Here is a 142,055-nt window from a genome sequence, read left to right on the forward strand (position 1 = left end):
TCAGTCCATCCTCGGGTCCCTTTTAGAGCTACCTGCCCCAGTGATACAGGGGAATGCTGAGGAGCACGGGAAGCAAAGCGGCAGCTGTTACCAAAATGCAACATATGGGCACCGTGCACACCTCCTGGCATCTCGACAGGGGCCGTACCCACCATCACTTCTCAGCACTCTATTCCCACCACTCCACTCTGTTCTGTAGAAGAACTAGAGCCTCATTCAGGAACTTTGTCCACTAACCACTTTTCAAACTGGTCTTACAGTGGTCACTCGGACCAAACACAGTTAACGAGCAAAACAAAAAATAAATGGGATAACAGTGGAGGAACGTGGATCTGGAGCAGGCGCTCTATTGCACGCTGGCAGAAAACAAAACGAAAACCCTTCCCATTGGGAGGTGTAGCCAGGCCCCCTTTCTCTGTATCTGGTCCCTTGCTCAGAGGTTCCTTTCCTCTTCCAACACAAGGTCTCCTGGGGACAGAGCTATATCAGTCTGGGGTCCATCCTGGCTGCTGACAGGGCTGAAACAGACCCTGGAAGATGGAAGCAGGGGTGGGGAGGTGTGTGAGTGAGATGGGGAGGGGGAGGCGGAGGGACCAGCTCCTCAAGTTTCAGTAGTGAGGAACTTCGAGTGTCTGGTGGGTTAAAAATACTGACGCCCCAACTCAGGGTCATTTGATACGGGTAGCTGAGGCATGTTAAATCCAAGGGCCTGCTCGCAGGGAGCCTTGAAGGAAGGGGGCTGAGTAGACAGCAGAGTGAAGCAAAGAGAGAGGAGCCTTAGAGAAGTGACATAGGAGCTGAGGAGGTGAAGGGTGGAAGTGGAGCCAGCAAGGGCCACCAGTGGCCAGTGGTGGCCGCATAGGAGGAGCTGAAGAGGCCATGGTCACCATGGAGTCCTGTCTCATTCCAAAATTCCAATTCATGATGGAAGAAATCTAGTTCTCCATTGTCTGTTCAGACATTTACCTCTCCCCAGAAGCCTGCAGAGACAAGACACCAAGGCTGCATCTCCCCATGAGCAGGCCTGCCCATCCCTCCTGGGTGGCCTTTGCAGCCAGGGTCCTAAGCTCTGCCTGGCACATCAGGCACTCTCCTGGGAGATCAAGAGACAGGATTCTGGGATCTCCCCAACTCTGGTGCTGTGCCACACTTGGGCTGTGTCTGGCCTCTTGGGCTGTGTCTGGCCTCTCCTGCTCGGGGAGAGCTGTCCCTCTGGTACTCACTCCTGCTGTGCTCTTAAGAATGTTAAGGTAGCTGCATAAGGTCTGCCCCATGGCAATGAAGGGAGTACTCTGCTAATGTAGCTTCGTGTTTCTACCTTAGATGCAAAATAAACACTGTCCTTCTAGAATGAGAAATATCATGCGCAGGGGACGAGAAAGGCTGACTTCAATGTGATCCATGATCCCCCTTGAGCCTCAGTTTACCTACATAGTATGAGCTCTAGAAGGCCATAAAAGGGGTCTTGCTAGACACTGAAGGCTAAATTTAACTCTTCACCTCCAAAGTAGGAGCCTGAAATTACAGCTTTCACACCTCCAGCTCTGCTTTGGGTCTCAGATTCACAGAATTAATCCACAGCCTTGGGTAAGGGCACACAGGGCCCATCTCTTCCTGTTTACCTCATATTAATTTTTCCCATGTTTGTACCAGATCATCTGTGCCTTATCAAAGACATAGGAATAAATAGTAGCTATTAGCTCTCTTTAGAATCATGCAACCTGGGGAATCCTTTCAGCCCACTATGTCCTAGAAATGGAGTCCCACAGGATCAGGGCAGGGAACATTCAGAGGAAGCAGCCAAGCAGCAGTCCCTTCCTCAAAGTGGTCCTCACATGCAGAGAAAGCCCAGGTCCACATCCCGACAGGATGGAGTATGGACCAGCCCTGTCCTTCCCCCTGCATTCCTGAGTTAGGGCTGTTGAGTGAGGCAAAGGAAACAGACTGGAGCTAAGCCAGGTCTCTGGTCTTGGACTCCACTCCATCTTTTATTCAGAGAATGATCTCATCCTTGGTCCACGTTCTTTAAAGGGAACTGCAGGGGGTTTCTTTCCTGGAGCCTGGAATGCACTTTTATGCCCCCCCCTCCTCCATGAGATCAAAGAAATAGACTTTACCTATAGATGATGGCCAGATTTTACGAGTCAGAAGAAATACCACATTCCCCCCAACCCCCCATTTCATCCTGTATTTTCAGTTTAGCCTCTGACCCAAACTACATCCTCCTCTTCACCTACATTTCCTTCTGATTAGCCTTGTCCTACCCTGGGATCCCCGGTTACCCCTACACCTCCCCTCCTCCAGCCCCGGCTTCACTTACCCCTAACTCATCTGATCTTATTTTTAGATCCGGCATCTCTCCCTTTCCCTTTCTTAATATGGCGATGAGCTCTTAGGCCCGCATGGGGCCAGGGGCTGAGGAGCCCTGGACACTGGGGGAGGGGGAGGAAGGAGCTGTTGGGAGCCTAGGGAAGAGGGGTAGGAGGCGGGAGGATTCAGGCTCTCCTGGAGCTGCCCTGGCCCCAGAAGGTTATCCATCTCTCCTGCCAACCGCAGAGACATATTTAGACAGGACCAGGTGGGGACGGAGGGGTGCCAGTTTCAAGGGGCAGCTCCGGTTCCCTGCCCGCCCCTGCCCCTGCCCCTGTCCCTCCTCCTGACCCTTCTTCACCTGGCTCTGTCGGCAGTCTATTCGGGACCCAGCAGTGTCCTCTGTCCACTGCTCTGGCCCACTCCCTACCCCACCCCCACCTGGAGCCCCTAACTCAGGATTCTGTATCCAGGGGTACCTCCCTATCTCAGCTAACCTCCTCTGAACCAGGAGAGCAGACCCAGATCCCACTACTTCCATGAGAGCTACCGTCAGGATGGGGGCCAGGGCAGTGGCCAAGCTGCGGCTAGCCCTGCTGTTTGTACTGGTGCTAGGGACCCCCAAGTCAGGGGTCCAGGGGGAGGAAGGGCTGGACTTCCCTGAATACGACGGTGTGGACCGTGTGATCAATGTGAATGCAAAGAACTACAAGAATGTGTTCAAGAAGTATGAGGTGCTGGCCCTCCTCTACCATGAGCCCCCTGAGGACGACAAGGCCTCCCAAAGACAATTTGAGATGGAGGAGCTAATCCTGGAGGTGAGTAGAGGAAAGCAGGCCTGAAGAGCATGCCCAGTCCCCTCTGTGAGCCCCACGTCTGAGGGTGGCGGCTGGGATAAGAGCATCATAGGGTCTTTGTCTTCACAGAGAGCATGACTGGAATGCGGCCTTAGCCAAAAGAAAGAGACTCAGGGACCAAGGTCCTACCCTTTTGGCACAGGAGCTGTAGGGGTCTGCCCGCTCTGTACTGTAGGAGGCAGGGGCACTAGGCTTGGCTGGGATGGGGCGGGGCAGGGGGGGGGCACTGTGTGCAGTACCATGCATTGTGTTCCATACCACCAATACATTCTCCTAGCCAAAATATGCTCCTCTCACACTCCTGGGGCTGTACCCCAACACCCAAACAGCAGGAATACAAACATGATTGATATTTTATTCACCTCTAACTGACTACACAGTTAAGTGACTATATAGTTAAATAGTTTGTAGAGGCCTCCCATGGGCCTCCCAGCCCAGTCCCTCTGCCTCCTCCAATTCCTCTTTTGTCCCTACTGGGTCAAACAAAAGTCCTCACTAGAAAATTCTTAGGTTGAAGAAGGCTTCAGCATGCTTTCCCCATCTTCTCTTTCAGAGAAGAGACTTCTTTTCCCCCCAGTCTGACTTTACCCACAGTAGAGACGATTAATACAAAAAAAAAAAGGAGGAAGGAAGCTTTATGATTGGGATGCATGGCCACACACATCCTTAAGGGAGCCGGGATATGTTTGTGTTTCCCTGTCTGAACTTCCCTGGGCCCTGCTCTGGCTTGGTGATACAGAGAGGCCCCACTTTGTATAGAGCTTGGAATATTTCAGGATAAGACACCAGGCCCCAGGCTTGCATTTCTGTGAGCCCTGTCGGGCTCTGGAAACCGCTGTCTGATTAATGAGCCAAGTATTTTTATCCTGAGTGCTCAGTAGCCTCTGCCATCCACCTGCCACCCGCCCTTCCGTTCCCCTAAGAATCAGTGTGCTGCAGTGCTGGGTGGGGCCCTGCTGCCCACGGCAGAAAGAATCGGGGTGCAGTGCTGGGTGGGGAGGCTTGTGGGACTGGCTAGATGCTACAGGGCTACAGGAAGGAGGAGATGGGCCCAGAAGATGAGGAGAGCTGCTTAGTTTCTGCCAATAGCTCTCTCCCCAGGGGTTATGAATGGTGACCTCTTGACTGTCCGGCCTTTCCCACCCCTCAACAGCATGGCCAGCTCCCCCTGCCCCCATCCTCCGCTGTTCTCACTCTGGGAGTTACTTGAGGATCCCGAATTCCCCTAGGCTGAGTTTGGCTTTCGATTAGGATGGAAGGCAGGATCTGCCCAGCCTTTCATGGAAGGTGAGACTCCTCAGCTTCCCTCAGGGACATTGCAATGAGCAGTGAACACGCATGATCTTTTAAAAGGCTGAATCAAAGGGCTGGAGAGGTGGCTCTGAGGTTAAGATCACTGACCACTCTTCCAAAGGCTCCGGGTTCAATTCCCAGCACCCACATGGCAGCTCATAACTGTAACTCCAGATCTAAGGGACCTGACACCCTCACACAGACATATGTGCAGGCAAAACACTAATGTTCATGTAAAAAAATGAATCACAGACAGGCTAGGATTATAGGGTGTCTGGGAATAGTCTGGATCTTAACAAATGGTCAAGGTCAATGTTTGAGCTTCTCGTCTCTCAGTTGCCCTGATGATGGGAAAGCGTTACATGGGGAAGGGGTTAATAAGAATTCTAGGGGCTAATTTTAATTCTGACTCCTTCTTCCAGTTAGCAGCCCAAGTCCTAGAAGACAAGGGTGTTGGCTTCGGCCTGGTGGACTCTGAGAAGGATGCAGCTGTGGCCAAGAAACTGGGTAAGGGGGTGTGGGGAAGAGGGGCAAGACCAGAGAGGCCTAGGTGGAGGGCATGGGGGACCTGAGGGGCTCAGCAGCTCTTCTAAGGTATCTATTCTGAAGCTGGAGGGCAGTCTGAGATCAGGGGCTATTCTGTATAGAGACCCACGCATGCTCCAATCCCAGAATGAGATGGAGCGGGGTGGGGTGGTGGCCTTCTTTCTGCTTATCTAGAAAATGGCTAAGGATGGGCACGGTGGCTCATTCTCGTCATACTTGGGAGGATGAGGCAGCAGTATTGTGGGCTCAAAGCCTTCTGGGTTACATAGTGAAAAAAAAAATGCGTGTAGATACTTTACTTTGTAAAGTAACCTAAATAATTTAGTTTTAAAACACACACACACACACACACACACACACACACACACACCCCAGAGGAAAGAAAAGGTATAACAGAGAGATAGTCTGCAAAGTCCTTTTTCAACTCCTCCCTCCCTTTCCTCCCCCTCCCCCCTCTTAGCAGAGCCCAGATGTCACATCACCCGCCACCAGGCGGCAGCACAGGCTGGACACCGGATGTGGATGGGGGAAGGGTAGCAGCAACAAGTCATCTGGACCGCAATAGTTAGAGACACTGCTGGCAGGAACATTCGTCCCCGGCTGTCTAGGCAGAGCAAGGGAGCCGTGTTGATACAATCTGCATCTTTCCGGTTTCCTCCCCTCAGACTCCACCTGCTCCCCCACCCCACTCCTTGCCCCAGCCTCTTAGCCTTCTCAGCTGTGAGGCTAGCTCCTGAAGGAGATTCAGAGACATGGACATGGGAATAATGCAGGGCTTAAAGGATTATTGAAGATGGGTCGGGGAGAGAAATGGAGAGGTGGAGGAGGATGAGTCTACTGGGTTAGCAAGTAGGTTGTAACCAGAAGTTAGACTCAGGGAAGCCTGGGGTCATAGCTCACCTCCCATGCGTTCCTTAGGACTAACTGAAGAGGACAGTGTGTACGTGTTTAAAGGAGATGAAGTCATCGAGTATGATGGCGAATTTTCTGCGGACACTCTGGTGGAATTTCTGCTTGATGTAAGGGTTCCCTCAGCCTGATAGCTTTTACATTTCCAATGCCCCTTAGTCTCTACTAATCTACCCTACATCCTACATACACACCATAGACACCACAAACCAGACACACATATACTACATACGTTGCGCACATACCACATGCAACATAAAGTAGATATCACATACATATCACATAGATCAGACACAATGCACACAAAAAAATACACATACCATGCATAAATGCTCAAGCACATGTAACACACATCATATATATGTACCACATATACCAAACAAACATACATACAATGCACACTCATATGCAGCACACATGACACACAAACATGCAACATATATAATTTATATCAGACATATACCATACACATCAGACCCATAAATAAACCACACATACACATACAACAACATATCACAAACATATATTCCATGCCAAATAGAAGATACAGAACATACACATCACACACATTTCACAACATCTAGACCATGCACATATACTGTTAGCAGTGTACAACCCACGGGCCACATGCCCACCCCTGCCGACATCTGACTCCTCTTCTAGTGCCCTGTCTTTCCCCTAGATGCCTCTCTGGATCCTATCAATGAGAACAGAAATGGTCTCCTCAATGGTCTTGTTCTTCCAGGTCCTGGAAGACCCTGTGGAATTGATTGAAGGTGAACGGGAGCTGCAGGCCTTTGAGAATATTGAGGATGAGATCAAACTCATTGGCTACTTCAAGAGCAAAGACTCAGAGCGTGGGTAACAGCTCCCCCGCTCCCCTCTCTGACTCTGCATTCCACATGCCCTCCTGCCTTCTTTGGCTCTGAACTTCCTGTCCCTCTCCTTCCTTCTGATGGTCAGTTCCTTCATCTGTCCTGTCTCCCTGTACTCCGAGGCATTCCCAAACACCCCCCACCCCACATTCCACCACTTCCTCTACAACTCTATTGTATTTTATTCTCAGAGAACTGGAGGTTAGAGGGGATGGGTCTCATTCTGTGACCCACATGTCAAGAAAGATCTGCAGAGAAGCTGAGGGGATGATTCTCTCTGGCAGACCCTGAGAATGACTATCCCTTCTTCCCCTTCAGATTACAAAGCCTATGAGGATGCAGCTGAAGAGTTTCATCCCTACATCCCTTTCTTCGCTACCTTCGACAGCAAGGTTCTCTTCCCTGTAGTCACACTGGGTCCCCCTACACTCTTAAGTTGCCTCCAGGCTACTCTCCCAAAATTGATGGGGTCTTGGTCCCATTCTACACGCTGGTGCTTCCCACCCCAAACTCATCCCTTCCTTCTCCTATAGACTTGAAGGGAAGAGGGACACTGGATTGTCTAGCCCACTTTTGCCATGGTAAATGAATCCAGAGAAGACACTCCCCCAGTGTCACTGTGGTGGTGACACAGACCCACATTTCCTGACTCTTTTCTGCAGCTTGTTTCCCCTTTATGCTGGTTCTCACTCTGACCCTGCATCTCCTACCCCACAACCCTTGTCTACTTCCTCAAAGGTGGCAAAGAAGCTGACCCTGAAGATGAATGAGATCGATTTCTATGAGGCTTTCATGGACGAGCCTGTGACCATCCCAGACAAACCCAACAGTGAAGAGGAGATTGTCAACTTCGTGGAGGAGCACAGGAGGTGAGCACTGAGCAACCCTCTTAGTCTGTGAGGTGGGCTGGGAAACTTAAGCCCACCTGGAAGACAGCCTCTGCTGGAGATGAATACACTTCCTGGCATTGGTGCTCACTGATCCACTAGTTCAGTGTTCTGCATTATATTTTGTACCCCAGAACTTAGCTCTGAGCCCTATACAGAGGAAGTCCTCTGTAAATGTGTATGGGACTGTGGGGCTGGTTATGACTGAAGTAATTTGTCAACAAAGGAGTAATGAGTGCCCGTGTTCTGACCAGGGACTTATACAGCACCTTCTCTCGATTGGTTGAATTTAATTCTCTTATCATCCTCAGTGAAAGGTGTCAAGGGGAAGAAGAGTCAGAACTGGGATTTAAGCTTTAACTCAGTCCCATACTTTTGCTTATTTGCGACATTAGCAGCTGTCAACAGAGGTAGAGGGGCAAGAATTTTGCCTTCCAGTGGCTGTTAGGCAACGTTTCCAGGACATTTTTGGCTGTGAGGAGTGTTGCTGGTATTCAGTAATTAGAAGTCAGAGATCCTATTAAGCATCCTCCAGTGCACAGGATACTCCCCCCACCCTGTGTCAGTGGTGCAGATGCTGGGAAACCCTGCCCTACGCTCACACATCACTCTCTCCCTTCATGTGACTCCACAGGTAGAAGCACCCACTCATCAGTCTAAATACCACTTGCTCTCTCCCATTAGATTCTGGCCTCTTTCATTGGGGCAAGATGTGTTTGCATAGTTTAACTCTAGCCAATACTTAACTCAGTACTTACAAAGTATCTCAGCCCCTCCCCCTTCCAGGTACCAGGAAGTGAACCCAGGGCCTGGCACACATTAGGCTTGTAATTCTATGTATTCAATTTTATTGAATGAGTGAATGAAAAAATAAATGACCACCCTAATAGCCAGTGCTTACCTTTCCCCCCCCGCAAAGTCTCTCTTCCAGCCATTCCCTTCCCACTAACCATTGTTTAGCAGCCATGCAATGGCCCAGGCCTGATGCCCAGAGCTTAGATTTGCTAGCTGGCTTTGTTCTGGGATACAAGCTGTCTATGCCCTAGGCCTGACCCAGAGATGGCTTCAGCTGTGGGGACCTTTGGGAGGGAGATGTTCTTCTCACCCACACTGAGTAGGGAACCCTCTGTCTCTCTTCTAGATCAACTCTGAGGAAACTGAAGCCTGAGAGTATGTATGAGACCTGGGTGAGTACCTCTCCAGGACCTGGTGCTTAGAAAGGTCCAGGACCTTAGATGTGGCTCCCTGCTCTTCCTTGTACCTTCTGCTAGGGGGAAAAAAGGCAGTATCTCAGTCAAGGTTTTTGTACTGAAGATCACATCTCATGACAAACATGACAAGGCAGTTTCAAACTCTGAGGGTAAAGGGATTCCCAGAGTTGAAAGGGTGTCCCTCAGAAAAGAGGCACAACCATGAAAATACAAGCTGGCATTCCATGACTCGGACTCAGGCAACATCAAGGGGCTGGCCAGGAGTAGAAGAAGGTCTCTCCCAGCTCTAACCCTGCTCCTCTCTTCACCCTCCAACAGGAGGATGATCTGGATGGAATCCACATTGTGGCCTTTGCAGAGGAAGCTGATCCTGGTGAGGAAGGAACACTGAGGTGGCCTGGGGGAAGCCGGGGGTGGGTGGTGTATTTGTTACATCACGAGCCCACGGGGAAGGCATTCCTGGGAGTTTGCAAGCAGCCTGGGGCTTGAAATGTGTTGGTGTAGGAAGCGAGGAAACAGGCCTGGATTCCTGTCTCCTTTTCCTTTCTGCTCCATCTCACTTTTCTTGCTTCTGCTCCTTCTAAGATGGTTACGAGTTCTTAGAGACTCTCAAGGCTGTGGCCCAAGACAACACCGAAAACCCTGACCTTAGTATCATCTGGATTGACCCTGATGACTTCCCGCTGGTAAGAGACCCTCCTCAAGCACTGGGATCCTAATGTGAGGACTTGGCCTGGGAAGACTTTTTTGTTTCAGAATTCCTATCCATACATCCTAGTTGGAGACCCAGAAAGTTAGGCCTGCTGCATGCTCATGAGCGATGTAGACACAGAGGGCATCCTGAGCAAGGGGAATGGGGATGAGAAGTGAATTGCATGGGATATAATATGTGATTCCCAGATCAGAGGGGGACAGGTAATTAGGTACCAGAGCTGAAAAGCAGTACTCTGGTGAGCAGCTGGATACAACACAACACATGGGTGAGAATCAGCAGAACCCCCCACCCCCAGCAACTAACATTTATTGTTAAACGAGCAAGCAGGAATGTGACAGAATACTGATGATTGCCAGGAAAAAAGTACTTATATTAAGACACGCAGGAACTGGGCAGGAGAGATGGCTCAGGGGTTAGAGCATGTGCTGCTCTTCCAGAGGACCTGAATTCAGTTCTCAGCACCCATGTATGGTGATTGTTCAGCTGCAGGGGATCCATACAAGGTAAACACTGATACAAACACATATAAGTAAAAGTAAGAAAAATAGGGGTTGGGGATTTAGCTCAGTGGTAGAGTGCTTGCCTAGCAAGCGCAAGGCCCTGGGTTCGATCCTCAGCTAAAAACTGAAAAGTAAGAAAAATAAATCTTAACAGAAGAGAGAGGTAGGAGCTGAGGGCTCTGCAGAGAGAAGTGAGTTGCCCAAAGGGACACAGCCAGTCATAAGCAGACCCAGGAACAAAGCAGAGTTTCTGTTCTACTTCTCTTCCCAAGGGAGAAACTGCCTTCCTCATCTTTCTGCTTCGAGGTTTTTACCCTTTCACTGATTAGCGTTACCTACAAGCTTGTGGTCCACGGCTACACTGCCCTCCATTCATTGCCAGTTCATCCTGCCTCCTTCTATCCCTGGTCCAACTCTCACCCTCTGTTAAGTGGATGCATTTGGTTCTCTCCACAGCTGGTTCCATACTGGGAGAAGACGTTTGACATCGACTTGTCTGCTCCACAGATAGGAGTTGTCAATGTTACAGATGTGAGTTTCCTTTCCTCATCCCTGGCTATGCGCCAGATCATCTTCCCACCCAACTACTAACCAGGCTCAACCTTGCTCCCGTGATCAGATGAGACGGGGGTAGGGGATGGGGGGTGGTGGTGGGGGTGGTGAGGGTGGTATAGCCTTAGACAGAACACCAGCACCTCAGGATAGCTAGTTCTCTTCCACACTGCTGCTAACTAGGAAGCAAACACTGCCCAGGAGCAGGAGACATTCTGCTCTAATGGCTGGACCTGCGGGGTGGGAATGCATGACCTGAGCATTTGAATCATCCACTGGAATCACGTGGTCATTCTTCAAAGTCCAGTTCAACTTCTTTGTCCTCTGTTAAGTTTCTCTTAGAAATTACTCCCTCTGTGGCTCCCTTGGAGCTCACTGGCTTTGGGAACCTGCCTTTTAGCAGCCTATCTTTTCTAGCAGATACGTATTTGCTGAGCTGAACTGAGTAGTGTGCACATTCTGCTTTCACGGTATTCTCAGTCTAATGGAATAGGCACATTGTCCCATCAATCGTAAGGCTGGCTCTGGAAGATTTTATAATATAAATAAAATGTTAGCAAGGCTGTGACTTCTGCTTGAGAGACCTGGAGTGGAGTTGAAGAGAAAGTAGTAACTCAATGGAGATCGTGTAGTATACAAGATTTCAATAGGGGCAACTGCAGGACTCCAAACTGAGGGGAAAAAGTGCCTCAAGGACAAAAGCCAAGGCAGGCATGGTGGTACATGCCTGTAATCTAAGCACTACAGAGGCCAAGGCTGGAGCATTTCAGTGAGTTCCAAGCCAGCCTGGGTTACACAGCAGACTATGGGGCCAGCCAGCCAAGGCTATAAAGCAAGTACACTTTTTTTTTGGGGGGGGGTGCATTTGAGACAGGGTTTTTTCATATAGTCCTGGCTGTCCTGACCAGGTTTGTCTCAAACTCAGAGATCGACCTGCCTCTGCCTCCTGAGTGCTGGGATTAAAGGTGTGCTCCATCAAGAGCATATCGTTATCGAAATAAATAAATAAACAAACAAACAAATAAATAAATAAAAATAACACTACTACCAACAAAAAGACAGCAAAAAAAAAAAAAGTGAATAGCAGGTTTGAGTTTAAGATCACTGAAGCTATTACTAGAAAAATCATTTTATGAAAACCATAGAGTGTTGGCATCTCTGACTTGACTCTGTTGGCCGTGAGTAGCCAACATGCTTTCAGATCACAGACATGCTAGAGATGCATGCTTGCAGCAGCTCAGTGTGCCAACCGTAAAGGAGACAGACTGAAGGAAGGCCTTTAGCCAGCTCACCTCTCCTTTCCACTGCTACCCATCACTATTCTAGCTCTGATCTTCACCAGGAGAGTGTCTATGGCCACTGAAAGAGGCAAGGAAGGGATGCACAGCGGATGCACAGTGAGTGGGAGGACAGGTCCAGAGCTGTATTAAACTGAGCCTCCATTCCATACCTGTGCCACCACCTAGGCGGACAGCATATGGATGGAGATGGACAATGAGGAGGACCTGCCTTCTGCTGAGGAGCTGGAGGACTGGCTGGAAGATGTGCTGGAGGGTGAGATCAACACAGAGGATGATGATGACGATGATGATGATGATGATGATGATGACGATGATGATGATGACGACGATTAGTTGCTGTGGCAACCACCTACCAGCCCCACTTGCTCTTTACCCATACCTTCCTACCGTCCATGCACTTCCCTGAGCTCCTCGGGACGCTGGGTCATTCTCTACTATAGGGCCAGCTGTGGTCTATATACGGGTGCTTGAGGTCCTGGTGTCCCTTGCTGACGAGAAAAGGAGCAGCTTTTCCTGAGAGACCAGCTTTCATCTCTCTCACTTCTCATCCTATACCCTCTGTATGTGTTTCTCTCCTGTCCCTCCCCATAAGTTCTGATTCTCTTGTCCTCTCTTCTCTTCCCTCCCACCAACAACACAGTTTTCCCAGTTTTCAAATCTTAAACCTTTCTGACTGTCCTGACCCTGGCCAGGAGGAAGGAGGTACTGTGTTCGGGGATGTATCTCACCTATCTTTTGTTAATGTATTTGGGTCAAACACAAGGCCTTAATAAAGAGATCTGGGGCAGAATGAGCAAGTGTCTGCTGCTGGAGTCTCACCCTCATGGCAGGAGGGAGGTGACCACTGGATGGGAGATTTAACTGTGAGTTCCTTGTTAGGAGTGAGCTAGGGGGCTGATCAGCAGGGGTGGGGGCTCTCTCTAGGCAGTTATTCCAGGGAAGGCTGGATATTTATCTGCCTCTAGTCAACGAGCCTTTTCTGAACACATGGTATTTGTCCAGTGCTGTTGTTGGGCTCTGGAGGAACAGACAGTGCCAGGCCTGTCCCTGCTCTTGTGCTGACTGGCCTTGCTGAAAAGTCAAGACAAGCACCCTAAACAACTAAAGAATAACATAGCAATATGCAATTCATTATGTTGCTGCTGGATAGTGCCCTCCCAGAAGCTCTGTATTTGAACATCAAGACTGAGTCCATTGTCTTCCTTAGTAAGGGTCTCTCCAGACCTTTGGTGGCCCAGCCATCTCCTTCCAGGGTCCCTGCTGCACTTTCTGTGTACAGCTCCATTCTTGTACCTAATACACTTGGTTACTGTTCTTTAGTTACACCGCCATTAAGTTGAGTCTTAAAGGCAGGGACCCAGACTTTCTCTCCATTTCTATTGTGCATAAAAGAATTGTCCCCATGTTTGTTTAGAGAAAGAATAAGAAAGCAAGGTAGGAGAGGGGGATAAGAATGGACTCGGCGACTTCCACAAGAGACGCAAACCTCCTCAAGACCTTCAGCTGAAGAGCGGGGTCTGACTGGAGGCATTAGCAGGGTGTGCTTGTCATTTTGGCGGCACCAGAAGTCAGAAAAGTGAAGAGAAATTCAAGTTGTGGCCATGGGGTCAGGTAAGCGTGCTGGGTTTGGTTTGTACAAGTGCTTGAACTAAATCCTATGAACTTGGGTAGAAGGGCAAAATTTCAACTAGTAGCAAGAACCAGGACAGACTTGGGGAGGGGAGATGATGCAAAGGCAGAGGCAAGGAGCCCCACCCCTAATCAGAAACTGTATAATCAGTGGGGTGGGGAGAATCTGGAGCCATGTGGCGGTCATGGTAATGAGGAGGCATTGACTTTTGAACAAAGAACATCCATCGGATTTAGACCTGTTGGAGGTTTGTGAATAAAGACCCATACCCCACCAGGATAGGTTCAGGTGGGAGTAAACACACACAGTCGGGAGCATGAAGAGCCAAACTGCTGAATAAGCCTCTAAATAAAGAGACATGGTTGTTGTCTTCAGAGAGGGTACCACTATGTAGCCCAAGACGGGAGCCCTCCCATCTTGCCATGACAGGTGTGTACCACCATATGATGCATCGCACTAGTTTTTGTGAAGCCAGTGGAATGTTAGTGGATGACTAAGGATGGAAAAATGAGCCCTGAAGTTAGGAAAGTTTTCACTCTCCACACTCTTAGAGAAAATGGCAGAAGTATACAGAACAGAAACCAAACATTCAATCAACCTGTTCACACAGAATGGATAACTACTAAGTAATTGGGTGTTAGGTCATATCATAAAAATGTTACGGGGTTTGTTTAGCATAGGTCAGTGACAGATACCAGACTAAACAACTTTTTAAGCACCTATCTGGTACCAGTCCCTAAAGACTTAGTATTTCTGATTCTCAGAAGAACCCGTTAGTGGCACTAACATCCTCGTCTGGCTGGTGAGGACACTGAACTTTATGGACTTAAGGAAACAGTAAGCATGACGTCCACATTCTCTGTGTCTCATTGCCTGCCTGATTCGTTTCATTTAAATATGACATGTTGTGCAGTTCCTCTGAGTCTCAAAGATGGTTCAACAAGATAGACTTTGGCCCTACAACACAGGGAGAATTAGAAACAAAGACAAATTCTGAGGGTATGCTATCTTCAGAGGGGCAACGGCCAGTCACACTGGGGGAGAAGGGCAAAGGGAAGCATTGTGGGGACTTAAGTGGGCAGGAACATGACCTGCTTCTCCCAGAAGCGTGGCCCCAAGACAGGAAGGACTCACTGAGGCTTCTGGAAGGGTCTCTGCCAAGCTGGAACGGAGGCAAGATGGGGTGTCCTAGTGGCTTGCAAACACTGGAAGATGGTCGTACTTTTCAAGGGCAGACACTTCCAGAGGTGAGCTGAGATCCCTCATGCTTCAGAGGGGGTGAAAATCGGATGCTTCCCTAATTCTCCTCTCTCAGTCTGGCTGAGACTGGGGGAGGAAAGTCCCCGATGTGGAGGGGAAGTGAGGATTATCACACTGGGCAGAGGGACAGAGCTAGGAGACAGCTAAGTGTGGCTTTGTTAGTTGTCTATATTTGCATGCTGAGCTCATGGCTTTTTTTCCCCAGAAAATAAAATTACATCATAGTGTGTGTGTGTGTGTGTGTGTGTGTGTGTGTGTGTGTGTGTGTGTAGGGAGTGAGTGTGTGGGGGTATATTTGGGAAAGGCAGCAGGAGCACAGAGGTCCAGCTGCTATTCTCCAGAAGAGATCATGGCTCCAGGCCAAGTGAAAGAGATTACCCTGTTGCTCCTTGCCCCCCATCCTCATTCTATTCCTAGCCTGGATAAATTTGATCATTTTCTACTGATCCTCTGACCTATAAGGCTAGGAGGGAGGTTTTCCCACACACCAAAGCAAAGTAGTCAGAGGCCACAGACTTTCCAAATCCCCCAATCCAAACTGCTTCCGCCTTCCAGGGGTCCTGGCCACCGTGATCATCCAAAGGCCAGGGGGCAGAAAAGCGACCCACTGGGAAAAAATAATCTGAGGATTGTTCCACAGTTTAAGTGAAAGAGGCAGAGTTCATACTCTAGCCCAGTACTGTCCGCATCCTAGGAGTCTTCCAGAACCCCGGTCCACAGTCCCTGTCCCCTCCTGCCTCCCCTCCCCCTCCTCTCGCCGCTCCCCGCCCCCCGCCCCTCCCCGGCTCTGACATCACCGGCCAGTCGGGTGGGGTGAGGCGGTGCTGGGCTCAGGCTCTGCTCCACGGGCGGAAGAGGCGGCGGCGGCGGCGGCAGGAGCGGAGGCAGCGGCGCAGGAGCCAAGGAGCAGGCTCCAGACGCTGCTTAGGAACCGGGGACCCACGAGTGCCCGCACCCTGAGCTCTCAGCCTCGGAGGCGGTGAGAGGGGGCACAGGGGAGATGTGTCGTGGGGAGGGGGTAGATTGGGGGTCTGGGTTTGGAGAGGTCACGATCCTGAACCCGGGGGACAAATAGAGGAGCTTGAGGATTCAGACAGGTCCACCGTGTCAGGCCCTGTGGGGTTTAAGTCATTGCATCCAGAGTCCGGATGGTGCTGCAGGCAGAGTGGCTTCGTCCGCCCATTCTGTGCTGAACAGCAGTTTGGGAGTCCGATGGGGCCTGGGGATTAGGATGTAGCTTGCTTCCCGCCCAGCCGGCCGGGCCAGGCCAGCTCCCGCCCCTCCCTCCTCGCTCTAGCTTCGGACTCGCCTCTGCAGGCGGTCTCCGGGCTCGGCTCAGCCCTGCCTCAGTTCCTCGGGCAGCTGGTACGTGTGCTCTCACACCCAGCCTACTGCGTCTGGGGAGAGTGGGATTGGTGGAAGCTTGCCCGGAGGAAAAGAGGAAGGAGCTGGGGGTGCAGAGGAATGATGTAGCCTACGTAAAGACCCTAATTAATTAAAAAAAAAAAAAATCCATGTCAAAACCGACAGGGACACAAACACACGTTTAAGAAAAAAGCCAACCACACAGTGACAGACATCCATGTGACTTACACACATCCTCGCATACAAACCAAATCACAACATCCCTGCACTACGCATCCACCCACCCACCCACCACAACCCACTGCCTTCCATGTGGAGTCTCCTTGACCGGCCGCTCTGAGACATCCTCTTAACAGAGACATCCTCTTAACAGGAATGTTGAGTAGTGGATGAGGGGCCACTGACCACAAACACACCCAGATTTTATGGACAGCTTTAGTAGACAATACCTCAAGGACTGGTGAGCCTGTGTTCTTACCTGGGTGAGGGGCTTCTTGTGACCTTTCTTGCTGACTGCACGTTTAGAGCATGGGGTACCTGGGAGTGGCTAGATTCTAGGCATCAATGTGGCCAAAGGATGGAGGAGGAAGTAGAAGCAAGAGAGGGTGAAAAAAATGAGTCAGCCAAGGATGGAACCCGTGTGTGTGTGTGTGTGTGTGTGTGTGTGTGTGTGTGTGTGTGTGTGTGTGTGTGTTGGGGGGTTGTGAGGAGACAGGCATGGAGAAAGGACAGAGATCCATAGAGGGAACCACGGAGAGAAAGGGGTGGCCAGAGGAACCAGAAGAATGCTGGGGTGTAGGTTCAAGAGGATCAGAACTTTGGGAGGGTGAAGAAGGCAAGGGTTTAGAAGGAACATGTGAACATGTGTGTCCTGTTTCTCTAGGTTATGTGTCTGGCCCCCAGGCTGTATGAGCGATTAGTGTTAATTGCTCTTCCCTTTGCGGTTAAATACTCCAGTGGGGAAACTGCCAGCATGCCTTAGGCTGCCAGCTTCTCTGGTTGCCTACTATACACCACACCTGTGCTCAGCAGGTGTCATATACTTCATACTTGAGGTCACAGACTCACACTATACCTCACACACAGATCTTCATGTACAATGTCAACATAGCTGTCTTCACCAGCTAGTCGTTAGCTAACCATTATCTATTCAGTAACCAACCATCTATTCCTTCCCGTCAAACTTTTTCTCATTCAGGAGGGAAGCTCATCCCTTCCTTAGGGTAGCTCTGGGTATTAAGGTGGGGACACCTGAGTCTCGTGATGAGTGACTAGGAAGAGACAGAAGGTATGAATGTCCACTGAAGACGTAAAAGGGGGTTGGGAATTTAGCCTAGCAAGCTCAAGGTGCCGTTAGAGAAGGGAGCTGAAAGAGGTAGAAAAGGAAACTAAAGATGACTAAGGAGGAAGGAACTGGATGAGGAAGGGAGACAGCTGGGAAGGACAGCTAGTCGAGGGAGAGGCCCAGGGCCCCTTCCCTGCTCACAGTCCTGCTCAATCCAGTGCCAGCTATCTGTGGCTCCCTCCACCTTGGGCATGGCCCTTTCCAGTCCCAGAGGCAACCTGTTTGTCTTCTTCGACGTACATTTTGGAGTCCTCCTCCCGAAGGCTGACCTTGGAACTGTAAAGCCCTCTTTGTTACAGGATGAAAGAAGAGTGTGTGGTGAGATCTCCAAAGCTGGACCAAAAGGTTAGGGAAGAAGTCGGTTAAGATACTGAAAGAAAGAAACTGCTGAGTTCTGCTTGGATGTGGGGCCCCGACGTCACTTAAATTACAGAGTTACACTCCTAGGCACCCCTTCCCACCTGTTTCCGCTGATTACTTCCTCCAGCTCCCAGCTCCAGACAGGACTGACTTGGGTGCCTCGGAATCCCCTCCTGCCCATTAGAGGGACCTTCAAGTCCTTGCATTTGTTTAGGATGGCCCCTTCCCTCGGCCTCCAACAGCTGTAACAGATGTGGAGGGAGGGGTAAAATCTAATCCTCAAGCTTCCTTTTTAGGTTTCCTATATGGAACCCAATGCTGGGGGCAGGAGATAATCTACCACAAAGACTCCAATTGTTTTGGTGTCTTTGGTGCGCCACCTCCACCACAGGTGCTTAACTATGCGCCGGGCTTCTCCAGGCAGTCTTGTGGCTTGCTTCTTGTCCAGTGCTATCTCCCCAGTCCTTCCTTCTAAAAGGCTCCTTCTTCCCCAGCATCCTCAGTGGTCAAGACTATGCCTAGAGCCAGCTGAGGAGAGGTAGGGAGGAAGGAAGGAAGGAAGGTGTGAGGAAGCAGTGAGCAGAATACAAAATGAGCTGTGAGGGAAGGGAACTGACTTCCTGGCAGCCTCAGCTCCAGTTCCTGCCCTGGTATCCTGCCCCGAGAATGGCCTCCACCCGGCGGTGTTCCTGAGCTCTCTGTGCTGCGGAGAGATGAGAACTTTTCAGAGCCAGGAAGGCAGACTTCTCGACAGGCCCTTAGAAATTCTAAATCTTTGGTGAAGATGAACGAGGCAAGCTCTGCCAAGCTCTGCCATAACCAGACCAACTAGCCAGGGATAATAGCTGATTAGTGAAACCTGAAAGTCATGTAGGGGAGTCCCGCCTAGCTCTGCCCTAAAAAAATGTCCCCTGACTACTCTGCCCTTGCTGCTGCCACACCTGGCAAATGGTAGCTTCAGATTCTCCTTCACGCTCCCTCACGAGCCCCCATTCCTATCTTTTCTGTCCCTCTCCATACGTTTCCCATCGGTGGTGTCATTGTCCTGATGACTGAGGGTGGTGGGGTGGCGGTTTTGCCCTGAATTGAGGTTGCTATGGTAACAGCTGAGTGGAGGCTTCAGCCTTGTGGACTCTGTGCTTTAACACCCCCCCCACCTCCGCCATACACACACTCCACCGTACACACTGCATTCCTCATGTGCAGCCTTTCCCAAGGCTAGCTCTCTTCGGTCATATCGTGGGTTCCCCTCACCCCTCTGGATGTGAGTCTGTACTTACATTTTTCTGCATATTCTCTCAACTGGTTCAAACACAAACATACATCCCACATAAGCTCACAGCTAGTGCTGAACATACCTCCATTACCAGAACATCCAAACGCACCTACTGTATCTTCCACATAACTGTTCTCACCCAGGAACTCAGTGTGCACATACACACATGTACATGCTCTCCCCCCTAGCCATTTTATATATTACCACCACATTCCTCTTAAGGGCCTCCTTGTGTGTTTTACTCTTGGAAAGCTCCTACCCACTGCCCCCAACCCTTGTGGGTGTGTGTGTTACACACATTAATCCCTTCCCGCCTACCTCCCCAGTAGATCTGTTTTAGATCCAGAGCCCTAAATCTTAACTCCTCCTGAGAGATTCACACACAGCGCTACACACTTTCCCCCACAACAGCTCTCATATTTACAAACTCTTCTTCCCTGTGAAATCAAGGCAATCTGACCCCTTTCCCAGTGAGGCTTTGGTCCTAGTGCCTCATTTGGGGCAGGGTCTGTCTCCATCCTATGCTACTCTTCTAGCCCCTCCCCCACATCCCCTTTTCTGCCCTAGGATTATCAGTGGAGGCGGGGCTGGGCTCGAGCTTGCTGCTGTGTGACCTAGATTTCAAGGCAGAGATGGTTCCTGGTGCTGACAGTCAGAGAGCATTGTCCCTGGCCCTGCCTGGTAGGACCACCGCTGGGCCCTTCTGTCTGGTGGCACCTGGGTGTGCAAGTAAAAATGTTTCTGACCAATTCTTCCAGGGGTCGTGCTGGCCCTGCTGTCTGGCTTATTGTTTGTGTCACAGTGCCTGCCACCGAGGGAGATTTGTTTCTTCTGGTCAAAGACGGGGGCTGGGAATAGGGACTTCTGGGTCCACACTTACACGCAATGCCCACAGCTCTGCCTCAGTTCCCCTACAGGAGAGATTAGAAACGAGGAAAACAGGTTTGTCAACCTGCCCCTTTGATCTGCCAGCTCCAGCTCAGTATTGGATGATGCATGGGCAGCTTTGGTCAGGTCCAAGGCCATTCAGTTTCTTGCCTACCTTTTGGTCTAACCACAGAATGTTTATGATGTAGTTCCTTTTTTAATGCTTGAATTTTCCGAATATAAAAATATATACTCATTGCAGAAAACAGTTCCTTATTTGAAACAAGGTTTTACTATCTAGTCCAGGCTAACCTTAAACTTGGAATTCTGCCTTAGACTCTTGAATGTTGGAACTACAGACATAGGTCACTATGCTCAGTTAGGTCACTGATTTTAGCTTACCACTGGAGTTTTACATTTATCAGATCCACAAAGTTCATTCTAAGGTCTGCTTTACTTTAAAAAAATAATTTTTTTTTTAATGTGCATTGGCGTTTTGCTTGCATCTATATCCATGTGAGGGTGTTGGATCCCCTGGAACAGGAGTTACAGTTAAGAGTTGCCATGTGGGTGCTGGGAATTGAACCTAGGTCCTCTAGAAGAGCAGCCAGTGTCCTTAATCACTAAGCCATCTCCCCAGCCTCAGGTCTGACCTTTCTATTTTAGCTATAGTACCTATTTTAGTGAAGAGTGTCCTTGAATTTTCTTCCTGACCTAAGGATCATGAGAGGCATGGTATGAAGGCCTACGTAAAGTCTAACCTTGCCTGTGGGAAGCCAGGTTGCAAGTAATATCAGAGGATGTTGATAAAAGGTTAGCAGCCCCCTTCCTGCCAGATTTCTGAAAGCTACATCTAGACTCCCCTCCCCCTATCACCCAGCCTGCCTGGGAACTGGGCAGGGGGCCAGAGCCAGCCGCTTGGTATTCTTGGGCGCGGGGGCTGCAGGCACAGCACAAAGGCTAGGAGAGAGGGCTGAGTTGGGGCCTAGTAAACTATCAAGGGAAAAAATGGGCTCCACAAAGCAGGGGTGGCCCACTGCTCCTGCTACCCTAAGACTTAATACTGTAATGCAGGGGTAAGCATGGGGGGACAGGAATCCATCAGGCCAAGTAACTAGGCATCCATCCAAAATGAGTCATTAGTGGGGTGGTGGGAAGATGAAATGAGGGACCCCTTTACTTCTGGGGAAGAATGGAAGAGAATGCAAGGGCTTCCACCAAGCCTTTTTAGCCTCTCACTTCTAGGCAAGCCTGTGTGTGGCAGGGGGAGGAGTTGTAGGTAGGTGGGGCAATTGGGGAGGGGGGACCTGGAGACTGCAACAAAGTCTGGAGAATGTTGCCATGGTAACCGCCTCCTCAGTCAGGGGAGCCGTTGCCAGGGTTACTGTTAAGGGAGGGAAAAAGAAAAAGATTGTATGTGTATGGGGGGGGGGGGTTATGACTTGTCACTCTAGGCTCCTAGCTTTCCTAAGTTACTTCTTGTGTGTCAGAGGTTTTCCTTTTCTCTTTCCAGACTTGCTCTTTCTCCTAAACCTCCACATTTTTGGTACATACCACCCTGGCGGGACAAAGTGTGCACTCATGTGTACGTGTTGGGGGTGGGGGCAAGGCGCAGATAAGTACTGGCAGTAAGTGAACCAGATCCCATACACTAAGCTCAGCTTCCTCTCCCTTTATTGCCCTGACCTCCAGTCATGGCAGAGTACGGGACTCTCCTTCAGGACCTGACCAACAACATCACCCTCGAAGATCTGGAACAGCTCAAGTCAGCCTGCAAGGAGGACATCCCCAGTGAGAAGAGTGAGGAGATCACTACGGGCAGTGCCTGGTTTAGCTTCCTGGAGAGCCACAACAAGCTGGACAAAGGTTGTGGAGGGGGCTCTCTGTTCATTCAGCAAATAGAAACCAACACAAGCCTCTTATACAAAGTGAACCCCTACGATGGGACAGGGTAAAGGATATGCACTGAAGAGACTGCAGGGCTCTAGGGCAGGAATCCTTAGACATGCTTCATGTATGGCCCTTATTAGTACAAAATGATTTTCAATACTTCTGTGCTATCACTACATATATAACAGCACATGAAAACAATTTAAAGTGGTAAAACTTAAAACCAAGTTTTCTTACCTACTTTTAGGACTACTGCTTTTTAAAACTAGGAGGGAGACACTGGCTTAGCGCAGTCACACACAGCTGCGGCTTGCAGGGTGAAATGGTGTGTAGGACGGTCCCAGGGCAAAATAGCAGGCAAAAGTACTTGCTGTGCATGCCCACCAAGGGCCTAGGGCTCTCAGTGAAAGAGGGGAACCAACAGTTGCCCGCTGACCTCCACCCACATGCCCACACGATGATGATCATAGACTGCCCCCAAAGGAAAGTGGGATTCCTAAGGTAGAATCCAGAGAACCCGTTAAGGAAAGAAAAGCAGTGTAGCTTGGCTGGACTAAAGAGACTGGGTCTGATTAGAGGGAGCTGAGAACGTAAATCTTGAGTTACAGGCGTTTCAGAGGGAAGTGACCTCAGAGTCCTTTGTCTGGACTATTCTGGCTGTGGTACTTAGGTAACGGAGGGAAACTGATGAGGACCCGTCACGATGCAGACTATTGCCACAGTCGGGGCAGGAGGCTGATGAGCGGATGGTTACAGGGTCTTCTCAGACCACTGTCAGTCACTGCTTACCCTCTGAAGTCCCTTCTCTTACTGGGCTCAGAGCCTCTTTGCTTGGCTCTAAATCTCATCCTCCTGTTTCACACGTGGTGTCTGGGAATTCTCCCTGACACTCACTTGGAAGGAAAGTAGACAAAGGGCAGGCTAGGGGGAGGTCATTTTGAAAACAACTTTTCCACTGTCCCTTCCCTAAGGATAGACTTGATATCTATCTAGCCCAGTCTTTAAAATTTCACTGATACCTGTCCTCCCTAGGACCAGTCCTTGGAACTGTTTGGCTGCCTCAAACTTTCCTTTACTGGCTTGATAGCCCCCCTTTTTCACTGTAACCAACCAGTAACCAGCAGAAGCAACTCAAGGGTTGGTTCAAGAATACCAGTTTGACAGGGTAGAAGTTGACCTCTATAGCCTAGCTCTGACTCAAGCTGCTGCCTTCCTCCAGACAACCTATCCTACATTGAGCACATCTTTGAGATATCCCGCCGTCCTGATCTACTCACTATGGTGGTTGACTACAGAACCCGTGTGTTGAAGATCTCGGAGGAGGATGAGCTGGATACCAAGCTAACCCGTATCCCCAGTGCCAAGAAGTACAAAGGTAACAGACCATGCCTCTGGCATGGCTACTCTTCTGCTTCTCCCCTCTGACTATATTCCTAGAGTAGAGAATCATCCAGAATTTGGGGAGTGGAGATTGATGCTCAGTGGGCCTGCCTGGCAACTTCCATCCCTGGACACACCCCGTCTTTGCTTTTCCAGACATTATCCGGCAGCCCTCTGAGGAAGAAATCATCAAATTGGCTCCCCCACCAAAGAAGGCCTGAGCAAGGGGGAGGAAGAGGAGGAAGGTTGGATCTTCATCAGACCACTCCCTTCCCCATCCTCAATGGGAGGGGCTAGGGCAACCCCCCTGCCCCGTACCCACTTACTAACTTGGTCCTAACCCCCTTACTATGCGCGTGTGTGTGCGTGTTCACACGCTCTGGCTGTCTGTCTGTCTAGCTCATCTAGTTCCTCCTCCTCATGAGGGGACTGGAGTCAGGGGAGGGGAGCTTAATTTCCCCACGATAGGGGAGGTGGACGCTATTTCTATGTAAATAGAAGTTGGCACGTTCCTCCTCCTCCCCTTTTCTCCTCTCTTCCCCCACATCTTTCAAGTATGGAAGCAGAAGGACCTGCATTTTCCTACACTGAGGAACTAAGGTGAAGATGAGGTATGGAAGAGATGGTTAGAACTATAGAAAACCAATGGGGAAGAAGATAAGAGCTACTCAGCCTCTAGCTGGGAGGGGAAGAAGAGCCAGAATTCAGTGTTTGTAAACCTGTGCTGGACTGGCTAGAACCCAGTTTCCGGCTATTCCTTAGGCTGAGGTTCTGAGTGCCAGCAGGCCCTCTTTTAGGCCTTTGTCACAGGCCTGGGATAGATAGGAGCCAGAAATCTTAATGAGAAGACCACTAGATCCTTTCCTGCCCCCTCCCCCCCAAAATCAAACCCCACGGAGAAGCCAGCATTTGATGTCCCCAACTTCTGCTCTGGAGAGACTATGCTGGGACCCATGCACTACTGAGCCTGACTGAGACGGGGATGCAGACAGAGACAGGCCCACTTTGTATTCCATTCCTCAACACAGACTGTTGAATATACTGACCCTGAGCCGAGGGAGGTTGGGGAATGAGATCTGTAGGTCTTAACCTCAACCTGCCCAAACCTACAGGGTCCCAACAAGGCAACCTTCACACTCTCCAGTTTAGAATTCCCCAACCAAGAAAGAAGTTAGTTATAGTGGTTTCCTCTGCACTGACACTGATTACCACCCCAATTTAATCCAGGAAGGGACTTGGACCTTTCTCATTTGGGTTTGTGGATGCCTCCAAGCCAAGTCACTAGAGTACAGTGAGTGAACCCAGCCTCCTACCTGTCCCAAGATGCCCTTCCCCATCTTGACCGTGCTAACTGTGTGTACATATATATTCTACATATATGTATATTAAACCCGCACTGCCATGTCTGCCCTTTTTTGTGGTTTTGAGCATTAACTTATTGTCTAGGCCAGAGCAGGAGTGGGAGGGAATGCCACAGTGAAGGGAGTGGCAGTCACGTTGTTACATAGTCCAAACAGAACAGAAAGCATTTAAACCAACCACAGCAAACATTAAACTTACATGCACGCTCAGACACTATATAGAGGAAGTTGAAGGTAGGAGCTTCTAGGATATGGGAGCAAAGCTTCCCAGGGAGGGGAGGTCAGGCTGTCAGAAGAGGGAAGAAGCCAGACTGGCTAGAGCACCCTCGACTCCTAGCCCAGCCCAGTCTGCCCATCCCTCTGGCCACTGCTGCAGACACCTGCCTTAATACACACACCTCGAAGACTCCAGTTTTGCCTTAAAGGTCCTTCCTAAGTCTCCCTAGTCCTGACTGGCTTCTCCTTTAAGAAAAGAGATACTTGTACAACTGGGAGAAAGGAAAATAAGCATACACTGTCCTTCCATCTAGGATGATCTATGAGAGCAAAGGTGAGATGGAGCTTTCCTTATGGAAGAAACAGGAAAGAGAGGGTGCTTTTCAGCAGTTTCTCCATAGGGCAAACAAACAAACAAACAAACAAACAAAACTTTAAATAGACTAACCTGCCCTAATAGACTGATACCCTGCTACCCCCCCGCCCCCTGCTGCCGTGAGGTTGCCCCTAGCCTGTGCTCTGTCTGCAGCGTGCACGGCCTTGTTCTAACCCTGGAATAAAGGTGACTGACTGTACTGTACCTGACTGATTCTAGAATTTTTGTGGGTCATTTAAGAGTTGGGGAACCTGACTGGGAGGGGGTGCGTAACCATGTTTTCCCTATTATCATTCACTTTAGTATCAAACAAGGGCCTGGAAAACATCCCCAAATAGCACGCCCCCCACCCCACCTCATCTCTAAGTACCACTAACATAAACAGGCCTATCCCACTTACAGCATTCTGTAGCTCAAGCACTAGAAACAGGGATACCCCAGACTGAACTTTGGCAGAATCAAGCATTTATACTGGAAGGAACAAAAGTACACTGTAACAAATAAACAGACCACATACCACACAAAGCAACAGTCAGGGGGGAAAAGCTTTACTGAGAAAAAAATACAACAAATTCCAGAGTGCATGGTTTAAGCCCACCTCATAATCCTGCTAGCAGTGAGGACATAAAAGACTACTTGCTACTATACTCCCTGCCTCAGGAAGGAAGTATGGTAGGTGGCATCTGGTCTGAGCTGCTAGGAAGGGGTCAGGAGGAAGGAGTGTGTAGGAAGACCACCCTCTGCTCTTCCCCCCTTCTTCCTGGCCCAGTGTGGTCAAATCGAAATGACCCAGGATGTAGGTAGGATTCCTGATTGAGTCTTGTGAAAACTAGGGGCAAAGGAATAGCAGCAAAAGCATTTAGGGCAAGAATTCAACAGGGACTTTCGTATTCAGTGACCAATGTTTAAGACAGGTGTCTAAGCCGCAGTCACCAGAATAAATCTCCCAATTACTGGCTTGTCCCTCAATTCCCAGGAAGTTTTCCCTTCATCCTTCCATTAGGAAGGGAGCTGGTATGGGGTCGAATGGCTTAAAGAGTCAAGCAGCTAAGGACCGGGGTCAAGTGTGCTTTCTGTCTGCCATACACAGAACCGGGAGAAGGTCTGTAACAGTGGTGCCCTTCCTCAAGTCACACTTCAGTCATACTTTAAAGACAGGCCAGCCGCCAAGGAGAGGAGCGATCCTGGGATCCTCCATGAGACTTAAGGGAATTACGAGCCCTGAGGCAAAGTGGAGAGGAATTTCTTGTTTTTCCAAACCTTTGCACCAAGGCAGAGAAGGGCGCGGCTAAATACCCTTCCATTTGAGTCTTGTGAAGCCTAAAGGTAAGCCCCAGGCTCCGACAGTCCCATATAAACGGCGGCAAGCTGACCCCACGCGGCACCTCTGTATCATCACTCTCGCTCAGTCTTCCTTCAAGTCCCTTTATTGCATTGTATTCATAGAGAATATATAGGTATTTAAACTTCTGACAATAATTTTAACTTGATACACCCAAGTTTAACTTGCTTTTTAATATCTTTATAGATATAAAATTCGGCCTCTAACAGTGATAGGGACAGGGAAATTGCTGCCACCCAACAATTCAAAACAAAACAAAGAGGTAACTTCTTCCTGTTCTTCCACCTCTTGCCCCCCCACTTCTCCATCACCTCCATCCCAGACCCCCATTAGGGGGGGGATGGGATGGAGAGGAGAAAGTGGAGGACACATAATCAAGTGCAAAACCCTGGTAAGTACAGAGTAAGTGCAGTGGAAAGGGGAGAGAAAACTACTGGGACAGTGAGGGACTCCCAGACAAAAAAACGGGTCCTGGGATGTGGTTGCTCAGGGGCAAAAACAATGGAACTGTCAGACTTCTTAAAAAACAAAGGGAGGAAAGGGTGAAAAACCTAAAGCAAAGAGAGTGGCATTCCTACCCTCCTCTCTAGCCCCTCGGTACTGAACAGCCAGTCCTTTCCCACCCCCCACCAAAGAAACAAGGGGGGTTAAAGAAAAATAAGCCCCACTTCCTATCCAAGCCAGCTAACGAAAGGCTTTGTTCCTCTCCCCTAACAATGGGAGAGGCCCACTTCTGCTGAGTCCTTTGCACCTTTCCATGGAAGCTCATACTGGCTGTCTCTCACTCCTAGGGGCTCTCTGCTGGTTCAATCTCCTGTGGTCTGTCCTTCTCGGATATCTTTATTTAAACAAAAAGTCCAAAGTGCATTTCTGATGAATGTAAGGGCCTGGAACGGAAAGAGTTGCCCGGGCAGGATCGGGTTGGCAGCCCCAGCCCATCCCTCCTCAGTTTGGGGCCTCAGGATGGCATGCACTGCACCCGGTCAGGGCCCTCCTCCTCGTCGGATGTGTCTGAGGAGCTGGGGGACTCATCAGAGTCCGCATCTGTAGCCCCAACCCCAGGTTCTCGCCAGCGCTGTAGGATGGGAAATCCTTGTTAGTAATGTCCCTGGATCAAGGACAAGACATTAGATCTATATTTGGGTCAGGGATCAGCAGACCACCCCCCCTTTTTCTTTTAAATTAAATAACCTAGGGTGACCTGTTACTCCCAATCCTACCTCAGCCTCCCCAGTAGCTACAATTATAGGTGCTTACTACTGTGCCTGGCTTAGAACTTTTCTTAAAAGGCCAGACTGTAAATATTTGTGGGCATATGGTCTCTGTTAGAACTGTTTAACTCTGCCTCTGTACCATGAAAGCAGCTACAGATAATACAGGGAACCAGTGTGGCTACATTTTCAATAAAAATTTGTTTGCTGACCTTTGCTCTCAACCCCTTTTAAAAAGCATGACGGTTAACACAGGTCACCCAGAGCAACTATTATGTCTTCTCCACGCCTCTCCACCCCCTCCTGCCACTGAAACTGTAAAGATAACCTACTGTATATATAGTGACAGAGAACAAAACCACACAGGGCCTCCTTTACACTAGTTGCTCTAATAGGGATAAATAAAGGCCAGTGGATGAGACACCCAACCAAGACCACTCCATTCCTCTTTTAAAGTAGTAAGGAAGTATGCTGTGAAACTTTCTAGCCTTATTCAAAGGCACATAGTCCTTGGGAGCTCCCTGCCAACTGAGGCTTACCCGATGGTGGCGTCTCTGTCTCAGGTGATGCATAAGGAACCACAGCATGTGACTATCAAACAGGTCAGTGTGATGCAAGCTGTCTTCATCCCGTTCTCGCTTGTTCTTCTTAATCACCTGGAACCCAGAAGAGCCAGAAGTGACACTAACCAACAGAAACCCTGGGCTTCCTCAACAGGACTGCTGTTGCTGTCTGCAAAGGACTGTAACCCAGCACTGGGAGGCGGGGACAGGAGGATCACAAACTCAGGGCCAGCCTGAGCTACTTGTTCAAAGCTTGTCTCTGAAAACCAAGAGCTAGCTAGATTGTAGCTTGGTAGTAGGGCATGTGCAAGGTCCTGGGTACAGTCCCCAGCACTGTGTGTGTTTGGGGGGAGGAGAGGAGATAAGCAGACTGTCTTTCATCCCAATAAAACATTCCTTCAGAAACCATTAAGCTAATGCAGAGCTGGATTAGATTAGGAAAGTATGCTCAAGGTCAGTGAGAAGGTTGGACACTTTAACATAAAACAGCTTTTTCCTAAGGATGCTTTCTACCTACTAACTAGAAGCACTTCAGAGATGCTCTACGGCTACGGACTGTGCCCACAGAGGCAGTGAGGGAAAGCCAGGAGAGGAGATGTCAGAGCAATGCCTTTAAAGAACTGAGCAACGGGGCTGGGGATTTAGCTCAGTGGTAGAGCACTTGCCGAGCAAGCACAAGGCCCTGGGTTCAGTCCTCAGCTTGGGAGGGGGGAGGACATGACTAAACAACAAGTCATTCCTTCTCATGACATTAAAGAACGGTAACAGTTGCACACATTTGTTTCTACAAATGAAGGCCTTCAGCCAGTCACTTACATCCTTTAACCCTGTCAGCTCAGTGGAAGCTTCAGCTGTGGGTGCCCAGATCTTCACATCATGGTCCAGGCCACTGGTTGCCAAAACAGGTAGGTGAGGATGGGGCTCAAGACAGTTTACCTAGTTTGGGAGGAAAGAAAGCAGAGGCTCAGGAGCGTATGGGAGTAGAGTTTAGAAACTATGGCTGTCTTGAGCCAACAGCTGCTCTTGATCTGGGCTGAAGCAGGACCACCTATCCAAGCCTAGACCAAATAGCTCTGGCAGTAGAGGAGATACAAAGTGAATATAAAATCAGCCTACCTACCATGTCCAATACATAGATGAGGGGAGGCTGCATCCCTAGACATAGCCCCAGGAGCAGGTGAATGACAGACCATGCGTATTGCAGCTTCATAAGGTAATGGCCTCATTCACCCCAAAATCTAAAGCTCCAGTTTTTCTGAGGCTGGAGAAAAAGTATTTCAGTGGCTTTCACCAGTGACAATTAAAAATTAGGAAAGCAGCAGCTGCCCCTGTACTTCCAGAGAAAATGGACAATTATACCCACTTGGTGCTGCTTACTAACTGGAGGTTGGGGAGGCTGAGAAGAGGGTGAACTAAAGGGGTGGGGGAAGGGAGGTTTGTGTCTGTTTAGGAGCCCTTAGCACAGACAGCAGCATCCTGCTATGTGTGCTAAGGGCATAGTAAACTCGGCCCAGGGAAGCACTGTGTACTCCAGCAGTCTCTCCATGGAGTCGGCTTCAGTCACCCTCATTCACTCAGCAGGAGAAAACCAGTGGCTGGCAGACATTTGGTCTCAAGACAGTTTCCTTTTGTCTAAAAGCACCCATGCCCTCTACTGTCTAACTCAAAAACATGAGCTTCCTTAGCGGGGCAGGGCAAGGCAGGGCAGGGCAGTTCCCATCCCCACCGGAAGAGCCAGTCCCAGATCTAGCTGCTAAAGCATTTTTAGACTTTTAGTCAGATGAGGAACAGATAGGAAAAGCACCCCGCCCTGCTTCTGCTCTATAGTCCCAGAAAATAAATCCCTGGCAAAAAGCCTCTTTTAGTTCTCTCTGGACCAAGCTTGGCTGCTGGGCCTGCACACTCAGACCACAGCTAAGGAAAAGGAAAGAAAGGGAGGCACAGAGAATAGAGACTTCATTTGTAAACTTTGAGTTTACAAATAAGACAGGCTCAGAAGGCCAAATCCAAGTCTGAGCCTAAGAGTAAAAGAGATAGCCTGGTTCTCTTCTGCACTGATTTCACAAAGGAGCTCACTGCAGTTTTTTAGGCTGTGAACTTGGGAGCCTGAGGAAGCACTAGAGAACAAACTCTAGTATGAAAATGTTACCAACAGACACTTGACAATGCACATAGGCAAGCAAACCTGACCTCATTCATCCATTTCCTCATGAAATCTTGCCAAAGACCTGTAATCTTGAGCTTCCAACAAGAGAATAAAATAAAATTAAAAAGCATAAAGGAACAATTCCTCGGGACTTAAGCCTAAGGACAAAGCCAACAGCAAGAGAATAAGTGACATATAATACCTGAGTTGGAACCTGCAGGGGAAGCCGACAGAGCGCTTCTGGGCCAGGGGACCTGGTCACCTCACCAGACCTGTCAATAATGCTCGAGCACAGAAAAGAACTCAGGCCTTAGAAGACTGGGCTGGGGGATGCAGGGAATGGGATAAAGCATCAAGTGCTCTTTGGGAGAGTAAGGAATTGTTCCTTGACATCATCTCCCACTCTTGTCCCTGTGAAGCCGAATGGGTTAGGAGACCTAGGCAAGGTGGGCAATAAACTCTAAGATCCCTCTGATGCTAACATTCTACTTTATAATACAGAATGCTTTATCATCTATACCTAGGCTACATACAGCCTGGTGACCTCCACTGCTGAAAGGTTATAACAAAAAACAAAACTGTCTTAGAGGGAACCAGGTAAGAACCACATGGATAATATATTCGGCTGACATAAAGGCAAGAACAAATAAACTCTTCAGGATACAGCCACTACATCTCTCAGAATCAAGAAAACTCTGGCCTGGGAACCACCCATCCAAGAAGATACTCTTTCCCCCTGAGCACTGGATTAATCAACAAACCCTGGTACTGGCTGAGCTGAAAGCAAACTGGCCAGTAGAATGCTTTTGGAGAAGAGACAAGTGTTGGTGGGGAGAGGCATTTTATCCCTGCATCTTTCTAGAACAGAATGCAAGATAACAGTTTATGACCAAGAAAGGACTTATGTGCCTATTGCAGAATTTTCATGAAGATTCCAACATTTGAACCTGTTAACTACAGGTGACAGGAGGGACCTTTGAAGGAAAGGAAATACAAGCAGGGAAGAGGAAGACACATCTTGAACTTACAGATTCCTCTCCTCTTACATTCAGGCTACAGAAGCTTTATATGTATGTCCTAGGTTCAAAAGATTTAGAAGAAACCAGAATAAAATACGAAATATCCTCATAAGTAGACCAAGAAAACTGCAAGAAGGAATGGGATCCTGATGCCAAGGTTTTACACTCTAAAACTGCCTTATCAAGTCATAGTGGAGTTCCCCACAGCTTAGAAGAAGGAAAAGGATGAGAACTTGGGTAATTAGTAAAGTGTAATCTTTCAAAATGTCTCTCCTCTTCAGTGGCTCAAAAACCTTGTTATAGAAAGCTATTTAGAGCCAGGCGATGGTGGCGTACGCCTTTAATCCCAGCACTCGGGAGGCAGTGCCAGGCAGATCTCTGAGAGTTCAAGGCCAGCCTGGTCTAGGCACCAAAACTACAGAGAAACCCTGTCTTGAAACTCTTTCCTAATGCTGGATATCTTAAAAAAGGAAGGAAAAAAAAAAAAAAAAAAATATATATATATATATATATATATATGATAAGCTAGATACATCATAAGAGCTGACCATTCTTTACTCTTTAACTTGATTTTTATGACTCTTTCTTGAGCCATTAACACAGAGGATGCTTGCAAAACTAAAAAGGACAGGCAGACAATGATATGACCACATTATCTAGTAGGCTGTTCAGCTGTTCTTTTCAAGAAAATTATGTACTTTATTACGTTTGCTTTCCTTTCTACATATATGCAGGTACATTATGTGTATTTATATCCACTTGACAATAGGCATGGCACTATTCCCCTAAATACAGCAGGCATCTGTTAAGTACAAGGATATTCTCCTAAATAGTACATCAAATAAATTTAATATTGAATATCATGCCATAAATTACAAACCATACTTATTTCCCTGAATTTCAAAAAATGCTTCTTCTAAAAATAAATACAAGAAAAATAAATGTGCATCTCTAGCTTTTCTCTGCCGATCCAGGAGCCAGCCAGGGTCACTGCCTGGCTTACTTAGAGCCAAAACAGGAGATATCTTGTTTTGACATTGTATAGGAGGGTTTGTCCTGAACTAATGTCTTCTTTTTTGGAAAAAGCCCATGTGTTTGTTCAGGCTTCCTAAAACCCTCTCTTCTTCTCAATAAACTATGCCTTGTAAGGGCAGAAGGAAGAAATAGAAGAAAGTATTCCATCAAAAATCTCTGCACTCTCAAGGCATAATACCTTTAATTTAGCTGTATGGAACTCTAAAACATGGTACCATGTAGTGAAAATCCAGTGGCCCACATAAGACCTACCTTTTTGACCTAAGAAACTAGGGCCAGCCAGTCCAGCACACCATACTTACCACACCTCCCTTGTCTCCCTCCATGAACTGAATGATCTGGCAAGAGGACTTCTCCCAGAGGAAGATGTGCCCACAGTCACTACCGCTCACCACAAACTCACTCTTGGGGCCATAGAAATTGACGCCTTTTACTGAAAGGATAAATGGGGGAAGAAACCACATAAGGTTTGGCACCGGGCCTGTATTTATTTACCTCACTGAGAACTCAGTAATTCATAAACTGAGTCAGCTGAATGCCAAATAATTTTTTTTATTTCTACAAAATAAATCAAGAGAGTATGTGTGTGTAGATAATTAAGAATCACACTGTCCCAGAGACTATTTACATTCTTCCAAAGAGATCTATCAGGAGTCTTCTGTCCCTGGGCAACAGTCTGCTTCAGTGATACTTTATCAGGTATAGGCTTTAAACTAATGCCCTATCTATCTGTCCCAACCTGATTCATTTCAGCTCTTCCCACTCTTAGGCCCTAGGATTATTCTTGGCGTTCCCAGTCAGTGTTAATTAGGTCATCAGCTGACCTGTGATTAATGAAGGTACATGGCACAGTCACCTATAAGCAGCACCTGATTATGCTCACTATCAGACTTCAGGAAAAGGGCCCAAATCTTTAGAATTTGTAAAAGACAGGAGTCCAACTATTAGAACCAGCTCCATATACCACCACAAGACTGACACTTTTCCTTCTGCTTGCCCACATAATGGAATCTGCCCCTCTTTCCTTCTTACCAGTCCAGAGAAAAAGTCAGTTATGACCGTCTCCAAATCAAATGCTGACACACAGCTGGGAGGAGCGGTACCCACCAAGTGCAGTAACTGCCTGCCTTCTCTCCATTAGAACCAGTTAGGACACTCAAAATGACATGCTCCAGCTGCACCCAGCACCAATTAAATCAAATGTGGAGGGTGGGGGCGACAGGCATCAGTGCTCTCTTATAAAGAGACCGAGGTGAGTCCAGTGAGCCCCAGTTTTTGGGAAGCACAGACAGAGAACTTCACTGGAAACTTAGGCTAGATCCACCACTCTTCCTCCCTACTTTGCTTTATTCCAAAGAATCACCCCTCTCCCTCTAAAGATGCCATCTGACACACAGTCTATGTAATTCAGCACTACAGCTTTCTGACTTTGTAACAGGGCCTCTGTGCCTACTCTATAGTATGTGAAATCACAGAAAGTAAAGTCTAGCTTTATGCTCAACCAACTGGAGGCAACATCACTGCCCCGAATCACATTGGAAAAAAGAAGATTCCAGCCCAACTAGGCATAAGCTCACACTGGCCAAGTTGACTCAGGCAGCCTACTCCCTAGGTAGTCCCCACCTAGACAACGGGAATAAGATAATGCAGGTTTTCAGTGTGACTTGGGTCACAGAAACCGAGAAAGGCAGACTCACCTGTAGCGTTATTTCTATGACCTTTATATCTCTTAATATACTGGGCCCCATCACTGTGAGAAGAGTTGAAGAGGTAAATGTCTTCATCATTGTAACTGGCCAGGAGCTCTGCCAAGAACAAGAACACAGCAGTGAAGGCAAAGGCTGAAAAATGCAGAGACTAGGAGATTTGGCGGGGAAAGGAGGTTGTCTGAAATGGGGCTTCTTGCTGACAGTGGGTCCTCTTAGCACCCATCTTACTTAGTTTGGAACGGCAGGCAGGTAAGGTTACGTAGGGTCTACAATGAACGAACGCATTACCAGCCCAGGGTACCAGTAGGACACTCAGGAGATCACACCCTCTAACTTACTAGGGAATCAAAGGCATTAGAACTTGCTTAAGCTAGTAGCCTAGGCTTCAGGACAAGCCCGTGAAATGTCATCTGAAGCATTTCCAAAGGTCATCTGCTATACCCTCCCACTACATGCTCACCATCAGGAACTATTCTCAGCTGTTCCACTTGGAGCTACAGTACAGTGGTGAACACTGGAGAGCACCTGGGTCACTGACTCAGCAGCTCCCTGGACAGCCTAGGAGCTGGGTCCTGCTCACGTACCTGTGCCGTCGTGGCTGTACACAAGACAGGTGATGTTTGCTTTGGACTCACTGTTCACCTGCAATAAGGAGCAGATACTGACTGATGCCCTCACCCCCACCCCATTTGTTTCATCAACTTCAGGAACAGGTTTTTCTAGAAACTCCCCTGTATTTTTTCCCAGAGATAGACAAACAAGAGATAAATAGGAAGAGGGAGGGGAGGGGTAAGAGAGAGTGAGAGTGAGGTACGTAACTGAGGAAACATGTCCACCTCAAGTAGAGTCTTAGTGAGGCCCTGTCTTGGCTCTCTTCTGTGTGCTAGCCACTTCAGATCCATTATCTCATTAGGCCACCATGATGGTGCCAATCTCCATTTTGCTGTTGAGAACACTGAGGCTAAGATAGTCACCTGGCTGCCTAAGATCAGAAAACTTGTAAGAAAACCAGAATTAAAATCTGTCTGACTTCAAACTCCAAACTCTTCGCATTACGCCAGTAAGTATGTAGGCGGCTCAGGAAGAGGAAGTCTCGGAAGCCAGGAGCCGCTGGTCTCCATGGGTCTTACCAAGTGGTGAGGGCAGAATTTCTTGAGAACTCCGTTATTCTCATTCTCATCAATCTTCCTCTGGTCATAAATCCTTTAATTAAAGAAGCAATCAAAGGGTCAAAACTTACAGCCATCCCTGCAGAGCTGTAAGACAAAGGCTCTTTCCTAATCAAGCTTGCGCTTTCTTCTCTTTAGGCAAGGCGTTCCTCCCTCTCTAACCCATTTACAAACTTTGCCTTATCCAGGTATTTTTCAAAAAGCAGTAATCCTCAATTATATCCATTTGGAGTGACTTGTCAAGTTTTACGTCATTTTTTAATATTTATTTTAGTGGTAGTATGTTTCATGTATGTGAAAGCCAGAGGACAACCTTGGGTGTCATCCTTTGGAGCACCATCCACATCCTTTACAAAAGGGTTTCTCATTGTCCTGGAGCTCACCAATGATGCTAGACTGGCTGGTAAGCAAGCCACAAGGATCCTCCTGCCGCTGCCTCTCCAGCACTGACTGGGATTGCAAGTAAGCACCATCACATCCCACATTTTATAGACCAACTATCCATCACTTAAGCCCCATTTATGGTTTAATTTCACTGAAGCAATTAATAATCACACTTTTTATATGTATGTTACTTACCTCAAAGCATGTATTATTCATGAGCAAAGGCCATATTTTATGTAAGCAGGTCTTAAGGCCTTTGAAGTTTTTTCATTTAGGAGTGTTTTGCCTGCATGTATGTACATGCGTCACATGTACAGTGCTGCAGGCCAGAATCGAGTGCCAGACTACAGAGAACTGGAGTTACAGGTGGTTGTGAGCTGCCATGTAGGTGGGAGAAACTGAACCCAGATCCTCTGAAAGGAAGTGTTCATAACTGCTGAGCCATCTCTCCATCCCTCCTTCCTTGAACTTTTATTTGGCTAGTTCTCCCTCTCATAGGCCACAAAAACTACCCCCAAATCACCTGAAATGAATCTCCTGAAGTTACCTGTAGTCAACTAGTCAAAACGTTGAGTGAAAAAGTCCAGAAAAAAAACCAACTCATTAGTTTTAATAACTTTCCCTATAGTATTTCTATAACATTCTACTTTACTATTATTGCTGCTTATCAATCACTATGCCTAATTTATAACTTGTCATAGGTATAGATGAGAAACAAAGCAAAACAAAAACTAGTACTTTTAGGGTTTATTACTATCCAGGGGTTCAAAGCTAACACCACCAGGGAATACATCCTTTATAGATTAGGGGAGGTTACTTTTGATGAGGAAATTCTATTAACATGCTTTAACTACCATTAGCTCCTTACATCTGGAAACCTAAAGCCGTGCCTCTTACTCTGAGTTCCAGACTTAACATCTATAACATCTACTTAACAACCAGATATTATACTAGGTTGCCCAAAGCAAACTCATTTTCCTTCCAAAATTAAACTCTCTCCAAACCTATCCCTAGCCCCTCAATCTGTTAATGATACTATCCTTAACACAAATGACCACACCAGGTACCAGGTCTCTGTCTCGGTCTCATTTAAAACTTATTTTTATGTATTTGATGTGTTTCGTTTTTATCGTATTCATCTCCCACTCCTCCCCAGGTCTTTTCTCTCTTGTATAAATCGTTTTCTTGTCTACTGTTTGGGTTCGATCTGCTTTTCCCACTTACTTCCATCTTGTTTTGCTTACACTACTGTTGATAGTCCTTTTGATTTTCCTGCTCATGTTGCCATCATAATTTTAAACAAAATAAAAAACTTTATAAGTTCCCTATTTAAATCTCCTCAGTAATTTCTGAACACTTTACTGGAAACAAAAGCTCAAATTCTTAGAATGGTTACCTATAGCTTGCTCAAGACCCTACACATGACATCCAAACCTAACTATGACTTTCTCAAGCTCCTATACATTACTCCCAACCAAACCAAAGGCAACAACAAACCATGGTCAAGCTAGAGTGGTAGCCCACACTTGCTATCCTAGCATGTGGGAAACAAAGGCGGGAGTAAGAGTTTTAAGGCCAACCACAGCTACACAGAGCACAAGGCTAGCCTGAGCTATAGATATATGACAGTGTCTCACAGAAAGAAGGAAAGCCTTGCCCACCTTTCCTGCAATTACACCGCCACAACTTATTATTACTATAGCTCTACCTATATTGTTCTTTTTAACTAGAATACTAATTACCCAATTGTCTTTAATTCTTTCTGGATGCAAATAAAAACCACAACAAAGTGAATTAGTTTCCAGTATATTTTAGTTAGACTTTAGTTAAATATTACCTACTACTTACTCACTCAAATAATACCGGGTAAGTTACATGTACCTTACATATTTTCCTATACAATACATGCTAATAAATGAATCAATGTATCCTTGGCAATATCTAAACATTTGGCATAAAGAGAATACCCAAGAAATGTTTACTAAATGAAGCCACAAGCACCAACACAGAAAAATGATTATATCACTCCTAAATAAATTTATCAACTGTCAATTTTTTTCTTTCAACTAAGTTTAAATCAACAACTCTTTCTTAAAAAAAAAGTAAATTAACAGAGCTCAAATGTCACTAACCCATTAAAAATTTCAGTAAATAGCCCAGCATGATTGCACATACCTTTAATCATAGTACTCAGGAGGCAAAGGTAGGCAGATCACTCCAGCCAAGACTACAGTGGGATGCTGTTTGGTAAATGGAATACTTTGGGTTCCTCAGCACCCAATATTCTTTGTTCTTTGTCTTTTAAGAGATCCTGTATTTTTCTTTTTCCTCCAATCATAAATAGGATGCCAGACCAGGAATTGGCAAACTCTCTTTTTCTCCCCTGAGACAGGGTTTCTCTGTGTAGTTTTGGTGTCTGTCATGGAACTCTCTCTGTAGACCAGGCTGGCCTCAGACTCACAGAGATCTGCTTGCCTCTACCTCCCAAGTGCTAGGATTGATTAAAGGCGTGCGCCACCACTGACCCGTTTAGCAGGACAGAAAACCCTGGCAGGCTACCAAGTCTATCATGACTGAGCTCTGCTACCTGAGCACTACCATGCTGATGGGCAATGCGAAAATAAATATCAGGGCTGTGTTCCAGTAAAACTTTTCTTAAAGGTGAGTACAAAGTTGTCTACTATTTTCTGGACCTGGGCTTGCCAATTCAGTTGGAATGGACAGACAGCAAGCCCCAGGGATCTGTCTGTCTCTCCTCTCCAGTGCTGGGATTACAGGTGTGCGCCATAACATCCAGCTATTTTATGAATGCTAAGGATCTAAACTCAAGTCCTCATGCTTGTGTGGCCAGTACCTTAGCAACTGACTGTCCCCTAGCACCCTTCTCAAAGCCTGTACTGTACCCTCTGTAAGCTTTCAGGCAACCACTAACTTGCCACCCCAGACTTCTCCCCTATTTGACCTTAATCTGATGTTCTTCTGATGCATTATTCTCAACGTCAGGACAGGAGGACTATGTATTAATTGTGCCTTATAAACCAGAGCCTAGTCCCAAATCTTAGAACAGTAAGTTTACAAATCAACCAAGTAAACTATCAAATTTATCTCCAAACTCACATATACTTTTCTTTACTTGGTAAGTACATTCATTTTTTTCTCTCTTTCTCCTTTTTTTTTTTTGGTTTTTCGAGACCACTGCCTGGCCACATTTCTTCTAATGCTCTATCACTGCACTCCTCTAAACTCTTAAATCAATCTAAGTAGAGTTTAATAATAGTAGGGACTCACACTCAAATTGACTCCATCTGATAATTTCTTTTTTACATTTATTAATTTCTTTTCTTCTTTGTTTTTGTTTGCTTTGGCTTTAGGTCAAAAAGTATGTCTCCTTAAACCTTCCTTTAAATGTGTTTTCATAACCCTAAAATAAAATAATTATGTGAAGCCTTGAGGTTGAGTAGGCTATCTCTCTGTATTCCTTGCTTCTTTTTTGAAAGAAAATTGCAGTAGTAAAAGCAATGATGTCATTACATACAGTATTTGGTACAAATGTTTTCAAACTTGTACCAGAAAATAAGTGATCCCAACATTCAGCTAGCCAAACTGGAAAAGTACCAGAAAAGTTGAGCTGAGTATCTTATCAAAGAAGACCTAGGTGCTGACAGGACTCTGGACTCATGTAGAGTCAGTGTGGCTCAAAATCTCTAGGTACTCCTGACAAAGAAGTAGGCTACCATCTGCTAAGAAACTGGGGCACACAAAGAGACTGAAAACACAGAAGCTGATAAAAGAAAGGAAAGATCTAAGTATTTTATTCCTCTGCTGAATGAAATGCTGTAACAATTCTCAGCCTGGAGCTGGAGAGATGGCTCAGTGGTTAAGAGCGCTAACTGCTCTTTCAGAGGACCCAGGTTCAATTCCCAGCACCCACATGGTGGCTCAGAACTGTCACTTCAGTTCCAGGGCACCCGATAGCCCTCACACAGATGTGCATACATGCAGGCAAAACACCAGTCCACATAAAATAAAAACAATTCTCAGCCCAACTAGCCTTGGGAAATTATAAACTGTGGAACAGGGCACTGGAACTTTATTAAGATCTTTGGAACAGTCAATACATCCAACTCATCAATTTCTCTTTAAACCTCTTGGTCCTAGTGGTTAAATTCTCCATAAGAGACTTTTCAAGCAATCTATTTCTCCAAGAAAAAAAAAAAAAGGCCAACTAGAAGTTAAACTTGGAGTTTTAACTCAGAAAGCTCTGACAACAGCCTTTTTGATCAACAGCATCTTATATAAAAATAATAGGGGGCTGGAGAGATGGGCCAGCAGCTAAGAGCACTAGCTGCTCTTGCAGAGGACACAGGTTCGATTCCCAGAACCCACATGGTGGCTCACAACCACCTACAAGTCCACCTCTAGGAGATCCAAAGCCCTCTTCTATCCTCTCTGGGCACCAGTCACACCATGATGCACACACAAAATATTGCTATATATTTAAAGACTATTGACTGAAAGAAATAAATTTTGAAAGAGTAACAAATTATCCAGAACCCTTGAACAAAGGAGGTCATATATTCTGAAACCTTCTCTCACAATTCTAATACATACAAGTCATGTCAAGTTTTAAAAAGTGTGCTTTCATTCCAAAAGAAGATGTTACTTTTCAACTACCAGCAGAACAGAAAAACAAAACATGATTTTTCTAATTATGCCATCCCTCCTTTTTCAAACTGACAATCCCAAAGAAATGTAGTTAAAATACAGCAGCTGGCTAGCTAGGGAATAAGGTCAGAAGGAAAACAACTGGTACAATGGGGACTGAAAGAATGCTGTCTGTTTTCCCTCAGGATGTGTCTCAATAGCCAGTATGAAAACCAGATGTTCACAGTAACAAATACAGGACTACAGATAAAGAAAAGTGGTTCAGGACAACAGAGACAAAGCCCTCAGTTACAGAGTGCTCCCAAGCCAGTTTTCACTAAATCTAACCAGCGCTCCAAGTGCTAGGGCAGAGCCGTCAAGATGATTAACTGGGTAAACACATGCTGCTCAATGATGCCAGCCTCAGGACCTGAGTTTGATTCCCCAACAAATGGAACGCACAAAGTGACTCCACAAAGTTGTCCTCCGATTTCTACACGCATGCTGATGTGCACTATAGCACACACCTTTCATACATACATCATACTCACATAGATAATACTAAAATTAAATTTAAATTATTTGAAGACTGCTAGTACAACACTGATTTATGTAGGAAAATCATGGAAAACACATATGGGTTTATGTCTTAGCCACTATGTGGGACAAATTTATCAATCTTCTTTAAAATGTGATAATCCCAGGGCTGAAAAGATGCATAGCACTTAAGAGGACCAGGTTCAATTCTCAGCACCCATACAATGCCCAACAACCATCTCTAACTCCAGTCCCAGAAGATCTGACGCTTTCTTCTGGCTTCCTCGGGCACCATTCATGAACATGGTGCCCAGTTATATACAAACAGACAAAATACAAATAAAATATACTAATTTTAAAAACCAATAATCCCCATAATATAAAATTCCGCAGGCTGTTGTCATAGGGATCAAAATGTCTCAGAAGGTGCTTGAGCATTTCCAAAAAAAGGGTAAAAAGATCAATGTGGTAGTTAATGAATTCCTACAATTTGCTAACTTAGCATGGGGAGTATCTGCAATATACACCAGGCCTGAGTCTCCAACTCCCAAAGACACAAAGGACTGACACTCACCGTACAAACTGGTCTCGCCCGCCGACTGCGAACTGGTGGGTGTTGGCAGGGTTCACATAGATTGTATACAGCCCCACCTTCTTCTCCTTCTCCTTCGTCACCACCAGTTTCCTTCAGAGTAAAAAAGGCATACAGTCAGACTGTCCCGAAGACCCAGAGGGAGCTCTCAGCATGGTAGCTCAGATCTGTAACCCCAGCACTCAGGAGGCTGACAGCCTGAAGTCAGTCAGCATGGGCTACAGTGACCTCCAGGCCAATCAGGGTTAGTGAAAAATGCCCCTTGCCCCCAGCAATCCCCCCCAAACTAAAAGACCCAATATGGTCATAAAAAAATCAGCAGAGCAAATGCAGACATGACTAATAAGAAATCAAATTCTAATCTGCACCAAAAAAAAAAAAAATAGGTTTTATTTTGTTCTGAATAGCAACAAAATAAAATAAAATGCACTATGCTGTTTTGAAGACTAGAGGCAAACATGAAGTAACTTTCTAGTGTTGTCTGAGGAGAATAAGCTGGAAGTCATCATGGTAAGTAATTAAACCAGTCATAAAGACATACTGCATGCTTTTCTCCATGATGGAAGAGAAAGAGAAAAAGAAAATACAGCAAGAAAGAGAAAAGGCTCCCACCACAGCATGTCTGTAATCCCAGCACTTAGAAGGTAGAGGCAGAAAAATCTTGATTTCTCAGCCAATGCACAGCCATGACTTCAATCCTCAGCACCACATAATCTGGGTAGGTGGCACATGCCAGCACTCAGAAGATAGAGGCAAGAAGATCAGGAGCTGAAGTTATCCTTAGCCATCTAAAGAATGAATGGTCAGCCTGGGTCCCATAAGACCTTGTCTTTAAAAAAGGAAGAAATAGCCGGGCGGTGGTGGCGCATGCCTTTAATCCCTGTACTCGGGAGGCAGAGGCAGGCGGATCGCTGCAAGTTTGAGGCCAGCCTGAGCTACACAGTGTGTTCCAGGACAGGCTCCAAAGCTACACAGAGAAACCCTGTCTCGAACCCCACCCCCAAAATAAAGGGGAGATGCTTTAGGGAGTAAGAGAAGACTCTAGAGGTGCCGATGATTGAACCATATTATATGTACTTGATGTAATAATGAACCCATCATTTTGTATAATATATATGAAATAATAAAAAATGTAAGCTGGGGGTGAAGAGATGGCTCAGTGGGCAGAAGAGGACTGTCTGCCCTTCCAGAGGACTGAGTCTGACTATCAGCACCCACACAGCGGTCTACTACTGCCTGGAACTCCAGCTCTAGGGGATCCAATGTCCTTTCTGGCCTCCCCAGGCACTGCATATATGTAGTAAACAGACATAGATGTAGGAAAAATACCCAAACACACAAAATGCTAAATAAATGCATGTGAATGAGTGTGCTGTGCCTTAGATAACATGATACCAGTTACCTGGAGATACAAGGAGTGCTCAAAGATCCACAGCAACAGTGAGCTAAAAAGTCCTGGAGATCAAAGGCTAGCTCCCAATTTTTAGGGAAGAAAAAAAAAAAGTCACTGAAAGCCTGGCTTTTGGGTTTGGAGAGATGGATTCACTAGTGAAATGTCTGCCATACTGAGTTAGAGCCAGAGCTCCCACAAAGAAGGCTAGACGTGAAGATATGCACCTCTAATCCTAGTGCTGGGGAGGCAAAGGGTAATCACCCCCAAAGCTTGCTGGCCAGTTAGTCTTTCCAAATTCAGTGAGACCCTATCAGAAAGATAAGACGGAGAGTTGGCAAATGGCTCAGCGGGAGAAGTGGCCCACTGCCGTGCTTAACAAACTGAGTTTGAGCCTCAGGTTCCAAAACGGGGAAGGAGAAGAGACTCCCTCAAAATATCCTCTGACTTTCACATGCACACCTTGGCACAAACGTGTGCACACATAAAAAGTAAGCAAACAAAGAGAATTTAAAAAAAAAAAAATGGGTGCCAGCAAGATGGCTCAGTGGGTAACAGTATTTGCCATCAAGTCTGACAACCTGAGTCTGATCCTCAGGACCCACATGGTGGAAGAAAAGAATCAACTCCCTCAAACTGATGTCTGACCTGCACATGTGCATTACGCATGCATACACACAAATAAATGTAATTTTAAAAGTAAACCAACACATACACATTTAAAAACCGAGCTATCGATTTCTATAACATAAGTAATCCTAAAGAAAACAGTATCCTTTCCTCTTATCTGAAGCAAATTAGCAGAGAATGGATTTATGAAGATAAATATGTATCAACTAAAACAGCACTTCAAAATTCCTTCTGTTGCCACATAGAAGATCCTTCTGATGATCCTCATGTCACTGAGAACCCTTTGGTTACAAGAATTTAGCTAACCAGCCATAATTTATCTCACATTGAGAGTAGTTCTTACAAAACTTTTCTTAGATCTAATTGTCAATTTACCAGATAGGATATCACGCAGATTAATAAACTTACAGGAAAGACAACAAGAAACTATTAAAAGGAACCTGGGTTGGAGAGATGGCTCAGAGGTTAAGAGAACTGGCTGCTCTTTCAAGGAACCTGGGTTTAGTTCCCAGCACCCATATGGCATTTTAGCATTCTCTCTGCCTGGTCAGTCACTCCAACCTAGAACTGTTCTGGACAATGAAATTTTGATTTTAAAATTTATACAGCTTTCCATTAAAAGAATATAGATGCTAGGCATGGTGGTATGCATCAGGTAGGATCATCAGGAATTCAAAGCCATCCTTGAATAAACTGTGAGTTCTAGGCCAGCCTGGGCTACAGGAGACCTTATCTTTGCTCCCCTCCCCACAAAAAAAGTATAGAGATCATTGAAAAGCAGCGACTAGGAGGAAAAAGTCACACATAACCATATTCACGAGTGACTGAAAAGTATTCAAAATTACTAACAATGGTTATTAATAGCTAGAAAAAAATGGGAAAAGATACATAGGGAACATTTCTATTTTGTCTATGTATCTTTATTATGAGTTTAAGATTTAATTATTGTAAAATCAACAAAAATGAAAAGACAACATATGTATCTATGTATATATGGCAATATATGTATGTATTACAAGATTTCTAGAAAGGGAGAGAGATATAACCAAAGATACTGAAATGCAGACGATTATATAAAGCTATTTAACTAGTAATGACTGGATTGAGATTTGACTTGATCTGCCTTGATCCACACAGGATTTGTTTGTTTTTCAACCAGAGTGATGGCTCAGTGGGTAAAGGCACTTGATGTGTAAGCCTGGTGACCCGAGTTCAATTCCTGCAATCCACATAAAGGTAAAAAGAGAGAACCAACTCCACAAAGTTGTCCTCTGACCTTCATACACACACACACACACACACACACACACACACACACCCCCCACAGGACATGCACACATACACATACAGTAAAATAAAAATTACCAAAAAAAAGTTGCTTTGTTTTTCTATGGCATTACACAGTTAAAAGGGAAAAAAGATTTCCATGTACAAATTGTCTATAGTTTAACAAAACTCTACTACAGCATCAGATCTTATTTTCAAGATTTATCCTTTACTTTTCTGTATGTATGCTTTTTGTTTTGTTTTGTGTTCCGAGATAGGGTTTCTCTGTGTAGCTTTGGAGCCTGTCCAGGATCTCACTCTGTAGACTAGTCTGGCCTCGAACTCACAGAGATCCGCCTGCCTCTACCTCCCAAGTGCCAGGATTAAAGGCTTAAGCCACCACTGCCCAGCTTCTGTATGTAATTTAACTGAACATTTACAAGACTATACCTCTAACTAGACTGTGGAGTAATGTGCCTCTTCTGGTAAGCTAAACGGAGGTACTAAGTGAGTGGAAAACACAAAATTACCAAATTATTAAAATCTACCTAAAAATGGGAGCTTTCTCTGAAAATTAAGGTAGGGTAGGCATTTCATGCTAATGAACAGACACGGGGCTGGAGAGATGGCTCAGAGTACTGGCTGCTCTTACAGAGGTCCTGAGTTCAATTCCCAGCAAGCACATGGTGGCTCACAACCATCTATAATGAGATCTGGTGCCCTCTTCTGGCGTGCAGGCACACATGCAGGCAGAACACTGTATACAAACTAAATAAATAAATCTTTAAAAAAAGAGAAGAGAAGAGAAGAGAAGAGGAGAGGAGAGGAGAGGAGAGGAGAGGAGAGGAGAGGAGTGAAGGAAGGGAAGGGAAGGGAAGGGAAGGGAAGGGAAGGGAAGGGAAGGGAAGGGAAGGGAAGGGAAGGGAAGGAAGGAAGAAAGAAAGAAAGAGAGAAAGAAAGACACAGGAAGGAAGGACTTCTCCAAAACCTGAAGCTATCTCTTATCATACATAGGTTTAAAGGTACTATATTTTGGTGAACCTAAGAGTTCAACATTACTATTACATGTAGAACATTTTTAAGGCCAAGAAATAGAGTTCTGCAAAGAAAATGTGACTACCAGCTAGAAAGATGGCTCAGAGCTTAAGAGTACATACTGCTTTTGCAGAGGACCAGAGTTTGGCTCCCAGCATCCATGTTGGGTGGGTCATAACCACCTGCAACTCTATCTTCTAGGATATTGTCTAGAAGCCTCTGGCCTCTGTAAACATCTGTACTCGTGTGTATATACCCTCACAGATACACCCATATACAAAATTGAAAATAAAATAAGTCATCACTTCTAGGCCTTTTGGCTAAAATCAAGTATAAAAATAAAACAAATCTGTGTAGCCCTAGCTGTCCTGGAACTTGATCTGTAGACCAGGCTGGCCTCAAACTCAGAGATCCACCTGCCCCTGCCTCCTGAGTGCTGAGATTAAAGGTGTGCCCTACCATCACCTGGTTAAAACTAAAACAAATCTCCGAAAAAAAGGTATTTTGGCTAAACTTACGAAGCTGGCCGGTCTTGTCTCAGGTCAATGGTAAAGACAACAGCATCTTCACCAGCTGACAGGAACGTACAGGGAGAGTCTGGTTCTAGGGCCAACTGAAGGAGAGAAAGGGAAAGGGTGTGGTTTCTAAACATTAGAGGGAATCTAGTTCACTGACTTACCTTTCAGAAGGGAAGCAATTAAAATGCCTTAGCAGGCCAGGCATGGTAGGTCCACACCTTTAATCTCAATTTGGGAGGTTGAAGATCTTTGTGAGTTCAAGGGCAGCCTGGTCTATATAGTGAAACCATGTCTCAAAACAAATAAATCAATAAATAAATAAAAATAAAAGCAAGTCCTAGCCAGGCAGTGGCGGTGCAAGCCTTTAATCCCAGCACTCAAGGAGGCAGGGGCAGGCGGATCTCTCCAAGTTTGAGGCCAGACTGGTCTACAGAGAGAGTTCCAGGACAGGCACCAAAACTACACAGAGAAACCCTGTCTCAAAAAACCAAAAATAAAAAAAAACAAAAGTCTTAGCAAGTCAAATGTGTACTTATTTTGTTGTTGTTTGTTTGTTTTATAAAAATCCTAAGAAGGGAAGAAGGGGACTGGAGAGAAGACTCAGCAGTTAAGAGCACTGGCTGCTCTTCCAGAGGTCCTGAGTTCAATTCCCAGCAACCACATGGTAGCTCATAAACCATCTGTAACGAGATCTGGTGCCCTCTTCTGGTAAGCAGGCATACATTCAGGCAGAACACTGTATATATAATAAACCTTTAAAAAATCCCAAGAACGGAAATACTTTAGGCTTCACTCACCCTTACTGTGTGAATTAATAGTACATTTATGCTATACAGGACATAGGACAGGTAATTTGTTATTTTAACCAAATCCCAAAAGCAAAGGAAAACATCAACTATTAAGAGTTCATTCTCGGGCTGGAGAGATGCTCAGCTGTTAAGAACACTGGCTGCTCTTCCAGAGGACCTGGGTTTGATTCCCACTCATCTGGAATAAAGGTGTGCATGCAGACAGAGCACTGGTGGACATAAATAAATACAATCTTTAAAAAAAAAAGTTTAGTCTAAGCCAGGCGTGGTAGCACACACCTTTAATCCCAACACTCCCGACATAAGCAGGTGGATCTCTTTGAGTTCAAGGCCAGCCTGGTCAACACAGTAAACTCCAGGGCAGCCAGGGCTACACAGAGAACCCGTCTCAAAAAACCAAAAAGGACTTCATTCTAAAATAAAGTCCATTACATTCAGGCATGCGGACAAATATAGAAATGTCTTTCTTTCTCAGTCCCTATATCTTAACTCTAAAAATTAGTGACCTAGTGGGTGGGAACTAGACTTACAAATCAAAGTGGGTATTTTTCTTGAGCCTTCTGGTCTCCTCCAAATTTTCTTAGAGTTTTTTAAAGAGAGTATCATCCTTTGCAAGGAAGAACATAAATCTATCCTGGGGCTAGGAAGCTCTTAGCTTCCCTGGCTACCACCATGACAATCCATTCTGTACTCACAGCTCTACATAAAGCTTCCTATAACATGGCTATTCACAGGCTACTTACTGAGCAGAAAAATCAGGACTTTTCTTACCAGAGGAACCAACCACCAGCTCCTAGGAACCATTAAAATGATTTAAAAACAATCAGAGTGAACTCCAGAGGTTTAAGAAGACACATGAACTCCAGGATCTCTCAGCTTGGGGCTAGGTTTGTTTATTTTGGGGTTTTCAAGACAGTCTCACTCTGTAGCCTAGGCTAGCTCTGACTCACAGCAATGCTATCTCAGCTTTCCAAATACTAGGGTTACAGTTATAAGCCACCACACCCAGCCAGGGGCTAGGGATAATCAACCAAACTATGTAAGTATATGAGCTGAAGGTCTTTCAAATACTTGTTTTTCAGAAACTTTAGGACAGCTGTTTTTGCTCCCTTCTTAACAAACCTAGGGCTGAATGAAGTAAGGCAGGTGGAGAGAATAAAGGGAACACGAGAGAAACGCTGGCTGAGATCCAGAGGATCTGGACCCACATCCTGGGAACAAAGGCTTCCTTACCTTGTGGGATGCTCCCTTGTGCTGGGCCACACGCTTTGTGTTCTTGCAGCACTGTGTAGCAGATAGTTCCGCCACACGGACCTGGCCATCCCGGGCACACATAGCCAGGGTGGAATCACCACTGTTAGGAAGGAACTTGGCCTGGAGTATTAAGAATGAAAAGGGGCACAAAAGAAATTAAAGAGGTAAATTTCAGAGAAAAGCATGTGGATGACCCCTCGTCACCCTTTCCTCATACAGCTGGATGTACCTTTCCTACTCTCTGTATAGACAGCTAAGCCCAAATCCTCTCAGAAGTAAAAGGAAGGGAAAGGAAGGCACTTCTGACATCAGTGCATTCTGGATGGCTCTGGGAGGATGAACACTATGTGATTAAACACTGGTAAACTGCAATTATGCCTTACAGGCAGAAAAAGCAAGGAACAAGGACAAATCTTCATCTACCAAACAAACATAAATATGCCACAAAGGGAAAGGAACCTGGAAAGAAGAAAGAAAAAGGACATGCTTATAGATGAGTGGCTAGGACCAGTATGAACAATGGGACTAAGGTGTAGTATCTCCATAGAATAATCAATATTAGCCAAATTTTATCAAAAGCAACTAAATACCAGCCATGAATCCAAAGTGCTTAGCTCCCCTTGTTTTCTTTTTCCTGAGTACTGGAGAGTACTCAAGTACATGTGCTCTGTTATTTAGTGCTGATAAGATGTGTTACAAGCCCTATTTCATAGATACATAAACTCAAAGTACAAGGTAAATAACTGTCCAAACTTACATAGGGCTAGGATCTGAACACTAAGCAGTTTGGTTCAGAGCCTGTGCACTCTCCTACACTGCCTTGTACTGATGCACCTATATGAGTTTCAAGCATCCTACCCATACTGGGACTTAATAGTCCTTATGTGCAAGGAAATAAAAGGCTGCCATAGGGCCCTCAGTATATCATTATGGAGTCAAGGCTGCATCAAGTCCTTATATCTAATTCCAATCACAACTTGCTACTTACCAGCTTCTGCTCTAAGCAGTAACTCAACTTTGTCTACCCCCATGCTTGATTATCAAGTCGCTAGTACGTCTTTTTGTCTTACCTGGAAGACGTTACTTTTGTGGCCACTCTCAAAGTCCAGTACTGGCTGCCGCCGCACCCAATCCCACACCACCACCTTCAGGTCGTCACTGCCACTGGCCAGCCAGGTTCCACGCTGGTTAAAGTGCAAGGTATTGACACAACCGGTGTGGCCCTCAAGCCCATGCTGCAGGCGGAAACGCTGGACAAAGACTCTTGCCCCACAAGCCTCATACACAAAGCGGGCACTTGAACCCAGCTCCCGTTCCCGAAGAGCAGGAAGGGCTTGCCAGCGAGGTCGGGGCAAAGCTGTTGTCTCTGAGGATACCCAGTCCTCCAGGGCTCGCTCATCATCTGACGAGTCCTGATCACGGCTGGCCCGTTTGCGCTGTACACGATGCCGAGGCTGGTCCTCTTCCTCTTCCTCTGAGTGGTCATGAACTCGGTTTTCATCGTTGATGGAATAGTGGCCAGTGTCCTCCATGCTATCAGAGTCCTTTTCTTCACCTGAGCTCTCTGTGTCTGTGCCTCGACTTTCTGTGCTGGTACGGTTGGGGCCACCATCATCCCCAGTCAAACTCAAAGTCAAGTCTGAGGCCTCTACTTCAATACCTGAGGATGTCTCCCTTCCCTCTTCAGCTCCAGACATCTCTTCTGGACTGCTAGACAGGCTTCCTGGACATTAATGGATAGATGCAAAGAAAAGAAATGAGGAAAAATAATTAGGACGGCGATCAGAAAGACTTTCCACTGTGGCCTAAGAAATGATTACCCCGGGCCGGGTGGTGGTGGCACACGCCTTTAATCCCAGCACTCGGGAGGCAGAGGCAGGTGGATCGCTGTGAGTTTGAGGCCAGCCTGGTCTACAGAGTGAGTTCCAGGACAGGCACCAAAACTACACAGAGAAACCCTGTCTCGAAAAAACAAAACAAAACAAAACAAACAAACAAACAAAAAACAAAAAAAAGAAACTATTACCCCAAAGACCAAGAAACAAATTTCAGTAAATGTGTTTACTTTCCAAATGCTCATAAAGGATAATTGCATGCCTGTAATTCAAAGTCATCTTCAGCAAGTTTCTTTTCTTTTCTTTTCTTTTTTTTTTTAAAATAATTTATTTAAGATTATGTTCATTGGTGTGAGGGTGTCAGATCCCCTGGAACTGGAGTGAGCTGTGAGCTACCATGTGGCTGCTGGGAATTGAACTCAGGTCTTCTGAAAGAGCAGTCAGTGCTCTTGAACCACTGAGCCATCTCCAGCCCCTCTTCATCAAGTTTTAAAGGCACCCTGGGCTATATGTCTTCAAAAAGTGGAATGGCAGAACTTCTGAGAGGAAGTCTTGGTTTTATTTATTTATTTATTTATTCATTTATTTAGGTTTTTCAAGACAAAGTTTCTGTGTGTTGCCCTGGAACTCGATTTGTAGACCAGGCTGGCCTCGAACAACTGTTTATTTGGTTACAATAAAAGATTAAGATCAAAGCTGCACTGGCACTAGGCATGGAGGCACACACTGGGAATTCCCATACTCAGAAAACAGAGGCAGGAGGAGGATTACCCCAAATTCAAGGCCAGCCAGGGCTATACAAAAAGATACAGTCTAGCCGGGCGGTGGTGGCGCACGCCTGTAATCCCAGCACTTGGGAGGCAGAGCCAGGCGGATCTCTGTGAGTTCGAGGCCAACCTGGTCTACAGAGCGAGATCCAGGACAGGTGCAAAGCTACAGAGAAACCCTGGGGGGGGGGGGCGGACCCAGTCTCACAAAACTCAAAACCAAAAAAGATGTTAAGTGCTGGAATGTGTAGACAAATTTCTAAACAGTATTATTAAATATGAAACACAGAGCCAAATACAGGGATGAAAGCCCAAAGAAATCAGAGAAATAGTGAGAGCCACCAGCTGACCTTAGCTCACCATGCTGCTGTAGCTTCCCAAGAGAACCAGCATCTTCCTGCCTAATCTGAGCCTTTATTGCCTTGCTGTTCTGCCTTCTCATTGGCTCTTAGCCCAGCCACCTCACTTCCTCGTCACTGCCTGTCTATACAGACCTCCATGTCTCTATGGTTAGTACTGGGGTTAAAGGCATGTGTCACCATGCTTGGCTGTGTCCTTGAACACATACCCAGAGACCTGCTATGTGATAGGATTAAGGGTGTGTGCTACCACTGCCTGACTTTTGTTTATGGCTGGCTATCTATGTCATTTGATCTCCAGGCAAATTTTATTTATTAACATACAAATAAAATATCACCACAGGAATGCTATATGAAAGTGTGCCTAGAGGTAACTTAGGTCCATAAAGACAAACATCATATGTACTCTCTCTTATGTGGATCCTAGCTTCAAAATATTAGATCTAGATGTTTAGTTTGGAGTATAAAGAGTCAGAACTGGAGTAGCTATAGAAGTCAGAGGTAGGTGGATGTCTCTGAGTTCGAGGTCAGCCTGGTCTACAAAGTGAGTTCCAGAATAGCCAGGACTGTTACACAGAGAAACCTTGTCTTGAAAAACTAAGGGGAAAGGCGGGGGTGGTGTGGTGGGAGGGGTGGGGATGTTAGGAGCTAAAACACATGCTATACGAAAGTAGTGGGGGTGAAAATACTGAGGATTAGACGCCTGAGGAGGGATGGGGACAGAGAGGAGGATGAGGGATTAGAAGGTGTGTTAACTATCACTAAAAGCATATAAAGAGCCTTATAGAAACCCACTATTTTGTAAACTAATTAAATAAACACTTAAAAGAAAAAAATAAAATGTTTTGAATGAAGATGCCTTGCTTGGGTAAGGGTATAAAAAGCTTAAGACATAGATTATTAACACAAATCTCAATGCCAATTCTGGTGTTCCTCCCTGTAAGTTTAAAGCCCAGGGATGACCCCAAAACAACACAGGCTATTGCTGTTGGCTGTCTACTAAAACTAGACAGTAAAAGCCTATGGCTAAAGAAACCATAGTTTCTTTGTAGGACATAAAAATATCAAACTGGAACTGACCTGGCTAGTTTTCTTAGAACCAAAGAGAGAGTAAACGCTGGAGAGAAAATGTATCAATGGGCTGGAGAGATAGCTCATTGGTTAAGAGCACTGACTGCTCCTCCAGAGGACCTGGGTTTGGTTCCCAGCATCTAACAATCATTTGTAACTCCAGTCCCAGAAGATCCAATATCCTTCTTTCCACTCAGGCACTGCATGTACATAGGACACCGACATACATTCAGGCAAAACATCCATATACATAAAATACAGTAACTACCCTCCCTCATTTTTAAAAATATACCAACAGCAAAAAAAAAAAAAAAAAAAAGTGCGTGTCTGATGCAACTATCTTAGATTCTGCCCTCTATTTGAGACAGGATCTCCCAATACAACCCTGGCTAACCTAGAACTCATTAGATCAGGCTGACCTCCAATTGCAGCCACCTTTTTTTACTTCCTGAGTGCTGAGATCACAGGCATACACCACCACACCTGGCTTAAGGCTATGTTGTTTCACAGGCACCTACTGGTTACTGCAAATAACTAAACTATCTATTAAAAAATCTCCAGCATAACAAGGCACTATTTCAATCGAGGAAAAAAAAAAATCAAAAGAAAAAGTATCTCAGCAAGATCTGACACGGCTACCTTCTCACCGGATGCTGGTAGCTGACAAAAGCACCTGGCTATGTCATTTCCCAGGTCAGGGAGGCACCCGCCTCCTGCTGCTTAACTGCTAACTTTGTCTCATAAACTTTTTTATTACTCTGACAGTTACCACAGTGAAAAGGACACCTTGGACGAATGAGTTTCCCCCTTCCACCATGTGGGTTCCAGGATCAAATGCAGGTATCAACCAGGTGGCAAACAAGCTTATCCACCGAGCTCTAGTGCTAGCCAATCTGTAAGTTCTTAAAACCCAGGAATCATGGGGTTGAAGGAATTTAAGTTGGTCATTATGATCACTAACACAGGTTTTCACTTGCCCTTTTCTGGCAAATGTATTTTAATTTACTTAAACTAGTTAGCTTGTTTTTAGATATGGTGTCATTATGCAGCCCACACTGGCCTCAAACGCACAAAGATTCTGTCTCAGTTTCTCAAGTGTTAGAATTCCAGGCATGAATCACTAAACATAGTTTAGTAAATAGTAATAACAAATAATTCTTTTTTTCTTTTCTTCCATGTTGTCAGGGATTAAACGTAATGCCTTTCTTTTACTTGCTTGGTAAGAGGTCTACCCTTGAAACTATAAACCCAACTCTAGTTTACAATTTTCATACTAGGACACATATTTTCAGTCTCTTTATTGAGAGATGAAACAGTTTTATACAGAAGCATTCATGAAGCTGACAGAAGCCCTGCTACTTTAAGTGGATCTTGAGAGGCTCAGTATATTGTAGTCTGCTATCTTGGCAGTAACATAACTGGTGACTGTCAGGGGTACAATTTAAATGTTGCACTCTTGTCTAGTAAAGAAATCATTGCTTTTTTTTTTTTTTTTTTTTTTTTTTTTTTTTTTTTTTTTAGTTTTTTGAGACAGGGTTTCTCTGTAGCTTTGCGCCTTTCCTGGAACTCACTTGGTAGTCCAGGCTGGCCTTGAACTCACAGAGATCTGCCTGGCTCTGCCTCCCAAGTGCTGGGATTAAAGGCGTGTGCCACCGCACGGCAGAAATCACTGCAATGAGCCCTGGAGCAATGTTCACATTCAATACAACCACAATTTCCAACCTAAGGTCAAGGTACGGAAAAAAGAAGGGAAGAAAGGCTTTTAAAATACTGTAACACTGTTTACTTTGGTCTCTTCTCTGAAGATAGGTACAAATTTCATCCTGCTACAAGTAAAATCATCAGAGAAAGGTAAACCAGTGTGTGACTCCAATATAAGCTATTTGAGACCAATACTGTTTACTGATGTAAAGCTGGAGCACTTCATACTGCCCGCTTGTCTGGGTTGGAGCAGTGATCTGTAAGACTGAAGAAATAAGACCTCCTTCCAATGAATTCTCAGGCAAAGCCCAACACAGAAAACAGATACAAGTGTTTTGTTTGAAGTAACAAGAGAAGGTTAACAACACAAAGCACTCCACCAAACAGTAGGAAAACTGGGCTAGGAGTCAGAAGAAGAATGGGGGGACCCACTGAAATCTGAACTTAGGAAGCAGATTTGCTGAGAATTACATATGCTGAGAAAGGATACTACATGTGTTTAAGTGCAATTGGGCTCAAGCTTGGGGTTGGTAAGAAGGGATAAAAACACACCTAGGGCAGGGTATAGCTTAACAGTAAAAAGCACCTGTTTAGTGTGTACAAGATTATGGGTTAGACACCTGGTATACTATACCCCTGCACACAGCACCTGACAGAGCCCCAGATGCAAGGAAAAACAACCCAGACCCAAACTCTAGGAATTTACTGTTAAAATTATGATTAACAAGAACCAGCAAGATGGTCTAACAGGTAAAGGCACTTGCCACAAAGCCTGACAACACGAATTTTGATCTCCAGGACCCACAGGGTAGAAGGAAAACCTGAATCTACTAAAGTATCATGGCACCCATGAACACTAAATAAATAAATGTAATAGAAAATTTAAAAAGTTGTGATTAACAGACCATGATAAATGAAGACCACATGAGAACAGGAATAGGCAGAGTGCTCGAGAGGTCCCCAGAAATCCACAATGATATATCCTCTGTAGTCTGCTGGCAATGGTCGAGAGAAAGCCTGATCTGACAAGGTGATCAGATGACTATACACCCTAATAGTCGACTTGGAACTCTCATCCAATAACTGATGGAAGTGGATGCAGAGATCCTCAGCTAGGACCCAGGTGGAGCTCCAGGTGTCCAACTGTTGAGAAAGAGGAGGGTCTGCAAGAGCGTGAATTGTTGAATCCAAGATTGCAAAAAGCACAGGGATAAATAGCCAAACGAATGGAAGCACATGAATTATGAACCAAAGGCTGTGGAGCCCCCAGCTGGATCAGGCCCTCTGGATAAGTGAGACAATGGAATAGCTTGATCTATTTGGGAGGCACCCAGTCTGTGGGACCAGGATCTGTCCTTAGTGCATGAGCTGGCTGTTTGAAACCTTGGGCTTACACAGGGACACTTTGCTCAGTCTGGAAGGAGGGGACTGGACCTGCCTGTACTGAATCCACCAGGTTTAAATGAATCCCCAGGGGTGCCTTGATCCTGGAGGACATGGGAATGGAGGGGGAGGGGCTAGGGGGAAGGTGGGGGTGGGAGGGGGGAAGGACAGGGGAACCCATGGCTGATGTATAAAATTTAAAACACATAATAATAAAGAAAAAAAAAAGTTGTGATTAACAAATTCAGACTGTGAAGGTGGTAGCACATTGAAATAAAAGACAGAGTATACCACAAGCTGGAAGAAGAGGCTTAGTAATCTACCTTAGGCTCTGGCATTGTTTTTTCCTGTACAGGCCCAAATGGTCAAAATGTTAAGTTATATAACACTGACCCTCACTTGCACAAAAGCAACTCATAGATACTACATAAATAGGCATGACTGTGTTTTAGTGAACCCTTCTTTACGTGTGTGCGCGTGTGAGTATATGCTATGTTCCTGGGATGAGGGGCACATACATGTGTGCAGAGGCCGAAGGTTAACATCAGGAGTCTTGCTCAACCACTTTCCACCTTACTGAAATAGAATCTGTCAAGTGAACCTAGAGCTTGCTGACAGTTAATCTAGCTAGGTAGCTTGTTTCAGGACCTCTCCTGGCTCCACTTTCTGAGCACGGGAATTACATGTGGACCACTATGCCCACCTGGCATCTACACACACACACACACACACACACACACACACACACACACACACAGAGAGAGAGAGAGAGAGAGAGAGAGAGAAATTTCTCTAGAATCCCGTCCCTTTTAATTAAATGCTATGTAAAGGGAGGGAAGAAGACCTGATTCAGGATAGCTTTTGTTTGTTTTTCGGAGACAGGATTTCTCTGTGTAGCTTTGTGCCTTTCCTGGATCTCACTCTGTAGCCCAGGCTGGCCTCAAACTCACAGAGATCCGCCTGCTTCTGCCTCCCGAGTGCTGGGATTAAAGAAGTGTGCCACCACCGCCCCGCCTGGTTTCATCTTTTCTATCACTGAGGCACACTCCCAGATCAGTAACATCATTTCTTTTTTCTTTTTTCTTTTTTTTTTCCCCCCGACAGGGTTTCTCTGTAGCTTTGGAGGCTGTCCTGGAGCTTGCTTTGTAGACCAGGCTGGTCTTGAACTCACAGAGATCCACCTGTCTCTGTCTCCCAAGTGCTGGGATTACAGGCATGCATCACCACCGCCCGGCTAGTAACTTCATTTCTTATCATTCTCTGAAACTATTATCTACCACAGAAATAGACCTCTCAATTAAGTCATCCCCAAAACGCCCTCCACCTTAATTTTCTTCTTAGTATTTCATTAAGTATGCCCTCCCTTTTGTAAACAGGCTTCCAAAAGTCCAAACCACTTCACTAAAAGGTCAATATATCTTTGGGGCTTAGCAGTTAAGAGCATGAGCTGCTCTTTCAGAGGACCCAGGTTCAATTCCCAGCATCCACATGGTGACTCATAACTGTCTGTAACTCTTTATATTTTTGTTTGTTTTTTTTTTGTTGTTTTTTTTTGTTTTTTGAGAAAGAGTTTCTCTGTGTAACAGCCCTAGCTGTCCTGGAACTCATGCTGCAGACCAGGCTGGCCTCGAATTCAGAGATCTGCCTGCCTCTGCTTCTGAGGGCTAGGATTAAAAGTGTGCACCACCACCTGGCTTGTCTGTTGCTCTAGTTCCAAAAGATGTAATGCCCTCTTCTGGCCTCTGCAGGCACCAGGCACGAAAGTAGTACATAGACATACATGCAGGCAAAATAATCATACACATAAAACAAAAATTAAAGAGAAAGAAGTATCTCTGTGTTGATCTTCTGAAAAAAATCGGATAAAATTTGAAGGAGCAAAAGATTGAAGGCAATCCAAGATGATTCCTGAGTGCTTTCTGTACTCAAACAACAGACAAGAGCTCCTTTGTCCCACTAAAATTCAGGTCTCCATTCTCCCTTAGGGAAGCGGGGGGTGGGGGGGGGGGGGGGGGGGGGGGGGGAGGTGTGACCCTCAACTGATAGTAAAGAGAGTTTGACCTTTTTTTTCGGTCCCTTACCATTAGCTAAATCTGTTCTGCCATCTGTGCTGCTCCCTTTGCTGGACATCTTGAAAATGGTATTTGCTGTTTCCAGCCTAGATTTGGGAAGAAGGAAATAAAATAATTAGAAAAGCCGCTGGGAAAGACAATAAAATAGACAAGGACATTCAACAAGACATAGGTTTTACTATTTTCATAAGAATTAATCTTTTTTTGTTGTTTTTTTGTTTTTGTTTTTCGAGACAGGGTTTCTCTGTGTAGTTTTGGAGCCTGTCCTGGAGCTCACTCTGTAGCCCAGGCTGGTCTCAAACTCACAGAGATCCACCTGACTCTGCCTCTCAAGTGCTGGCATTAAAGGCGTGCGCAACCACCACCCGGCAAGAATTAATCTTTTGTGTGGGTACACTTAATATTAACTACTCAGTTGCTAACCCCCACCCCCAGCTTCCCTGAATGTAACACCATAAAGAGACACACTTGTGGGGGAGGTCAACCGCCAACTCTTTACCTTCTTTCTTAAGTAAGCTGATAGTGTGTTTTGGTTGGTTGGTTGGTTGGTTTGAAGGGAGGAACTGAGATAAAACTCAAAACAGGAGGCGCATACCTAGTAACAAGTTGCTAGCTAAGAACCTCAACTTAACACAAGAAGGCTACCTTCAGCACTGCCCTCTGAGCAAGATTCGCCCACTGTAAGTAACACATTTCCACCAAACTCTGTGAAGCATTTATTTTCACAAAATGAATAGACAGAAGAAATCAAGCTCTTGCAAAGCACCCTAGTCTTTGGTCACTCAGCTGCAGTGTCAAGCCTATTAAAAGTAAAGACATGTAAGATTATAAACAGAGCCAGGTGGTGGTGGTGCATGCCTTTAATCCCAGAACTGGGGAGGCAGAGCCAGGTGGATCTCTGTGAGTTGGAGGCCAGCCTGGACTACCAAGTGAGTTCCAGGAAAAGGTACAAAGCTACACAGAGAAACCCTGTCTCGGGGGGAAAAAAAAAAAGAAGTCTTGGTGATATCTGGGTTGGGGGATTTAGCTCAGTGGTAGAGTGCTTGCCTAGCAAGCACAAGGCCCTGGGTTCGATCCTCAGCTAAAAAAAAAAAAAAAAAGACAAAAGACAAAAGAGAATGCCCACTAAGCCATCTTAGCTCATTTTACATAGTGGCAAACATTACTTCAGCTAATTCTTCTAATTTTCACTAGACTTACCTCTGTAGCAAAACCCTAAGTAGAGCTAGGGAACGTATCTTATTTCTTTAATGCTGCTATAACACTCCCTTCCCTCTCCAGGGCCTTATCGCCACCTCCAGCAAATTCCAAAGAGCAAAGAATATTATTATTCAGACTCGAGTTTTGTTTAGCCCTTTCAGTGTCTTGAACAAAGGCAGTGGTAAAGACAAAGTATGATTATGACCTAAGACCGAGTACCCAGGCACTGTCCTCCAATCGTTCAACAGCCCTTTCATTCCCTAACAATTATCCTAGAAGCCATCCTGATCCTCATCCTCTACTTCTCTCCTTTACAGAAGCTTGTGCTGTTTCATAAAAACTGTCCTCTGCAGAGACAGTTGCCCAAAGATTGCTTGTAGCAGGCCACAGTGGAGTAGTTCTGACAAACAAAAACAAAACTGGACCAACTCTGAGAAAACACCTGAACAGCAGCGATGAAAGGAGGTGGCGTGCACACAAGCTATTTCCAGAGCAGGCTACTCTCTTCCTCTCACCTTCTGTTTATTTGGTTTTGAGATAGGGTCTCACTCTGTACCTCAGGCTGGTCTCAAAGTCATGGGGACCTTTCTGCCTCAGATTCCCCAGAGCTGGGATAACAGCTGTGAGCCACAACTGGCTTCTTTTCCCTCCTCTGATGTGTAATTTTAAACAAAGATTTATGTATGAGTTTTTTTGCCTGTATGTATGCATGTATGTATTTATGTGCAGCACATATGTGTCTGGTGCCTGAGAAGATCAGAAGATGGTGTTGGATCCCCTGAAACTGGAGTTACAGATAGTTTGTGAGCTACCATGTAAGTGCTGAAAATGAACCCGGGTCCTCTCCAAGTCGAGTAAGTGCTCTTAACCTCTGAGCCACCTCTCCCACCCCACTTGGATGTCATTTCGCTAAAACATTTTCCACACAGCACTTGGCTTTATCTCTCAAGTCACTATTTCTAGTCTTTAGCATCTCAGTAATCTGTCCAACCCTGGAACTACAGGTTTAAAACTAATTATTGTAAAAGTCCTATAAGGAAAGCTATTTCATTACTAGTCATAAAGAAGACCACTGTATCAGAGCAAACTAAGAGTAGCTGAGATAGTCTTCCATTTGTAGAATTAAACTTTCTACCATGTCACATGCCCACGCCACTATTATCCATTTCCAGAGGATAAAACAGCAGCTCTTGAAAACCTTTCTTGTAACTAAATAGCATCCTCTCCAGGAGGTTGGGAAGTGTGAACTTGTCATATTGCTCTAGAAAAGGCTTGCCCAGCCTCTATGACCTGCTCTGAGAAGTGGGGGGAAAGGGAGCCATGATGTTCATCTCATATCCAGAGTTCACAGGATAGTCTTTTAAAGGAGAAAATGGCTTAAAGATCTTTAAAAAATGGACCTTCTTTTTGAGATAAAATTCACAGACCTTATTACTAAATTCACAAACATAAAACCCTGTGAATGCTTATGAAAAGCATTCACGCCGGGCAGTGGTGGCGCATGCTTTTAATTCCAGCATTCAGGAGGCAGAGCCAGGTGGATCTTTGTGAGTTCAAGGCCAGCCTGGTCTACAAAGCCGGATCCAGGACAGGCACCAAAGCTACAGAGAGAAACCCTGTCCAAAAAAAAAAAAAAAAAAAAAAAAAAAAAAGAAAGAAAAGCATTCACATAGCAGATAGTTTCTAAAGATTATATTTTAGCAAAATCAGTCCCAGACTAGAAAGTAAAAGTTCAAGATCCCAGTGAATGTATGAAGCCATTCATACACTGTACCCTGATGAGCCCATGATTCTCAATAGACTTTGCTTTTTTCATCTATAAAGTAACAGACAAAAAGCTGGACATGGTAGCACATGCCTGTAATCCCAGTACTTAAGAGGTAAAGGCAGGGGTTGGGGATTTAGCTGAGTGGTAGAGTGCCTGCCTAGCAAGTGCAAGGCCCTGGGTTCGATCCTCAGCTCCACAAAAAAACAAAGAGGTGAAGGCAGGCCTATGAGTTCAAGGTTAACCTCAGACACACAGCAAGTTCAAAGTTGATGTGAGCTATATGAGACCCTAGCCCCCCAAAAAACATAAAAGACTGAGTGTCCCTAATTTAAGCATCCAAATGCCTCCAAATTGTGAAACTTTCTGAGAATGAACACGATCCTCAATTAGTTTCAAATTTTACAACATTTCAGATGTTCATATTATTTATATGCAAACATTCCCAAATCTGGGCCTAAAGTATAGTTTAATCATGATGCCCTGGGCTCAATGCCCAATACTGCAACAATAAACACTAATCTGAAAACCTGAAATGTAAAATAATTCCAGTCTTGATCATTTTAGCGAAGGGATATTCAACCTGTCGCTATTCCAGAGGTGTTATACATTAGTAGAATTTTATATTAAAACCTATGCAGGAAGGTTTTATTAGTGAACTTCAGTGGAAACTTTGGACATCTACCCCCAATATGCATGTATACACATACAATCAGATTGCATTAAACTTAAGGTTAGCCAAACACAGAGGCACACATTGGTAATTCCAGCACTTGAGAGGCTGAGGCAGGAGAACTGCCAAGAGTTAGAGGCCAACCTGGGTCACATGCGATTAACAGCCAGCCAAAGCTACTTAATATGACCCTATCTCAAAAATACAAAATAGGGGCCTAGAGAGATGGCTCAGAGCTTAAGAGCACTGGCTGCTCTTTCAGAGGACCCAGGTTCAATTGCCAAGCACCCACATGGCAGCTCACAACTGCCTCTAACTCAAGTTCTAAGGAACAAGATACCCCTCTTCTGGCTTCCCCAGGCACCAAGCACACAAGTGGTACACAGGCAGGAAAAACACCCACACACACAATAATAAAATAAAAAATAATTTTTAAAAATATAAAATAGGACTAGCAAATAGCTCAGTAACATACCTGACATGGCAGCCAACCTGCAAATCTGAGTTTGACCCCTGGGACTCACATAGTGGAAGGAAAAAACAGACTCCAACAAATTGTCCTCAGACTTCCACACATGCACCATGGTACACACACAAAATAAGAAAAATTATGGTGGTATTTTATTTGTACTGAAATGTGATTTTATTTGTATGTTAATAAATAAAGTTGCCTGGGGGTCAGAACTAATAGCAAGCCATAGCAGAAACCAGGCGGTGGTGGCACACACCTTTAATCCAGATCACATGACAGACAGATCACGTCACAGACAGACAGATACAGCCAGCATGGAGACACACGCCTTTAATCTCAATACCAACCACAGAAGACCTGGAGATCTGTATAGACCGGCAGTGACGAGTGGTTGGGTTTACAACCAATGAGAAGGCAGAATAGAAAGTCAATAAGAAGACAGAGACACAGGAAGTAGGCCTCTTGCTGAAGAGAAAGACAGCAGCGGCAGTGAAGGTTTTTAGCTCTGACTTCTTGGGCTTTTAACTCTGTATTTGGCTCTGTGTTTCTTTTTTTTGTTTTTGTTTTTCGAGACAGGGTTTCTCTGTGTAGCTTTGCACCTTTCCTGGAACTCACTCTGTAGCCCAGGCTGGCCTCGAACTCACGAAGATCCACCTGGCTCTGCCTCCTGAGTGCTGGGATTAAAGGCGTGCGCCACCAACAACCGCCGCCGCCGCCACCACCACCACCACCACCACCACCCAGCTTCTGTGTTTCCTACTTAACAAGACGGTTACAAAAAAATGTAATAATTTAAAAAAGATACATAATTTTTTTTTCTAGAATATAGGCCAAACAAATAATCAACATTCTTTTCTATACACCACTGGATCACCTTATATATCCTTTAATGAGATTATAAATTCTCATTTTGGGAATTATTTCTCTAGAAAACCAAGAAATGATGGGCTGAGGAGATGGTTTAGTGGATGAAGAAAGTGCTTGCCATGCTTGTGTTAAGGATGAGTTAAAATCCTCAGGTGCCATAGAGAAAGCAAGATACGGTAAGTGCACATCTGTCCGTCAGTGTCCCTAGGAAAGAAGGGAGCTAGAGACAAGAGAATCCCCAGAAACTTGCAGTCCAGCTAGCCTGGTATACACAGGTATAAACAACAAAGACCCCAACACAAACAAGGTGGAAAGTGAGCACAGCCACCTTAGTCATCTCTGCCCAACATGCACACTGTGGCATGCTTGTACATGCAAGTATGTGCACATGTACATACTTACTCACACTCACACATACACACAAATTATGGCAAACAATTACTCTTCAACTCTAGTACAGAAACTATAGTAACCACCTGCAGTGTATATATGGAAAGCACAACTTTCAATGTGACAGCATTTAGAGATAGTCTTTTGGATACAATCAGGTTAAGATGGGGTCATAAAAGTGGATAGCCTCATGATAGGATTGTTACCTTTGTGAGAGACAGAGTTCTTTATTTCTCCCCTTATCACCAGCATGTAAGGGCAAAGTGAGGAGGCAGATGTCTATAAGCTGAACGACATCCGTGACCAGACACCATCCCCACTGGTACGTTACTCTTAGATTGTACCCTCTAGAATGATAAGAAAATGAAGTTCTGTTTTTTAAGCCACCAGTCACTGGTATTTTGTTCTAGCAGCCTGAGCCATCTTAAGACACTTACTGTCCAGACTAAAGCGGCAGTACCAATACAATTGTGCCCACAACTTTAACACCACAGCACTGCAGAATCTCTTCCACTCATCAACAAATACACACATTTAATTCAAGCCCCAACCACCTTTTTTCAATGCATTACAAACCCTAAAACTCCATTGTTTCCACTCTGGTGAGTTAACATGTAAAATGTGGTCCAGAGCAAACCATGCTGAGCTGAAAGAGCTGATGGGCTCATTGTCTCGGGAAGCTGGAGGAGTTTAGATTAGCTCTACTGCCTACACCCTAAAATAACCACGACTCCTGCCAAACTGAAGGTTAAAGAGTGAACTATTTGAGGATGATGGGGTGATCCAGGTGTTATTTCAAGTTCAGGAGTGAATCCCAGTGATCCAGTCTGCTTTTTCTGTTTTAGTAATAACAGGCCTTAAGTTTTGAGCTAACTACATGACAGACTATTAACTAAAAGTCAAGCAGAAAAGTAACCAAGAATCGTATTTAAAAATTGCTGGTAGCCAGGTTTGGTGGCACATATGCCTTTAACCCCAGAACTTAGGAAGCAGAGGCACAAGATCTGAGGCTGAGGCCAGCCTGGTCTACGTGTCTTATTCTAGGGCAGTCAGGGCTACACAAGAAACCCTGTCCCTAAAAACAAACAAATACAAATAAAAACTAAATAAAAAGTCAGGGCTTCCCTACTGATGAGAGATCTGTGTAACAAACCACGTGCTAGAACAATTGGCTATCACAACATAAACAACCTTCACTCCTAAACTGCACAATATCCTAAACTAAAATGAGTTATAGCATGGAGATGATGGGAGAGCACATGCTTAGCACACAAAGTTCTAGGTTCAATCCTGACATACCTAAAAGCAAATAAATCCAAGGATTTATACAACATGGAGCTAATCTTCATAAACTTTGATTAGGTAACCATTTCTTAGGATAGGAAACAACCATAAAGTTTTAAAATTAATAAACTGAACTTATCAAAGTTAGAAGTCTCTCCAAGACACTAGACAATGAAAAGGTAAGTTATAGACTATTAAGTAAATATCTATAAAACAAATGGATGACAAACAGTAACCAAAATATATTATTTAAAAACTCTTGGGGTTGGGGATTTAGCTCAGTGGTAGAGCGCTTGCCTAGCAAGTGCAAGGCCCTGGGTTCAGTCCTCAGCTGGGGGTGAGGGGGGGGCACCTCTTACAAAAGAGCCAGAGGTGGTGGTACATGTCTTTAATCCCAGCACTTGGGAGGCAGAGGCAGGTGGATATCTGTGAGTTCGAGGCCAGCCCGGGCTACAGAATGAGTTCCAGAAAAGTCTCCAAAGCTATACAGAGAAACCCTATCTCAAAAGAAAAACAGAAACAAATAAAACAAAAACCCCACAAAACCTCTTACAAAAGCCTGGCATGATGGCACATACCCTTAGATCACTCGGAAGACAAACCTCTGGGAATTCAAGGCCAGCCTGATCTATATAGTAGGTTCCAGGCTAGCCAGGGCTACAGAGTAAGACCCTGCCTCAAAACCAAAAATAAAACAATCCACAACAACAAAAAACTTCTTACAACATATAATGAACACTTGAGGAAAGATTCTGAACATTATCAGTAATTAGAGAAACAAACTAAAACTACTATGAGGCTATATACTAACCATCTTCAGAATGGTTAAAAAAAACTTTAATAAGGAAATTTTACATCAAATACAGACAAGACAAAATTAACTAGAACTTTCATCTACTGTTAAAATATAAAATGGTGCAGTTCATTTGTAAAACATTTTGGCAATTTCTTAAATAAAACACAAATTTAGCATCTAATCCAAGAATCTCATTCTAGGCATTAGGTCCTACCTCCAAAAGTGAAAATATCTGTCCACAACATTAGCAAAACCTACAGCTTGGGCTGGAGAGATGGCTCAGAGATTAAGAGCACCGGCTACTCTTCCAGAGGTCCTGAGTTCAATTCCCAGCAACAACATGGTGGCTCACAACCATCTGTAATGAGATCTGGTGCCCTCTTCTGGCATGTGTAGATGCATTAAAAACACTGAAAATAATTTAATGTTCTTCACCTGGGTCAGAGTGAGCCCAATCTGGTCTACAGAATAAGCTCCAAGACAGCCGGGGATACAAAGAGAAACTCTGTCTTGAAAAACAAAACAAAACGAAACAAAAGACTACTAAGAAACAATAAGCAGAAACTACTAATGTTACAAACAGCAATATGGATAGATCTCAGATACATCATGCTACTAATGTGTAAGAAGCTGAACTCAAACTATCGTTTGATATTGGGTTATCACAGGATCCTATCTGTGGTGCTTTCTGTAAAAGATGAAAGTATAAGGACAGAAAACAGACAGTGTTGGACAAGGGCAGTGGAACGAGAGTGGAATGAGAATGGAATGCAACTGATCCCAAAGAGAGGAGGAAAGCTCTAGGTACATGATAATGTTCTGTTTTCAACTGCAGTGGTGTTACATGCCTGTGTTTGTCAAAACAGAAACCTAAAAATGTAAATAAATACATTTTACTACATGTAAATTATACTGCAATAAATATTGTACATAAAGAAAGCAGATAGAGTGAAGAAAAAAATCATGGAAATTGCTACATAATACTCAACTATTAAGCACATTAAATTTGAGGTAAGATATCTCAGTGGGGGGTTGGGAATTTAGCTCAGTGGTGTAGCAAGCCCAAAGCCCTGGGTTCGGTCCCCAGCTGGTGGGGGGAGGGTTTAAGTGGTTAAGGGAACACATTGCTCTTGCTGAAGATCAGAGTGTGGAACTCACACTGCGTGGCTCACAACCACTTATAGTTACTGTGGGAACCAATGTCTCTGGCCTCCGTGGACACCTGCATTCCCCACATAGACACATATACATAATTTTTAAAAATAATTTTTTTGCTTTGGTTTGTTTTTTGAGACAGGGTTTCTCTATGTATCCCTGGCTGTCCTGGAATCACTCTGTAGACCAGGCTGGCCTCGAACTCAAGAGATTCACCTGCTGGGATTAAAGGTATTGGCCATCATTTCCTGGCTATAAACTGTTTTTTGGTTTTAAGCCACTGTATTATCACTATTATTACTCTGGTGGTTTATTTGTTTGTTTGAGATAAGTTACCACATAGCCCAGGGAAGCCTAGAACTTACTATATAACCCAAGTTGTTTTCAGACTTGCTTCTGCTGACCAGTACTGGGGTTACATACACGAGCCACAATGGCTGGATAAAGCTATCATTATTAATATAAATTTATGAAAGTGGTCAATGTATCATAGCAAATGAGTAAAATGTCACATTTCCTAACCTAAAAGTGAAAAGTGCTAGAAGGATTTGTGCCTCAGTTAAAGCACTATTTATCAGCAACCAACATAAATGGCAAAATGAATCTAACAGAACATCAAGAGCCTCTAACTTTACTGTTTTGGCGAACACAAATATTCAGCTTAAAATAATTCAAAGTATTGCTAGTGAGCTATTAATTTGAATCTTTACTGATGCTAGAGATGGAGCTCAGGGGCTTACACGGGCATTACAAACACATACTACCACTAAGCTACAACTCGCCTTTATATTGACATTTCTTTAACTTTCTTTAGATTCAGATTAAATCCTTTGGTGTCTAGGGCCTATAAAAACTGGTCTGACGACCCTACTTGACCTTGGGCCTGACAGAAACATTTAAGTAACATTATGATGGGTGCTGTCCTTGATCCTTTTATTAAGAACTTGGTTTCGCCGGGTGGTGCTGGTGCACACCTTTAATCCCAGCACTCAGAGGCAGAGCCAGGTGGATCTCTGAGTTTGAGGCCAGCCTGGTCTACAGAGTGAGATACAGCACAGGCTCCAAAACTACACAGAAAAACCATGTCTCAAAAAACCAAAAAGAAAAAAAGGAAAAAAAAAAAAACAACAACAGAAAAAAGAACTTGGTTTCAGTCAATTCTTATGACATATTTTCCCAGCATTCTCTCAGGCCAATCCTTTTCTCATTCTGCTATGCAGTTAACAACTCTCCTACATAAATATCTATATATGAATGAGGTAAGGTTTTAGAATTTCTTTGAAACCGGAAGGTGATGCTCCAAAGTTCAATTATTAGTGAGACAGATATTTGCAAGCCGCGTGGTTCTCACTTCCCATTGAGAAGACAGATGTCCTATACAGCTTATAACTGAACAGCTGTTCAAGGTTAATCTCCACCCAAAGTATGATTTTGCTTTTCTAGATCCTATCATCATCTGGAATGAGTCCTCCTTTCCTTATTTTCAATTCTTGTTTTCAAACAAAAATGGCTCATTTAAAATTCATCTTCCTCCAGCTCTTACAGTCTGCCCCCACCCCAGATGACCCCTCAGCCTTAGATGCACTGATTGTGTTGCAGATGTACCAACTGGAACTGGGCAACACATGACCACCTGTTCTCTACTGTGAGATTACATCTAGAAGCTTCAGAAGCTACACTCATGAAGTATCATCAGTGTGGCTGCCTACATAAGACCTGAATAAGACGACACCAATAAACACGCTACCATGGAATGGGAAACCTCACCAGGCCCCAGCCCTAGACAAAGAATAGGAAACAAGGAACAGGGGAGAAAAGGGCAGTGGGAGAAATAGTCTTCCCCAGGGAAAAGCCCCCTAATTTATTACCCAATACCAAGTGATCAGACCTGAAATCATACACATACAAGTGATATTAAACAGACTCAACAGTTATTTATAGATTTAGAAGTGTGGTGTGTAAAACAATAATTAAAGAAAAAGAGGCCATGAATTTGAGGGGAGGAATACAGTGAGGGGTTGGAGAGAGAAAAGGAAAGGGAGAACATTATGTAGTTATATTAATTTTAAAAAATAAAGATACGCCGGGCGGTGGTGGAGCACACCTGTAATCCCAGCACTCGGGAGGCAGAGGCAGGTGGATCTCTGTGAGTTCGAGGCCAGCCTGGGCTACAGAGCTAGTCCAGGACAGGCTCCAAAGCTATAGAGAAACCCTGTCTCGAAAAACATAAGTAAATAAACAAACAAATAAATATACTAGCCAGGTGGTAATGGAACATGCTTTTAATTCCAGCACTCGGGAGGCAGAAACAGATGGAGCTCTGAGTTTGAGATGACCCTGGTCTACAGAGCAAGTTCCAGGACAGCCAGGGCTGACAGAGAAATCTTGTCTTGAAAAAATAAATAAAAAAAAAGTGAAGTGCTATTTTCACTTTTGGGAAGAAGGGAAAACAAGCTTTTAAGGCACTTGGAAGGATGGATAAAATTTCAAAGAAGAGAAAGAAAAAGTCAAAAAAGAGGAAGATGACAATGATATTCTGACTGCCCAGAAGGAAAAATAAAATGAAAGTTAAAAACCCGATAAATTCAAGAAAAACATGTAAGTTCAGCTCTAGCTAACTGTAAGAAGAGCTAGTCAAACAAGGAGGCTTAGTGGTATGGTACAGTGCTTGCTGAACATCTACAAGGTCCTGGCCTAAGACCTTCTCCCCATATTATGAACAAAACTCAAGAAGAGCACAGTGTGTGTGTGTTATCAGGGAGGTTATTTTGTCAAAGATGGTAAGACGGGCTGGAGAGATGGATCAGAGGTTAAAAGCACCGGCTGCTCTTCCAGAGGTCCTGAGTTCAATTCCCAGCACCACCTGGTGGCTCAGAACCATCTCTAGGGGGATTTGATGCCCTCTTCTGGTATGAAGTCAATGGAGCACTCATATATGTAAAGTAAATAAATAAACCTTTAAAAAGGTAAGATAATCTGAAATAGAAGAAGAAACAAGTTTAAAGCTGTTACAGTTGCTAAGAGCCTATCTTAAGATTGGTGACACATGGAAATAAAGGAGGGGACATGAGAAACACTGTAGGGTAGACAGGATTTGGCTTCATAAACAGTTCTAAAACTAAAAGTTAAAGACACACTTTGAGCACAGAAATCAAATGCCACAAATGGCAAGCTGGCACCTGGAAGACTAATTCTAGTATGTTTAAATCCAAGCTGATATGGCAAATGTCTACCCACACACATACATACACCCACTCAAAATAAATAAAAACAGAATTTAAATTTTTTGAAGAAAGAAAGAAATTAGGGCTAGATATAGAAACTTACAAATTATCTAAATAGAAATTTCAAAATCAGATACCTTGTAAACTAAACCTTACTAAAAACAAACCAAATCAGTAGTACCTAAGGGTATCTACATCTAGGTATCCAAGAGGGGAAGTGGCGCATGCATTTAATCCCAGCACTGGAAGGCAGACACAAGCAGATCTTTGTGAGTTTGAGGCCAGCCTGGTCTACAGAGTGAGAACTAGGATAGGCACCAAAACTACACAGAGAAACCGTCTTGAAAAAAAACAAATAAACAAACAAAACAACAACAACAACAAAAAGATTCTTAGTCTTTTCCTTTAGGAGCTTCTGGAGCACTCAGGGTGGCAACATTGGCCTTGAAGTCAAGATTCTCTTGCCTCAGCCTTCTGAATATCTGGTATTATAGGCATATACCTACCTTTACCTTATTGAGGATTTTCCTCTTTTCATTTAAAGGAAACATTTACAACTGCTCTTTGTAATTTGAGTTGTTGGCACAGATATTCTTATATTTAAGGGCCATTTACTTGAACACAGACACTAATACAGCAGGAGTGGTTTGATAACAGGTAATAAGTAACTAAGAGGTGAGTACAACTTAGATATAGTACCTGATCCATGTCCCAGGAAAGCTGGGATAGATTACATCTTGCTAAGCAGAAAAGCACACCATTTAAAACTCATGAACTGTTTAATTCTGTACTTTGCCAATGAATATTTTTATCCCATGGTTGATCCAACTACAAAAACAGGGCTTACTATACACACAGTTCTAAGACTTCCATGCTTGCTACTGATCTCATTCACTCAGGTACTTGAGTTCTAAATAGGGAAGGTGAATAACAGATTATCTCAGCTTACTGATAATCTATTTAAGAAAAGAAAAAGGCAAATTCAATCCCAAAGACTTTTTTTTTTTTTTTTTTTTTTAAAGACAGGGTATGGCCACATACCTCTGTCCTGGAATTCACTCACTGCCTTCCAAACTCAGAGATGGGCCTACCTCTGTCTCCTGAGTGCTAAGATTAAAAGTTTTCCCCACAACACCCAACACTTTGGATCCTTGCTAGACATGTTTAGAGTAACTTTTAAACAGCAAAAACAATACAGTAGTAAATCTACCGACAGCATAGTTTAACTAGTCATTTGATTTTAAAAGCCTCAAGTCTAGAGTCAGGTGTGGTCACGAATACCTATAATCTTAGCACTCAGAAAATTGAGACAACAGTAGTAGTAGGTAGTAGTAGTAGTAGTAGTGGTGGTGGTGGTGGTGGTGGTGGTGTAAGTTCAAGGCCAGTCTGAGGTACAAAGTGAGTTCAAGATGAGGCTCAGCTAGAGTGAGATCCTGTCTCAAACAAATAAAACCAGGATGGTGGTACATGCTTGTGATGACATGAAGACAGAGGCTACCTAAGACCGGAAGTTCAAGGTCATCCTCAGTTACATACTGAGTTTGAGGCCAGACTAGGCTACATGAGAGTCCATCTTTTAAAAATAGGAAGAAAGAAACAACAACAAAATCCTTGTTCTTTGGTAATACTTTAAATCCTGAAATATCCTTAGAAAGAGAAGAACTGTACAGCTGTGGTAGACTAAAAATATGATTCAATGCATACAAAGATGTTACCTAAAAATCTTTCCTGCAGGTTTGGGAAGTGGGTGGTGGAGGAGCATCCTTATCCAGTGAAAAGGGCAGTAAAGGATAGTCAAGTTATTATTCTTTCAATATATTTCCGTTTCTCCTCCACCCTCCTCAATCAACAAAAACCTCCAGATCTCATAAAATGCAAACGCCTAACTCTTGGCATTGACATTACATCTTGTATTGACATTACAATAGGAAATCTAGTCCCTGGGTGGTGGCACTAAAAGTTAACCCCCCCCAAAGCCAATCACTGGTCTGAAAGAAGTTGTCTTTATAACTGTGCTGTCATCAAAAGTTCTACTTCTATGAACCCTGGCTCCTCCAAAACAGATGTGGAAGAAAAACAAACCAAAAAGATTTAAAATTCTTCATTTGCACTGTCTTAAGATGGTATAGCTTCAAGATGAAAAGATCCCTGATTCACTTTAGAAAAAGAAAATACTTCCTTGTCATATTCTTTTTTTTTTTTTTGGAACCAAGGGTAGAACCCAGGACCTTGCGCTGGCTAGGCAAGCGCTCTACCACTGAGCTAAATCCCCAACCCTCCCTGTCATAGTCTTAATAATCTGCTGATGAGACTCAACACAGGGCTCATCATCTTAGAGAAAACGTTTCCCTTTTTATAGCAAAAGTGGGATAGTTACAGGCCAGTGAACATTACAGCAGAGAGGGAAGGAATTAGAATATACTGATAAGGTATGCTGACAGACCAAGAGGAAGAAATTGAGGAACAAAGAAATTAACGAAGGCTGGGTGGTGGTGACTCATGCCTTTAATCCCAGCACTCAGGAGGCAGAGGCAGGTGGATCTCTGTGAGTTCCACCAGGCCATCCTGGTATACAAAGAGAGTTCCAGGACTGTTACACAGAGAAACCCTATCTAGGGGGGGAAAAAAAGCAGAAAGAGAGAGAGAGAGGGAAGGAAGGAAGGAAGGAAGGAAAGAAGGAAAGAAGGAAGGAAGGAAGGAAGGAAGGAAGGAAGGAAGGAAGGAAAGAAAGAAAGAAAGAAAGAAAGAGAGAGAGAGAGAGAGAGAGAAAAAGAAAGAAAGAAAAAAATTGGGCAGCCTGGTCTACAGAACAAGTTCCAGGACAGCCAGGGCTACACAGAGTAACCTTGGGGAAGGGGGGGTAAGAGGTGGGGGAGCTTTCAGAAATACACATCTACAAACATTTCCTATCTCTATACTCAGAAATCAGGTTTAAAAAACACCCTACATGAGCATTTACAAAGCAAACATCTGATATCAACAATTAAGACTGAATGTGAAGGGAGTGGAGATGGCTCAGCAATTTATGCTTACTGCTCTTGCAGAGGACCCACATGACAGTTCACAACAGGCTGCAGCCCAGCTCCAAGGGATCTGGTGCCTTTTGTTGTAGCCTCCACAGGCACTACCCTCACATGCACAAATTCCCACACACAGATACATAAATCTTAAAAATGAATCTGAGGGACTGCGGCTGTGTCTCAGTAACAGAGAGCTTGCTTAGTATACTGGAGCCCTAGGCCCAGTTTTTGTTCTTTTCTTTTTCTTTTTTGAGACAGAGTCTCACTTTGTAGCTCTGGCTGTCCTAGAACTCACTTTGTAGACTAGGCTGGCTTCAAACTCATAGATCTGCCTATCTCTGCTTCCAAGTGCTGGCATTAAAGGTGTTCACTACCACCCCAATTCTTTAAAAATAGTGCCAAAAACTGCACTCATGACACTATTTATTAACCTGTGCACCGTGCCTCACATCTGTCCACCAGGCACTTGGGGAGCTAGAGCTGGCTTACCATTTGCAAGATGAGCCTGATCTACACAGGGAATTCTAGGCCAGCCCACAGGGAATTCTAGGCCAGTCCGCTGGGATAAAGTGAGTCTCTGTCACAAAAATCAAATAAATGGGCTGGAGAAATGGTTCAGTGGTTAAGAACACTGGCTGTTCTTGCAGAGGACCCAGATTTGATTCCCAGCACCCACATGGCAGCTCCCAACCACCTGTACCTCCAGTTCCGGGGTATCTGACATCTTCTTCCTCCTTTATCAGTCATGCAAGTGTTGAACAGATAGCCAGGCCAGTAAAACACCCATACACATCAAACTAAAAGCTGCATTTTTATTCTTAGGTCTTACATATACACATCAGCATTAAAATTTTTATTTTAGTTCATAATGAACATTTTCTAGTTTGGGCACTGTGTGTGGAATAAAACTTTAACACAGTCATGCTCCAATTTTTCCTACTACAAATCATAAAGATACTAAAAATTGGTCAGACCTACCTTACAGAGCCACTTAGCTTTTCTATTAAGTCTGAGTCTCAAACACAGTTCTACTCTCTGTTACCAGAAACCTAAAAGCCTTACAAAAACTACATTTACAATGGGGTTCTGACTCCTCCTTTGGCTTGGCCCATGTTGATGAAAGCACGTGATGCTGCTTCTACTAATCAAAAATTCTGCAAGCTAGCTATAAAAGGAGATACTTTTTTTAAACAAAAAACTTCCCACTGCACTTCGAAAAGTTGGACCTCTGAGACTAACTGGGCTTAGACACCTACTAAATGGAGAATCAATCACTAATCACTTCTAAGGCATGTAACTGTCTTTAATCACAGCACTCAGGAGAAAGAGGCAGGCAAATCTCTGGGAGTTGGAAGCCAGCCTGATCTACAAAGAGAGTTTGAAGACAGCCAGGACTGTTACACAGAGAAGCCCTGTCTTGAAAAATCAAAATTAAAAAAAAAAAAAAGAAAAGAAAGAAAGAAAAAATGGCTATAAATAATTCAGGCAAACCAATTCTCAATTTTTAACAGTACAACACATGATCCATACAAAGACAAAACACAATGTAAATGAATAAAGAAAACAAAAAACAACAGAGGCAGAGTGCTTAACTCAATCATTTGAAGACACACATTAATAGTTTAGGGCAGCGGGTCAAAACACAGCCAATTAAGTAATTTAACCAAAGCTGGAATAAAGTTACAAACAATATCCAACCTGTTGGAAATTGTAGTAAAATTGTGAAGAGTTTAGTGGTGTGCTCTTGAGCATCAGGAAAGAGACTGTCCTGAATTGAGGAATTAAAAGCCTTCCACTCCCACTCACCTTTCCTCCTTTTCTCAATGATGTAAGGCCAGGCTGGTTCCTGAGAAAACTGGTCTGGAGGTTCACTGAAGAACTGAGAAAAGTTAAAGTTTACATGGCAAAAGTGTCTCTTCTTCTGAACGTAGTCAAAAAACATTTAGGACCACACTTTACTATTTTTTTTTTTCAGTCCTCCTTAGAACTATTTAAAACCAAAATAACTTACTAATTCATTGCTGACTACTGAACAAGACCCATACACCGCAAGTAAATACAAAGAATTAACACAAGATTTAAACGCCAAGCAAGTTATCTCCCAGCTCCACCAACACGAAAAAGTCGTTTATGAGGAAAACCTGCATCTTTTCAACTCTTAAACCAAACCACCTCCCCTCCGAAGCTACAGAGCGCGGGGGAGGGGGGGAGTCCGGGGGAGAACGTGATAGCGCTAGTGCCGGTTTGTTTACAGACTCTACCAACAATCATGAGTCAGAAATTCAAGCCACCAGATGCTTTCCAACTAATAAGGACCAAGTGGGGCCGTTCTAAGGTTGTCCTAGAAGATTTCGGGAGGGCGGGGTGGGGGGGAGCACACTTGGAGAATTCTATCACAAAGCGTACAAGACCAGACCTCAAGTACGCACCGCAGGCCGGTTTCTGGGACCTGGGCCTTCCGTACAAGGTGCTGGGCCTGAGAACTTGGGGGGGGGGAGGGGGGCACACTGCGCGGTAGCCCTGAAGTGACAGGGAGACGCACACAGAACCGGGTCCCCAAATTACACAGAGAGAGATGAGAGCACACAAATGGGTCACCGGTCGAACCGAAAGTCCCTGTGAATTATGGGGGCAGCCCCGGGACTGACCTGGGCAAAGGACAAGCAGTCCTCCCAGCACTGACTCGGGCGAGGGGAAGAAGACCTAAAACCCTGGGAGCTTAGGAAAGGGATCGGGCCCATCCTGCGGGGAAGCGGTCAGGGAGAGGGGAAACAGGCCGAGCCGGAACGAGACACGGACCGGGTAGGTCAAGGGGAGGGCGTCCGGCTGGGACAGTTACAAGCACGGGAGCCGGCGAGGCTCGGCAGCCCGCTTCCCGTCTGGGGTCATCCTTCTGCCAGCGGATGCTCCGACTGTTCCAGGCCCAGCCGCCCCGTCCACTGCCGCCACCAACGCCGCCGCCATCTTACACTGGCCAGCGGCAGCCACCACCGCCGCCTCGGGTCTTTGCGCCTGCGCCTGCGCCGTCACGCTTTCCGGCCGGGTTTGCGACGCTGTGCTGGAGGAGACGGAGCGAGAACGGTCGCGCGAGCTCTCGGCTGCCAACCCTCCCGGGGGCCGCACGAGGGGCGGGGCTTGGGGCCAACCGAAGCGGAGAGGGGCGCGTGCGCGTTGCGGAGGAGTCAAGCTGTTTTCGTAGTTTCAGAGCAATGGCTTGTCTCCTGGTATTCAAAACACGTGTGATTTAGGGGCTCCTTAGCGTTGTGACGGAAAATGGACCTGACTTCCAAGGGACTGGCAGGCAAATCACTAGGCGTCCTCCGGTCCTGAGGTTCTAACTCTTGCCACATTTCTTTCTTTCTTTCTTTCTTTTAACTCGGAGACTGGGTTTCTCTGTGTAGCCCTGGCTGTACTGGAACTCGCTCTGTAGACCAGGCTGGTCTTGAACTCTGAGATCCGCCTGCCTCTGGCCCCCAAAGGCTAGGATTAAAGGCGTACGACACCGCGTCTGGCAGAATGTTTTAAGTTAGCATACAAACAGGTTTCAAGCTGGCCATAGTGGTGCAGGAGGTTGGGGCAGGGTAGTTGGAGGTCAACCTAAACTAATTCCCCCCGCAACAAACACACACACACACACACACCAGATACACAGAAACAAAATAATAGATTTCCTTGTGGTATTTTCAGACGTATGTGTCATACATGCTGGCCCCCTTCCCCAATAACCTTCTTGTTGGATACCTTCAATTACTCTTACCTATCATTCCTTTTGTTTGTTTTTCAGCACTGGCTGTCCTGGAAACTCGATTTGTAGACCAGGCTAGCCTTGAACTCATAGAGATCTGCCTGTCTCTAATTAAAGGTGTATGTCACCACCTTCAGGCTCCGTTTCCTTTTCTTTCTTTTTTTCCAGACAGGGTTTCTCTGTGTAGCTTTGCGCCTTTCCTGGATCTTGCTTATAGACCAGGCTGGCCTCAAACTTTTCTTATCTCCTATTCCATTCCCTCTCTATATCTCTTCCTTGCCTCTCAGGCTCCTTTCTACTTCCCTGTTAATAATAAATATGTGTAATGTACACACACACACTTAAATCCAGATTCTGCATATGAGAGAGAATATGTCATACCTGTCTTTCTGAGTTTGTTTTATGTTGCTTACTATAATCCATTCTGCAAATATCATTTCACTCTTCATAGCTGAAAGATTCCATTGTGTATATATTCCATACTTTTTTCTTTACTCATCCATTTGTGTATGGACATCTAGGTCTATTCCATAATTTAGCTGTTGTGAAACTGCAGCAAAAATATGGATATGCAAAGTAATTCGGCAGGTTGATGGCTTCGGGTGACTTTTGTACATTGTTTTGTGCTGACACCTAAAGAAAGCCTACACAGGATTCTAGATTAGTCCCAGCTTGGAGGCTGGACACCTTTATTTGTTGCTAAAGATGTTGTTTTAGACACAGTCTTTGCATCTCAGGCTACATTCCAACTCACTGCATAGCTGAGGATGACCTTATATTACAGATCCTCCTGCTTCTACTCTAGAGTCGGGATTACTGATGTACATCACCATTCCCAGTTTATGGAATGCAGGTTGAGCTGCAGGGCTCTGGACATGCTTTGACATGTTGAGAAAGTATCTACCAAGTAAACTACATCTTCGGCCTCTTTTTCTTTAAACCAGAAGGTCAAAGTGCTAGGTTCAGACTCCTCAACGCTGACCCTCACCATTCCCTCCCTCCCTTCCCCACTTCAGTTCTTTGTTTTTGAGACAGGTACTTAAGTAGCCTAGAATAGCTTTAAATTCACTTCTATAACTACTGTCTCCATCTCCTGAAGGCTGGGCATGCACCACCATGTCTGATTTTATTCGTCGTTGGGAATAAAACTGAGGGCTTCGTGCATACCAGGCAAGCACTCCACCAGCTGAGCTATGTTCCCAGCCACATTCTACCCCAAGCTGTCTCTTGCTTAACTGCCTGCTGCAGTAGATATGTGATTAATATGTTAACTTGACAAGATCCATAATTAGTTAGGAGACAAGCCTGTAGGCATACTGGTGAGGGATTACCTAGATTAGGTTAATTGAGGTGGGAAGACCCACCTTAACTGTGGGTGGCATCATTCCAGGGGCTGGAGGTTTGACTGAATAAAAAGGAGAAAGTGAACTGAGCACCAGTATTCATCACTCTGTTTCTTGACTGTGAACATAATGTGACCAGCAATCTCATACTCCAGCTGCCATGCCGTTCCCATCATGATGAACTTCCCCTCAAACTACAAGCTGAAATAAACCCTTGCTTAAGTTTCGTAGGTCACATAATTTGCCCAGTAATTAGGAAAGTAAATAATACAGCTAGTTTGTCTATTTCCAATAGTGCTTTGGTGCAATCAAACATAAGACAGCCAAAGTGTCTTTAAAATGTAAGTCAGGTCATAGTCCCCTACCCAAAACATCCAATACTTTACCATCCCATACTAAAAATCAAAATTATTAGAACTGGAGAGATGGCTCAGCAGTTAGGAGCACTAACTGCTGCTCTTCCAGAGGATTCAGGTTCGAGTCCCAATACTCAACATGGTGGCTAACAAAATCAATTTTCTCTTCTGTCTCTGTAGGCATTTACACAAAAGTGGTACATAGGGCTGGAGAGAAGGCTCAGAAATTAAGAGCACTGGATACTCTTCCAGAGGTCCTGAGTTCAATTCCCAGCAACCACATGGTGGCTCACAACCATCTATAATGAGATCTGTTGCCCTCTTCTGACCTGCAGGCAAACATGCAGGCAGAACACTGTATAATAATAAATAAATAAAAATCTTTTTTTTTTTTTTTCAGAGCTGAGGACTGAACCCAGGGCCTTGGCAAGCGCTCTGCCACTGAGTTAAATCCCCAACCCCAATAAAAATCTTTTTTTAGGGCTGGAGAGATGGCTCAGCGGTTAAGAGCACCGTCTGCTCTTCCAAACGTCCTGAGTTCAATTCCCAGCAACCACATGGCGGCCCACAACCACCTGAAATGAGATCTGGTGCCCTCTTCTGGTTGGCAGGGATACATGCAGACAGAATACTGTATATACATAATAAATAAATAAATCTTTAAAAAAATCTTTTTTTTAAAAAGTGGTGCATAGACTATGTAAGTGCGGGGGGGGGGGGGGCAACACGCCTTTAATCCCAGCACTGGGGAAGCATAGGCAGGTGGATCTCTGTGAGTTCGAGGCCAGCCTGGTCTACAAAGCAAGTTTCAGGACACTCAGGGCTACACAGAGAAACTCTCTTGAAAAACATTTTAAACGAAGCTATCACAGGTTCTGCATGATCTGGCACCTGTCTTATTTCTGACTTTACCTCTTCCCTGGCCCCCTGGATCTGCTCTAGCCTCACTACCCTTCTTGCCATCACAAAACTCACAGTATGTTCCAGTCTAGCTTGGTGTTTTACCTTGGAATATTCAGCTATAATATTAGGCCTCTATACAATAACATATCATTACCTATCTCTACCCCATTCTACTTTATTTATTTATTTATTCAGAGACAGGGTCTCTCTGTGTAGTTCTGGCTCGCCTTGAACCCGAGTGCCTCTGCCTGCCTCTGCCTCCTGAGTGCTGAGATTAAAGGCACTGCTACATCTGGCTCTGCTTTTATTTTGAAGAGAAGAGGTCTCACAGTTGAGTGCGGTGGCCATACATGTAATCCCAGGACTTGGAAGGTGGAGGCAGGAGGACCAGCGCTGTAAGGCCATCCTGGGTTATACAGGACCCGTCTGAAAAACAAACAAGGGGAAAGCAGGAGGGGGCAGGCCTCCAACTCTTGGGCTCATGTGATCTTCCAGCCTCAGCCTCCACAGCTGGAGTACAGATGTACACTACTGCACCCAGTCTGCGTTACTTTTTCATGTTTTACTTTTAATACTTAACCTATAAGTATATATTTAATTTAATGTGCATGGGTGTTTTGCCATATCTCTGCGCACAGCTTGGGTGAGTGCAGTGCCTGTGGAGGCCAGGAGAGGGCAGCAGATCCCCTGGAACTGGAGTCACAGCTGATGGTGAACTGCCATGTGAATGCTGGAAGTCTGACCTGGGTCTTCTGGAAGAGCAGCTAATGCTCTTAATCATTAGGCCATCTCTCTAGGCTCCAACTATATATTTTAAATCTAACTATGTTATTAGAATGTAAGTTTCTGAGGACAGGAACTATCTCTCTTTCATCTTTGTAACCTTAACATCTAGAAGGCTAGTGAACAAATAATGCCCTGTCATCCCACTTCATTCTTCCATCAGTCAGCAACTACTTACTGCATCCCTATGATATGGGAGGCCTTGATCTTGACACTACCGCAGTGAATACAACAAACCAAGATTCTTTTGTTTACAGAACTTTTTAGTGCAGGGGGAGGAGAGATACACAGAAAATAACAAAAAGTTACGAAGCTTGTTGTGAAGTTAAACAAGGTAGAGGCAGGTTACCAGCTCACCAGGTTACCAGGACGGGTGTGCTCTTTTATCCTGGGAGTTTGGAGAAGGCCCCTAGCTGAGGTGTGCTTTGAATACGGCTTTGAAGTGAGAAATTGAGCTATATACATCTGGGGGCAAGTGTTCCAGTCCAAAGGAACAGCAAAGCCCCTGATGGTCGAGTGTGTTTATGTAGGAAGCCAGGTGGTGCAAGAGAAGGATCTAAATAAACCAATGTGGCATGATTTGATTTATAACTGAAGAAGTTCACCCTAGCTGATTTCCTTAACTGCCTTCAGGGAGGCAGACAGAAGCTGACAGACTGGTTCGGAAGGTATTGCAAAAGGCCTGTAGGACTAGTATTACAGTACAGGTGGTGCGGAGCAGATGCATGGCGGAGGCATGGAGGATGTACCTCAAAGAAGCAGAGGTCAACTCGCTAACAGACTGAACTCTCGAATTCGAGAGAGGAGGAAAAGAGCATGGATGTGTTGGCTTATCTTAACTAAACAAACAGCAACGCCTTTCACTGAGGTACACTGGGAACCAGGGCAGGTTTTGTGAGGGGAAATGTTTAGCTCTATTTGTCAAATCCCAAAGCATGGAGTTTTATGCTATGGAATTAAACAATCTTACTTCTCATTGGCAAAGACTGTTGATTGTAATGGTTCCTAGTTTGGTTAATGTGTTTGAGCCTATTTATAATGATTTTAAAATTCATAATCCCAAACCACAATTCCTGTTGCATCTACCTAATAAGATGGACCACACTAGTACCTATCCAACCTTATGGCTGGGTTAGTGTGACAATAACCAGCTCTGAAATGGGGGAATCTGTTACAGTCAGCCACCTTTCTTTCTAAAGGGAGGAAAGGTTTATTTTGGTTTAGGATATCAGGATTCAGGCCATGGTTGCCTGGCCCCATGTGCTTGGGCAGAACATTACAGCAGGAGGTGGGGTGGAGGGTGTTCTTGGCTTCTTGGAAAACAAGAAGCAGAGAAATGGGATAATGTGGGAAAAGCCAAGCAGATCTACAGCCTCAAGGGCAGGTAGTGACCTACTTCCTCCAACTAGGAACCACCCCGTCCCACCTTTTACCACCTCTCAATAATGTCATCATATTATGAATACTGTAAGTGAAAACTCCGTTGATTACATTGGAATCCTCAGGATCTGTTTCTGGAAAGCCATGGTATTTCACTCACCCCTAAGATATTTTTATTAACATTTAAAAAATATATTTTGATTATGTTTTCCCTTCCCTTAATTACTCCCAGGTCCTCGCCACCTGCCTACCCACCCAACTTTATATCCCACTCCCCACTCAAAAAAAAACAAAAAAAACCCCCACAAAACACAAAAAAAAACACAAACCCCACAAAAATGAAAAATCAAAATAATCTAAGGACCACTAAGCCCCCACCCCTGGAAAAAAAAGCCAAAACAAAGTCTACAAAAGTACCACTGGAGTGTGGTTTACATACCCAGAATCACCTAATACTTTAGGCACTGAATTTCAACAGCATGTCAAGAGATGCTATTCAAATGATAGCTTTGTTTGCTAAAGACACAGCCTCACTCCAAAATCATGACTGTTTAGATTCCATACAGATAACCCTAGTACCGTATTTTTCAGGTCACATGCCCCACCCCATGACTGGGTACCTGCTACAAAACTTTGAATTCCTAAGTGCAGACTATGCTGTCTCCAAAACTGTGAAGGCTTACCATAACTGGCCTTTCACTTTAGAGGAAGGAGGCATGTTCCAGCATGCTTCAGATCACCATCTTCTAAAAGTTTCACCAATGTGGCAGGTCCTGAAACTTTTGCAGGATGTATCTCCCGTCCTGTCTCACCAAAGAATGGAAAAGTAGCTGCGCCACTGGGCCAGCATTTGGCTAACATATCCTTAAGACCTAATTAGCATAATCTTACTGAAACCAACAAATAGGACGTTCTGCAGAATGTCTAGGTCCCTTTGGGTAGCCTAGAGCGAGAATGTACATGTTCAAGGTTAAGACTGTGATAGACTGTCACCTATCCCTTATGAATACAAACTACTACTGAGACTTTCTGATGGGAACTGAGATCATATGTTCACTAAATTTGGTTTGTGAGCTTCAGTTACTAAATATTTTAGGCTTTTGCAAGCGTGCTGTCTGTCACTATTCTATGTGGCCAAGGTAGCACAAAAACATTCAAAGACAGTATATAAATGATCAAGAATGTCAATAAACTTTTACAAAACCCAGGCAATTGGGCCTGTGATAGCTCACTATCAGTGGGTAGACATTGGCTAATAAGGGTGGAAGGAGAAAACTGACTCCATATAGTTAGTTGTCTCCTGACTTCCACATGTTCATGGCCTCACCCCATCAACTACACACACACACACACACACACACACACACACACACACACACACATTTTTTTAATTGGGAAACCACATTTGACTTATAGGCTGTAATCTGCTGACTCCTATGTAGCTGTCACATAACCTATACCAGATGTTGTGCTCTTCTTTTCAATATAGAAAACATCTGGCATAGCAGTGCTTTGGGAACTATGACTTGCTTTAGCTTGCAAGCTGTCCACTGTAATCCAGCCAGTTTTTACAAAAGCCAGAAAGACCTAAACCAAATGAGGGTCTGAGGCAGCCTTTAAGTGTGATCTAATCCTTGCCATTGCCCTCACAATCTAGCATTATCTTTATCTTGACAGAGGTGGCGATGCAGTTCCAGGATTTTCTGCTTGGTCTTTCTGCTAAATGCTGGGCATCTTCATTGGCAGGTCATACGAAGAGACACACATTTGGATATTGCTGAAATGATCAGAAGATAGAATCTGTAGATCTCCATTCCACTTATTCTGTATCCCTATCTCCCTAAAGGGGGAAGTCTGAGGAGACACTGCTGTGGTGCTTTGAATCTATGGATATCAAAGTTAACACAGACCTGTCATCTGTATGTGATTTTTAAAAAAGATTTATTTGTTTATTATGTACACAGAACAGGGCACCAGATCTCATTACAGATGGTTGTGAGCCACCACGTGGGTGCTGGGAATTGAACTCAGGACCTCTAGAAGAGCAGTCGGTGTTCTTAACCTCTGAGCCATCTCTCCAGCCCTGTATGTGATTTTTAATTTGTGTGTGTTATGAGTGTTATGCCTGTGTGTAGGTGGATCACATACATATAATGCCCACAGAACCCAGAAGGGGGGCATCAGATGCCCTGGAATTGGAGTTACACACAGTTGTGAGCCACCGTGTGGGTGTTGTGCAAGAGCAGCAAGTACCATCAGGCTACCTCTTGATCACAGTGATGGTTTATCTTGATGTTAATTTATTGGATCAGGAATCTGCCAAGAAACACACTGTGGGAAGGGCTGTGAGGGCGTTTTCTGTGAAGGACTAATTGAGAGGGGAAGGCCCTCTGCCAACCGGGAAGCACCTTCTAGCTGAAAGCATTGCTCGACTGCATGCCATGTTTTTTCTTTTCGAAACAGGGTTTCTCTGTGTAAACTGCCCTAACTGTCCTAAAACTGTCTCTGTAGATCCGCCTGGCTCTGCCTGCCGAGTGCTGGGATTACAGGTGTGCACCACCGCCTGGCTCTGCCTGCCGAGTGCTGGGATTACAGGTGCGCGCCACCGCCTGCCTCTGCCTTGATTCTTGTCCATATGTCTATCCCATTACTGTTGTTGCCATCAGAACTCAGCTCCTTTAGTGTCTCAATGTTTCTGCTCTCCAGAAACTTTCTAAGCAGGCCTTCAGCACCAGACTGGGGACTATGGAGGCATCTAGACTCCTTAACTGAACAAGCTCCTAGTTCTTAACCTCTCCATCAGGTTAACAGCCACTGCCGGACTACTTCTTCCATGTCGTGTAAAGACACCTAATAAGTTCGCTTTCCAAGTTGTAATACATTCATCCCATAGGTTCTGTTCCTCTAGAAAACCCTGATTAACACTGTATTCCACCTTCTTTGGGTGTTCTTTCCCCAGTGTGTTGGTAACTAAATGATCTTTCAATTGACAGTTTGTAACTCTGATGCTGAGCAAAACGTAGAACTTTTCTTTGACCTTGATTTTGAAGGTCTTGTTTCTATTTCTTGGTTGCCTGTCTGTCCTGCTCCTAAGACCACCTGCGCTCTATTAGCAATCTCCACTCAACGTGTTTCCCTTGTAGAAAAGCTGCCACTTGGCTTTTAACAGTGAAGTGCTGCCTTGGCTTTCCAGAGGAACATGAGTTTTTCAGTTCTATAGCAAGCACTACATGTCCACTTCCTGAATCCTTTTTGTTCATTTTTGTATTATCTGCCATGTCTACTTACTGTGGGACAGGGATGGAAGGAGGCTCAGTGGTTAAGAGCTGTCTGCTCTTTCAGAGAACCAGACTTCAGTTCCTAGCATCCATATCTGGTGGCTCACAACCACTCATAATTCAGTCCACATGTTCATGGCCTCACCCCATCAACTACACACACACACACACACACACACACACACACACACGCACGCACGCACGCACGCACGCACGCACGCACGCACGCACGCACACACACATACAGATTAATAATAAACCTTAAAAAGTTGGGGTTTTTTTTGTCAGATAGTTAATTTCTTTTTTAATGTGGGCCATTTTCTCCAAGCACCCCGAGCTTCCAGACAGCCAAGTTTTAACCTTGTGGGACCTTGAGAGCATGTTCTAGGGGCATAGGAAAAGGACATTATCATACATCTTGTATGGATTTGATTCTTGTTTCACGAAGCCATCTATCCAGTCACAAATTTGTTACCCAAACACACAGAATTTTGGGAGGGGAGTTCTTGTAAACTTTGAGAACAGCTTAAATACTTCACTAAAGTTATGCAATGGTTATTTTTAGTTTATCAAGAGAAGCAAGCTAGAAAAAGTGCTAGATAGCCATATTGTGACACATTTTCTGCTTAAGACCAAGTCTCCACAGGTAACACATGGGAAAGGACTTCAAGTATGTAAGTACACATTTGCCTAGGACCTATAAAGAGACTAAGGAAAGTCCAGAACAGCATTATTACCCCGGAGCTGGTTTTTTGTTTGTTTGTTTTTCTGAGACAGAGTTTCTCTGTGTAGCCCAGGCTGACCTCGAACTCACTGAGATCCTCCTGCTTCAGCCTCCCAAGCACTGGGATTAGAGTGCTGTGGTGTTGGCCTCCACCACCTGGCTGAAGCGGTTTTGTTTTAATCACTGTATCAACTTGTGACATTAGGTACCAGAAATACAGCGTCTAAAAATGTTAGCGTTTGATATTGCTGTGAAATTCTATTATATGACCAGTGGGCTTAACCTGTTAATGGAGTCTAGATGACTTATGTGTTTTCAAATTTGCATGACAGGTTGTATAGTCTCAGCTGAGTACCTGTCATGGGCAACGGATCCAAATATTGATGCCTGAGGACTAGATGTTTAAAGCCAAAAATCTCTGGTCCTTTACCACACATAATTTGAGGACTGCCCTAGGGCACCAGGTTTTATTCAGCTATAAGTCTCAGAGTAATTCAAGTAGTATTTAGGAAAAAGAAAGAAATGTCTTGGAAATAGCCATGGTGAACCATGCCATCACCACAAGAAGTAAGAATAAAGGACAGATAGCATGGCATTGAGCATAATTCCAAGGGCAGGCCATCCTTGTCAAGCTTGTGCAGAAAGTGTCAACAAATTATTGGCAATTCAGGCCCCATTCGTCATCACAAGTCAGCTTGTACTTTTTTCTTTTCTTAGCGCATGGAGGAGTCTCAAATCAGACCCTGAGTCTTCTGTCTGATGAGCTGTGGAGGCTGAATAGTCCCCACAGCCTGAGTTCAAGCACATTTCCTTTCACAGAACGTGTGGGATCTTTTTTGGAGGGAGTTTTAAGACAGGGTTTCTCTGTGTGACAGTCCTGGCTGTCCTTGAACTCACTGAGATCCGCCTGCCTCTGCCTCCCAAACACTGGAATTAAAGGTGCGTGCCACCACTACCCAGCTGAATGTGGGATCTTTAAGAGTGATTTTAACCCAGGAGGGGGAAATGATGTGTCATAAGCTCAAAGTGACTCAAATGATAAATGTGAATTTGTTCTTGCAAAAGTTATTTTCCAGAGTAGTGGATATGATCAAAATACATTGTACACATGTATAAAATTCCCAAAGAATAAATTAAAAATATATATTTAAAAAGTTATTTTCAAAAAAAAAAAAAAAGTTATTTTCCAAGTGAACCAAGATATCTAGGTGAGCTAAAAAGACTATCCATAAAATATATGGCGACCATGGTCCTTAGACCTACTGAGGTCAGTTTAAAACTAGGTAATTTAGAAAACATGTTAACAATATATCATTAACATTAATTATAATGTAAGAAGTTAAGACTGAAATACCAAGGAGATGATGACAGTATCCTTTTACCAAAGGAAGGGCAGCCTGAGCTGGAGGGCGGGGCCATGGTAGAGCTTAGCATAACATTATACAGAACTATCTCCTAACACTTCCCACTCTGCAGCTTACAGAAGCTCAGCAAGATTAGGAACAGACCTGGATGAAAAATAACCCACACATACGCTCAGAATATTTATTAGATACTGTCCCCTGGGGCTTGCAGGAAAAAAGACTCAGGCCACATCCCTTTCCCAAGCACCTTCCTGAACTAAGGATTCTACGGAATCTGATGTCCCAAGTAAGCCAGAATGTATCTGGGTAGAATGGCCATTTATTTACCAGATCTGACACTACAGTTATGTGTTGGCCAGGGAAGGGAAGGGTCCAGGGAGAATGGTAGAGGTACTAGATGGAAGGAAACAAGATTGGCCTTCATCAATCACAACATTGGTTCAGAGGGGCTGGAATAAATAAGAGTCTAAAAAGAGAGGGAAGAAGACAGCCAGGGGGCAAAGGAAGGTCAAGAGCTGGGTTCACCTAAATCACAGAGTTGAAGAAAGAACCAGGGTAGCAACGTGAGTTGTCAGGAGGAAACAAGAATTAAGAATGCAGCACCTAGGGCCAGGAAAAGCCAGGGCTTCTCTTCCAACTTGACCACAGGTAAGTGCAAAGTTCCTTTCCCTTCAGAGTTCAAAATGAAGGGAAGGAGATGTGGTGACAAACGTCCAGCCCCAGGGCAGGCTCCATTTCTCCTCACTCCCAGAGGCCCTGCCTAATGGAAACACAAAGTCTAAGGACTCAGCTCCTGCTCCCCAGCTCCAAGGCAGGGAGCAGAAACAAGGCACGAAGTCCCTGGGAATCAAGGGGGCATGAGTACAGTCATATATAACATTACTTTTGGGAGCGGGAAGAAGTGAAATGCCCCAAAAGGGATGCCTTCCTCCACCTGGCAATGAATTGGCCTGTTTCTAACAGCAGAGCGCATGATGGAGTACGGCTCATAGAAATGGCCTACAGAACAGATCCTCAGCTGGTATGGCACAGTCTTGAATGGGATGTAGAGAGTGGGGGGCAGCTGGCTCCCAGAGACGATACTCCTGACTCAGTTCCCAGTGGTTCTGCTGACTCCAGATGCTCCCCATGGCTGGGACTCAGGGAGGAAAAACGTGTTGTGTTTCACATGATCAGACACTGTTCGCCATTGGCACCTGGTGGGCCCGACAGATTGAGGGTATCCAGGTCAAAGTTGAGGCCAGGAGGCTGAGAAGAGATGAAGGGGCTAAGAAAACCACTCATATTTCCGGTCAGAGCTTCTGAAGGTCCATCCCTAGCAGCCACAGTGATCACCTTATGTGGATTAACTAGGGATTACTGGAGTCTGCAGACTGGGAACTGGGTTAAAATGTAGAAGACATACTCACCATCTCCCCAGCCAGCTCTTTTGGAGGATGGCCCAAGTCCTGTAACTAGAAAATAAAAAGGATATGCGATCATAAAAATAAAAATCACAGAAAACATCACAAAAAGCAACCAAAGGAATGTGACTAGCGATGTGTTCCCTCCACCCAGGCTTGGTCGTGTGGCACACTGTCCACCCAGGCTTGGTCGTGCAGCACACTGTCCAGACACCTCCGTTCAGCCAGCGTGGACAGCTCCAGCAGGAAGACAGTGAAAGGAGGGCTTACCTGCTGCATGAGGTCTAGCACCGTCTCAAAACGAGCCCTGTGAGTAGCCTCACTGTCCGTGGGTGTCTCTGCCTCAAACTGCTCACATATTTTGCCCATAACAATGTGCTGCTCCTGATATTTTTCGAACTGCTCTGGAGGAATAGATTCCTGGTGACTCTGCAACCATTCTGGATACTAAGGAAAGAAGGAATGGGTGGGAAAGAATTAAGTGAACAAGGAGAGAAAGGGACTTAAAATGTGAAGAGCATGAAGAGGAAAAAAAGGCTACATAAGCAAGTTCATTGTGAAAAGGACAAAGTACTGTTGACTCCAACAGACCATCTGGATATACTGGTATTTATGGCACCTGCAGATCAGTAAACTATGTGAAAAGCAAGAAAGCCATCTTTTCAGGCTCTCAGGATTGTTCTAGTTTGATTTCTGTTGCTATGACAAAACATCAAAAAACAACTTGGGGAGGAAAGGGTTTATTTCATCTGATACTTCCAAGTAACAGTCCATCACTGAGGGTAGGAACTCAAGCAGAGACTATGGAGGAACACTGCCTACTGGCTTACTTTGTTGCGGTTTTTTTTTTTTTTTTTGGTTTCTTATATTGTCTAGGCCCATCTGCCTAGAGAGGGTGCTACCCACAATGGGCTATGCCCTTCCAACACCAACCATCAATCAAGACAGTTCCTCATACACATGGCCATAGTCCAATCTGATCTAGGCAATCCCCCAACTGAGACCCCCCCCTCAAATGACTCTGGGCTATGTAAACTTGACAGCTGCAGCTAACTAAGACATGGGTCACATACGATCTCTGTTGAACATTTTTGTTCTCTGTAATTTTTTTAGATTTATTTATTTTTATTTTGTGTGTATTAGTGTTTTGCCTGAATGTATGTATGTGCATACCTGGTGAACCTGAAGGTCCGAAAGAGGTGTCAGATCCCCTAGAAATGGGAGTTATGGATGGTTATGAGCTACCATGTTGATGCTGGGAACCAAACCTAGGTCCTCTGCAAGAGCAGCAAGTGCTCTTTAATAAGCCCCTCTGTTTTTTTTTTTTTAAAGATTTATTTATTTATTATGTACATAGAACAGCGCACCAGATCTCATTACAGATGGTTGTGAGCCACCATGTGGTTGTTTTTTTTCATAATTTTTAAAAATTCTATTAATTTTTTTATATGTATGTTTTGCCTGCATCTATGTCTTTGCACCATGTGTGTGTCTGGTGCTCTAGGAAGCTGGAAGAGGGCACTGAATCCCCTGGAACTGGAGCCACTGACCATTGTGAGCTGCCATGTGGGTGCTACGAATTGAACACAGGTCCTCCAGAAGAGAAGCCAGTGATCTTAACTGCTGAATCTCTCTCCATTCCTGTGGTTTTTTGTTTTGTTTTGTTCTGAGCTAAGGGCTGAACCCAAGTGCTCTACCACTGAGCTAAATCCCCAACCCCCATTCCTGTGTTTTTAAACTTAAAAATATAAAAACCAGGGCTAGGGAGATGGCTTGGTAGTGAAGGGTACACACTGCTCTTGCAGAGGACCCCAGTTCAAGTTCAACCGCCAGCACTCACGTTAGGTGGCTCACTGCTGGTTGTAACTCTAGTTTCAGGGTGGTCTGGTGCCTGTAGCCTCCATGGCACCTGAACACTACTCACTCACTCTCACTCTCTCTCTTACACACACACACACACACACACACACACACACACACACCCCTAATTAAAAAGTAGTAGTAAAAATAAAATTTTAAAACAATGTAAACAGCCGGGCGGTGGTGGCGCACGCCTTTAATCCCCGCACTCGGGAGGCAGAGGCAGGCGGATCTCTGTGCATTCGAGGCCAGCCTGGTCTACAGAGCGAGCTCCAGGAAACAGGAAAGGCGCAAAGCTACACAGGGATACACTGCCTCAAAGAAACAAAAAAGCAAAACAAAACAGCAAAACAACAAAACAGAAAACAAGGTAAACAATACTCTTAGCCTGAGAGTTGGACTTAGACTTTACAAACACTGGTCTGCAGACTCCTCTCTTCCCACTCAGGCATATGTTGCCCTGTGATGCTGAGGAGCTTCTCTTTCTTTACTTCATTTCTCTGGTGAAACAATAAGATTCTTAAAGCAAGAACTATCACTTAACCTACTCTCAAACTGTTTATAACACCACTGCAAAACCCTGTGAGTTCTTACTAGAAATACAAGAAGGAATGTATCAGTCAACTCAAGAGTCTTGCACTAAAGAGAAAACTAAAGCTGAAGAATTTCCCTTCTAGCTCAGACAGTCCTGGTGTGAACAAATGATCAGATCACCTATGTACCTTTATTCTCTCAATAACAACTTCTACCTTCAACAAAAAAATGTACTTGTACACTCAAATTACCTTTTTACTATGCATAGTCTGAGCAAAGTGCCCACAAGTTGATATAATGAAGCAAGGCAAAAGAACAGAGAGAAAATTCACAAACCTTTTCCGTGATCTCCTTCAGGGATGGGTAAAGTACATCCTTAGACAGTAGGTTCTGCATGATACTCTGCATGATGGGGAGAATGTTCCCTTCCGCATCCCCTTCATCCATGCCCAGCCCTTCCATGGCTTTGGTCAGCTCCTCTTCAGACATGCCTGAGTTCTAGACAAGATAAAAGAGAGGCGAACTGGTTACACTACCTTTCCTGGAATGCTTATCACACTTTCAGGTGGAAAGAACTAGCTAGATGTGCCTGTAACAAAAATCAAGGCGAGGTCAGATTTGGGGAGACCCCCTAGAGCATCTACTTTGTGAGACTGCTCAGGATGCATCTGGGAGTGGACCCCTACTCCTTTCCCTTTACCTGAAGGTCAGTGGCATTTTTGGCTAGCCCACTTAACGTCTCCTTTAGGCAAGAAGTAAATTCTTGTTGAGAGTTTGCATCACTCCCTAGGAGAGATGAAAAGAACCAAGATTACCTAGGATTTTAACTGTCAGCTTGTCTAGACTGACCTACTTACCAGCCTGGATAGAAAACATTTACTAGCAAACTACCTACCACTTCGAAATCTTAACCACTCTTTGGCCATCTTCATGGTCATGCCATAAATCTGTATAGGTAATGTGTTAAATGTTCTGCATGGTAACACTGTCCTATTTATTTATTTACTTTTGAGACAAGGTCTCACTATGTAGTTCTAGCTGTTCTAGAACTCACTCTGTAGACCAGGCTGGCCTCGAACTCACAGAGCTCCATCTGCCTCTGCCTCCCAAGGGTTAAAGGAATACACTATTATACCTGGCTGGAATAATCTTTTTTTTTTTATTGCTTTCCAAAATATCTTTACCTTTTCTTTCAGCAAGCAAGACTCCCAGACCTGTTTCTCTTGCCCTGTCCCAGTGACACTATAACTGTTATCAACTTTACAACCCCAGCACCGCCAAGCAATAGAGAGGTCTGTGCAGTAGTTCTGGGGGACCCCTCACCCACTCTCCCAGCCGCCTCTGAGAGCCTTTGGAACTGCTCCACCAGGTGGGGCTCTTCTTCAGCCAGCTCCTTCATTGCCTTCTCGAACTCCGCTGTGGCTTGGGAGGCCAGCTCACTGTCAAACAGTTCCTGGAAAAACTTCTCTTGGGAGGCGAAGAGGGCATCCTGCAGGGCAGAGGTGGACAAAATTCACCTCTTACAGAACCACCCCGAGTCTAGCCTCCTGAAGGAGCTCAGGGAGTCGTTTTGGGCCCCTCCATTTAACACTCTATCTGCCTCTTCTCAGGGGGTAGCAAGCAAAGGATCTGGCCACTGATGAATAACAGGAGGGAGCATACAAATCCAATCACTTAAAACTGCTCTTTTCTCAAGACTCTACCTTTTCAGCCCTCAGTACAACCCCAGGTCCTTGTTTCACAGGAACTGAGGCCTGAAAGAACACTCAGCAGTGTGAGGCAAAGGCATCCTCCCACCCACCCTTCTGGCCCACAGGGGCCTGCACCACCCCTGCTCTGAGCTGCATGTCCATCCCCCCCTCCCTTAAGGGGGTGGGATTTATACTTTGGCAGTGTCTCCTGGCGATCTCTTCTGGGGCCCTGAAGCATCTGGGGCCGAGGTGGTAGGAGGGGGTGCTGGGGCGGGTTTGGCTTTATCGAAATCATCAAGAGCACCTTTGGGAACAAGAGACATGGTGGGTATGTTGGGGATGAATGAGGCTAGAAAACTGTGATTCTGAGCAAACGATCAGGAGAATAATCATATAACATGCCAGATCTCCTGAACTCCTTTCTCTCTTCTTGGTGTCTCTCTTGCCTTGCCCACTGATCAACAGGCTTCCCACCTTCCTTGGGAATCACCTAATTTATTGTGACCAATTGGTAAGAAAACCCTTTACATAGAACCAGTGTTCATCCCAGAACTAGGAGGAAAGGATTAAATAAGCTGTGCAGAAAATTTCTTTCAACATTTTAGAAATATTTATTGAGTGCCTAATATGCCAGATACAGAATTGATTGCTTGTGAAGAATGACACATGAATAAACCTGTTAGGCAAGTAAAATTATTCAGAAACCCAAAAACTAGAGGAAATGCCTAATGGGTAGAATATCAGAGTGAACTGTGTGGTCAAGTCGCAGAGAAATCTTTATATGCATACTATAAGATTCCCTAAAAAATCCCACAGAGTTACCTAACATGAATAGAGGGGACAGACAGGACTTATTTCTTTGAACTCACTCTGAGGCCCTAAAGGCAATAACCTCTTGTAAGAAAGCACAGGATATTCCACCCAACTTTCCATGGGCCTTAATACAAACTCCACTCACTCATTCTACAGGAGGGTATTAAACGCTTGAATTATGTTCCAATTTAGTTGTCCCTCAGCAGGCACCTACAGCTCCCCTTGGCCTTACATGCAGTAACCCTGGGCCAATTGAGTCACTTGGCATGCCTCACTAAATCTGTTCATTTTCTGCCTGCCTACTTCACTATGACTGAGCAACAGATAAAAGGTTCACCTTTGCCCTGAAAAGCCTGTGTTGTCAGCATCTCTCTGCTTGCCAGATCTAGGGAAAGGGCACGGGCCTCACTCTGGGCAGGAAACCAGAGAGGAGGGCAAGAGCGAGAAAGACAGGAACATCACCATCATTTCAAGAAGATGAAATGTTTTCCCCTGGGACTGGCATCCAAAGGATGAAAAAGGTTGTCAGGCATGGTGGTGCCATGCTGCATGGGGAGGCAGGAGCAGGAAAATCACAAGCCCAAGGCCATCCTTGAGTATGAGGCTTAGCCTAGACTACACGAGACAGTCTTTCAAAACAATAATTTTAGAAGTCGTTTCCTTGAACTACTGACACGAAAGAATTAAGGGCCCGGTAAAGAATGAGGAAAGATTGCGAGGTAAAGGAGTTAAGAAAGATATGATCATGGACATAGGGGGCCCTGGAGTTAAAAAAGGTTATTTTGTTCTGTGGATGCTGCTGACGGGAGAGGAGATTTCAATAATTTACTAAAGCTGGTCCTGGAGGCTCCAGCCTGTAATCTCAGCACTCCCAGAGGCTAAGGCAGGAAGACTGTCGCGAGTTCAAGGCCAGCCTGTGCCACAGGCTGAGCTACTGCCTCAAAAACAACACGACAGTCTAAAGCAAGAGAAGTTTGGGGCGGGGAGGAGGGTTCATGAAACATCTCGTTAGTTAGTCTTCCCCTCCGCAGTAAGCCTGGCGGTCTGGACTGATCAGTGACCAAGGTGAACACCCAGCTCCCGGTCGAACTCAGACCACCTCCCCCGCCAACCATTAGAGAGTCTCCCGCTCCGCCCCCAAATCTCAAGTTCATTTAACCCCCAATGGATCCTCGCCCCCGACCCCTCCAGCCTTTCCCATCATGGGCTCTTACTTTCCAGAAGCTCCTCCAGTTCCCGGTCCGCTTCGACCCCAACATCGCAACCTTCCGCAGCGGCCGCCATCTTGCTGCCTCCGACTTGCCGTAGGAGGTGGAACCACTGGCGCCACCGCATGCCCCGCCCCAACCCCGCCCCCACGACTTGGGCAGCCAATGATATCGTTCTACTGTGCAGGACCGCCATTTTTAAAGGGACAGGAAACGTGGGTTTTGTTGTTTTTGTTTTTCTTCTGGGAATCAGCCTAGGTTCTTGCACGTACTAAGCAAGCACTGCACCCCTGGAGCTACACAGCCACAGCAGTTACTAGATAGGTTGCGCAGGCTGGTCTAGAAATCGGGCTCCTCCCTTCTCCATTTCCCAAATGCTTGACTCACCAGGCTCTGCTTGATGTGGGGGCCAGGGTTGAGGGCAGAAGAGGTGAGAGGATTTATTTGCTTTCGTTTTTTGTTTGTTTACTTTCCCTTTCATTTGAAACTTTTAGTCTGGAGAGGTTTCGTTTTCAGTCAAATTCTTCTAATCCTACTGCCTCCACCTTCCAAGGGCAGAGAGTACATCTCAAGGTTCAGCTAAATCCGGAGCTATAAAACTTCTCCTGGTGATGTGCTTTTTTTTTTTTTTTTTTTTTTTTTTTTTAAGGCTGAGACAATATTGCCAAATTGAGGCAATCTTGGTTTCATCCCCAGAACCTACATGGTAGGAGAGACTTCTACCATGTACTGAATGAACTCTGACTGCCACATGGACTCCTAGACACATACACAAAACAGATGAACAAAATAAAGATTACCAAGTCTATTTTCAAGCACGTAGCAAGTATCTACAGTTGTATACAATCTTACTCTGGGCACAACGAAATAAACAAATAAATCAGAGTTGGTCCTACCTGTAAGGGTTGACTGGAGGTGGAATTGGAAACACAGATGGTAATTAATAGGATTAAGACAGACTCAAAAACAAACATAATTCTTTCTCTGAATTCTGAAAGATTGTGTGTGCATTTGTTTTGTTTTCTCGAGACAATATTTCTCTGTGCAGCCCTGGCTGTCCTGGAACTCACTGTAGACTAGGCTGGCCTCAAACTCAGAAATCACCCTGCTTCTGCCTCCAGAGTGCTGGTACTAAGGGCATGTGCTACCACACCTGGCTCTGCTTTCTATTCTTACTATTGATATCCTTAACATCCAATCTTAATGCTAATTTACCCCGACCCACCACTCTTTCTAACTTCCTAATATATTGTGAATACTGACAAAATAGTATTTTATAGCCTTCCCCTCCCCTTTCTTGCTTGAAGTGAGGGTTCATTTAGCTCAGGCTGGCCTAGAACTCCTTATCCTTTTGCCTACACACCCCAAGTACTACGGTTACAGATACTCACCACCATGCTCTATTCTGCTCACAGCATTTTTTTTTTTTGTCTTGTTTAAGGACTTAATGGCTCTCCACTGCTTATTAACTTCAGATTCTTGACTGATATTCACAATTATTTCATAAATATACCCATTCTTCTTTCTCCACTTAGATAAGTGACAAGAAACAGAGATTGTCAACTTTGTTCACAAACTCACTTTAGATTGTGCACAATTTTGTAATTTAATTTGTAAACTTATAAAAAATACTTTTTTTTTTTTTTTTTTGTAGACAGGGTCTCACAATGTAGCACCGGCTGGCTTAGAACTCAGAGATCTGCCTGTCAAGATTGAAAAAATATTTTTAATTATTTAAAATTGTGTGTGCATGAACATACGCATTTAGGTATGTGTATGCACTTGTGTTCAGGAACAAGAGGTGGCAGATCCCTCTGGAGCTAGACCTACAGGTGGTTATGAGCCTCCAGATGTGGGTGCTGGGAACCAACCTTGAGTCCTCTGCAAGAGAAGTATTTGCTCTCAACTGATAAGCCATCTCTGTACGCCCCACGATGTCTATAGTTTTTGAGATACTCTTTAGCCAAGGCTAGCCTTGAACTTGAGGCACTTGTTGCGCCACAACCTTCCAAGGATTTGAATTATAGGTGTGAAGCCCCATGCCTGACTCATGCCTGTACTTGCAGGGTGTTTAAAACTTGAGAGAACATTTTCATAGCACACAGACTTTTGAGAAAGCAGTCTTAGTTTGAGGATTATCTTTAAGAAAGTAACTCTCAGATCTGAAAACATAAAAGTCCTGTACTCTTTGAAGCAGGTATTCATTCCTCTTGTAGTTCAGCCTCAGGCACACCTCCCCCACCCATACAATGTATGTTCAAGTTTATTTGTTGTAGCAATACTGATAATTGCAAAAGGTTACCCATAACCCAGATACTGTGAAATGCTTTCATAACTTACAATAAAATATGCACAGAGAAAAACTTAAAAAAAATGGGTATGTAGGAAAATACTTTAAAATGTGTATTGAATGAGCCAAGTGTGGTGATGAATGCCTTTAATCCCAGCACTTGGGAGGGAGGCGAGGCAGGTGGATCCCTGTGAGTTTGAGGCCAGCCTGGTCTACAAAGTGAGTTCCAGGACTGCCAGAGCTGTTACACAGAGACACCCTGTCTTGAGAAAACCCAAACCAACCAAAAGTTTAAGGTCCTTGGCTATACAGGTCACGACTTGTTTTAAGAAACAACACAAGGAAACTAATACATACATTGTACAACTTTTCCCCCTGTGGATATAGCTAGCTCAATAGTAGAATGCTTGCCTATCATGTGCAAAATCCTAGGTTCAAACTCCAGTGACTAACAAAATTCTTACATTTCTCTAGTTTTTGAGAAAGATGTGTGGTACCATATGTAGCGCTAGGAACTAAATCCAGGACCCTGTACATACTAAGCCAGCCAGCACTCTACAATGGAGTTACATCTCCAGCTGTGTATTTATATGCATCTACATGTGAGTTTATGCTTGTGAGTGCAGGTGTCCATGAAGGCCAAAAAAAACCACTGGCTCCCCTGAGGCTGGAGTTACTGGTGGTTGTACACCACCTTACCTGGAACTGAACCCAGGCCCTCTGGAGAACAATGTTTGCTCTTAACTGCTGAGACACCTCTCTCGCCTACTTTGTTGTTTTTGAGATAGGGTAATCCAGGCTGGCCCTGAAATAGCTGGGGTTATCCTGAACTTAAAAGAAAAAAAAGATTTTGTGGTTGAATGTTTTGATGGGCGTGTAGGTTTATGTACCATGTACATGCAGTACATGTGGGTACCAGAATGATGAGTTAGAGGCCCTGGAACTGAAGTTATGGATGGTTGTGAGCTGCCATATAGGTGCTGTAGAATTGAACCTGGGTACTAGAAAGAGAGATGGCTAACTGCTGAGCCATATCTCCTGTCTCTGGTCCTAAAACTTCTTTTTGTTGTTGTTGTTGTTGTGAGACAGGTAGCCCTGGCTGACCTGGAACTTACTATGTAGAATGAACCAGGTTGGCCTCTGCCTCCCAACTGCTAGGATTAAAGGCATGTGCCACCATGCCTGGCTGGTCTTAAACCTTTGATGCTGTTTCAACCTTGTAAGTGCTAGAACAGATGGAGCCACCAGGCTGAGCCTAAATGTATTTTAAATCAAAGGAGTAATACATCATTTAGCCAGTTATTCTTAGTATAGAAGCAAAATGCCCTACTGACAATTTGACAGCATGTAGATTCACCTGGTAGAAGGACCTCAGAGAGTGTCTGTGAAAACTTACTATAATTGATATAGGAACACCTGCCCACAGTGGGCAGCATCATTTGCTGGGCCTGAGGTCCTCAATTTAAAGGAGAAAGCTCCCTGCCTCTGCTCCCAGTGCTGATATTGAGAAGAGGTAGACTTTTCTTTTTTCTCCAGTCCCGTCAGTTCAGGGCCAGCCAGGGCTACCCAGCAAGTTCCAGACCAGCTAAGTGAGACGCCGTCTCAAAAAACAGAAAACTCTAGTTGAGTACTAGCCAGAGTACTTGGATTCATTGTTCTCCGCTCTTCACTGTGGATGTAGTGACTAGCTGCTTCAGATCCCTGCCCCTTCACTTCCTGCAGTGATGGACTGACTGGAAGCTGGAATGAGTCAGATAAACCCTTTCTCCCTTAAGCTACTTTTGTCAGGGTGTGTTATCACAGCAATGGGAAAAGAAGCTACGACAACTATGTATTGATTGTAAATACAGAATTTATTATATACTAATCATCTTCTACGTGAATATAATATGTCAAATACATAGAACAGTGATGGACACTGATAGGTGCTCAGCAAATATTGGCTGTAATTAGCAACAGACAGAAAACTGCAGTAAAAAATGGAACAGAGAACTTTTTAAAAATTTTTTTATTTTATTGGTGTTTTGTTTGCATGTATTTCTGTGTGAGAGCGTTGAATCCTCTAGAACTGGAGTCCTCTGGAAGAGCAGCCAGTGGGCTTTAACCACTGAGCCACTTCTCCAGCCCCAAGAGAACTCTTTTTACCATTTTCCAACAACACAGATCTATGCTTCACAAGTCTCTTAAGAAAACAATTTCTCCTTGCAGTGTATATTAATTTAAAAATGTATATGACGAATATAATAACTAAAAAATGACTCTGAAGCAAAGAATCTGCTCTGGTGAGACAGCTATGTGGATGTGGACAGGGGCATGAAAGTAAGTGTCCAGCCAGTAAATGGCAAGCTAGAGAACTCCATAGAAATTTACTTTATTTAGTGTGAGCACAAAACATAAGAACAATGGTTATTAAAGGACAGAAACAAATCAGTGAAAAATGACACATTTTGCAAAAAAAAAAAAAAAGACTTCTTCTCAACTTGCAAGTGACTGGGCCCACATAGGGAAGGAACCTATTGATGACATTAAACGCCCAAAGAAAAGATGGGATAGTTAGGAATCTCATGTGGCTGAGGAAAAACAGCACTTATCAGATCCCACTGTTCTCTAGCGGCATGGAAACAGAGGTGGTGGGAAGAGAGGAATAAATACGGAAAGAATTCGCTAAACAAACATCCAGCACAAAGTTTTCATTTGTTCCTCGGAAGACCCAAGTTCAAAGTCAAAGTCATCTATGGTCACAACCAGTCACCTTCAGGAGAGAGGTTGCAGGAGCAAGAAAGTCCAGTGTGAAAAGTCTGATTTGCCACAGAAGAGACAGCAGGACATGAAGTTTTAGGGAGAACCAGATGTCAACAAGCTGAAGAGTGAGTGTAAGGGGAGTGGCGGGCTGGGGGCTAGAGACTCCAGGGACAATAAGTGATTAACGCATGCACATGAAGGGCCTTTATCGGAACTGAAGAGGACTGATCCTCAGACCAATCACATCTTTGCCAATCTCTGTCACCTGCGGAAGTGGAAAACAGGATCAAGCTGGAGATCAATAAGGCTGAAAACCCCAGAAAGCTCATGCCCTACCCCCCCACAAGTGATACTGAGAAGTGGAACAGTGGGTAGATGCTCTAGCCTTCTCTAGTGACATTGCCTCAAGGAGCTGGGTGAGAAAACAACCACCCTGCTTCCTTCTCCTGCCCTCCCCTCAATATCCTAGACACATTCTTGAAGATAGTACTTACTGTGGTGACCCGGCAGATTTGCCCCTTGAACTCGGGGGAATAACAGGCCCCACTGAGTGGACACTTCTCCACCGGTTTTCCACGGTAGATGGGCCGGTAAGATGCAGCACAAATGTCAAAGGGGTTGTGCATGTCGTAATTGAGCTGGCAGGCATCTGTGGGATTTTTCTCACAGGCAGACAGGATTTTTCTGGTCTAGAAGAAGGAAGGAACATTTTATCTGAGAGGACAGAAAGCAGCACAAATAATCTCTGACCTAATCTCAAAAAACAGAACACAAGGATAAAAGTAATTACTCTACAGGAATATAGGTCCTATCCTATGTATGTATAGGATGTATGTGAAAAATTAACAACAGCCATTGCTGCTGAGTGTAGTGGTGCATCCCAGTACTCCAAAGGCAGAAACAGGAGATTCAGGAGTTTGAGGGCCAGTTTGGGATACACAGTGAAATCTTTCTCTTTCTCCAACATGGCTCCATTACTCTAAAGCCACAAGTTCAACAAAGTCTGGGGATTAGATTATCAGGGTTGGGCCCTGAAAGAGTTAAAACAGATTTCTATTGCCCAAGAAGAATGCTTTTGGATGGCATAGATAATGGAATACATATGAGACATACAAGAGGTCAAGACGTGTCACCTGGAGCTTAAGGACTGATGCATTATCTATCTGCATGTGTACTGGAGCTTAAGGGCTGATGCATTACCTGTAGGTGCACTAGAACTTAAGGACAGATGCATTATCTGAAGGTATACTGGAGCTATTCTAGATTGCAAAGCCATGGAGCAGTAAGATGCAGCAGAAATATCAAATTAAAAATTAAATCAAGCCAGGTGTGGTGGTGCATATTTTTTTTGTGGGGGGGGGGGGGGGGGAGGGCGAGGATCAAACCCAGGGCCTTGAACTTGCTAGGCAAGCACTCTACCACTGAGCTAAATCCCCAACTCCATGTGGTGTATATTTTTAATCTCAGCACTTGAGAGGCAGAGGCAAGCAGATCTCTTTGAGTTTGAGGCCAGCCTGGTCTACATAGTGAATTCCAGGACAGTCAAGTCTACATAGAAAAAACTGGAGCCAAACTTGGGCAAGGTATTTTACTTCCCTGCATTGCTTTCTCATTCCTAAACTATAGTTATAGGAGCTATTCCATTTAAACATCTATATAAAGTATTTTAGAATGTCACTACCCAATGCCATGTCTGAATAAATTACTGCTTTAGTTTCAAGGGGAAAAAAAGAAGCCCTAATGTCAGAAGGTAGCCAGAGGGTGGCATTCCATTGGCTTCTTTTGGGTTGAATGCTATTATATTGTTTTGTTTCAAAGACAAGGATCTTGGGCTTCTACTCTTTCCATTTGGTGCCCCTAAAGTCACTGATGGAATTCCCCTGTACCTGTTGGGCCACTTCAGGCTTGGGCCCAAGTTCCAGTAGGCGCCGAGCAAACGTGGCAGCTGTCTTGAAGTTCTTGAGCTTGAAGAAAAGGTTGAGGGCTGTCCGAAGCACCAGGATCATATGCACAGGCTGCAGGTTTGAGTGTGTGAAATAGGCTGCCATCTAGTGGACAGAAAGGAACACAAGACAGGCTGATACTCAGCTGTTGTTTATAAACAGGTACACAATCAAAAAACAAAACAACAATACAAAGCAAACATGATTGGCTATAAGACAGGGATTAGTTCTACCTATTCTCAGGAATAAGGGTGGAGAAATGGAGTACCTCTTCACAGAGATGAACTCCAATTTCTCTTCCTCCCTGATGCCAAGAAACATCCGAACCAAACAATTTAGATGGTGCCTTTCCAGTGCTGGCCCCACATATCTTACCTCGCAGATGCGCTTCTGCTGGTCTAGGCTTTCCTTAGGCAGCTTCTTCCTTTCTATCTCCATGCACAAACCCACAATGTATTCACGGCAGATGGTGATGAGCTGCTGGGCCTAAAGAGGTAGCAGAAGATAGTCATGACATACACAAGAATATGGAGGTGCCCAGGATCGGGCAAGTGGCTAGATTCTTCCTACCTCTGCAATCTCCTGTTTATTGTCCACAACAAGAAGAGGCACACTGAGCAGGATGGAACGGAATTTTTCCACAGCTTCTTCAAACTTGCCAACTGTGGTAAGCTGGTAGCACAGCTGCAATCGCTGGATCAGGTCATTAAGCTTTAGGCCTACAGCTGGTACACCATTCTTTAGCCCTGCATCCTTCCTGGAAAGGGAAAATTAGGAAGAAAATAGGATAGTCAAGAGTTAAGGACTCATGCCCTGTTTCTAGCAAACACAATCACCAACATCCTACTGTGAAAGTTGCTGGGAATAGGATGAAGCTGATATAGATCAAACTCCAAAGTACCAAGCCACAGATCTTTTCTTCTGGAAACCTTAACTCCGGGGCAATTCCATGTCACTGTGGCTAACATCTGAAGTGGCTACTCCAACTTGGAACAGCAAGGAGCAAGGGAACTTACCAATTACGATTGGGGTAACTATACATGGACGGCAAGCAGGGCAGTGCTTGGTAGGTGGTACGGCCTCGAGCATATGTCTGTAGGAACAGTTGCTTATAGGGGCCAAATTGGATTACTCCCACCTGGTCATGAAGAAGCTAGCAAACAAGAAAATAGAAACATAAGGATTTGTTTTCTTTCTGTTTTGGTTTTTTCAAGATAAGGTTTCTCTGTGTGGCCCTGGCTGTCCTGGAACTCTCACTGTAGACCAGGTTGTCCTGGAACTGAGAGATCCACCTGCCTCTGCCTCTAGAGTGCGGGAGGATTTGTTTTCTACCAATTAAAAATTAAGTCAAAGCCAGGCGGTGGTGGCACCTGCCTTTAATCTGGGAGGCAGAGCCAGGTGGATCTGTGTGAGTTCGAGGCCAGCCTGGTCTACAGAGTGAGATCCAGGACAGGCACCAAAACTACACAGAGAAACCCTGTCTTGAAACAAACAAACAAACAAACAACATTAAGTCAAACCTGGGCAAGGTATTTTACTTCCCTGTATTGCTTCCCATTGCTGAAATACAGGTAATAATAGGGTCTACTCCATTAAATATCTACATGGAGTATTTTAAAATAATCAACACACAAAAATAAACAGATGTTGATGGTTGTTGCAGTTGAAATTGTCATTATAACACTCAATAGATACAGTGTGCACAATACACCTGTGCAAGAAGTGGCACTGAGTTTACTAATGTAAGCCAGAAAGCAGTCTATAAAGCTGTGGAAATGGCTGAAGATCCATCTTAAATGCGCTTACTGACAAACACAGACCAAATGGAGAACTGGTAAGAGGCCTTTGTAAAGCAAGTTCCTTTAGCAAGGCCAATAACTCCCATGAAATATACAGCTTGGCCCTTGTGGGTCAGACCACTCCCACGTGGTTAAAAAGATCGAGTCAACCATTCTCCCTGGGATTCTGGAATAGACACTCAAGAGTAAGGGCCAAGGTTTTTAAAGACTTACCCGCATGGCTGTTTCAAAAGAACCTGCCAAGATGTGATCAACAGGAAGCTGAGAGTTATTACACCAGATCTAGGAAGAAACAGAAAACCTAAGCCAAATGAAAAATTCCCTTTCTCTTTCCAATTCTCCTCCTCCATATCTGTTAAAAGTAGCCAATATATATATATACATACATAAATACATATATACATAAATGTATATATATACTAAAGATTTATTTAGTTATTATGTATACAGTGTTCTGCTTGCATGTATGTCTGCAGGCCAGAAGAGGGCACCAGATCTTATTACAGATGCCTGTGAGCTACCATGTGGTTGCTGGGAATTGAACTCAGGACCTCTGGAAGAGCAGTCAGTGCTCTCAACCTCTGAGCCATCTCTCCAGCCCATATATATATATATATATTTAACACAGTAATCAAATATTAGCCAGCTCAGAAACACTCATCCCTGTATAATTTTGTTTTCCTGCTTACTTGAGTTGGGCTTGTTCCCTTGGTTGGGGGCACAAAGAACCCATCTTCAGCACCACTGGCAACCCCAGAGGGTACATCCTAGAAGAAAAAAAAAACAAAAACAAAAACTAAGGCTTTATTTATTTGTTTAAACAGTCTGACAAAGCCTCAGACTCTTCATGTAACAGGATTGAATGCTCCTGCCTCAACCTAAAGTGCTAGGATGATAGTCATATGCCATCATGCCTGTTATGTACTGTGGGGATCAAAACAAAGGCTTTGTGCATGCGAGGCAAGCACCCTACAACTGAACCATGTTTGCAGGCCCCAAACTACGACATTTAAAAAAGCTGTCCAGGTACTGTGTTCTGATGAATTCAAGACACAACCATTTAGATGCCTACCTTTGCTATGGGAGAGACAGAATGGGAGCCACCTCACCAAAGACAAACCTTTTAGATCCTACCACTATAGGAGAAAGGGTGATGGTTATAAGAGGGACAGAATAGGGAGCTACCTCACCAAAACAAAAATGACATACCAAAACCTCCAATCCAGATTCCAGATAGTTCCTCTTTCAGGTGGAAGATAAGCATCAGATTAGACAGGCTGTGCAACCCCTTCTCTGATGCTACATAAGCATGGAAACAAGGCCAGACTCTGGCTCTCCTTTCAAAATGTATCAGATTAGGAGGTTGCTCTGGATCCCTCCCCCGCTTTGTGGAGACTTCAGGATAGGCACAGTGTAAGAGGGTGTGTGTGTGTGTGTGTGTGTGTGTGTGTGTGTGTGTGTGTGTGAGAGAGAGAGAGAGAGAGACAGGGACACACAGAGAGAGTGCACCCCACCAGTTTGTTTTTAAATATTTATTCTTTTTTTTATTTATATGTATGTGTCTGTGCCTGTGTGGGCTTATGTGCATCATGTGCATACAGGTGTCTAGGGAGGTCAGAGAGGATCAGATCATTTGGAGCTGGTCTCATAGGCAGTTCTGAGTCACCAGATATGGGTGCCGGGAACTGAACCCTGAACCTCTGGAAGAGCAGCAGATGCTCTTATCTACTGAGCCGTGTCTCTAGACCTCCCACCAGTTTTTACAGGGTGAGAAGAAGTTCCAGAGCAGGAACTTCACATACCAGCTCTGGTGGGAGCTCCAGATCTTCTTCTACATCCCAGCCACCTCCTTCTTCTTGTCCCTTGCCGAGAGCATCTTCTCCCAAACCTTCTGAAGCCTCCACAAATCCATCTGTAAGGAAAATCCAGGATCAAAATAGATTTCGGTGGTAGCATACCCAGAAAAAAAGCAAAGTATTAAGAATCATATTGACTCCATGAGTTAGAGGCTTATAGACTGCTCCACAGATAAGTTCCTTCCATGGAGCCTATCATCTCAGAACAGTCCTAAACCAGAATTCTTACCTTCATCTAGCTGCAGTTCTGCATCCTCTCCCCAGCCTTCAGTACCAACAGTGTCAATGTCAATGTCAGCAGCCAATGCTCCTCCCTTCCCTACCAAAGGAAGGACAGAAGGGAGATGGTTAGAGATTAGCAAGTCTCAAGTCCCATCTCTACAGGCAAGGGGCATATGCTTTCCAAAGCAGATGCTCAGGGCTGTGTCCTCAGGAATATGTGCTGTTCACTTAGAAAGTGGTAACTCTGAATGTCAGTAAACATGTTTTATTCTATTAAGTCTCAAAATAAAAAAAATTCAAACAAAAAATCAACAATAATCGCCAAGGTTCTGTCCTGCTCTGTTCTGTCCATGTTTGTGTGTGTGTGCAATTCCAGTGCTGGGAATCCAAACTCAGGCCCTCATTCTTACATGGCAGTTATTGGTTTTGTTGTATATATGCTATGCTAACTTGCAACAGATTCTGCAAAGAGAGGAAATAGAAGAGATAACCAGACCCTGGGTTCAATACCTGTTCAGGTAGGAGAGAACTAACTCAAACCTGGCTATCTCTGACTGCCCACTCTTGGAACTTCTTCCTGAAATCTTTGCTAAGTCACCATTACTACAGTCTGTGCAGAGAATGAGGAGGCCGAGAAAAAAACAGCCAGACACAAAATGCCTGAAATCTGCTAAGGCCTTTTGTTGTTGTTGTTGTTGTTATTTATTTATTTATTTATTTATTTATTTATTGAGACAGGGTTTCTAGGTGTAGCCTTGACTGTCCTGGAACTTATTCTGTAGATCAGTCTGGCCTCAAACTCACAGAGATCCACCTGCCTCTGCCTCCGAGTGCTGGGATTAAAGATGTGGGCCACCACTGCCCGGCCAATGCCATATCTGGTTCAAATTCTCTTTAATGATCTCAAAAAGCCTTTCCTCAGTTTGTGAGACTACATCCTACCCCTGGCTAGCCTTTCAGTGGTCTGTGAAACTTCACACAGAAAAAAGAACAGATGAAACTGTTACTTACTGGTACTTTCTAAGATTGTTTTTTTGTTTGTTTTTAAGACATGTGTAGTCCAGGCAGTCCTAAAACAGACTATGTGGCCAAGGACGACCTTGAATTTTTGATCCTCTTATCTCCATATCCCTAGCTTATTACAGGTGTGTGTCAGTTATGTGCATAATGGTAGGGACTGAACCCAGAGTTTCATACACTCTGGGCAAGCAATCTTCTAACTGAGTACATACTCAGACCCATTTAGGATAGTTCTCTATAAAACAAATAATAAAGTGCTATAGGAGAATTGAGCACTTACCCTTGCTGGCAATGGAGCCTTCAAAGAACCCCTTGGACACAGTCAGTAAGGGCCAATTAGTATCCAATGGCATGATAGGTGCAGGCGGCTGGAGCAGCTTGGCATTAGGATCGATGTCTGGGATCTGAGGTGGAATAATAAAGATGCGAAACATCAACAGCTCTATCATTCCGATAAGGTTAGGCGCCTTCCTCTAGACAGCTTTAAGTCTCTCTCTGCAATTTGCTGGGAGAGTGAAATTTATGGTTTTAAATTATTACAAGATGAGAATGAGTCGTTTTACCGGTGACACTTGTGTAAATACTCACTGTCTCCTTCTCGGGGTCAAATGTTTCCTTCAGACTCTCAGCTTCCTCATCTAAGCCATGTGTAGCAGCTGTGAGATAGGCCAGGGACTCTAAAGAAAAAGACAGGCTTTGTGGGATAAGTACTTTTCCAAGAGAATGCTACTTTGGTAGACTCCCGAGGAAGAGGGTGATCCCTATCTCCTAGTACCCAAATGCTTCCATCTTACTCAACCATAAGTGCAGGCTTAAGCTGTTAACTAAACTCTAATGGACAGAGTATGTCAGAAGTGACGAAACGTCACAACCAAGATTAGCTTACAATAATTGTGGATTCTATTTTGGGTGTCATCTTGTTTACCTGTTCTGAGGGAAACCAGGTGCCATTTTGTGAACTTGTGATAGAGAAGGAAACATAACAAGATGACACTGTCCCTCAGACAAAGGGGAGCAAAGACCCAAGTAACGGTCACACCCATACAAGTGAGTGTGGAAATGCATTCTCCTGTTGAGTCTTTGAATGTCTATAGTCCTGGACAACACTCTGAATACAGCCACAGTAGACACCGTGAACCAAACCTAAGCCACACTCTAAACGTGAGGAGATGTTTTATTAATTTTTTTAAAGATTTATTTATTTATTGTGTATACAGAAGAGAGCACCAGATCTCATTACAGATGCCTGTGAGCCACCATGTGGTTGCTGGGAATTGAATTCAGGACCTCTGGAAGAGCAGTCAGTGCTCTTAACCTGAGCCATCTCTCCAGCCCTATTTATTAATTTTTTATGTTTATTGTGTATGTATGTTTGTGTGGGAGTTGGTTCCCTCAGCTGTTTTAGAATATAACTTGGAAAGGGCAATAGTCACAACAAATGTGGCACGAAGTCCCTGAAACAGCACAGAAATGTGCTAAAAATATTGATGAAAAAGTAGGGTTTTTAAAATAAAAACAAAAAGAGAAGAAACTTGAGGAGCTAAAAAGCAAAGGCCAAGGGGTAAGTAAGAAACCTCATCTGTCCAGTGGGTTCCTGGACAGTTGGGCTTCACAGTGAGACCCTGTCTTTAAAAAATCTGGTAAAAAGAAACATGTTTGTTGGGCCTGATGACAGTGATCCTTGATTCCATTCCTATTTAAACAGGGATCTGAGTTCACTCTTACATCCTTTGCCACTTACTAAAAGTGTTACATTAGAGTCTACTATAAATTAAATGTTTGTTAAAAAACAACTATAATTTAGGTATCCTTTTTTTGAAACTAGACCATAAATGTTTCAGATTTTAGAGATTTTCAGATTTTGAAACATTTGCTTAGAAATTACAGTAGGACTATCCTCATCTCCATCAGGAAACAGGAGGTCTGGGCCTCAAGACGGCTCAGTCGATAAGGGCTCTTGCCACCAAGCCTGGCAGTCCCATTTCAGCTCCTGAAAGGAGGACCAACTCCCATCAGCTGTCCTTTAATTCAGAAATTTCTTCTTTGTTTGGTTTTTCAAGACAGGGTTTCTCTGTGTAACAGCTCTGGCTGCCCTGGGACTCACTTTGTAGACCAGGCTGGCCTCGAACTCATAGACATCTGGCTGCTTCTGCCACCTGAGTGCTGGGATTAAGGGTGTGCAGCAGCAGCAGCACACCACCACCACCACCACTACCACCCAACTAAATTCAAAAATTCCTAAGCATGTATTGACATTTAAAAAGTTGGATTTTAGCTAGTAAGTTCCAGACCAGCCCGGGTTACATATTATTTGGATTTTGGAGCATTTCAAATTTTGGACTTCATGTAGGAATATTTAACCTCTACTAAATTTTAAGGTAATTTTTTTTCTGGTTCGGTATGTGCCACTACAGCTCATCTCTTTAATTTTTTTTTTTTAAGCTGAGGGTCAAACCCAGGGCCTTGTGCTTGCCAGTCAAGCACTCTACCACTGAGCTAAATCCCCAACCCACATCTCTTTAATTTTTAAAAATTAAAAAAAAATTTTTTTTTTTTTTTGTTTTTTTGAGATGGAGTTTCTCTGTGTAGCCCTCGAAGTCCTGAAACCCCCTCTGTAGACCAGGCTGGCCTTGAATTCAGAGACCCACCTGTCCCTGTCTCCCGAGTGCTGGGATTAAAGGCGAGCTCCACCATTCCCAGCTCTGGGCTGGTAATTTCTTACAAAGTAACTAGTTCATAATTAACACAAGTTACTTATACTTAAGCACCATCATCAACACTAAAAACAACTTTGGACTTATCCCTGACTCCTTTCTACCACAGCCTATATCTATACCTAGTACTTAATTTTTTTTTTAACTAGAGTTATTATATTTTATGTGTGAATTGCCTGCATGTATGTATGTACATCATGTGCATGCTTGGTGCTCATAGAAGTCAGAAGGCATTGGACCCCCTGGAACTAGAGTTAAGTAGAGTTGTGAGCCCCCATACAAGCACTAGGAACTGAACGCCGGTCCTCTGCAAGAGCAACAAGTGTTGTTAACAGCTGACCCACCTCTCTAACCCCTGGGTTTTTGAAACAGTCTTACTCTGGATGGCCTCAAGCTTATGGAAATCCTCTTGTCTCACTGTCCTGAATGCTAAGATTAGATGGGAGTCACCATTCCTAGAACTTGTTCCTTAATGGATCTCAAATTCTAGCATAATATTTAGTATTCAGTGAGTTGTCAATAAACAATAGCAAGAACAAATCAAGTCCTGTAAACTGCATGAGTCTAATCTCCACAGAGGAAGCTAAGGAAGCACCAGGACTCCTTGTCTGGCTCCACCACCATTTGGTTTAGAAGAAAAAATTTAAACATAGTATCATGCAACGTGAAAAATGTACAACAAAGGGCAATTCCCCAAAGAGACTTTTCAAGTTATCAAAGGAGTTGGTGAGTCCTGGATAGGCACTTACTCTGTCCACAGTTCTTCAGGATCCGCACCCTCTCTGATACATCACCCAGGTACAGGGCATTCTGATAATGGCCACTCATGTCCTTGCGGATCTCAGCTGCATCAAGTCAACGAGAAACCAATGTAAGCCTTCTTGCTAAAGATCTCTCTCCTTTATTTACCTTCCTCCTTCCCCCAAGCCCCACACTTCCCAATCTTAGTTTTAGGGAACTCACCAATCTTCATCATCTTACGAAGTTTCTCCAGGTTGCCGGTAATAAGGTACAAGAAGGAAAGTTTGTCGAAGTTTTTGGTACGCTGATAGCACATTTCTACTATCTGGTGATTTCCCTGTAGCAGGGCCACTTCTCCCAGCTTCTCCCAGCAGTTCTTGTCATCCAGGGCTTTGGCTGCTTCTAGAGCAATCTGAAGAATTCCCGTGGTCAGGGTTTAGTGTGGGCACTATGACTCAAAATCAGGGGAGGGGGTTGGGGATTTAGCTCAGTGGTAGAGTGCTTGACTGGCAAGCACAAGGCCCTGAGTTCGATCTTCAGCTCCAAAAAAAACCCCAAAAAAACAAAACAAAACAAAAAACACAAAAACAAACAAACAAAAAACCAGGGGAGTCCATCAAAGCATTTGTCTCCAAAATTTCCCAAGGATTTTCTATACTTGCAATCACTACTTCCACTCTATTTCTATCAAGAATTCTGCATACAATGAGATTGGATCACAGATGGAAAATCACACACAGTGCTCTCACCCTCTGATTTCCCTTGCACAGTACAAGCACCTATCAGTCACACACTCCACAGAGATAGCCTCATTTGTGCTGTCTTGTTTCCTATCTGCTCCTTTTGAAGCTCCACAGAGGAAATAAGAGAAGAAACAAGACGCAGCTGGAAAAGCAGCTCTCCTAAGTCCTTTCCTCCTGAAACAATGCCCGTCGTGCCCTTTGGGTCTCAACATTTCATAAGGACTTCATCCAGCAAGATCAAGCATCAAGGAAAGCAAACACATTCTTCAGATTTCTTACTATCTTGCTTCTAGACTAGAAAATCTTTTTTCCTCTTTTATTGTTTTTCTCCAGACACGGTTCCTCTGTGTTTCAGTCCTGGCTGTCCAGGAACTCGCTTTGTAGACCATGCTGGCCTTGAACTTGGAGATCCATCTGTCCCTGCTTCCTAAGTGCTGGGATCAAAAGGTGTGCGCAACCACTGCCCAGCTTAGAAATTCTTAAATTCAGTTTGAAAATAGTAACAAGAGGCCATTTCCTGGGAATCCAGGAGTTGACCTAGCCAGAGTTCATCCTCTTGGCCACTATTTGATTTAAGCTTGCTTCAAATCTGACCAAAAGAAAAAGAAAAAGAAAAAAAAAAAAGGAAAAGAGAAAAAAAGAAACAGGAAAAAGAAAATAGTCACAATAGTGGAAATACTGTGGCAGAAGAAACGGGAAGAAGCAGAAACAGAAACGATGACAGGAAAATGGCTCAATTTAACTAAAAACATCCTAAATTCCATTCTGGCTAAGGCACAAGCCCAGGACAACACTCCCTGGAGACCAGCCTGACACCTAGCATCTACAAAGTGGCACTGACTCTAAGCTTCCTCCTTTCTCCGCACTTTCTGGGACAGACAGCTGTGTATTCCTCTCACCTCTATGTTTCCGCACTCCAGAGCCAGGCTGAAGCGAGTTTTCTCATCCTTTACAAAATGCAGGGCCACTTCAGGATAACCCTTTTTCTGGAGATAGGCAATGATTGACTGGCCTACTAGCTTGGCATTCCTCACCATGTGCAGTACCTAGATGTTTGGTTTGGGAGACAGAAAACAGATTGCTTATAAGGAAAAGGTGCACTGCCTCTTCTACTTTTTTTTAGGTTTCCTTGATTCCTACCTCGTCATATTTTCTGTTGATCAGGGCCAACTTGAACTTGAACTCGGTGGGGTCAATGGTGAGTACTCGAGGCCGACACTCCCTGTCCAGGCAGTAGACATTGTTGCCCTTCACTCTTGTGACATAGATGGGTAAATCCAGAGTTCGGATGATCCCATGGTCCCTAGGAAGAGGGGTAAAAGGCACAACTCAGGAAGTGAGAGGAAATTCAGCTTTTAAATAATGAACAAAGTTAGGACAGTTTTTTCTTGTTACCCTTTCTTTCATCAAGTGCTACTTCAACAAGGTACAGACTGACAGAAGTGTTCCAAATTGACTTTATTCTTCTCTATGACAGAACAGACGCTATGGACTTCTATTTTTATGTTTTGCAGTATAATAGACTGACCCTAGAGCCTTGGGCATTCTAGGAAAGCACACTATCATTGACAGCCTCCTTTAAAAAAAAAAAATCATTATTATGTATGTGGGCAAGATGTGGTGTAGAAATGTGTGCTGTGCCGGGTGGTGGTGGTGCACACCTATAATCCCAGCACTCGGGAGGCAGAGGCAGGTGGATCTCTGTGAGTTCAAGGCCAGCCTCGGCTACAGAGTGAGTTCCAGGACAGGCTCCAAAGTTACACAGAGAAACCCTGTCTCGAAAAAAAACCAAAAAGAGAAAAAAAAAAAAAAAAGAAAAGAAAAGAAAAGAAAGAAAGAAATAAGATAAAGTGGACTTCAAACCAGAATTATAAAAAAAGCCACTACCTGCTAGCTAAAGGAACATTCCATCAAGAAGAACCAATTGGGTTCTGGGGTCAAACTCAGGTTGTCAGGCTCACATATAAAGCATTTTTGTTTTTAACCTGCTGTGCCATCTCACTGGTCCCTCCAGTCCTTTATAATTTTTTTCCTAAGTTTTGAAAATTTTTTTTATGTAATGTGTGTTTGAATATGTACACAATGCATGGGGTGGGGGTTGAAGGAATCCAGAGATTGAACTCAGGCTGTCCACTTTGTGAGAAACTTCCTCTACCTACTGAGGCATCACACACACACACACACACACACACACACACACACAGCACCTCCCTCCCCCACGAATGTCTTTAGCACACATATATACTCTGTTAGTTTTTTCATGGAGAAGGTTAACAGAGAACTGCAGTTATATCTCTTGAGCTAGCACAGTGATTTCAAGAAGACACCTTCTCCCACTATGTCCCAGAGAATTAACTTACCCAGTGGTGACAGCATATTTGATGTGGTTGCTTGTGGTATAGATAAACACCCCACTCTCATCCCAGGCCCCACTCTTGACACGAATGTTCTCATGAATGTTACATAGAGCATCCAGCTTGCGGTTACAGATCACAATGGCTGTAAGAGGCAAAGGGCATGAGTGCTCTGTCGGACAGGGTGAGTGCAGTAGACTGGCAGGGAGGAAGTGGGCTCCAAGACGGTGGATATAATGAAGCCTTACCATGTTTGGCCAGTAGCGCTACATGAGACATGTCTGCTGACCAGATAACATATTTCACCTTGGAAATCTTCACTGATGCCAGAGTCCTGGGATAGCAAGAGAAAGGTAATCATGAATGGGCCTAATCCCTTGTCTCAAGCTATGACCTATGTCTTTTCCATCTTTAATTAATGTAAAACTCAACTTCTCAATGTAACACCAAGGGAACACTGCCTGCACTGTAGGTCAGTGAGCTCAAATGTTGTGGCTCACATTCTGCACTGCCCCTTCCTTATTCTTTCCTATAGGCACTTACATCTATCAGTTTCACCATGAGAATTACAAAATTCCTTAAGAACAGGAACTGTGCTATTCACCTTTGTGTCCTTCTCATTCTAAGACCTGAAAGCATTCTTTGTCCAGGTATGTACTATAAAAATACCTAAGTACACAGCCCCTTGCTATCCTGCTGGAGTGCATGCACAGGGTGGGAGAGTAGCCATGGAGGGGAAAGAGGACTACCAACAGTCTTAGAGTTAAGTGTACAAGAAGCAGCTAGGCCACACGCAAGCTTAGGAAAAAAGCTCCTATGAAATATTCCTACTCTCCCTCACTACATCTCTGTCTGTCAGGGGCATCTGTCATGTTACCGCTTTTGCTGGACATCAAAGAGTGTGATGGAATCCGCATCCCGAAGCAGGAGGTTGCCAGTGCCAGCATAGAAGATTTCATCACAGTTGGGCACCTGGATTTTTTTGGTGATCTCATTCTTCAGATTCTTTATCAGAAGCTGAAATGAGTACAGGTGGAGTTACGAGAAGTGAATAAATGAGGTAACAGCTAATGATGTCCCTCAGCAATTGTTCCTTCAATGAAGAACTTTCTTCCCTGTCCAAGTCATATATATACATCAGGTTGATCACTCCAAGGCTGTCTCCAGGGACTTATTATTAACCTCTGTCTTTTCTCTCTTTTTCCTTCTCCAACTCCCTCAACATTTATTTATTTATAAAACTCATGTGTGTGTGTGTGGGCGGGGGAAGTACACACACACACATATCATGGTGCCCATGTGTGGGGGTCAGAGGACAAATTGAAGAAGTCAGTTCTTTCCTTCTACACATGGGTCCCAGGGATTGAGTTTAGGTCATCTACCTTGGTAAGGGTCCTTACCCACTGAGACATCTCAATGGCCTCTAACCTCTCTCTTAAAAAAAGAAATCCCAGGGTTGGGGATTTAGCTCAGTGGTAGAGTGCATGCCTAGTAAGCGCAAGGCCATGGGTTCAATCCTCAGTTCAAAAAAATAAAATAAAATAAAAAAAAGAAATCCTAAGAGGCTGGGCCAGGACTATATACCCTGTTGGTGCTACAGAGAAAGTTCATTGCCACTCTACTCAGATCCTCACAAGTCTTAGTGAGATCCTCAAAATTACACAACAAATAAACAAAAGAGTTAATTATAGTGGCAGAGCACTTACCTTGCATGAACAAGGCCCTAAATTCAACCCCCAGGACTTACAAATCAGCGGACAACAAAAAAAAAGCTACTCACCTAAATCTGAGTTTGTTTGTTTGTTTGTTTTTCAAGATGGCTTCTCTGAGCTGGGCGGTAGTGGCACACGCCTTTAATCCCAGCACTCGGGAGGCAGAGCCAGGTGGATCTCTGTGAGTTCGAGGCCAGCCTGGTCTCCAAAGAGTTCCAGGAAAGGCACAAAGCTACACAGAGAAACCCTGTCTCGAAAAACTTAAAAAAAAAAAAAAAAAGACGGCTTCTCTGTGTAGCCCTGACTGTCCTTGAACTCATGTTATAGCCCAGGCTGGCCTCAAACTCCACCTGCCTCTGCCTCCCATGTGCTGGGATTAAAGGTATGTGCCACCACTGACTGGCTTAAATCTGAGTTTCTTAATCAGTTAGAAAGAAAATAGCCAGGAATTAAGCTTTAGTTGAGTTTTTTCTTGGGAGACCTTCGCTCACTATCTCTCTATCACTCCATATCTATCTATCTATCTACCCACCTATCATCCATCCATCCATCCATCCATCCATCCATCCATCCATCTATCTATCTATCTATCTATCTTGAGGCAGGGTTTCTCTGTGTAGCCCTGGCTATCCTGAAACTTGTTCTGTGGACCAGGACTACCTCAGCTTTAGGGTGTGCCACCATGCCTGGCTCTCTAAACTTAATACATTTTAAACAGCAATAAGGGGAGTGAGACAGGGAGGAACACCTGCGTATATGAACAATATCAATATACTTCAAGTCTGACGGTCATAGCTCCTCTAAATTCAGAAGCCTAGAGCCCCAGGAACATCAACCCGATCAAATCAACTTGTCTTCCCTAAGGAATTAGTCTAGGGCTAGAGGGCGACCCCGTGCCCAAGGATCACAAGGGAAAACAGTGCTCTTTACCTAACACTGCCATCACCCTCCCTAACTAAGGTTCCACTTTTAGCCTTAACTCACCGAATGCATGCGATCTAGGACAGCAAACCGATTCCGAGCAACCCAAACCGCTGTCAGGCCGGAGGATCGTTTCCCTTCAGGGGCTGAAGAGAACAAAACCAAAGTGTGGGAGCATGTGGTGAGCCACTGGCAGGTGACAGAGTCAGGTGCCATGGAGCTGCCATTTTGGCTTCGCCAGTTCAGCTGCTTCCTAACTAATTCAGCCATAACCTCAGGCTACTGTCAGTGACTTTTCCTCACCAGTTCCCTCCAAACTCCAGCCCCCACCCTTGCCAAGCCTCTTATCTCTAGGCCAAGTGGCTGCATTTCAGCCAGCACCACATACTGGCAGAAATGCTGCCCATCTTGGGAGACAGCATACTCCATCAAGCTAACGAGCAGGGCCTTCCTGGCCAAGCTGAGGCACAGCAAGCAGCCTGTCAAAGTCTAAGCCCTCCTATCTACACAAGCTGGAGAAGTGACAGAACCCCACCCCAGGACGCAGCTGCTCTGCTGCTTTTAACATGCTAATGCCGGCCCCCTAGTAGGGCAGGGTGGGACATGGCACTTCCGGCTAAATCTTGACAGGCTCAGTGCTGGGCAACCCAGCATCAAGCTGTTGCTCTGTGAATGTCAATTCAGCATTATTGCCCTGAGGAGAGTCATAAAATGTTCCTCAGTTTGCAGCTGATTAGAATTCTGAAATGGATACTCTACTCTCTGAGAAACTTGTAAAGAATATATTCAAATAGTCTTATCTGTTACACCAATAGAAAACAACAACATGCTGGCCAGCCTTGCTTTGTACTTTCTGGTACCTGGAATGCCAAAGAATTTACAAAACAAAATTTTACCACAACCCAAACTACTCCAGCTTCTGCATTCTCTCTGGTGTCTACCACTGGACCACACCTCTATAATCATTATCCCTCTTAAAGGATGGATAACAGAAGCTCTACTGATTGTTAACAGATATGAAAAAAGAACAAAAACCAAAGTGGGTTGGGAGGCACCAAATCACAAATTTAGTTAGGGAGGCTTAGCTGACTAATTTGTGAGAGAGATTTGACTTTATGGATCCCAAATATATATAGGTTTCCTGTTTCTCTCATCATCTCACCCTGAGCACATTTAAAAGGATAAAATGAATTGGCATAATGTGTAATTCCAGTACTAAGGGGAACCATGAGTTCTAGGCTACTCTGGGTTATACAGTGAGACCCTGTCTCATACACATACACACTCCCTCTAAAAAAAACAAAAACAAACAAAAGAGAGTATTACAATAATAATGACCAGTTGGCACTCACAAAAGGGACAGACCTAGCAAAATACTTCTCAGAACTTTGGAGAATATAAAATATCAAAATGTACTGGTAAAAGGCAGGGTCTGTGGAATAAACATGAATGAGATTCCACTCCACTGGAGAATGGTTTGTCAGCAGTTCTAACAGTAAGGACATCAACAAGGAATGGTGGTGGTGAAGAAGGCAGGCGGGGTCTCAGCTGGATCCTGGGATCCCAGGTGGGTCATGGGGCTGTTAGCAGCCTCATCTTGTTGACGTGCGAAAGGAAGCAAATCGGATCTGGATATAGATAGGCGAGAATAAATCCCCAGTCCCAGGATGAGACATTGGAAGACTGGAGCCACATTTTTAAATAAATGAAACTACCAGGGTGAAAGTCATATCAGCTGACAGTAATCTAGGATAACATGCTGTGCTGAAAGAGAAAATGGAGAGTTTCTAATAACCAAATTATAAAATATATATATCTAGCTGGGGTAATAAAATGGAGGCAGAACATGAATATTTCACACTACAATCGCCTCTGGTACAACTGTCAGCAGCACCTGCCAACAGACATGAGTGATGTGGCCGCGGCCTGCGGGCGGGATGTGATGATACGGGTGAGGAGAGCTGGAAGCAGAGAGGTGGAGACGAGGAGCGCCTACCGTCAGGATTCTGGGAGTCTGCATCTTTGGGGATGGTGTACAGATCGTAGGTACTGTTCTCTAAATTGCTTGCTCTCTGCAGGGAAAAGGGAAAATATGTTTAGCGAGCAGCCCTGAAGACACTGTTTTTTTCTGACGGGGAAACATTACCGCAACACAGACAACACTGAACGTGAACTTCCAACTACCTGCACCCAGAGGGTCCTCGAGTTATTTCCCTATTATATATAGAATTATAATGCTCTTAGCCAAACAACCAAGCACCGATGGCACTATTCTCACTATCCCCTAAAAATGCAGATATTATCTGAATAAAAACAAAGATTTCTTGGGGCTGGAGAGATGGCTCAGAGGTTAAGAGCACCGGCTGTTCTCTCAGAGGTCCTGAGTTCAATTCCCAGCACCCACATGGTGGCTCCCAACCATCTGTAATGAGCATCCTCTTCTGTGTATATAATAAATAAATAAACAAAACAAAACCAAAGATTTCTCTCTATTCCACAAATTAAAAGATGAGGAACCTGGTGCCTCATCTGAATATACTTGTCAACTTAAAAGTCTACTTGAAAAAGAAAAGGAAAACAAAACAGATCTAAGAAGACATTCAAGAAAACTGTCATGAGAATATGGTAGTATTAGATATTAAAGGCCAAGATTACGTATAAAAAGCTATACAGGGAAAGCAATTTTCATTCAACTACCAGGATACTAAAGTTAGAATGCCATTTCTTCTTCTTCTTCTTTTTTTTTTTTTTTTTTTTTTTTTTTTTTTTTTGCAAACTGTGTGGCAGAAAACAGGGAGGGCCCCGATAATTTGGAAGGTGACTTCACTAAAAAGAACCAGCTTTCCAACACAGGTCTTCTATGTTCACCTGAGCAGAAGGGACAGAAAAGGCACTTCCTGTGTACAACAAACAATTCCAAACATTCCCTCTGACCACTTCACAAACCCTTGATAGGTTTACAACAACTGAAGCCATTTAGTGTGAGCCTCTGAGTGTCCACTGGGTTAGCTCTTACAAAATATCAATTAAGAGGTCCATCAGGAAGAGTCAACTTGCCTAACAGGTGCCTACATATTTAATTTTCAGTACTGGGGGAAAAAGGGCTTTTAAGAAGCCATTAGAGGCCAGGTGGATCTCTGTGAGTTTAAGGCCAGGCTGGTCTACAGAGTAAGTTCGAAGACAGCCAAAGATACACAGAGAAACCCAGTCTCGAAAAGCCAAAAAATACCATTAGAGGTTCTCTAAGGGCAATAAGATACTTAGAGAAACTAAGAAGAACCTAGAGAGACTCCATAATTACTTACAGTGCACAGTAGTACTGCATTTTCTGCTGGATTGTATGACATGTTGAACACTGGAAACTTGGAACCACTACATAAGAAAGGAGGAAATTGAGTAGGTATAAGAATAGAAAAGAAGAATTAGCCCTTCAATGTCCAGTATACATACACTCACTACTTCTATACTGAGGAAAAAGATACTCTTTCCATTAAAACTTGACTACTTCATAGTTCAAATGGCAAAGAACAGCACCAGCCACATTTTCATCCGAAGGTGGTGAGTGGGGATGGTTTTGCCTGGTACAAATTCCTATGCATAATTGCAGTGGACACCACAATGTGGCATGATGTGATTTCTCTGCCTGTTTTCTTCTGTCCCTGGGACTGTCACATAAACCCATCTTTTTGTCACAGTGAAACTAGCGGGTGGTTATCAAGCCTGCATGCCAGGGTTTGCTACCATGAATGTTTCAGCATGACGCAGCTGGCATCCAAAGCACAGTTCCTCTGGCCAGGCATCCCAGAGGTTATATCTTCCAGAGACACAGCTCTGCTTTTTAGAGATGTGGTAGTTTGCTGTAAAGGTAGTCATTTAGGTCTAACACTCCACTCTGCCACAAGGTTCCTCAAGGCATTAATGACAAAGGCCCAAACTTATATTACCAAGTTGGGCTATTCTCTAGCTAGGAGCTTTCTGTGATCTGCAAAAGATTTTGCAGACATTAGTAGGAAAATATCTATGGCACAAAACCACTAGCAGTCCCAATAGGGGACCTTCCATTCTCCTCATGGACACCTCTGCATCTGCCATAATGGGATTTAAACTGAGGAGGTTTGTTCAGTGGGAATCCTATTTGATAGCAAAGACATAAAAGGCTGGTTAAAGAGCCCTGCTTGAGGAAGTGCAACAGATGAAAAGGTTTAGAAGAAGAAATAAGCCAGACTTGCCTCCTCAATTGCATCACAGCTACATCTTTGGAACTGTTGAAATCCAGCTGACGTAGGAATCGGTCCTTCACATAATGCAACATATTGCCATGCACAGCATAGGCTGGACGCTCACGTTCCAGCTTAAATACAATCATCCCACCATCATGGCCTAGAGAACAGAGAGAAAAGAGGAAACAACCAGCTGTAGGCAAAAGGACTGCTAGAAATAGGAGATACACAGAGGAATATATTCACATGCTGAAAGGGTAGGGGCATCTACAACAGCGTGGAGACGGAGTGTGCCTCAAGGGCTCACACGTAGAAGCTTGGTGTGAGATGCTGAGGTGGTAGACTCTTTAAGAGATGAGGCTTAGTGAAATGTCACTAGGTCATTAGAGAAGCACCCTGGGATTCATGTTCTCGCAGGACCCTGGTCAGCAACCTGGGGAGAATGTTGCTACACAGAGTACCCTGAATTCTCTCTGGATTTCTACCTGGTCATGTGATCTCTCCCTCTTGAACACTCCTATCATGATGCTCTCTGTTATACTGTGATTGAGCCAAAGGAACAGTCATCAAAGGGCAAATGTTGGGCTGCTCAATCTTGGATTTTCAACCTCCTTAATGGTAAATAAAACACTTTTTCTTTTTCAGATCTATTTATTCTTATTTTATGTCTTCATGTAAGTAACTGCATTCACATTATATGCACGTTGTGTTATGTCTGGTGCATGAGGAAGCCAAAAGAGGGTGTCAGATCCCCTGGAACAGGATTAACAGGCAGTTGTAAACTACCATGTGGGTGCTGGGAATGAACCTTAGTTCTCTGTAAGAGTAGCAAGTGCTCTTCACCCATGAGGCATCTCTCCAGCCCAAATCTCTCTTTTTTTAAGTACCCAGTGTGAAGAATTTTGCTATAGCTATAGATAACAGAATAATATAACATCTAAATGCATTCCTAAACTCTCACAATACTTAGAACCTTTTTCCAAGCGGTTTTCTGTCATTCATCTCTGTGACCTTTCTTCTTGAACCCAGGACCTCATATAAGGTAGGAAAGCACTCTACTGGTAAACTATATTCCCAGCCCCCCTTCTCCTCCTCCTCCTCCTCCTCCTTCTTTCTTCCTCTTCTTCTTCTTCTTTCTTCCTCTTCTTCTTCCTCCTCCTCCTCCTCCTCCTCCTCTTCTTCTTCTTCTAAGATTTATTTATTTATTATGTATACAGAAGAGGGCGCCAGATCTCATTTCAGATGATTGTGAGCCACCATGTGGGTGCTGGGAATTGAACTCAGGACCTCTGGAAGAGCAGTCAGTGCTCTCAACCTCTAAGCCATCTCTCCAGCCCAAATCTTCTTAATATTGTTTCATACTACCATATTTAAGTACAATCTTCTGTGTGTTCCATGAAGGCAGAATTTATATTATTTTTCATTCTTCCTAGTCCTTAGCAAATAAGAAAATCATTAAAACTATCTACTTGAAAAAATGAATGTTGGGCTGGAGAGGTGGCTCACTGGTTAAGAGCACTGGCTGCTCTTCCAGAGGACCTGGGTTCAATTCCCAGCATCTGCATGGCTACTCACAACTGTCAGTAACCACAGTTCCAAGGTATCCAACACCCTCATGCAGACATGAGTTCAGACAAAACACCAATGCACTTAAAATAAAATTAAATAAAATCTCTACATGAAAATGAATGTTAACTTTTTTCTGCACTTACTTGTTCACTGGGTGAGGGCACCTCATGATGTGTGTGGAGGCTAGAGGACTGCTCTTGAGAGTCAAGTTTCCTCCTACCCTGTGGGTTCTGGGTAATAAACTCAGGCTTATTGGCAAGCACGTTTACCAGCTGAGCCATTCTGCCTTCACATGAAAGTCTTTATGAAATAAGTAAGTAAATTAAAAAACGAAACAAAAACCTTTTTGTTTCTTTTTTTTTGAGACAAGGTCTCTCTATGTAGTACTGGCTATTCTAGAACTTACTCTGTAGACCAGGCTGGCCTCGAACTCACAGAGATCCGCCTGCCTCTGCCTCCTGAGTGCTGGGATCAAAGGAATGAGCCACCATATCTGGCAAGACTGGGACTCTTTTATGCACTGCTTTAACACCAGGACCCAGAGCAAGGTCTGATATTTATAATGTATTTGACAAACAAATGAATTAGACTTGGCTTCTAGTTTCTTGGTCTGAGAACTCTAAGTGTTCAATACAGTCTCCGAGGAGCTCCTAGGAGCACATCCAAGTGAATGAGCTGAAGGTTGAACAGATCTGGGTAGAGAACAACACTAAAGAACACTATTGCCCAAGAGAAAGAGAGGTAAAAAGAGAAGAGCTTCAACTAGGTGGCTCGGACAGTTCTGCTTCTTTCTGTCATTCTAAACCCTGTACTGGAGACAAAGCCAATGGAAAAAATCACTTTCAAACCTTACAAATGTTTAAATCAGAGGGGTAGAAGACATGGTCTTTACCTGCTGCAAACAGGTTAAGGTTGGGATGGGCAGCTAGCACCCAGAAACGATCATGATCCCTGCGAAAAGTCTGAACCCCAGTCCTAGGAAACGAAAAAGTACACAAGAAAACTTAATTAAGAATCTTCAGTACATCATATACAAGAAAACTGAACAGGAAACATATAAGCTGACTTTAAAAATGCATTAGGCACAGAAAACAGTGTAAATGAAGTTATGAGTTATGATAGAGTCTTCTTCAAACGAATCTTATTATTGTGACTTGTCAGTTTTTTCCCTTATTATTTCCTATTGTATTTTCATATCACAATTCTTACCTCCTTAGCTAAACATTCAAAAGAAGGAAAAAACTCAGACAAGTTTAGAGAAGAAAAAGAAAACATGGAGAGTTCTAGCTAATAAATGTGTTGATATTTCAGCCTTCAAGGTTTGTTTGCTTATTTATTTTTTATAGTAATGGGTATTAAATTTAGGGCCTCATGCACAATAAGCAAGCCTTTTTACCACAGAATTATACCCTTTAAATTTTCATAATGTAGGACTTGATTTTTCTTCATACTAAAGAGAAAAAAGAAATATTCTAACTTTTTGATTTTCTTTTTATTTAATTTTTTTATCCATTTATTTATCCATTTATCCATTTATTTCTCTTTCCTTCCTTCCTTCCTTCCTTCCTTCCTTCCTTCCTTCCTTCTTTCTTTCTTTCTTCCTTTCTTTCTTTCTTTCAGTTTTTCAAGACAGGGTTTCTCTGTGTAGCTATGCGCCTTTCCTGGATCTCACTCTGTAGACCAGGCTGGCCTCAAACTCACAAAGATCCACCTGGCTCTGCCTCCTGAGTGCTGGGATTATAGGCATGCACCACCACCGCCCGGCTATTTATTTTTTAAAATTTTATTTATTTATTTATTTATTGATTGATTGATTGATTGATTGTGTATGCAGCACATATGACTGCATGCCAGAAGAGGGCATCAGAACTATTTATTTTTTAAATATTTATTTATTCATTCACTCATTCATTCATTCATTTATTTATTTATTTATTTATTATGTATGCAGCACATATGACTGCATGCCAGAAGAGGGCATCAGAACTCATTACAGATGGTTGTAAGAAGACAGACACCATGTGGTTGCTGGGAATTGAACTCAGGACCTCTGGAAGAGCAGTCAGTGCTCTCAACCTCTGAGCCATCTCTCCAGCCCCTCGATTTTCTTTTTAAAACAGTATTATTGTATAAGATGTGTGTGTGTATGTGTGTGCACATGGCCTACTCGTGTGGAAGTCAGAGGACAACTTTTGGGAGATGACACTCTTTTACTGTAGGTTCAGGAATTAAAAAGCATGCCATCAAGCTTGTATGGAAAGCTGAGCCATCTCACAGGCCTTTCTGTTTTTTTTTTTTTTTGAGACCGCATCTTAGGTAGCCTTGATTGGCCTCCTACTCACCATATAGCAGAAAATGACCTCGACTTGATGATCCCCTTACCAATACCTAAGTGCTGACGTTACAGGTATGTGCTACCATGGTTGGTTTCTAATCTGATTTTCAAAGACAGAGAATAAGACAGAGAAGGGTCTTTCTGTTGAATTTGGTCACATAATATAAATAATTTCCTTACCGCTTAGACATATCCCAGACTCGAATACTCTTGTCCTCAGAATTGCTGAGGATCAACTCTTGTCGAGGGTGGAAAACAGCACAAGACACATTGTTGTAATGGCCCCGGCAGGTGTCAACCTCCCATGCCTTTGATTCTGAAGAACAAAAGGAATTATCACAATTCTCTATAACTCTGGGATCTATAAAGCCAACATCCTTTAAAAAAAAAAAAAAAAAAAGGATTTTATTTATATTTTTAATTATGTGTGTTTATCTGTGTGTGGGTTTGTGCATCTAAGTATAGTGCCTTTGGAAGCCAGAAAAAGGCATTGGATCCCCTGGAGCTGGAGTAACAGGTGGCTGTGAGACACCCGACATGGATGCTAGGAACCACAATCAGGTCCTCCGTCTCTACAGCCCCAAGGTTTTGAAGAAACAAGGTTTTGCTACGTGGTTCAGGCTGATCTTGTACTTGTGATCCTCCTGCCTCAACCTCATAGATGCTGAAACTGCAAGGATATACTGCCACATGATCTATAGCTAGCTGTGATACTCTTACAAGTGCTAAGTACTACTGCAAAATACTAATTTTTCCCCAAATGGGGCAATGTCTTTTGTGTAAGTCACTTCCTTTTTATGTATTTTGCTTGTTTGTTTGGTTTCATTTTGTTGTTAGTTACTCTGGCCCCAACACCTTTGTTTTTGAGGTGACACAAAGTTTTGCTTTGTTGCACAGGTTAGCTTTGAATGCCTAGGAACAAATAATCCTACGGACTCTGCCTCTTGAGTAGCTGGAGCTACTATCACACGCTATCTCAGCTCTGAGTTTCCTAGTTTTTCTGTACATTTCTGTTCTTTTATTCTGAGCCCCTACTGACTGCAATGCCTAAATTAAAAAATTCTTTATGCTTTTATTCTATTTTATCCTCTTGGTATATATCACTAGCTGACATTTTAGAACAATATAAACTCTATGGCATGGAGTTTTCTAGTCACAATAATATAAACAGAGTCCTGAACACAATCTAAAAAAGTCACTATCTATCAAATGACTGCATGAATTTTTACTCTTAACTATGCTCATGTCTCTCAAAATCGGTAACAGTCATGGGGGAAAATGGAAGAGGTAATGACTGTGCACTTAGAACTAGCAGGAAATAATCACCTAAGGTAAGAAAATAGATCAAAGTCCAGAGAACCTGGCTACTTTCCCTTGCTGGCCAGCGGTCACTTTCTTGGATATTGGCAACACCACCACTGCCTCACTCACCATTCATGCGCCAAATCTTCACTTGCCGGTCATCTGCCCCAGATACAATAAGGGGCATAGTGGGGTGGAAGGCGGCCCAGTTTACTCCACGATCATGACCCTGTTAAGAAGAAAAGGTGGGTCTTCTAAAACAGCTTTAGAGACACAATTCACGGCAATCATGCTTGGGGATTTCTTTTTCTGCATATGGGCGCTCTAATTCAGGACCTTGCATATGCTAAGCTAGCACTCTACCACAGAGCTCTTCCCCAGCCCTCTGGAACACTCTTCAAGGAAAAGACAAGGAACTGTGCCACTGTAAAGTTCGTGTGCTGTTGTTTTATTTTCATTTGATTTGGTTTTTTGAGACAGGGTCTTGTTGTATAGACTGAGCTGGGTTTGAACTCCAGACCTTTCTCCTGGAGTACAGATATGTGGCATTATACCTGGCTTATTGTAAAGCTCTGGACATTAGAATAACCATGTCAATCTGTCCACTACTACTTCAAATTCTCATGGGTCATTCCAAAGATTTCCACCAGGAAATTCAGTTTTATTTGTATCTAGAATGTTTTACCTTCCTTTCCACTTGTCTATGCATGTTTTATTTCTCTAAGTAATTGTAACATCTTATTTATTTTATAAATTAATGCAGAAGTTTTCAAAGCATGATCTGGAATCCCTTGGAAGAGTTCCAAGATCCATCTGGAAAGTCTGTAAGTTCAAAGCTATTTTCCTAATCCTAAGACTTTATTTGCTTTTATTGTTATTATCTATGTTTTCCATAGGATGCATGACAGGTAATGACATCAGTGTTCTGACAGCTAATGAGATGTATGCTGACAAAGTACATTTTTTTTTTTAAGATTTATTTATTGTGTATACAAAGTTCTGCCTGCATGTATGTCTGCAGGCCAGAAGAGGGCACCAGATCTCATTACAGATGGTTGTGAGCCACCATGTGGTTGCTGGGAATTGAACTCAGGACCTCTGGAAGAGCAGCCAATGCTCTTAACCTCTGAGCCATCTCTCCAACCCCCCCCCCCCGCCTTTTTTTTCAAAAGACGAAGTCCATATTTTTAAAGGTTCTCAGTTTTAGGCTGGGGGTGTAATTCAATGGTAGAGCATCTACTGACCATGTGCAAGGTACCAGGTTCAATTCCTAGCACAAAAATAAGGAGGGAGGGAGGGAGGGAGGGAGGAAGGAAGGGAAAAAAAACAACAACAAGGGGCTAAAGAAATGTCTCATAAGCTAAGAGTACTGACTTTTCTTGAAAAGGACCCAGGTTTGGTTCCTAGCAACCATATACAACTGCTCATAACTGCCTACAACTCAGTTCCAAAGGATCTAGTGCTCTCCCTGTTCCAGTCTTTGAAGGCATTGGACATTCATATGGTACAGATATATTTGCAAATAAAACACTTTAAAAAAATTTTTTTAATTGAAAATAGATTCTTCTCTCATACAATACATCCCAACCACAATTTCCCTTCCCTCTACTCCTTGCTTCCCTGAAAGTAATATAGTCTTATACATAAAAATAAATTAAATAAAAAAAAAACCTGTTTCATTTCAAATATGGCTAAAATTAACAGCTATAACACATAAATAAACTTTTTGGAATTCTTATGAAAATTTAAAAGAGTATTAAGACAAAAAGTTTAAAGATGACAACTTCAAGATAGCCTCTATTCTATTTATATAGCTGTACTTCATTTTTTTGACAGAATTATGGATAAATGTTGATTCATAAGCATTTTTTAAGGGTACTGTTTATTTGTAAAAGCATCTGGGTTTCCAAGTTAGAGCCATGTTTGGAGCCCAACATTCACTGCATACACCTGGACTTTGGCTAACTGTGTGATTTCTCTAAATCTCATTTTTTTCCATCTGTGAGATTAAACAGTACACATTTTAGTGAATAGTTATATGGTTTAGACTCTTTTTTTTTTTTTTTTATTTTAGAAAAATCTAGTTTCTTTTTCCTCTTTCTTTTTTGACAGGGTTTCTCTGTATAACAGTCCTGGCTGTCCCAGAATGTTCTTTGTAGACCAGACTGGCCTTGCACTCACAGAGATCCGCCTGCCTTTGCTGCCCAAGTGCTGGGATTAAAGGCGTGCACCACCACTAGAAAACCTAGTTTCTTTTCCTTGTGCTTTCTATTCCCCACTGTGAACAAAGTTTCTTAGATATACTGGCTCTTAGTCCTTCTCACTGAATTTCTTTAGGACCCTCCTTCCACAATACCTAAAACTGGGCTCTGCTTTGTGACAGTTCTCCCCACCGGATTTGTAAGATGACATAACACTCCCGAGATGACACATAATCTCCCTTTCATTGTTGGCTTACTTACAGTACTATCCCCACCTCAGATAGTGCCTGGCACTGAAAACTTGCTGAAAGAATGAGAAATGTGGGACACCGAGGTGGCTCAGTGGATAAAATGCTTGCTCCCTAAGCCACAGTTCAAATGCTGGGACCCATTCTACAAACTTGTCCTCTGGACTCCACACACGTGCTGTGGCACACATGCCTACACATCACACACTCATACAGAGCTGAAAACGAAATGAACAGCACACTGAGATGCTCCCCTAGAGGGTAGCACATACTTACCAACAGCAACAGATAAATACCTCAAGTACATGCTTCACCACTGCATCTGTGGTTCCGAACAGGTCAACCCCGGTTATTCCTCGCACATCTGACTCCACAGCACCAGGAGACAAATTTTTTTTCCTTAGACCTTTGGAGGGTTAAGGAGTGGGGTGAAAGATGCAAATACAATGTCATAAGAGCAAAGTAGCAGAACCACACAAAGGTATACTGAAAGACTGAGATAAAATGAAACAGTGACAAGTAAACATGGAAGGAGGAAAGGCGCCCATAAGCACCTACCTATGTATATACTAGCTCCTTCCTTAACTCTTAAAAGACCCCCTATTGGGAGCCAACCCAAATTTCCAACACTAAATCTCACCTCAAAGGGCTGTCTATTTCAATCTTCCCCAAACGTGGCCTCAAATGGTAATCATTCAATGTCTACTTTCCCATCATCTTAAAATTTTATTTTTTTACTTTTTTTAAAAAATGTATTTTATTATTTGATGAGTATGTACATCTGTGCACCACATGCATGTCCAGTGCCCTCAGAGGCCAGAAGAAGGCTACAGATCCTCTGGAATTCAAGTTACAGGTCTTTGTAAGCTGCCAAGTGGGTGCTGGGAATTGAACCCCCAGGTCCTTTGGAAGAGTGGTCAGCGTTCTTACCCAGTGAGCCATATCTCCAATCCTCATAATAAAGCAATGTAAAGAAATGCCCTGGGGGAGATCACATTTCAATGTTTTCCAAACTGGAAGCAAGTACAGAGATTCTGCAGATGCATCGTAGAACTACACATATTAAAACGGTTATCTAGTATGGAAGAACCATTACAAATACTGTGAGAAGATACAGCATTAACGTAATAGCAAAAAGTGTACTCACACTTCCTACTAGCCCCTTGGACAGGACACCAAATAATTAAAACTGTTATGATTTTTCATGTTCTTGCATAAGGCTACTTACAGATATGAACATATGTATTTTTCCATTAAAACCTCTAGAGGCTAGTTTCACTGGGAGGAATTATTTTTTGCTGATAATTTTTTTTCCCCTGGAGCTGAGGATGGAACCCAGGGCCTTGTGCTTGTTAGGCAAGCACTCTACCACTGAGCTAAATCCTCAACCCCTTGCTGATAACTTTTTATTGTTTTGTTTGTTTGTTTTTCAAATTTTTTTCAAAAATTTGTCTCCTGGTGCTGTGGAGTCAGATGTGAGAAGAATAACTGGGGTTAACCTGTTCAGAAGCACAGATGCAGTGGTGAAGCATGATTCACCTACACATCTTTAAAAGATGACTACTTGAGTCAGGCGGATCTCTGTGAGTTCGAGGCCAGCCTGGGCTACCAAATGAGTTCCAGGAAAGGCGCAAAGCTACACAGAGAAACCCTGTCTCGAAAAAAACAAAACAAAAAAAAAGAGAGATGACTACTTGAAGTAAGTTGTGGTGGCTTATACATGCAATTTTAGCACAGGAGGTAGAGACAGGGGGACTGCCACAAGTTGAGCCTGGGCTACATAGTAAGTTTGAGCCTAGCTTGGGCTACTGGGCAAAGCCCCATTTCAAAAAGCAGGGAGGGGTTGGAGAAAGCTGACTACTTGTGTTAAAACCAGAACCAAAATTATAGTACAAAGTACCAGTATCAGATTTAATTCTGATAACAACCCTTAGAAGTAGGTGATACATGTATATCATACCAAATTATATATAACAAAACAAAATTGGGATGAAAATCCTTTTAAAATATTTGGGAGAAAAAATGGTAAGATAAAGTTACCTAATATTTGTTAAATTTTTTCAACAAGCAGGGTGGTGGCGCACACCTTTAATCCCAGCACTCAGGAGGCAGAGGAAGGTGGATCTCTGTGAGTTCGAGGCCAGCCTGGTCTACAAAATGAGTTCCAGGAAAGGTGCAAAACTACACAGAGAAACCCTGTCTCGAAAAACAAAAACAGGGCTGGAGAGATGGCTCAGAGGTTAAGGGCACCGACTGTTCTTTCAGAGGTTCTGAGTTCAATTTCCAGCACCCACATGGTGGCTTCACAACCATCTGTAATGAGATCTGGCACCCTCTTCTGTGTATATAATAAATAAGTACAATCAATCAATATATATATATATATATATATATATATATATATATATATATATATATATATTTTTTTTTTTTTTTTTTTTTTTAAAGACACTATTTTAAAACAGGGAATGGGGCCTAGAGAGATGGCTCAGCAGTTAAAAGCACTGGTTGCTCTTCCAAAGGTCCTGAGTTCAATTCCCAGCAACCACATGGCAGTTCACAGCCATCTCTAGTGGGATCTGATACCCTCTTTTGGCATGCAGACATACATGCAGACAGAGCACTCATACATAAAACAGGGACTAAATAAAACATATCATTGAAAATAAAACCTAAGAAGCTTCAGACTAAAATGTGGCATCTGCGGAGAAAGAAAAAAAGGTTAAGTTCAATGACTGAACTTATGCCATTGTTGTAAACTACACTGCATTTCTTCTGTTAGGCTAGTACTGAACTTCAGCACTGGAGGAGCAGTTTACATTAGTTAATGCCTCATTCAAGAGAATCCTTGTAGGTACAAGTGAGGAAAAGAGAAGCACTCTCCTCAAGCTTCATAAATACACGATCACAGCTATGTCTTTTACTTATTCCATTTGTCCCTTTAACAGGATCTGTCAACTTTTTCTAATGAGGCTAGTGTATGAAACAGGTTCAAAGAAAGATACAAAAGCAGACAGCTGTGAGGAATTTCACCTCCAATAAGCTCTAACAAACACATTAAAAAGAAAGCTGTACGACAGAATTGAAGCCTTTGTTGCACTTGCCTGCAATGATCGAGGGAAAGGGGAAGGGTGAAACAGATGAATAGTGACAGGCAGTGAAAAGATACTGAGAGAAGAAATATTTGAGCCTTCAACAAGCCACTCACTAAGACTGAGCGACAGATGGAAAATTTCTACAGCAGCTACCCAAATCCAGAGGGAGAAGAGAACACTCTCAGAATGGACCAGTTATTGTATGCCTCCCAGTGGGGACCAGAGGAAGCAGGAAAGAGAGAGGGATGAGAAAAGGATTTGGCAGAATATTAATATATTTTAGTGGATATTTCAAAGAGTGAGCCTGAATTACATGGGCTTGACATGCAAAGTTGTAAGCATATTAAAATAATTTAATTGACAGTTTACTTGGAAGCACAAGCTAAAACAGTAACCCACCTTCCACAGCTAGTTTTTAAAACTCTTCCCCTAAAAACAAATGACTTTTGCCAGGCTAACAGAATATTTAGTTCCAGGGGCTAAATCCACATGGGATAGGTGTTAAGGGATTGCTTTGCCTTTAAAGAATGCTTTTGCATTCTCTTGTTGTTACCCAAAAACTTAGAGTGTTTGTTTCAAGAGAGCCAAAATAATCAGAAATGTCACAGTCCCCTAAATTTGGGAGTACTCAGTCCTTTATTCAGAAGGTCCTTTCCTGTCTTGTAAATATTATTGTCAGTCTCTAAGAGATCAGAAAGCTGTTTTCTCTTACTGTGTTCAGACTTACCTGAACTAAAGCAAAATGGAATTCTGAAGAGTATGTTAATTTTGAGGACAGGAAATTGTAAGTGTAAAAAGTCTAACCCAAATGCTCTTCCACTTAATAAATACCAAAGCATCTCCTTCCACTCTGGTTAAGGGATTACTTTAAGTCAACAGAGTCAGCAAAGAAATGATAAAGAGCATTCACATTAGTATAGCAAGTTAGCACAATATTCTCACTATAACATTTACAAATTATAGCAATTGCAATACCACATAGCAATCCATGCAACTCACACATTCAAGAGTAACACAAAGTCCACTAAGGTCATACTCTCCCTCACTCCTCTAATCTAAGGTCCTTAATTTTGATGTAAACATGTTTTTTCTGCCTGTAAAAAGTGAAGAAAATACTTCTTGCCCTGGGCAGTTCACGGTCACAAATGAGAACCTAGTCACTTCACCTGCTCAAATTGCTACTTATTTTAATGAACAGATTTATAAATGTATATTTACTTCCCTAACACTTTAGCTGGCCCACAGGGAACATGCTGCTAGCAGAGGTGGCACAAGTGGTACTTTCAAAGTGAGCAGCATAAGGCCTTCTCAACCGATGTTACAGCAGTTTGGGAATGAAATTCACGTGTGCTCTAGGATAGAATCAGCTGTACACCAGTCCTAGGAAAGCTGAGAAAAGTCACTCAAGATACTTCCTCTAGGGCCTGGAGAGATGGCTCAGCAGTTAAGAGCACTGAATGCTCTTCCAGAGGACCTGAGTTCAATTCCCAGGACCCACATGACAGCTCACAACTGTCTGTACACAGACATATGTGCAGGCAAAACACCAATGCACATAAAAAGATACTTCCTTTAGCACCTTTCTCACAGAACTCAACCTGCTCTACATAACTTTCCCTGATCAGTGGGGACAGCATGAGCTGGGAGCCAACCTCATTAGGGACATATTTCCTGAGACAGTGAGAGTATCTTGAATGTGTGCAAGGAGGAACCCTATGGAAAGCCACAGCTAGGTTACTGCAGAATGAATGCTAAGCTCCCCAGTACTGGCAGTGAGGAGAGGGCACAGGCTCACAGTGCCTGTACTGAGCTCCTCCTGTTGGCATGGCTGGTCACATCTGGGTGTACTTCAAATAGCCTCGTCGGTCTGACGGAAAACTGCAATGGCAAAGCCCTAGAGGGGGAACATAACTGCCCTATCTCCAAAACAGTCTTGTTTATACCACTGTCTTGCAATTCTAAGCTATTAAAAACTGCAGAGACATCATGGTACAATGACCCCACTCTCCCAACTGCCCACCTCTCTCCTTGACTTGCTTTGGTTTTGTTGAGACAGGGTCTCATATAGTCCAGGCTGGCGTTGAACTAATTATGTAGTCAAGAATAACTCTGAATTCCTGATCCTCCTGTTTCTACCTCCCAAGTGCTCGGATTACAGCATGCAAGACCATGCGCAATTCCCTTGGTACAATACATAAACTGTAATTGCTACTAAAATGTTCCAAATGTTGTATTCAGGAACCCATTCTTTTCACTTGCTATTCACTAATGGTTTATAAAAACAGTGACTACTAAATGGTCCTAGCACTGTCAGAGAGAAGCTGGGTATTTACCACTTTAGTAGTATAAAGAGAAAGCTAACTCCTTTACTTCCATAGAGAAGCCGCTAAGGGCCCATGGGGGCCTTCCTGTTTGGGGAAGAAACACTGTCTTGCAGTCTCATGATTTTCTAAGAACTCAATCACTTAGAATAGAAGTGGCAAAAAAAAGATAATTCAGTCAGTGAGTTTTGTTTTTTTTTAAATGTAACTGGGCAGAGCAGCCACAGCATTTAGTCTCAGTTCCCTAGTCCAGCATGAAGCCCCTTCACACATGCCATAGATAGAATCTCTCAGTATTTAAATTCTCTGTGTGGCAACATTTAGATCTCTGTATGGCATTAAACTTTCAGTCTTTATCTCAAAAGTCATGATATATAAATTATGACAGGAGGAATTGGCCTAATTATCCAAAGCTCTTAGAAAGCTTGTTGAACAAAAAATTTGCCAACTCCTTCCCTCTCTCTGTTCCTCACTGTAGAAGAAATAATAGGAAGACATTTCTACTTATAAATAAGACAACAGGGCTCACAAGTCCTGTTTACTTGCACATTCTCTTTTTCCTTTTTAATAAAATGTGTATCTTATTTGAGTGGAAATCTTGGTCCTTAATCAAATAATTTAGCCGAACATATTTTAATGAGATCTGAGCTAAATAAAGAAATCAATTAGCTTCCTAGAGTAAGCCACTTTCACAGGAAGTACTGCTAACACCAGGAACATCACAGCAGATTCAATACCTTCAAGAACAAAGGTATTACATGGGAATGGAGTATTCTGAACTTTGTTGTTCTAAGCAGAATACCCTTGCTTTTTTAAGCAATTGCAGTTTTGCGCCAGACATGACTAGACTGTCCCCTGAACTTGGGCAGCTCACCAGAAATATCCCAAACGCGAACAGTCTGGTCCAGGCTGGCCGACACCACCAGGTCTTCCGAGGGGTGGAACTGAGCACACATCACATAATGGTTGTGTCCCGTCAACACACTGCAGGAAAAAGCATGACATTAAAGGGAGAAGTCAACAGGTTCCTAAGCTAAACACCTTTCTTCATAGTCAATGGGTGCTTTTCTGATTATATTTTTGTTGCAGCAATGTAAGTCATCCTAACAATCCTGAACTAGTAATAAGCAATGCCACCTGTGCAAACAATGGTTCCTTTTTGTTTGTTTGTTTGGTTTTTTTAATCCCGAGTGCTGGGATTAAAGGCGTGTTCAGCTAATAGTTCTTTTTTAAAAATATATATTTTTTTGGCCAGGTAGTAGTGGCACATGCCTTTGATCCAAGCCAGGAGGCAGAGGCAGGCAGATATCTGAGTTTGGGACCAGCCTCGTCTATAGAGCGAGTTCTAGGACATCCAGGGCTACACAGAGAAACCCTGTCTTGAAAAACCATCCAACCAAACAAAAACAAAAACAAAAAATGTAAACAGACAAAAAGGTTTTCTGGTTTTTTAATTAGTATTATTTTCTTACTAGGGAGTGGCAGCAGTGGGTGCCACGTACAGTCAGTTCTCTCCTTCCACCTTTACATAGGTCAAACTCAGTCACCAGGCCTTTGTGGCACCTCTTTGCTTACTCCAATAGTTCTCTCTTCTGACACCAATTGTTTAATATTTAAATATTACTAATTTCATGGAACTGAGATTACATAACTCTCAGATTAAAGACTTATGAAGACATGAAAATATATGCAATCCTAGTCCAAGCACTAAGTAAGATTCACTGGAATAGAACGGAAAAGGAACTAAACCTTCTACTCTAAAGGCCTAGTTATATGACCTACTCTTCTTGTTATCACAAATCCAGACTGACATATCAGCAGACACGGCCTGCCCGGGAAGGAAGATGATGGACCTGAGAAGTGGCTGATTATAAATACTTAGAAAGAATTAAAACCCTTCTTTGAGGCTACTGCCTCTTGGTTTACCAGACACAGGTTCTAGATTGCCAGTTCCACACTCGAATGGTCTGGTCATCTGAGGCACTCAAAATCCAAGGATACTCCTGAAAGACATTTCAGATAGGGTTCTAAACAATTTTGTTCTGTTAGGCCAGAGCCTTGTGCATGCTTGACAAGTATTCTATTACTGAGTTACATCCCCAGCCCTTGTTTTTTCAGACAGGGTCTCACTATGTAGTTTAGGCTAGCCTTAAATTATGTAGTCACAAGTGCCCAGCTTCTTATTTACAGTTGTAGCTCTAGTGTTTAGTAAAGAGACATATACATACTTTCAACCTTTCTATGTGGCCTTGGCTGTTCTGGAACTCACAACGTAGATCATATTGGCTTCACAGAGATTGCCTGCCTTTGCCTCCATGTGCTGAGAGGCATGCGTTTAATGCTAATCCCAGCACTTGAAAGGAAAAGGCAGGTGGATCTCCTGGAGTTTGAAGTCAGCATGGTCTACATTGTGAGTTCCAGGACAGCCAGAACAACACAGTGAGACCCTGTTTCAAAAAACAAAACAAAACAAAACAAAAATCCATGTCCCTAATCCCTACCCAACACCTTTAATTGTTTAAGGAAATAAGTAAACTCAATCAGTAAATACTTGCTTACTTGAATTATAGCACTGAATTATAAGGAGATCTTAGACATGACAGGATTAGACTAAGAGGCCAGGCATCTCTATAACTCACTCTCCGATCTGCTATCAAACCAGACAAATGGCAAGGCATGGTGGCTCTCACCTTTAACCCCATCACTTGGGAGACAGAAGCCAGTGGGTCTCTGAGTTAAGGGCCAACCTGTCTATACAGTGAGTTCCAGGGCAGACATGGCTAAATAAAAAGAGCCCATTGAGAGAGAGAGAGAGAGAGAGAGAGAGAGAGAGAGAGAGAGAGACTGACTCTGACTTGAGAGATTAAAGAAGGAAGAGAGCCTGAGCCTGGCTAAGGGAACAGGTTCCACCAGATCCCCAAAATGTTTATTAGTTCATCCAAATGGTGTGTTACTTTAACCTTCTGGGCCTATCTAATGCTTAACAACAACACCACACATGGGATCAGCCTACTCACTTTTATTTGACAGATCAGTAAACAAAATAAAATCCCTACATTTCTCTATAGAAAAGCAATGACTTCCTCTTAGAATGCACTGGATCCAATTAAACTGAGTATAACCTCAGTTGTCTATCTCTGTCTCCCTAGCATTGGTATTACAACTGTGTGCTACCATACTACCATGCTTGGCTTTTTTTTTTTTTTTTTTAAATATTTTTATTTCTTTTATGAATGTTTTGTCTGCATGTATATCTGTTTCCCACACATATCTCTGGTGCTTGTGAAGGTCAGAAGAGGGCATCGGGTTCCCTGGAACTGGAGTTACAGGTGGTTGTGAGCCACCATGTGGTTGCTGGGAACTGAACCCTGGTCCTTTGTAAGAACAACCTGTGCTCTTAACCACTGAACCATCTCTGCAGCCTCCATGCTTGGCTTTTTACATGGGTGTTGGGGATTGAACTCATATCCCTATGTTAGTGAGGAAGAACTATCCCCCTCAACCCTAAAGCATGGTCTCTTGAGGCTACAGAGACTATTGATGGGAATACAACTCAATGGCAGAGCATTTTGCTGGTATTCACAAGGCACTAGGTCCAATGCCCTGCATGGCAATCAATCAATCAATCAATCAATCAAAAGAATGAAGGAAGAAAGGAAGGAAGGAAGAAAGGAAGGAAGTTAGGAAGGAAGGAAGGAAGGAAGGAAGGAAGCAAAGTAAGTTGGTCAGTTGGTCAGATCAGGTATATAGATTACTATGGAGAAACACATTGCATAATGAAGGTCAACAGCCACTTACATGATGGAAAAATGTGGTACGAATATAATCCAAGTGCCCAAGCAATGTGAAGAGGCAACGCCGAAGTTTATAATTCCAAACCTGGAAAGACAGAAATTCAACCAAAGAATAGGATGTAAACATCTTGAACTTCTGAAAGTCTCATCAGGTTCCTCTTGTTTGCTTGCTGGTTTGAGACAGGGGTTCACATAGCCCAGGTGGTCCTTGCACTTGCTGTGTAGCCAACAATGACCTTGAATTGCTAATCCTGCCTCCAATTCCTGAGTGCTGAGACCCAGTTTTATATGGGGCTAAACTTCAAAAACATTAGGTAAGTATTCCGCTTAAATGAGCCACATCCCCAGCCTTGAAATCTATTCTTGTAGAGATTGCTGCACTATCTTTTACTTTTATTGTAATCAACCTTCAAAGAGCTGCCTACATTCTACTGACTAGCTCACCTAGTATTAAGGTGCTACTATTACTAATAAGCTCCTAACTCGACAATCTAGAGGTTTCTTCGTAGTCTGTATCTTACTCGGACAACTTCATCTTTCCCCAAACTGCCTTCTTCCTTGGCTTTTCCTTGGTTTATCTCCAAACTATAAAATTACTCTTTCCTATACCAATACTTCTTTTCTCCTTTAAGTAAAGTTGGGGTTTAATAAAGATATCTTAATGCAGACTTAAGCACAAGGGATACGAGAAAGAGAGGTTCTCAGAAGAAAGTAAGACACACCCAAGAACGTGAATATAAGCTTCTCAAAGAAAAGTCACAGAATATAAGACATATCCACACATGGGAATGGGCTCAAGGGAATGTTGTCTCTCTTTCTTAGATTATCATTTGTCTATCATTCAAACTATTCCCTGTGCAGCATCTTCTACACTAAGCTTTAGCTCCCTCCTTCCTGCTGACAAATTCCAAATATCTTCAGTGAGTATCCTAGGTACCTCAAGCACATTAGAACCAATATAGGATGATCCATTCTCCCAAACTCCAAAAACTGTACCTACTACAGATTTGTCTTTCCAAGTTAATGACCTGTTAGGGGTAGGGATGTAACTCAGTGGAAGAGTACTTGCCAAAGACACATTGGGCCCTAAGATCAATCCCCAGCACTGAGGAGAAAAATACAGCAATGGTATCTCATTCACCTTTCTTCATCATCCCTCCAACATCCACCATAAACAACCACTGGTTGTTCTCTCTTCTTAAGCTCTCATATTCATCTCCTTCTCTCCATTTCAAATGGTATTGCCTAAGTTCAGGCTCTGTTCACTTTCCACAAGCATTTATAAAATAGTTTCCTCATTGGTATCTATGTCTTTAGTCTTCCCAATTCATCCAATCTTTTCTTTGTTATTATTTGAGTAATTAAAAAAATTAAAATCAATTCAAATCTTATACCACTCCTCTATATAAGCCCCAGTATTGGTTCCACGCTTGTGTAATAACAAAAGAACTCCCAAGCACTGCAAACATACACTCATGATCTCACCCATCTTCAAGCCCCCTCTTTCACCGTCTTTAGATTTTCTCTCTCTAACAGGAACTGGAGAGTCTCAAACACATCAGGCTATGTCATGTCCATCTCTGAACCTGGGATGTTCTTTTCTATTTTGAGTATTTATTATATCATTCACCAAACTATATGTCTTAGTTAGGGTTTCTATTGCTACAATGAAACACCATGAGCAAAAAGCAAGTTGTGGAGGAAAGCGTTTATACTTCCACATCACTGTTCATTATAAAAGGAAGTAAGGACAGGAACCCAAACAGGGCAGAAAACTAGAGGCAGGAGCTGATGCTGAGGCCATGGAGGGGTGCTGCTTACTGGGTTCCTTCCCCTGGCTTGCTCAGCCCACCTTCTTATAGACGCTAGGACCACCTGTCCAGGGATGGCACCACCCACCACGGACTGGGCCCTCCCCCACTGATCACTAAATGAGGAAATGTCTTACAGCAGGATCTCATGGTGACATTTCCTCAACTGAGGCTCCTTCCTCTGATGACTCTAGCTTGTGTCAAGTTGACACACAAAACCATGCTACATGCTATCATTTGAGTATACATTCATCTCTTGTATTAGAATAAAGGCTCCTTGAGAACAAAAGTTACTTTGTATTTATCTATTCAATTTCCACACAAAAGAAGTTTCTGATATATAATAAGTATTCAATAAGTGTTTGCAGGGTAAGTGTTTTGGATAATGTTAGAAGTCTAAGTTCTATAAAATGAATTCTCCCATCTCTCAGTTCCTTAATTCCCAAACCTTACCACATTCTCCTATCCATTATTCCCAGCCGTGACAGATCGCCTGTACCTTAATCTTATAGTCATCTCCTCCAGAGACGAACAGTGGCTGCTGCTTATGGAAGTCAATGCCTCGCACTGGACCTAAGGAAGAAGGCAGGCAGTGTACATTAAGGAAAGTTATCCTGTGTGTGTGTGTGTGTGTGTGTGTGTGTGTGTGTGTGTTGCATGTACAGAGGTCAGAAGACAAGTTGCAGAGCTAATTCTCTCCTTCTACCAGAAGGGCCATGGGGCTGGAATTCAGGTAACTCAGGCTTGGCAGTGCTTGTTTATTACCCTCTGAGGTAATAAACATCTCACTAGGGCCTATTAAGAATCTTTTCCATTTAACAAAAGTACAGACCCATTTTATTTATTTATTTATTTGTTTGTTTGGTTGGTTTGTTTGGTTGGTTGGTTTTTTGGGACAGGATTTCTCTGTAGCTTTGGAGCCTGTCCTGGACTAGTTCTGTAGACCAGGCTGGCCTCAAAGTCACAGAGATTCACCTGCCTCTGCCTCCCAAGTGCTGGGATTACAGGCATGTGCCACCACTGCCTGGCTTATTTATTTATTTTTAAAGGGTTTATTTCTTTATTATGTATACAGTGTTCTGTCTGCATGCCAGAAGAGGGCACCAGGTCTCATTACAGATGATTGTGAGTCACCATGTTCTTTCTGGGAACTGAACTCAAGACCTCTGGAAGAGCAGCCAGGGCTCTTACCCTCCGAGCCATCTCTCCAGCCCAGACCCATTTTTATATATTTACTTTTCATTAGCTTAGGTCTTTGAGGGATACACCACCACGTGGACTCTGTGTCCAATGGCCTTTGCAGGAAGGTTGCTTCAGAATTTGGCATGAACCATGCCACTGTTTCTACAATTGAGTGTCCTTTCCCCAGATCATGTTGGCTTTTGGTTTGCCTCCAGGAGTCATTGTGCTGGTTTTTTTGCACATCGATATCTATATCTATATACACACACACACCACACATATGCATTCATCTCTTTCCTAAGTAGAATTCAGTTTCATCTCGGCCATAAACAACTTCAATTTTAAGAAGAGCTGTGTGTTCTTTGGTTTCAGATACTTCACTATAGCCAGCAAAGATAACCTTGCACCACAGCCTTCCAGACAGATTTGCCTTTTAGAAGTTCTGTACCCAGCAGGCCTCCATAGGTGCCAAGATGGTGGAAAGCCCCAGTAAAATTCTTCTTCTTTTTTTTTTTTTTTTTTTTTGGTGGGGGGTTCTTTGAGACAGGGGTTCTTATTTGGGAATGATTAAATCACCCTATAGGATGATAAATACTCAGCCTTTAAGAAATATCCATCTTCATTACGTGTATGTGCATGTGCACACATGAAGTGATAGTGACGGCCGAGAGAGAGTACCAGGTCCCCTAGAGCTGGAGTTACAGGGGGTTGTGAGCCCTGGATGGATGTGGGGAGGGGACTGAACTCAGGTCCTCTGCAAGAACAGTTAGCACTTCTCACCGAGCCACTCTCTAGCCCCAATACTTATATATTTTAATTTTCCCCTAGAAACTAACTTACCATCATGTTCATCAAACTTGTCAATCAAAGTACACATCCGGTAGTCCCATAACTGGATGACCCCATTGTGTAAACTGGTCAGGATCCAGGGTCTTTTGGGATGAAAACTAAGGCCTGGGGAAGAGTGAAAAAGCAGAAAATTATACAATGAGGTAAGGTCCCTGATGTCTTCTCTTGTCAAGTCTGGTAAAAAAAGAAGAACTAGATTAATCAGAAGCTAGCTATTCCTTCAACATGCTTGATAACTTTTCCTCTAATTTTTTTTCTTTTTTCTTTTTCCTAAAGATTTATTTATTATGTGCACAATGTTCTCCCTGCAGGCCAGAAGAGGGCACCGGATCTCATTATAGATGATTGTGAGCCACATGTGGTAGCTGGGAATTGAACTCAAGACCTCTGGAAGAGCAGCCAGTGCTCTGAACCTCTGAGCCATCCCTCCAGCCCTCCCCTAATTTTTAAAGTATGCCTGTGTAGCCCTGGCTGTCCTGGAACTCACAGAGATCCGCCTGCCTCTGCCTCCAGAGTGCTGGGATTAAAGGGGCACAGCATCACTACCCAGCTGATAAGTAGCTTTTTATTGGATACCAAATACAATAAATCTTATTGTTAGGCATTTCTTTAAACATTGCTGGGCTTTGTTCTGAGGTGCATCTTAGCTGGAACCACCTGACAGATACGACCTTAAGTTTTGTTACTGTGAATCTACAGCTGCCTTTATAGTCTAGGTCTAATTGGAACCACTGCTAAGGGAATACCCACCAGAGGGTCCCTAGAGGGTGTTCAATAATGGCAGGAAATCCATCTCTCCAGCCCCACAAGAAATCTTTGTTTGTCTTATAGGAGCACAGACTATTTTCAGCTTTGTGTGAGCTCCAGGGATAATTGCTCTGCTTTCTCTTTTCATTCTTTATTTTAAAGTTATTAAGATTCATTTTTGTGGGGCTGGAGAGATGGTTCAAGGGTTAAGAGCACTGGCTGCTCTTCTAGAGGTCTTGAGTTCAATTCCCAGCAACCACATGGTGGCTCACAACCATCTATAGTGAGTTATGATGCCCTCCTCTGGTGTAAAGGTGTACATGCAGATAGATCACTCATATACATAAAATAAATAAATCTTTTTAAAAAGGATTTGTTTTTGTATTACTTTTTAAATTATGTGTAGGTGTGTGTCTGTGTGTATGTATGTACACATAAGTGCAGGTACCTATGAAGGCCAGATGTGTTGGATCCTCTGGTACTGGAGTTACAGATGGTTGTGAGCCCCCTGACATGGGTTCTAGGAACTGAACTTGTGTCCTTTGGAAGAGCAAGTGCTCTTAACCACTAAGCCATCTCTCTAGCCCTCAATTATTACTTTTTCTCTTTTTAAAAAAGACAGACCTCACTCTTATGTCTAGGCTAGCCTAAAAATCACAATCTTACCACCTCAGCCTCCCAGTGTTGGGATTATAGGTATGTACAACCACCATAATTATCTCAATTTTTAATACTTTTTTTTTATGTGTATGAGTATTTTGCTTGTGTCTATGTGCACCACATGTATTCCTGGTGCCTATGGAGGTCAGAAGAGGGTGTCAGATCCCCTCTGTAACTGGGTGCTGAGAACTGAACTTGGGTCCTCTGCAAGAGTAGCAAGTGTTCTTAACACCACTGGGCCATCTCTCCAGCCCAACTACCTCTTGATGGTTTTTTTCTTATATCTTTTCTTGGATATTTTTCTCACATGGATACACCTATCAACACTCTAATAAAGGCCTAAGGGAACCATACAGACCTCTAGTGCTCCCCTTTTTCTGGTATTTTTCGAGCATGTTTTAGTCATCTTTGTTGTCCCAACTGCTAGGCATTTGTTCCTCAGCTAGACCACAGGGTTCTTCCCTCTTCTTTCATTACAGCCCAGAATCTCTCTCTAAGCACTAATCTAAACAAACAGAGGTCTCACCCTGTTTATTTCCCTTCCCTAAAGAAATAATTTCCTGTACTCTTCACTGACCAATGTCTGAAACCTTTGTAGTTCTGTTTAGTCGTTCAGCGACTTAAGGCAGGAAAGCAAATCTAGTCCTTGTTACTCCTCCTCCAGGATGAAAAGATGACAAACGAGAAGAAAGGGCTGCTGACAGTTTGAA

General features: G+C 43.9%; 5 protein-coding genes and 1 pseudogene across 9 annotated transcripts in view; 2 read left to right on the forward strand and 4 right to left on the reverse strand.

The window, feature by feature from the left end:
- Positions 1-2,649: 2,649 nt before the first annotated feature.
- On the forward strand, positions 2,650-12,749 carry Casq1 (calsequestrin 1). Its single transcript, XM_036202748.1, has 11 exons — positions 2,650-3,128; positions 4,883-4,967; positions 5,925-6,025; positions 6,661-6,772; positions 7,109-7,182; positions 7,529-7,659; positions 8,819-8,864; positions 9,207-9,261; positions 9,474-9,574; positions 10,560-10,634; positions 12,122-12,749. Exons 1-11 carry the CDS (start codon positions 2,850-2,852, stop codon positions 12,287-12,289), a joined length of 1,227 nt encoding a protein of 408 aa, XP_036058641.1. The 5' UTR covers positions 2,650-2,849; the 3' UTR covers positions 12,290-12,749.
- Positions 12,750-15,612: 2,863 nt separating this feature from the next.
- Positions 15,613-25,486, forward strand: Pea15 (proliferation and apoptosis adaptor protein 15). Its single transcript, XM_036202758.1, has 4 exons — positions 15,613-15,825; positions 21,752-21,925; positions 23,169-23,324; positions 23,486-25,486. The coding sequence occupies exons 2-4, from the start codon at positions 21,754-21,756 to the stop codon at positions 23,548-23,550; spliced, it is 393 nt and encodes a 130-aa protein (XP_036058651.1). The 5' UTR covers positions 15,613-15,825; positions 21,752-21,753; the 3' UTR covers positions 23,551-25,486.
- A 323-nt stretch (positions 25,487-25,809) lies between these two features.
- Dcaf8 (DDB1 and CUL4 associated factor 8) lies at positions 25,810-75,649 on the reverse strand. Of its 4 annotated transcripts, none has more exons than XM_036202755.1 (14): positions 75,539-75,648; positions 74,376-74,448; positions 57,733-57,809; positions 49,606-50,258; positions 48,515-48,655; positions 46,473-46,567; positions 41,616-41,726; positions 35,438-35,510; positions 34,892-34,949; positions 34,296-34,403; positions 32,901-33,031; positions 29,215-29,334; positions 28,375-28,491; positions 25,810-27,699 (listed from the first exon to the last, which is right to left on the reverse strand). In XM_036202755.1, exons 3-14 carry the CDS (start codon positions 57,779-57,781, stop codon positions 27,583-27,585), a joined length of 1,773 nt encoding a protein of 590 aa, XP_036058648.1. In that variant the 5' UTR covers positions 57,782-57,809; positions 74,376-74,448; positions 75,539-75,648; the 3' UTR covers positions 25,810-27,582. The 4 variants fall into 4 exon arrangements, with proteins under 4 accessions (XP_036058648.1, XP_036058646.1, XP_036058647.1 ...); XM_036202753.1 differs by having other exon boundaries at positions 75,369-75,648; XM_036202754.1 differs by having other exon boundaries at positions 75,218-75,648.
- Positions 75,650-82,444: 6,795 nt separating this feature from the next.
- On the reverse strand, positions 82,445-94,049 carry Pex19 (peroxisomal biogenesis factor 19). 2 transcript variants are annotated; one of them, XM_036202501.1, is made up of 8 exons: positions 93,961-94,049; positions 92,128-92,237; positions 91,566-91,731; positions 90,943-91,028; positions 90,579-90,740; positions 88,119-88,295; positions 87,855-87,899; positions 82,445-82,856 (listed from the first exon to the last, which is right to left on the reverse strand). In XM_036202501.1, the coding sequence occupies exons 1-8, from the start codon at positions 94,028-94,030 to the stop codon at positions 82,827-82,829; spliced, it is 846 nt and encodes a 281-aa protein (XP_036058394.1). In that variant the 5' UTR covers positions 94,031-94,049; the 3' UTR covers positions 82,445-82,826. The 2 variants fall into 2 exon arrangements, with proteins under 2 accessions (XP_036058394.1, XP_036058392.1); XM_036202499.1 differs by lacking the exon at positions 82,445-82,856 and adding an exon at positions 86,613-87,693.
- Positions 94,050-98,599: 4,550 nt separating this feature from the next.
- Positions 98,600-142,055, reverse strand: part of Copa (COPI coat complex subunit alpha) — a 48,157-nt gene continuing 4,701 nt past the window's right edge. The window contains exons 2-33 of the mRNA XM_036203054.1: positions 139,930-140,043; positions 138,407-138,480; positions 136,101-136,181; positions 134,229-134,305; positions 133,177-133,286; positions 127,183-127,292; positions 124,567-124,666; positions 123,316-123,451; positions 121,693-121,775; positions 119,241-119,391; positions 118,317-118,383; positions 117,008-117,083; positions 115,075-115,157; positions 113,256-113,395; positions 112,627-112,712; positions 112,385-112,523; positions 111,165-111,327; positions 110,924-111,070; positions 109,504-109,693; positions 109,290-109,385; positions 106,415-106,503; positions 106,107-106,230; positions 104,814-104,903; positions 104,531-104,640; positions 103,418-103,495; positions 102,942-103,010; positions 101,946-102,082; positions 101,500-101,686; positions 101,305-101,415; positions 100,873-101,034; positions 99,481-99,675; positions 98,600-99,251 (exon numbers count right to left, since the gene is read on the reverse strand). Coding sequence (XP_036058947.1) covers positions 99,192-99,251; positions 99,481-99,675; positions 100,873-101,034; positions 101,305-101,415; positions 101,500-101,686; positions 101,946-102,082; positions 102,942-103,010; positions 103,418-103,495; positions 104,531-104,640; positions 104,814-104,903; positions 106,107-106,230; positions 106,415-106,503; positions 109,290-109,385; positions 109,504-109,693; positions 110,924-111,070; positions 111,165-111,327; positions 112,385-112,523; positions 112,627-112,712; positions 113,256-113,395; positions 115,075-115,157; positions 117,008-117,083; positions 118,317-118,383; positions 119,241-119,391; positions 121,693-121,775; positions 123,316-123,451; positions 124,567-124,666; positions 127,183-127,292; positions 133,177-133,286; positions 134,229-134,305; positions 136,101-136,181; positions 138,407-138,480; positions 139,930-140,043 — 3,635 coding nt within the window. The 3' untranslated portion in view covers positions 98,600-99,191. The remainder of the gene's footprint in view (positions 99,252-99,480; positions 99,676-100,872; positions 101,035-101,304; positions 101,416-101,499; positions 101,687-101,945; positions 102,083-102,941; positions 103,011-103,417; positions 103,496-104,530; positions 104,641-104,813; positions 104,904-106,106; positions 106,231-106,414; positions 106,504-109,289; positions 109,386-109,503; positions 109,694-110,923; positions 111,071-111,164; positions 111,328-112,384; positions 112,524-112,626; positions 112,713-113,255; positions 113,396-115,074; positions 115,158-117,007; positions 117,084-118,316; positions 118,384-119,240; positions 119,392-121,692; positions 121,776-123,315; positions 123,452-124,566; positions 124,667-127,182; positions 127,293-133,176; positions 133,287-134,228; positions 134,306-136,100; positions 136,182-138,406; positions 138,481-139,929; positions 140,044-142,055) is intronic.
- On the reverse strand, positions 139,155-139,727 carry LOC118593231 (annotated as a pseudogene).

Source organism: Onychomys torridus, chromosome 11, assembly GCF_903995425.1.
Source record: "Onychomys torridus chromosome 11, mOncTor1.1, whole genome shotgun sequence".
NCBI lineage: Eukaryota > Metazoa > Chordata > Mammalia > Rodentia > Cricetidae > Onychomys > Onychomys torridus.

Excerpts from the sequence above, each read along its gene's own strand:
- Casq1 (XM_036202748.1), top strand. The coding sequence starts at position 2,850 with ATGAGAGCTACCGTCAGGATGGGGGCCAGGGCAGTGGCCAAGCTGCGG. Across the intron at positions 6,773-7,108 it reads CAAGAGCAAAGACTCAGAGC|ATTACAAAGCCTATGAGGAT; the intron begins GTGGGTAACAGC and ends CTTCCCCTTCAG. Across the intron at positions 9,575-10,559 it reads ACCCTGATGACTTCCCGCTG|CTGGTTCCATACTGGGAGAA; the intron begins GTAAGAGACCCT and ends TTCTCTCCACAG.
- Pea15 (XM_036202758.1), top strand. The coding sequence starts at position 21,754 with ATGGCAGAGTACGGGACTCTCCTTCAGGACCTGACCAACAACATCACC. Across the intron at positions 21,926-23,168 it reads CCACAACAAGCTGGACAAAG|ACAACCTATCCTACATTGAG; the intron begins GTTGTGGAGGGG and ends GCCTTCCTCCAG. Across the intron at positions 23,325-23,485 it reads CAGTGCCAAGAAGTACAAAG|ACATTATCCGGCAGCCCTCT; the intron begins GTAACAGACCAT and ends TTGCTTTTCCAG.
- Dcaf8 (XM_036202757.1), bottom strand. The coding sequence starts at position 57,781 with ATGTCCAGCAAAGGGAGCAGCACAGATGGCAGAACAGATTTAGCTAAT. Across the intron at positions 48,656-49,605 it reads ACAAAAGTAACGTCTTCCAG|GCCAAGTTCCTTCCTAACAG; the intron begins GTAAGACAAAAA and ends TTAATACTCCAG. Across the intron at positions 34,404-34,891 it reads GTACAGCCACGACGGCACAG|AGCTCCTGGCCAGTTACAAT; the intron begins GTACGTGAGCAG and ends TGTTCTTGGCAG.
- Pex19 (XM_036202499.1), bottom strand. The coding sequence starts at position 94,030 with ATGGCGGCCGCTGCGGAAGGTTGCGATGTTGGGGTCGAAGCGGACCGG. Across the intron at positions 91,029-91,565 it reads AGAGGCGGCTGGGAGAGTGG|GGAGTGATGCAAACTCTCAA; the intron begins GTGAGGGGTCCC and ends CATCTCTCCTAG. Across the intron at positions 87,900-88,118 it reads TGCTAGACCTCATGCAGCAG|TTACAGGACTTGGGCCATCC; the intron begins GTAAGCCCTCCT and ends TTTATTTTCTAG.